The sequence below is a fragment of the Rhinopithecus roxellana genome, chromosome 6, assembly GCF_007565055.1.
Source record: "Rhinopithecus roxellana isolate Shanxi Qingling chromosome 6, ASM756505v1, whole genome shotgun sequence".
In the NCBI taxonomy this organism is placed as follows: Eukaryota; Metazoa; Chordata; class Mammalia; order Primates; family Cercopithecidae; genus Rhinopithecus; species Rhinopithecus roxellana.
This window is the reverse complement of record NC_044554.1, coordinates 109,042,194-109,159,227: the sequence shown is the minus strand read 5'-3', so window position 1 is coordinate 109,159,227 and position 117,034 is coordinate 109,042,194. Positions and strand designations below refer to the sequence as shown.

Below are 117,034 nucleotides of genomic sequence, written 5' to 3'. Positions count from 1 at the left end.
CAAAGCCAACGGGCGGCTTCTGAGTGCTCTCTTGGCAATGGACGTCCCAGCCCTGGGAGGAGCCGGATGATCCAGGGTGCTTTCCCAGACTCCCAGGGACCCCCTGGGCCAGGGAGGGGAGAGTGGTGGGGAGAGGTGATGAGAAGCGATGGGGAGAGGGAAGGGTCGGAACCCAGGCTGGTGCAGGACTCCCCAGGCTCACTTGGGGCTCTGCCTCTCTGTGACTCAGCAAGGTGAGGTTGCCAGGCTGCGTGGCTGAAGGCCTGACCCAGGGTCTCTGTGTCTGATCTCTGGGTTTTATCCTCATGGCTTATCTTGGCCTTGGAGTTTCTAAGGGTGACCGCTCTGGAAGGATGGTTTGCACCCAGGGTAGACCCCTCTCCTGCGAAAGAGAAAAAAATTAGTGGTGGTGAGTGTCGGGGTGGGGGTTTAGCTTGAACAGGTGGGCTCTGTGGGAATGGAGGGGCTTTCGGGGAGAAAGGGAAATGGGGCGTGTCTACTGCAGCTGTAGCCCCTGGAGCAGTGGGGCCGGCAGACCCAGAACCGGCGGCCTTGGCTCGGGTCTTCACCTCGTGCAGCACCAAGCACCTGCCTGCAGAATTCCTCCAGGCCTGGGCCCTCTCCAGAACACTGGGTCCTCCTGTTGGGGTGGGCTTGAATCTCGAGGGGACACCCCACCCCTGGGGGACAGAAGGGAGGGAGGAAGCCTGTCCTGGAAGGAGATACTCAGCCCACGCAGTGGGATTCCTGAGCATAAGAGGGTCCACGTCCCCAAAAGTATCCCCCCACTGCCTCCCCACCCATGCCTATGCTTCCAGCTCACGGGGGAGAGAGGAAAGGACCCTCGAGGGGGAACTCTGGTCCCTGGGGGTGGCCCAGGTAACTCCCTGCTGCCAGCAGCCCCCCAGGAGAGTCCTGAATGGAGGCTGCCTGTGAGGAAACCGTAGCCCACTCCAGAAGGAGGCAACAGATGGAGTGCTCTGTGCTTCTGAGGAGAACGCAGGGGCTCTGGACCCGAGGTCCCTGAGCACGGGGCTGCTGGACATGGAGACCCCAAAGATGTTCACACGGCCTGTGCCTGGACCAAGGCCTGGCTGGATGAGGGATCAGTGGGGGGCCAGGTACATGGGTTGGATCACCCATGCGCCCACAGCGTTCTGGTCAGGGACCTGGACCTCTAATTCCCCACAGAGATCCCAGAGGGCCCCCCACCAGCTGGCTCCTGACTGGCCTCTCAGTTCCCGGGTCCTCCTCACCACACATCTTGCTCCGGTTTTCTGAGTAGGCGGAGGAGTTTGGACTGGGGATCAGCCCCTCTAGGCTGGTCGCCCGGCTCAGGACTCCGAGGGAAAGCCCGTGAGCCCTGGGTTACCATCTGAATTGAACTGAGACACGCTGACAGGCCCGGAGGGTGATGGATGTATGGCAGGGAGCTCAGGGAAGGAACACAGGGTTCCCAAAGGAAAAACAAAATCTCAGGGGCTGATTCTGCCACAGAGTGTGGTGGCCTGAGTGTGGTGGGCCAGGGGATGGCTGTCCCGTTCCTGGGTGTCCTCCAGCCCCTCCTTATCCCTCACTGAGAGAGCAATGGAAAAAGAGTCACGATGAGTCACTCAATTCACCCAAGACCATGCCCCACCAAGAGCTGGGTGGCAAAGGCGGAGGGGCCATGACTGCTGTGGGAGCCCCTTAGGCTGTCCCATGACAGCTGAGGCCAAATGAAGATATGAAACCACTAGGCAACCATCCACTCCGCCCAGCAAAGGGGCAGGGGCTCCCTGCTGCCATGTGGTAGACGGGTCCACAAAAGGCCTGCTCTGTACCCCTAATGCCCTGGCCCCTCCTCCTTTCACCTGCAAACCACAGAGCATGCAGCCCTAGAAGCTTCGGAGCTGAGGACTTCCAGGTAAGCAGCTCTCTTCAATCAGATTAAGGACTGGAAGAGGCCACCACAAAACCAGCAACAACCCAGCCACCTTTCCTGACTGCAAAGCTCTGAGCCTGGAACCGGTCAACATGGAAATGCACCTGCACTGTTTCTGAGCCGGGAGAGTGTTTGCTTAAAATCATGCCCTCAGTTTTCATTTCTCTGCCAGTTTGTTAGGGAGGTGGAGCCTTCTGTGTGGCATATCTGCCAGCGGGAGGCCCTCCCCACCCATGGCAAGGGCCCTGTCCTTTTCTGAAACAGCCGTCCAACCCTCCACAGCCTCCTTGGGCCTTGGCACCCTGCTGCCCTCAGGCCTCCACAATCTCGCACCTGTTAGCCCACGGCTGACGATGGTGATGATGTTGATGGATATTTGTGGAGCACTGACTTCATGCCAGGCTCTGTAGTAGCTGGAATCTGTGTAATTTTACTTATCACATACAATAATGCCAAGATGATGATACGCTTATCACCACTGTGCAGACGAGTAGAGCTAGACACAGATGGGTTAAGCAACTTGCCCAGGGTCACACAGCAGTCAGGACTAAAACCCAGGTCTGGCTGGCTGATTGATCCTTTTTGTTCCTAACCACTCCTCTATACTGCACCACACCTTTGCATATTTAGATATATTTTTGTCATGAATTTGGTGCAAACCCAAAGCCTCTCCAGGCCTCAGACCCTGTTCTGTGAAATGAGTACAATCATGTCTGTTGTGCCAACTGTATACCCTTGTAAAAGCCAAAGGCGTGACCTGTGAGCAGGTGCCATATGAGGGCTGGTTAGTGGTAGGTGACCCAGCAGGTGACGGGGTGGGGAAGCAGGCAGGGGAGTAGTGTCACAGGAGAGAGGGTAACGTGGCTCCAAACTCCAACCTGATTTCCACTCCATCACTCACTAGGATATGACATTGGAGAAGCCACTGCTGTGTGTCTCAGTGTCCTCAGACATAGAGCAGTGGTAATCATTCCGCCCCCTCATAGGCAATTAATGCCTGGGGAATGAAATGAGAACCACAGGCCCCACCGGTTCAGTCCAGGTCCTTGGGAGTCACGGGAAAAACCAGGCCTAGCAGTCCTTCCCATGAGTTCCAGAGGCTTCCCCTGAGCTCTTGCTCTCCTCCCCAGCACCAAGGCATAGCAGCACCTCATTAACTGGTGATTTAATGCTTCTCGAATGGGCTTTGTGCTCCTGGGTGACCTCCTCCTCACCCCAGCCCCCTGCTCCCTAATCTGTCAGCAAATCTGCTTTTTGTCTGAAGAGGAAAAACAAGATTCCCACCAAAGTGCTTGTGGGCAGCTTGTAATTTATCTGAAGTCTGTCCAGGGGTCGATGGACCGAGGGTGAGAGGCCCTCAGAGCCACACATGCTTCACATATTTCTGCCTCCCTCTGTGGTTTGGAAAGCTGGGACTTTCACAGAGCCATCCCCTCATGTCCTCAGCCCTGGGTCCCCCTGCCCTGCCGGCCCCCTGCACACTGTTTATCAGGTCCAGTCTGACCACAGGAAAAACATTCCCTTTGAATCCCCCCAGCCACCCCATCCCCCGAGCCAAGAAGTTCCTCCCACCAACCAAGTGCTGGTCCAAGAAGTCTCTGTTGGCCCCTCCCCATCCTGGGCCTCCCTCCCGTGCCCCGAGGTGGCCAGCGGGCTGCCGCCTTCTTGGCTGGAGGCTTCTTGGCTTGCCTCTTCATGCCACTGGGTGCCTTCAGAGCAGGTCTGTCCTGCCTGTGTTCCCCCCAGGAATCCACAACAGATCTTCAATCAAAGCCTGTTGGATGAGTTTGAGCCCACCCAGGGACATCAAAAAAAAAAAAAAAAAAAAAAAGATGAACAAACAAAAAGCTTGTCGAATGAAACAGATTTAAAGATTTAGCTCCAGAGTTTCAGTTTGTGAAGATGACAGAGTTCTGGAGACAGACAGATGGTGCTGATGGCTGCACAACTGTGTGTGTGCACTTAATGCCACTCAACCACACACTTCAAATGGTGAGGATGATAAACTGTATGTGTATTTTGCCATAATCAAAAAATATTAACTCCTTGGTTGCTCAGGTGCTCAGGACTGTGGGAGGCGATGTGGGAATGAAGGTCCTCCCTGGATCCCAGGGAACCCTGCGGGTCTCCTGTGTGACCACGCCCCACCCCTACCTGAAGAAGCTGTCACCTGCTTGTTGATGGAGTGGGTCCCATCAGCTTGGCAGGGCTCTTGGCTGTGGCTGCTGGGGAGGCTGAGATGCAGGAGGAGAGGTCCTTGTCCTTCAGCAGAGCCCCCTGGAGCATCCCTGTGGTTGCCTGGGACTAACCCTGCCTTCCGGACCCCTAGACCTTAGTAGCCCGGGTCTGGGGACAGCAGGAAGGAGTGACTTGGACAGCCTTCCCTGAACAGGGAGCATTTGTGTAAACAGGCTCCTGGCTTCTTGCCTGTGGCCAGCCCGCTTTGGAATCGTAATTTAAAAGGATCCTGTAGAGCCCAGCTGGCGTGGGCTGTGCATGGAGGGGTGGCAGCCCTGGAGCCAGCCTGTGGGTCTGCAGCCCCTTGCTGGGGCTGGGGGGCAGGCTGGGCAGGTCAGTGCTGGTAACTCTAGTCCTGGTCCATGCCTGTCCTGGGACCTGCAGGACTGCCCTCCCTGGGTAGGGGCAGGGGCAGGGGCAGGGGCAGAGGGTAGGGCTGGGCTGAGGGCGAGCATTCTCAACCTGAAGAAGGCTCAGCGATGTGTAGGATTGCTCTGGCTAGGGGACTGACCAGGCTCTAAGGACCCTCTCCACGCACCCTGTCTGGCCCCCAACACCAGGGCGGGAGTTCTCACCAGTTGGGCTGGATCGTTCCGCAGGCTGAGATGGTCGTGCCCTGGGTTCCATTCCCATAGCGGTAGGGTGTTCAGTTCTAGATGCCAGGCACAGGGAGCAGGGCGGCGTGTCCCCCGCACCGTGTACCCAGCCTAACTCCTAGCCCCGGCATTCCTAAACTGCACAGACAGTCATGCGGGCAGTAGAAATGGGCGCTCCCACCCAGTGGGGCTGCTGGATGGAAGTTCCTTCGTGGGGCTGGTGATGGCAGAGGTGGTGTCACCTCTGCACACTGAGGGGAGGCTCAAGTGCTGCTTTACCCCTAGGGGAAGGGGGCCCAAGGCCAGAGGAGGAGCCCATTGTGATAAAAACACAGACACAAAAAGTGGGGAAGAAATCGTTGAGGCAGAGGGGACTCAGGAAAAGGTTGTAGAAAAAAGCTAGGCATCCATAATATTCTCCCTGGCGCAAGTCCTGTGCCCTCTGCTAGAGAGGAACTCCTAATGGGGCCAAAGCAAGCAGGGAAACAGGATCAACTCCATCATTTGCTCAGTCCCAAAGATGAAAGGAAGTGAGTTTTCCAGAAGAAGCCCAGCGATTCCTGGGACCCAGGCCAGAGAGAAGTTTCTTCCACGGGTCTCCTGGCCCCATGCCGATCATTTACAAGCTGCACCCTCAACGTTAGCCCTCCTGCAGGGAAATCAACAGGTTTCCTAGGATTTTCTCTAATAGCATCCCATAGGATTCGGTGGATGGCACTGTGCCAAAGTCAACTTTTTGTGGGGGAGGAGATTTTAACATTTCTGGTTTACGTGTGAACATGTTGCTACTTTTAAGTGAACCTAATTGGGTCATGAAAGCGGGGCCTGGCAGCGACTGGTTATCAGTAGATACCAATACCAACAGCATTTTCTCGGGTAATTACTGGGACCTAAACTGTGTGCTAACCCATATTTTACATATAACAAGGTGGGTATATTATTTTCTCTCTTTCACAATAGAAGAAATAGACCTAAAAGGATGATTGTAACCTGCCCAAATGTGCGCCATAAATAGCCAAAGAGGCCAAGTGCCCCAGACCATCTGACCCCCGAGCCCATGCCTAACCCCCTCTGAACATCACCCCGCTGTGGCAACGGCTTCCCCATCTTTTTGACTGAGACTCACATGTAGGTCATTAGATACAAAACTAACACAGCTGTGTCACAAACAGTCCCGACTTTCACTCTTTAGTTGAGCATCAGTGTTTTCTATTTTATTTTACTTTAAAAGAATGCTGGTCAGAGACCCACGAAGCTGATTTCACAACCTCCTAGTAGGTCACAGTTCTCCAGTTTGAAAAATACTACACTGCCTGGTGTAAACAAATGAAGATTTAAGGAGCCACAGCCTTCGCTGTGGATTAGCTCTTCCAATCCCAGTCCCCTCCTCCCTCCCTTGCCTGCCTTCACTAAAGCATCTGGAAAAGCCAAATGCTCTTTTCTCTGCCTTCCAGGCCATGGGACACAGCTCTGGTCACCGAGATGAAAACTGACAGAAGGACCTCAGAAAAAGCTTTGGCTTTCTGGGTAAAAAGCCCCTTTCCCCTGGCTTCCTGCCTTGAATAAAGATGTGATGCCAGGAATTCAGGCAGCCTTCTTGTAATCATGAGATAAAAGCAAAGAGAATCAGGGAAAGGCTGGCTCCAAGCTCACTGAGCTGCTAAATCAGCATCAGCAGCCACCCTTCTTGTCATGTAAGAGAAGTGAACCCCTATTTCTTTCACCACACTTAGGTTTTCTATTATTTGCAGCTGAAAACATTCCTAACTGATAACAGCATAACCAAAACCCCCAAAACCTCCAACAGGTAGTTCCTCCTGTGTTAAGCCGTGTGCTTCATTGTCTGGTGAGCAATAAAGGTGCTTGCACTTGGAAATACTAAAATAGATTTTAAAAAACCAATCTATTAAATAGTTCATCTATTTAAGGTCATGGTTTGTTTTTTCCCAATTAGAGGCACTGCCTGCCCTGTGACATATGTTCAATGGCCGCGGTATCCTGACCGTGGCTAATTTTTGTATTTTTAGTAGCGATGGGGTTTCACCATGTTGGCCAGGCTGATCTCGAACTCCTGACCTCAAGTGAGCTGCCTGCCTCCGCTTCCCAAAGTGCTGGGATTACAGGTGTGAGCCGCCACGCCTGGCCTATTTGTTTCTATCATGGGGCAAACCCACATTCTTTGGAAGAGAGTTTTGTGGGATGTGGAAATGGAAAACAATTGCACGGGAATGCTGCATTCAGTGTGGGGTCTTTAGGAAGAGATGTGTGAAAGGTTTCCAGAAGAGAAGGCAACATGATTCACGCTGGAAACTGCAGGGCTGTGGTTCTTTAGATTAGAGAGAAGGGACCGGGTGCCTGGCTGTTGTAATAACAAGTCTCTGTGTTAATTTCCAAGTTCATCCTTGTCTTCATTTACGTTTGATGCTAACCTGTCAGGTGAGCAGGACAAGTCTTGTTGCTCCTGGTTAATGGAAAAGGAATTAAGACCCTGAGAGGAGGAGGGGTTTGCCTGTGTTTACATCCTAGGTCTCAATGGAGCAGTCCAGTCCTCTTCCCAGAACTCCTGCTGGCCTTTCTACCCAGAATCACTGCCTTTAGGCAGTGACCCTTCCCCTGACCCTGCCTTGGTTCTGGTGTGTGTGCCTCACCCTCAATGCCCTGCCACATGTGGACTGGGCCAATCAGAGGCACTCCTGGGAATTTGAATCTTATGCAGAGACACAGAGGAACCCAACGTGGTTGGAGGCTGGAGCCAAGTCTGTTTCTGTTACCTGCACACCAAAAACCCTAACTGACAGAAATTTCTACTAGACAGAAGGTTGAAGGCCACAGGCCAGCAGAAAAATGTGGGATATTTGGAATTAGTTATTGGGATCTAGATGAGTAGAGAGTAGTTAAACTCCCATTTACTTTCTGGTGTGGACGGCATTATGCGTTGACACTGTAACGTATATATTGAAGTCCTAACCCCCAGCACCTCAGAATGGGACTGTCTTGCCATGTACTTAGTTAAGTTAGGATGAGGTCTGTCTTAGTCCGCTGAAACTATCATAACAAAATACCAGAAACTGGATGGCTTAAACACAGAAATGCATTTCCTCATAGCTCTGAAGATCGGGAAGTCCAAGATCAGGGTGCTGGCCAACTTGGTTCCCGGTGAGGGGCCCCCTTCCTAACTTGCAGTTGGCTACTTTTTCACTGTGTCCTCACATGGCAGAAAGAGCACAAGATCTCTCTCTTCTTCTTATGAGGTTAGGTCTCCACCCGTATGATCTCATTTGAGTTTAATTAGCTGATAAAGCCGTATGTTCAAATACAGTCACTTTGGGGCTTGAGCTTGGATACATCAATTTTGGGGAGTCCACATCAAGATCCTACTAGAGTAGGGTGGGCCCCTGATCCATCATGACTGGTGTCCTCATTAAAAGGGGAAATTTAATTAGCCGGGCGTGGTGACAGGTGCCTGTAATCCCAGCTACTCGGAAGGCTAAGGCAGCAGAATCGCTTGAACCCAGGAGGCGGAGGTTGTAGTGAGCCGACATTGTCATTGCACTTCAGCCTGGGTGACAGAGCAAGACTCTGTCTCAAAAAAAAAAAAAAAAAAAGGGAAATTTAGACACAGACACACACGCAGGGAGACCACCATGTGCAGTTAAAGGCAGAGACCCAGGTGATGCTCCTGTGAGCCAAGGAGCCGCAGAGACAGCCAGCAAACCGCCAGAAGCTGGGAGGGAGGCCTGGAACAGATTCCTCCAAGCCTCGGAGGGACCCAACCATGCTGACACCTTCATTTATCTCAGATGTCCAGTGTCCAGAACTGTAAAACAGCACATTTCTGTTGTTTGAGCCATTCAATTTGTGGTACTTTGTTATGACAGCCCTAAGAAATGAATACAGATGGAGAGAGCTGCCCATGGTACAGACGGGCCTCATGCCTAGTCAGGCCACTCTCCGTGGCCAGCTGGAACCAGGTGTGCACTGAGGCAGAGTTTTGAGGGTTGTACAGTTGCTGTTGTGACATAATTTTAAAAGAATGCAGAATGCAGCTGACATGTAGTTGCCTCTGACAGCACTGGATATTTGGATGCACATCAAGATTAAATCCTACAAAGCTCATCTCAAGGTGGAGAGCAGAACTCAAGGCTTTTCTGTGACCAGGCTAAAATCTCATTAGAGACAGAGTTTGGAAACAAAACCTGTAGGTTGCTAAATGAAAACGTTAGTTGTCTGCATGAACTTCCCAGAGATTTGATGTGAAATTTAAAGCAATAACACAAAAAGAATGAGACACCAACCATTGGAACAGGGATATTTGGGAGTATTTGGAAAACTAGGAGAACCTCCAGATCCCCCGAGTCCTTTAAAACACCCCCTACTAGGTTCCTCTTACCTGAGAAAGATGCTCCTCTTTTGAAGGGGAGAATTAAGAGTTCCCTTCACAGCCCACTGCATAGTGTTGCTTGCCCCATAACAGGAGTTCAGCTTGTATGGGTTAGATTAGAGGGAGAAGTGCAGAGAGACCCAGAGAAATTGCCGGAGGTCACTCATCCACATTGCCAGAAGTCTGGAGAATGTTTGTGGGAATGGATTTTGAGGGTTCTTGGCCAAAGAAGGAAGAACTGGATTCTGGCTTGCACCAAGGGTATTGATAAGATAATTCTGCATTCTGTGTACTGGCTTAGGGGATGCTGTCCATGTCCTAACAACCTCCTGATGCAAAGTTGATGGTGTTGAAATGACGCAGAAAGGCTAGGAACCCTTGGCATTAGAGAGAGACTGGTTCTGAGCTGTGGGAGACAAGATGCTGAAATGGATACATTTGTGTGTTTCCACCCCACCCAACCCTCAGGACGGACCTCAGGATGGAATCAGGTGACTCCACCACCCTCAGCCTTGCCACAAAGTGTAAACTGCCATGGAATGTTAATGGGAGGGACAGTGATGGAAGGGGGATCCCCAATCTCTGAGGGGTGAGAGAATTGCTGGGAGCTGGGGGTCTTCACTCTGGAAGTGTACTGGGTAGGGCTAAGTGGAGCATGGATATCAGGGAGTCGCCTTATCTTCCAAAATCTCAGGTCATGGATGATTGATAGGGATCCCCCAAATTATGTCGGTAATCAATCCACTCATGTCCGCCTTTTTTTGCAGACTCAGGAAGGTTGCCAGAGGCCCAAGTAAAGCCAGCATGCTAGAGAACCATGGCCTGTTATGAAATTCCCAGACCCGGATCAGCTCACAGACCTGGCACCCTTTGAATGGGAAGGCTAGGCATCCTTGAAGAGGGCAGCTACTATAATATCACATGTGTATTATAACTTTTTTTTTTTTTTTTTTTTGAGATGGAGTCTCACTCTGTTGCCCAGGTTGGAATGCAGTGGCACAATCTTGGCTCACTGCAACCTCCACCTCTTGGGTTCAAGCGATTCTCCTGCCTCAGCCTCCCAAGTAGCTGGGATTACAGGCACGTGCCACTGTGCTGGCTAATTTTTGAATTTTTAGTAGAGATAGGGTTTCACCATGTTGGCCAGGCTGGTCTTGAACTTCTGACTTCCTGTGATCTACCTGCCTCAGCCTCCCAAATGCTGGGATTACAGGTGTGGGCCACCATGCCCAGCCTTTCTGTGACTTTTTAACTTTAAAAACTCTGACCCTTGAGCCAGGTGCGGTACTTGGCGCCTGCCGTCCCAGCTACTTGAAAAGCTGTGGTGGGAGGATTGTTTGAGCCCAAGAGTCCGAGGCTGCAATGACCTATAATCATACCACTGCACTCCAACCAGGGTGACAGAGTGAGACCCCATCTCTTAAAAAAGAAAAGGTAGGGTATTTAAGCCTTCTGTCCTTGGAATTAAACTTGGTGCAAAAGCACACTGGGAAAAAGCAGGCTGGAGCCAAGTCCACTTGCAGCAACATTGTGGAGACGATTACACAAGGCCGGGCTGCTGAGCTCCCTGGCATCTCCCTAGTGCTTATCCTTCAAATCTGGATATTTATCTCTATCTTCTGTTGCTCTCTTTTCAATAAATCAATTTTTTTTTTTTTGCTTAAACTCAGTAAACTCATTTATTTCACCGCAACCAAAGAATCTGAAAGGTTCCCACTTTCTCCCTTTTTCCGCTCCCAGCAGCATAAAGGCAGTTGTGGAGTGGGTGGCCCCACTGGCCTTGGCTCCCACTAGGAAGGACACTGAACTCACACAAAATACCCTTTGTAGGATTAGCAACCCCAGCACTCCTGAAGCTGGGCTTCAGAATCCACACAAAGAATAAGCAAAGGCATCATTTTGTGGGCAGTTAGAAATCCTATGGAGTGAGTGGAAACAGACATTCCTGCATGGGGCTCCCTCCTCATCCCTCCCAGTCACACACACACTCTAACCAGGGTGCCTAAATGTGACAGATAAGAACAAAATCCCCTTTCAAGACATGTGGTGCCTGCATGCAGAAGGTCTGAGAGCTCTGTCTGGGCTGGGAGAACTGTGCCAGGTGCCAAGGGTGGTTTGCTTGTCTCAGTCCTCAGAAATGCACTGAGAATGGAGGAAGTGGTGGAGGAAGGGTCTTCCAAGTCCTTTGGATTTTCTCCTTAGCATCTGGTATCTCCCAGGCCTGAGGCTGGAAGGATTTGTAATATTTTTCCCATTCTATGGGTTGATTTTTCACTTTCTTGATCATGTACTTCAAAGCACAAGAGCTTTTCATTTTGACGAAGTCTGATTTTTTTTCCTTGTTTGCTTGTTCTCTGGGTGTATCTAAGAAATCATTGCCTAATCCAAGATTAAGAAAACTTACATCTATGTTTTCTTCTAAAAGCATTAGAGCTTTAGCTCTTACATTTAGATCTTTGATTCATTTTTAGTTAATTTTTCTATATGGTATGAGGTAGAGGCCCAAATGTATTCTGCATATGGCTATCCAGTGGTCCCAGGACCATTTTTTGTAAAGATTACTCTTTCCCCTGTTGAATGGTCCATACATGTCTGGGCTCTCAATTCTATTCTATTAATCTATATGTCTATCCTTATACCATACATTGATTGATTTTTGGATGTTAAACCAACCTTGAATTCCTGGGATAAACCTCAGTTATCATGTTTTATGGTTTTTATACATTCTTGAACTCAATTGCTAAAATTTTTAAAAGAATTTTTGCATCTATGCTCATGATAAATATTGGTGTGTAATTTTCTTATTTTTATTTATTTTTTTGAGACAGGATTTTGCTCTGTCACCCAAGCTGGAATGCAGTGGTGTGATCACAGCTCACTGCAGCCTCAACCTCCCAGGCTCAAGTGATCCTCCCACCTCAGCCTCCCCGGCAGCTGAAACTACAGGAACATGCCACCATGCCCAGCTGATTGTTTAAAATGTTAGTGCAGCTGAGGTCTTGCTATGTTGCTCAGGCTGGTCTCAAATTCCTGAACTCAAGTGATATTCCTGCCCTGGCCTCCCAAAGTGGTGGGATTACAGGCATGAGCCACAGTGTCCAGCCTGTACTTTTCTTTTCAAACAATGTCTCTGATTTTGGTATCAGGGTAATACCAGCCTCATGGAATAAATTGAGAAGTGTTTCCACCTCTTCAGTTTTCTGGGAAATTTTGTGGAGAATTGGTATTATTTCTTCCTTAAATGTGTGATGCAATTCCCCAGTAAAGGCATCTAGGCCTTGAATTTTCTTTGTGGAACATTTTATCCAGATATTCTATTTTAAAAATAAATAAAAATAGATATAGAGCTATTTTGATTACATACTCTTCTTGATGCAACTTTGGTAGTTTGTGCATTTTATGTTTTTGTGATGGGTACAATGAGTTTCTTGGATCTATGGACTTATTCATCAAATTTGGAAACTTTTCAGTCATTATTTCATCAAATATTTTTTCTGTTACTTCTTTTTCTCCTCTTCTACAAGGACTCCAATTACATATATTTAGGGTACCTGTCCCACAGATCATTGATTTTTTTTCATTTTTAAGTTCCTTTTTCTTTCTGTTTTTCATTTTGGATAGTTTCTCCTGCTATGTCTTTAAGTTTACTAATATTTTCTTCTGTATCATCTAATCTGCTGTTAATCCCACCCAGTGTTGTTTAATTCCAGATACTGCTTTCATCTCTAGATGTTCAATTTTGAATTTTTTGATATCTTCCATGCTTCAACATAACTTTTTGAACATATGGAATACAGTACAATAACTGAATAACTGTCTTTTTTTTTTTTTTTTTTTTTTTTTTTTTTTTTTTTTTTTTTTTTTGAGCAGTCTCGCTCTGTCGCCCAGGCTGGAGTGCAGTGGCACAATCTCAGCTCACTGAAAGCTCCACCTCCTGGGTTCACGCCATTCTCCTGCCTCAGCCTCCCGAGTAGCTGGGACTACAGGCACCTGCCACCACGCCCGGCTAATTTTTTGTATTTTTAGTAGAGATGGGGTTTCACTGTGTTAGCCAGGATGGTCTTGATCTCCTGACCTCGTGATCTGCCCTCCTCGGTCTCCCAAAGTGCTGGGATTACAGGCGTGAGCCACCGCGCCCGGCCCTTTTTTTTTTTTTTTTTTTTTTTTTTTCGAGATGGAGTCTGGCTCTCTCTCCAGGCTGGAGTGCAGTGGTGCAATATCTTAGCTCATTGCAACCTCCACCTCCCAGGTTCAAGTGATTCTCCTGCTTTAGACTCCTGAGTAGCTGGGACTACAGCCACCCGCCACCACGCCTGGCTAATTTTTGTATTATTAGGAGAGACGGGGTTTCACCATATTGGCCAGGCTGGTCTCGAACTCCTGACCTCGTGATCTGCCAACTCCGTTCTCCCAAAGTGATGGGATTACAGGTGTGAGCCACTGTGCCTGGCCAATAACTGTCCCTTTGAAAAATTATTTTCAACTTTTATTTTGGGTTCATGGGCACGTGTGCAGGTTTGTTAACATAGGTAAACTCGTGTCATTAGCACTTGTTGTACAGATTATTTCATCACCCAAGTACTGATCCTCTCCCTCCTCCCACCCTCTACCCTCAAGTAGGCCCCAGTGTCTGTTATTCCCATTTGTGTCCCTATGTTCTTTTTTTTTTCTTTCTTTTTCTTTCTTTTTTTGGGGGGGGATGGAGTCTCACTCTGTTCAAGGATGGAGTGCAGTGGCACGATCTCAGCTCACTGCAGTCTCCGCCTCCCGGGTTCAAGTGATTCTCCTGCCTCAGCCTCCCGAGTAGCTGGGATTACAAGTGCATGCCACCACACCCAGCTGTTTTTTGCATTTTTAGTAGAGACAGGGTTTCACCATGTTGGCCAGGCTGGTCTCGAACTCCTGACCTCATGATCCGCCTGCCTTGACCTTCCAAAGTGCTGGGATTACAGGCATGAGCCACCGCACCCAGCCCCATGTGTTCTTATCCACAGCAACTGTCTTCACGCCTCTGTCTGCACTATTCTCCACTCTGCGCAGATGCTGAGTTGCCTCTGACCTGATCCCACTTGGAGTCATTTCCTCCCGTGCACGCACTGACAAGACACTCAGCTGATATGGAGAGGGAACCTGTGGAGCTCTCCAGGGCTCTCCCTTCTCCAGATCTCTGTCCTGCTCACTCCGGTCCCTTAGTTCTCCCGAGACACTCAGTTGTTTCCTCAACCCAGGAAGTCCACTGGGCTCTGTCTGGGATCCCCGTTCCTGCTCTGTGGTCTGGACATTCTCTCAAGGCAGTAAACCAGGCCAGTCGTTGACTTGCCTCATTTTCTCCCGTCTCTTGGGGATTACTGTGCTTCACTGCCTGGTGTCCAGTGTCTTGAAAACAATTGCTTCATATATTTTGTGTTTGTTTTGGGTTGTTTCAGAGAGGAGGCAGGAGGGTAAACGGGTCCTTGTTACTCCCTCTTGGCCAGAAGCAGAAGTCAAAGTGAGTGAATTTTGAAAGCTGTTTCAAAACTGCATTCCCTCTATCTCGTTAGCCTCTGACATTTCTCTGAAGTTGCCAGGAGGAGGCTGTATGGGGGATAAACTAAAATTTAGGGGGATGGGATGTTTACCAGCTGGCCTGCTTTCTCCAGAACTGCCCTGTCCTTATAACATAGCCCTGGTCAGAGACCCAGGAAGGGCCCAGACATTCCAGTCCCAGGTGCTGGGGGATCACAGAGACCTATGCACATCCTAATTCCAGACCTCCCTCTGTGCCCAGGGCCAGGCTCCAAGCAGCAACTCTCTCACTCAGCTGGGCCTGACTCTGGACTCCAGGGCTAGAGGCAGTGACCAGCAGAGATCAGGACAAAGACTTCCTAGCAGGAGAAGGCGATCTGGTCTCTTAATGCTGCCTCCTTTGAAACGCAGAACCTGACTGGAATAGACACTGACCCCTTGGAGCCAGATGGAGAGAACGCTGTTCTGAATGTGAGGGAGTGTGAGGTGTGGGGGAGATCTGAGTCCTTGAGTGCATGGCCTGGCCTAGAGACACCAGGGCTCTCTGAACATCTAGCGCTGCTCCCATACTTCTCTGGACTCCAGCAGCACTGACAATCTGGACACATATACATACTGGGTTCTAAGGGTATATGGCCACATGTTATTCTACAAATATTAATACTTTTAATTCTCTGATCATTGTTCTCCAAACATTAATCACAGCAGTAATAATAGAGGTGCTTCATAGAGCTTTTCTTTTTAATGGCACAAAATAAGTTTTATGTGTGTATGTGGTAAAACACACAGAAAATTTAACATCATAGCCATTTTACATTGTGCAACAGTGGCATTAAGCATATTTACAATGTTAGGCAACCATCATCGCTGTCTGGTTATAGAACATTTCATCACCCCAAACCAAAACCCGGTAACGAGGAAGCAGTCACTCCCCATTCCCCTCCTCCAAGCTCCAGGCAGCCACTGATCACTCCCCTCCGTAGGGATTGGTCCACTCTGGAGATCTCCCATCAATGGAGTCATACATTGGTCCTTTGGTGTCCGGCTTCTTTCACTTAGCATGTTTTCTAGGCTCAACCATGTTGTAGCGTGCGTCAGTGCTTCCTTCAGAGCTGAACACTATTCCATTGTACGAACACAGCATGTTTTGTTGATCTGTTTATCTGTTCATGGACACTTGGGTTATTTCCATCTTTTGGCTATTGTGGATAGAGCTGCTATGAACATTAAGCCCAAATTTCTGTTTGAACACCTGTTTCCAGTTCTCCGGGGTATATACCTAGGAGTAGAATTACTAGATCATATAGTAATTCTGTGTTTAACCTTACTGAGGAACCTCCACACTCTTTTCCAAAGTGGCGGTACCATCTTACATTCCCACCAACATTGCATGAGTGTTCCAATTTCTCCACATCCTCACCAGCACTTGTGATTTTCCATTTTAAAAGTGATGGCCCAGACTAGTGGATATGAAGTGATATCTCACTGTATGTATGTTTTTTTAAAAACAGCTTTGGTGAGGCCGGTGGGTCACGCCTGTAATCCCAGCACTTTGGGAGGCCGAGATGGGCGGATCACGAGGTCAGGAGTTTGAGACCAGCCTGACCAACATGGTGAAACCCCATCTCTACTAAAAATACAAAAATTAACTGGCCATGGTGGCACATGCCTGTAATCTCAGCTACTCAGAAGGCTGAGGCAGGAGAATCCCTTGAACCCAGGAGGTAGAGGTTGCAGTGAGCTGAGATTGCGCCACTGCATTCCAGCCTGGACAACAGAGTGAGACTCTATCTAAGTAAAAAACAAAAGTGGAAAACAACAACAACAACAACAACAGCTTTATAGAGATATAGTTCACAAACTGAAAAACTGATCCATGTAAAGTGTACAATTCAATGTTTTTTTAAATATATTCACAGATATATTAAAACAAGCAACCAGTACCACAGTCCATTTTAGAACATTTTCATCACTCCAAAAGGGAACCATGTATATTATACCCATCACTTCTCCACTCCCCAGACCTCTTCCCCAAGTCCTAGGCAACCACTAACCAACTATCTCTGTAGACTCCCTTGTTCTGGATCACTCATATGAATGGAATCAGGTAATATGCGGTCTTCGGTGACTGGCTTCTTCTACTTAACCTGTTTTCAAAGTCCCTGCATGTCGTACCATTTATCAGCACCTCATTCTTTGTTATGGCTGAACAGTCTTCCATTATATGCATACAGCATATTCAGTTAATCTGCTCATGGGCTGATGAACCGTGGGGCTGTTTCTACCCTTGTCTATTACGAATAATGCTCATTTCTCTTGGGTATATATGGAATTGCTGGGTCACATTATAACTCTACGTTTAATCGTTTGAGGGACTGCCAGACGGTCACATAGCAGCTGCACCATCTTACATTCTCACCAGCAGTGTGTGAGAGTTGATTTTTCCACATCCTCACCCACACTTATTTTATTTTTCCCATCCTATGATTACCCATCCTAGTGGGTGTTAAGTGGCATCTCACTGTACGTTTGATTTGCATTTCCTTTATGACTAATGACAGTGAGCATCTTTTCTTTTCTTTTCTTTTTTTTTTTTTTTTTTTGAGATGGAATTTCACTCTTATCGCCCAGGCTGGAGTGCAATGGCACCATCTTAGCTGGCTGCAACCTCTGCCTCCCGGGTTCAAGCGATTCTCCAGCCTCAGCCTCCTGAGTAGCTGGGATTACAGGCACCCGCCACCATGCCTGGCTAATTTTTTCTATTTTTAGTAGAAATGGGGTTTCACTATGTTGGCCAGGCTGGTCTCAAACTCCTGACCTCAGGTGATCTGCCCACCTCTGCCTCCCAAAGTGCTGGTATTGGAGGTGTGAAGCCATCGTGCCCGGCTAACAGTGAACATCTCTTCATGTGCTCATTGGTCATGAGCACATCTTCAGGGAAATGTCAAGCACTTTTTCCATTTTAAAACTGGGTTGTGGTCTTTCACTGTTGAATTGTAGGAGTTTTTTTTATATGTTCTGGATTGTAGACCTTTGTCAGATACATGATTTTCTCCCATCCTATGGGTTGTCTTTTCATTCTCTTGATAGTGTCTTTTGATGCACACGTTTTGAATTTTAATGAAGTCCAATTTATTTTTCATAGAGCCTTTTGTATAGTTTTAAAACTTATAGTGTTTATAAGATAGTACAAATATAGATACAAAGAATAATCTAATGAAACCACATGTACTACCAAGATTTCACATAATCATTTGACTTCAGACTTTCAGTGACTGAGGTTTTAGGTGTGGGTGAGTATTTCTGAGACTGGGTTTTGCAGTTTCTCTGCGAGTTTCATCTTTGGCTCCCTAATATTTAAGTCAACACTCCTGCTCCCAAAAGAGGAGACTCCCTCCTCTTCTTGTTCTTTGGGGCTCTCACTCTATCTGTTGCCTGCTGCCTCCAGTATCATCAACTTCTCTCCAAGTTCTTTCTTAGCAATATCTAAAGCTGACCTCTGTCTTTAAAAAGTTGAGTTCTTCCACACTGTGCCCTTCTCTGGCTGCCTTCCTCCAACCAGCATCTGTGTCATTAGTAGCACAGATGCTCCTTGAGTGACTAACGATGTCATGTTCTGATAAACCCATTGCAAGTTGAGAATATTCTAAGCCAAAAATGCATTTAATATGCCTAATTTGCAGAACATCATTGCTTAGCCCAGCCTTCCCTTAAATGTGCTCAGAGCACTTGCATTACCCTTAATTTGGGCAGAACCATCTTACACAAAGCCTATTTTATAGTAAAGTGTTGAATACCTCATGTGATTTTTGAATACTGCACCAAAAGTGAAAAACAGTGATTGTATTGGCACTTAACGTACAATTTCTACTGAATGCTATCACTTTCATACCATCATAAAGTTGAACAATGCTAAGTTGGGACTATCTGTACAATTTCCCTCAAGTATATCTTGGATCACGCACTCTCACCCCCGGGGTGAAAAACCTTCAGGGCTTTGTTTTCTCTCGACTCCCGGGGCCTGGGGTAGCAAGGTCTTCTCCCGGGAACACAGTGCTTGTGAGAGTCTGCAGGTGGTTGCAGGACTGGGAAGGCTTCCATCCTGTTGAAAAATACTAGCACTTAGCACAGTTCCTGACACACAGTAAGTACCCAAACTATGAAGATGACGATGACCACAGGCACCCTCACCACCAGCACTGCAGGTTGTGCCAAAAGGAAAACAGCAATTCTGACAAAGCTCTGCCTATGACGCTCCCTGTGGGCGCCCCTCAAGGTGCCCCCCCTCTGTCACCCTTCACCCCCCCTCCACACACAACTTGAGAATATCTAGCTTTCTCCATGCTTCTCAGAGAGGCCCCAGAGGGTCACTCTTTCCAGCAGGGTAAATTGTGGCAGTTCCTGTGGCACGGGAATGGGCACTCCCTGGCACAAAATGCACCCCCCACCCTTCACCTGTTAACCACTGCCCCTTTCTTGCTTCTTAAAGCTTAACCATCTCCTCCTACCAGTTTCGCTTCCCATGGTGCCTTCCATTTATAAACTGATTAGGTCCAAGAGGGCCTGGGCACCACTGGACTTCAGGCCCTCTTGGAGGCTCCAGAAGAGTTAAAGGTGTGAAAGGGGAAGGGAGCCCAGGTTCTGCTGGGGACCCAGCCTGACTCCTGGGTCTCTATAGCTTTGCTATCTCAAGGTGGAGGGTGGGGGAGACCGCAGTTTCAGGGGAATTCGGTGCTGTTTTCCAGTCTCCCCAGCTTCTTGTACTCCTGTTAGATTTGGGGGCAATTTCCCAGAAGAGAGTCTGTAATCTACGACCTGCAAGAGAAAAGGGAAGACAGGCTGGCTGAGGACGTCTGCACCTACAGCTCTACAGTCCAGACTCAACCCCCAGAGATGGAGGGCTCATTCCCACCAGGGGGCCACTTTGTGCCAAACCAGAGAAGGACGGGTGGGGAAGGTGGAGAGGCCAAAACAAAAAAATCTGTCAACTTGGAAAGAGGAAGTAGGCAAGGTCAGCCGTGTGTGGATTGCAGGCTTCCAAGCTGATGGCGCTGGTGCTTCTGAACCCTCTGCCTGCTGGGAGCTGAGCACGGGGCTGATGGCTTGCGTTGGTTGCAGAAGAAAGGAACCAGAGTTCATGGGCGCCACCTTGCTCAGGAATCCTGCGTGACCCCCTTGAAAGTTAAGCTTTTCTCCTAGTGGTTCTTTCCTCTGGCCCACGACCAGGCAAGCTCGCCCAACCTACCGGCTGTCCCCAGCTTCCAAACTGCTTTCAAACCCCTCCCCTCTTAGTTTCCAAAAGAGTGGATGCCTGCTTCTCCTTGGCCCCTCTGCCAAGAAAGTTTGGGTTTCCTCTGGCACTTCTCCAGATAAACCCTCCCAGCCTCCATGGTCCTCACACTCACCTTCCCCAAGGGCTGCAGCCGCAGGGCCTGCCCAAGACCCCACCACACCCTGTCCTCACCTGGGGGCCACACCGCAGTTCACACCTGGATGTGCAATGGCCCCCTGAGGTTCACTGGTTCCTAAGATGAACTCGTGATCAGCCCGTAGGGGACAAAACCGTCTACCCAGCCTCTCAGCACAAGAGAGGCTTCCTGTCCTCTCCCTCTCGTAGGCATCCAAATTCTGAAGCCTCCACCTCCTGAAAACGTCTCTCCTTTCGGCCTCCCTCTCTTTGGCGGGATGACCCCAAATCTCGCCCTAACACTGGACCCCTCTCCGTCACCTGCTAAGGAAGGGCCACGCTCCTTAAGCTGAGGCGCCAGCAGATTTACAAGTTTTGAGGGAAAACAACATATTTCTCTGGTTAGGCCACTCAGGGCATAAAAGACCCAAGGCCCCGGAAGACCCACGACGGGACTTTCTTTTGGAGTCTGCATAGAGCAGAGCTTGCAGGGCTGGTCGTCCCGTTGCGGCCTGGCACGCCAAAGACGCCCCTTCCTTACCTTGCTCCCCAGGCTCTTGAGAGAGCCCTGGAGAGTTCTGGAAATCCTGCTACCTTTAGGACCTGGGGGATCCGAGTGGGGGGGTCACCTTCCCCGCCCCCAGCGAAGTCGGCGCCGGAACTGCCCTAATGGAAACCAGCCGCCAGGCACTCCAGGAGGGCTCAGGCCGACCCTGGGGGCCATCAGAGGTGCGCCAGGCCGAGGGAGCTCGCGGCGGCTGCAAGATGAACTTGACATCCCGGCTCCACCGACCCGTCAGCGGCTCACACCCCATCCCCACTCCGGCCGGACCAAAGTAGAATCCGGGGTGTGCACGTGATTTCCCAGGGAGGGCGGACTCGGGGCTTTCCCTGTCGCACCCTCCATCGGGGGACCGTCCCCAAGTCCCCGAGAGTCCCTCGGGCAGGATCCTTAGGGCTCAGAGCATAGGAGGACCTGGCTTGCCTGGTGGAGGCGAGCAGCCGAGGGGTCGGTGGAGCTGCGCCCCAAATGAGTTCCTGGCGCGCGGTTCTCCCCACCCGGACCCTTTGTCCACCTCCTTCTCCCTCGTCCCGGCCCTAGGCTCAGGGGACCCAGGCGGCAGCGGCGGAGGTGGCAGAGGGCAGAGCCCAGAGGCGCAGCCCTGACAGCTGGGAGGGTCTCACGTAGAGCGGTCCCCGGGATCCGCGCAGTGACGGCGGGGGTGGGGGGAGTAGGCTGCGGGCGCGCGGGATGGGGGCTGGGACGCAGCCCGAGAAGTGGGAGGGGATCGGGTGAGGGGTGGTCTCTGAGGAGGAGCCAGGCTGGACCGTATTGTTCCGCGCTCGGCCGGGGAGGGCGCGGGCGCTCGGCTTCCCATGTTCCTCTCCCCGCCCCCGCCCCGTGGGCGCGAGAGGAGGCTGGGGGCTCCTTGTGCACCCGAGACGCCGCTGCCTGGCTCGCCCGGTGGGGTGTGGGTCCTCCGAGCGGTGCCGGGAAGGAGGTATTCTCTGCCCGCGCGCCCAGGACTGCTCTACCTAGGGCGGGGGTCCGGAGTGGGTCGCCCCCCGCAGCGCCCTGGGTTCGCGGGCCCAGAGGCTGGAGGCAGCGAGGAGCTACGGTCCTTCACCCTCGTCGCATGCCTCCGCAGGAGTCGGCGTCCCAGTTCCCTGCGATGGCCGCGGGCCGCTGCCGTACGGAGCCGCCGCGCGGACCCCGGGGCGCCCCTTCCTAGCGGGGCGCAGCTCTTTCTTGTCCCCCGCCGGGCCAGCGGGATGGGGGGCGGAGGGTCGGCCCTGAAGGTCTGCGCCGACCACCGCGGGGGCATCAACTGGCTGAGCCTGAGCCCCGACGGGCAGCGCCTGCTGACGGGCAGCGAGGACGGCACGGCCCGGCTCTGGAGCACCGCCGACGGCCAGTGCTGCGCGCTCCTGCAAGGTAGACCCTCCCACCCCCTCCCTGCCCTCTTCGCCGTCGCTCACCGGCCCCAGACCGCGGACCCCAGCTCCTGCGCCCGCAGATCCCTTTCTAGAAGTCCAGCCCCCGCTCATCCCGGCACACTCGCGGAAGAGCGTTTGTCTGGGCCCACCATGTGGCTATCGAGCGCTGGGCAGGGCAGGTGAGGTCTTGGGGTGGAGTGCGGGTGCAGAGCAGGGTGCAGCCGGGGGGCGTCCGCTACAAAGGCGAAGATCATTTGTCAACCAGCGTCAGGAAATCTCCCCTGACAACAATGTTAACAAACAAAAAGTTAAACCTATACTCCTTCTAAGCAAACCTTCCCTTGTCTCTAGGTGCCTTGTGGCCTCTTTGTGGCCAATTGTGCTCTTCTGCTGGCATTTCCTGTTGACGACTATCATAGTAACAATAGGGGCTTGTTAAGGGCCAGCGGTGCGGAGAAGGAGAAATGTGCCGTCCTCACACTATGTTACCCCACATACAGACATGGAAGCGGGCTGGGAGTTAAGGAATTTGCGCAGGTCGCACAGCCAGTGAGGGGTAGATGGCAGTCTGAGCCCTCTCATTGCTGTAAACCCCGCCTGCATGCCTGTTGATTTCTATTTGTGTCCTGTACTCATTCAGGAGGTCAGTGTGCCTCTGGTTCACCTTCCCCTGGGCCTGTCCCGTGCACTGTGAGGTCCCTTTCAGTTCTGGCCCTCCTACCGCCCAGGTAGCACACGCAGTGGATGAGCCGGGAGGCTTTCTGTTGTGGGTAGTTCTTTATCACCGCCGGCTTTTCCATCATCATCAGTGAACCCTCTGTGGCCTCGCCCAGGTCTTCCAACTTAGCTAGGATATTAGCCCCAATATTGGCTAATCCTGATACTGATGGTTTTAAATAAGAGCAGTTGACCAGGTGCAGTGGCTCACACTTGTAATCCCAGCACTTTGGGAGGCCAAGGAGGGTGGATCACCGGAGGTCAGGAGTTTGAGACCAGCCTGGCCAACATGATGAAACCCTGTGTCTAATAAAAATACAAAAAATTAGCCGGGCGTGGTGGCGGGCGCCTGTATTCCAGCTACTCGAGAGACTGAGGCAGGAGAATCATTTGAACCCAGGAGGCAGAGGTTACAGTGAGCTGAGGTAGTGCCACTGCACTCCAGCCTGGGTGACAGAGCCAGACTCTGTCTCAAAAACAAAAACAAAACAAAACAAAAAAGAAATAGGGTAGCTATTTCAAACCCGACAGGGATGACTTTTGGATTACCCGTTACTTGGGAGTTGGTGTGGAGAATGGAGAGGTGGCCACAAACTAACACACATCGCCCCCAAACAGCCGCACACACTTACAGGCATTCAACCAGGAATGGACAATGTGAGGTCTTTTAGAAATGTTAAGTCCAGTTAACATAAGACTGTATTGGGGGTAGAGGGGTGGGTGGTGTTTCCGAAATGCAGATCCCCAGGCCTGGGATCCAGTGATGCAGTCCTCCGTGAATAGAGCTGTAGAATTGGCATTTCTTGTTGTTGTTGTTTGAGATGGAGTTTCACTCTTGTTGCCCAGGCTGGAGTACAGTGGCATGATCTTGGTACACTGCAACCTCTGCCTCCTGGGTTCAAGTGATTCTCCTGCCTTTCTCCTGCCTCAGCCTCCTGAGTAGCTGGGATTACAGGTGCTCGCCACCATGCCTGGCTAATTTTTTTGTATTTTTATTAGACATGGGGCTTCATCGTGCTGGCCAGGCTGGTCTTGAACTCCCTACCTCAGGTGATCCACCAGCCTTGGCCGTCCAAAGTGCTGAGATTACAGGTGTGAGCCACTGCGCCCAGCCTAGAATTGGCATTTCTAACAAGCTTTTCGGTGGTTCTTATGCACAGCTGGCCCCGGGAGCCCCTGGGCTGGGGATGATGGATTGTGGGAGGCCAGCTCATTAGGTGGGTTTTCTCCCCAGTGGGACTCCAGGCTTTGCCAGACTGCCTGTGGCCTGGTGGGTCCTTGGCTTTGCCCCCATGGCAGCTCTGGAGCCTCACCAAGCCTCCAGGGCCTACCCTCCTGCCCAGCTCTGTGACTGGCACCTGCGCTTCCTTCCTTCACACCCACTTTGGTGACCCTCACGGCTGCTTGTCCCCTTGAGGTACTTACACTGACTTTCCAGGGAGGGTGCCCGACCTTCTGCCCTAATTGAGGGCAGGGCTGTCCCCACTCAAGCAGGAAACTGGAATGAAAGAACTGCAGCCCATTTTGCTAGGATTATTTTTGCTATTATATGGGTTGGCATTTCAGAAATTTTCAAGGACGGGGACAGAGGTCATCTTCCTTTATCCTGAGATTCTGCTGATACACTCAACTTGTAAGAGTCATCGCGAGTGTGTGACAGTCCTTTTGTGTGGACCCCCAAGGAAAGCAAGGTCTTGCCAGTTCCTTTCTCCCGCAGGATTTTTTTTTGTATCAGTGAAATATTAAAACGTCTTGACATGTGTTTAGTGCCTTATATTTTATAAATACACATCTCTGTGCTTTGTTACTGTGCAATGGTAATCCTCACGACTCTGAGGCGGGTGGGATTGACACCAGTTTACAGAGGAGAGTGGGAGGTGCAGATTCGTTAGCAGCACATGTGGCATTCCCGTTTTTTCTAGATACCACCGACAATGGGGTGGGTGCTGTTGCCAACATCCCTGGAGGCGCGGTGCGGTTGCAGGACTTGTCCAGGGTGCCGCAGCTGGTCCGTGGCAGAGAGGGCTTCTGAAGACTGCATGGCGCTTCTCTTACCCCAGATGCCGCTGCGGGGGAATTTGTGTCCGGACCACACGGCTGGTCTGTGGTGGCCCCATCCCTAGAAGTGTCCTCACTCTAAATCTAGATCTCTTTCCACTCTGGTTCCTTCCTGGTCCTTGCACAGCTCTGGCCCACAGGAGCCTGTGGTTGGCCAGTCCTGGATTTCTCGGGCAGAGCGGCTGGGGCTGGCGACTCCTAAGACTTCTCTAGAGGTCTTTCCTCTGGAGACCTGTGGCTGTGTTCATGGCAGCAGGGGCAGTCAGGGGCTGGCTCACAGTGAAAAAGGCTTCATTGCAATTACTCTGCAAAGAGAAGAATTACTTGCCACGTGCTTATCCCTGACCCCCTCTTTTTCAGGTTTATTCATTGGGTATCTCCTTACTTGGGGGCACTTTACTGATTTGGTGAGATGAGTGACATTTTCCAAAATGGTGGTACCTATCCTATCCTGTTCCAGTTGAGTAGGGGACTCAGCCTGAACATGGCAGCCCACTGTGGCTGTCCACTCGCTTCCTCGGCATCTAACATGAGGGGGTGGGGATTGTGTTTCATTTCCTGGGTACAACCACACATTCCCATTTGCTGGGAGCCTGTGGCATAGGAGATTCCCTGTGAAACCTGGCAGGAGAGCAGTGGCGGGGAAGACTGGGCTGAAGGAGGCCTGGAGCACACCAGTAACAAGAGCTACAGCAGCCTCACACGGCTTGGGGGCAAGTGACCGCTCCCACCGAAGAAGTCCAGAAAGCCAAGCTGCATAGGTCTTGGTTCAAAGTGGGGCCTTGCAGATTTGCTACAAGTCTCTGGTGGCCACTTCAGTGTCCACTTCAGCCACACTGTCGGTGCTTCTGGGCCCAGATGTCACCTGCCTCAGGGTCCCGGCACTCTCAAAACTGGGTTCTACCAGGAGAGTTTCATAAAGGGACACTCTGCAAAATGCAGGTGGAGCATAAAAGAACCACAGTGACTGTGGCTCGGACCAGCAAGGCTGCCACCTCTTCTGGGCCTGAGTCCGGGATGCAGCCACTGCATCCTAGAAACAGCTGAGAGGGCTTCCTTCCAGGTTGGATGGCCACAGCCAGTCTGAGGGAGCCCTGCAGGGTCGGAGCTGGGGGAGGGGAACATATCCTGACCTAGAGTCTCCACCTGCAGCTCCCACTTGTCTGAACCCACGGTGGGCTCCCTTTTATCTAACCCAGTGGGAGTCTTAGATAAGAGTGAGCCCACTGTGGCGTTCATGTAGTTGGTGGGGGCAGGGTGAAAAAGCGGGGGACTGGGGAGCAGAGGAAGGCTCAGTCCTGGACAGCAGGCTCAGTGGGGCTTTCCCAAGTGAAAATAACCCTTGTGCTACAAGGGCTGGAGTAAGCCAGGTCAGCAATACCATCCCTGCCCCCTGTGGCCACCAGGGCAGCTGTCCAGTCCATTGTCTAAAGCTGGGACACAGGGAAGGGAGACACAGCTTCCATGCAAGTCTGGGGCAACAGCCCCACTGCAGCCCACTGCCAGCAGAGACCTGCCACCACCGGGTCCAAAGCTCTGAGCTGCTTTTCCTGCATGGGGTGGTGAGGGAGGGAGCAGTTTGACTTGCAACTTCCAGTGAGTCCTCAGGGTGTGCAGGCGCTACGCTGGCAGAAAACTATTGGCCTCAGCATGTTCTTTGAACATAATAACTGCATCTTATCTGCATTCTTCATCCTTTCAGAAATATTTAGTTTTAGTTTGGCCTTTTTGCTTATTCTGCACAATCCCTGCAGCCCCTGGAGGTATGATGAACCCGCCCTCCCCAATGCCTTCCCTCTTCTGTCCTGGGGTCCGCGGGGTTGGGGTGGGTGCCTCGTTGGTGTGAGGGCCTCAGCTCCAGGGGTGGCAGGCCTGGTTCTGCCTCCTCCCTGCTAGGGTGATCCCGCAGGCCTGGGTCAGTGGAGGCCTGGTTAGTATTCTGTGGAACATGGGGATTGGGGTTGGGGACATGCTCCGTTGGCCCGGCTCTGACCTGTGACTCACTCGGGTGTGTGTGCAGATGTGGGTGACTGCTTGGAAACCCAGGGGAAGAGCCTATCCACAGCAGAACCCTGACCACTGTGGGCCTCTGCTGGCTCAGTGCCAGGCTCTGCCACAGGGCAGAGGGCATCAGGGCAGCCTGGCCCGGTTCAGAAATGGAGGGTTTTTTTAACCTTCATCACTGCCTGTTTTCTTCAATCTTTGTATGTATTTACATTCTTATCAATTTGCCATCATCTGCATATATATCCTTTATTCCTCACACACGTCATAAAGTGATCCCTCATTTCAGGTCTTCAGCATCTCTGGCTTCAGGCTTTAGTTCTACCAGGTATAGATGCCACAGCTCACTAGCTGCCATTGACTTTTAAGTGCTTTTCTTGGCTTAACATACGACTCACTCCTGCGCTTCACCTTCCTGTGACTGAGATGGGGCGGGAGCAGCTGGGCTTGGCATCAGCCCCACAGGATCCTTAGGCAGGTGCCCAGCACCTGAATGCCCACAGCACACCTTGACCACCTTTCCATCCTGGGTGTCTCCAGCCTGAATCTCTCTGCTGAGCCCTCCTGGTGGCAGCAGGGAGGGTGGGACGGATCTGTTCCCAGGGAAAGTTTATTGACAATCTTAGAATATTTTATACACCCTCTGGGGTTGGCAAAAATCTAGCCTGTGTTTTGGCAAACACATTGCCCTCAATGTTTAAGCCGACATGTATTTTAAAGGAAACAGAATCTGCAGTTTCTTCAAATGTTGACTTAATCCGTGCATTGTTTTCTTAGCAGCCTGGTATATGCCCTCCAGGGAGACGGGAAAACTTTTTTTTGTTAAATTATGTTTCTTAGAACTCAGGAAGTTGCGTTTTTCCAAGAGTAACTGAACTTAAACTCAGGGGGTCAGGGGAAGGGGTGGGGTGAATGGGAATTGGCTTGAAACTACCCAGGAAATTCGAAATCCCTGTCTACCCAGTACCAGCTGTCTAAATGAAATTTTACAATTCTATCAACACTCTTAGTGGAATCAGTACATTCCCCCAAATGTGTGGAGGTTTGAATTCGTCCGTTGTCTCATCTGTAAGATGGCTCTTAGTTCTAACAGTCTTTTGATTTGACTTCCTGGTCCCTGAGTTCCTCAAATCCAGTTGGGCCTTCCTGTCCAACACGTTCTGCACCTGTGGGTTCATCCAACCACAGATGAAAAACATCCAGGAAGAAAAAAAAATTCCACAAGGCTCCAAAAAGCAAAATTTAGCTTCGCTGCTCACCGAGTACTACGTTGAATCCACACGAGTGAAGTGATGTGTAGGCATCGCAGTGGTTGTCATAAGTAACCTAGAGATGAATTAAAGTATGCGGGAGGATTGCATAGGTTATGGGCAAATGCCACACCGCAGGGACCTGAGCGTTGTGGAGTTTGGTATCTGCAGGGGATCCTGGAATTAATCCTTGGTGGGTATTGGGGGACAACTGTATATATTGGGGAACAACTGTGTACACACCATCTTTACCTGAAGGGAAGGCCCTCCTAGTATCAGAGACCCTGAGGGCCCCCAGGGCTGCTAAGCAATGCCTGAGGCATGAACATTGATCTGGCAGCCAGGGCAATAGTCAAGCTATCTAACTGCACCCATGAGATAGAGTCCCAGCCAGCCGGTGGGGTAGCTTAGGTGCTGGGACCCCAGACACTGTGGCACGGCCCTTTACTCTTGGCCCTCCATTCTGGCCTCATCAGCCATCTGCTAAGCACTCAGACTCTGGCCTGGAGGTGCCCCATGGAGCCAGCCCTGCATGCCTGCTCTCCCAGCCGCTGTTCTCCCTACAGACACCAAGTCACCCTCTTCCTGGTCCCCAGTGCTCAGGCACTGTGGTTGTATTCAGGGCCCACCTGGATAATCTAGGAAAATCTCCTCAGTCAAGGTCCTTAACCTTGTCACATCCACAAAGACCCCTTTCCAAGTAAGGTCACATTGACAGGTTCCAGGGATGAGGACCTGGTATCTTGGGGCCGTCATTCTGCCTACCACAGTATGTCTCCCCAGTGTAAGAAAAATAGTGAACGTGCGCCATTCCCTCTGCGGCTGCGTCTGTCCTCAGTCTGCGCTACATCCCGTGAGGCAGGCACTGTCCCCATCTCAGGTGAGGAAATGGGGAATGCAAAAGCTGAAAGGTTTGAAAAAGACTAAAAGAAGATGATAAAGAATGAGGAGGGAAGGAGATGAGGGAGGAAGGCAAAAGTGGAAGCCGAGGAAACAGGGTTTAAGGTGCAGGCGAGTACCCATGGATTGCTCCTGCTGCTGATGGCTGCTGTGAAACCTCAGTTCTTGTCTTCTTAGTTTAAAAGAATTGAGACGAGACACACAGCAAAGGAGATGCAGCATAGAGCAATGTATTGCACAGGAGGAAGAATACCCTGAAAGTTAGGTGCAGAATAGACAGGATGCCCCGAGAGGGGAGTCAGTGTGGGCTGCCTGTGAGGATGAGACAGCAGAGACGGGCTGGAGGGAGGATCCCTTTTTCGGAGTCTTACCTGATTATTCGTGAGCAGGTGGGGAAGGGGGTTGCTGGGAAGCATGTTCTGTGTGCACATGCACAGTGGCTGTGCATCCCTGTTCATACGTCACATGTCTCACTGGCATCTTACATCTCCATGCAGGGCTGTGTTTTTACTATTGTGATGAGCAAAGTGTCACTCTGAGGACAGGTAAAAATCAAAGTGCACGTGCTCTCTACAGGGGAAAGTCCCTACTGGAGACAGCTTTGCTTGAATGAGCTTGCCTGCAGTGCGAATCCTGGGGCTTACTGTGTTGACGGCGCAGTCGCCATGGTTGCTGCGTCCTGAGGACATGGTGACTTCCGTGACTATCTGTCCTGCCTCACTGGTACCCCATGCTTCCTGAGAATCACGCAGACTGAAGTCATTCTTTAAAAAGGATGAGTTGAGGGCTGGGCACGGTGACTCACACCTGTAATCCCAGCACTTTGGGAGGCCGAGGCAGGAGGATCACTTGAGGTCAGGAGTTCAAGACCAGCCTGGTCAACATGGCGAAAACCCATCTCTACTACAAATACAAATAATTAGCCCAGTGTAGCAGCGTGCACCTGTAATCCCAGCTACTCAGGAGGCTGAGGCAGGAGAATCACTTGAACCCGGGAGGCAGAGGTTGCAGTGAGCCCAGATCACACCACTGTACTCCAGCCTTGTGTCAGAGTGAGACTCTCTCAAAAAAACAAAACAAAACAAATGCTAATTGACTCCAGCTTGTCTCAAACACTCTCTACATCCTGCTTTCTTCCCTTTTCAAACATTGTTCCCAGAAGAAAAGCAGCAGCTGGCATCCCTAGTATGCTCATCCCCAGTATGCTCAGTATCTCTCCTGTCCCTCATCTGCAGGACACGAAAGCTATGTGACCTTCTGCCAGCTGGAGGATGAGGCCGCCTTCACATGCAGCGCCGACTGCACCATCAGGAGGTGGGACGTGCTGACCGGGCAGTGTCTGCAGGTGTACCGAGGACACACGTCCATTGTGAACAGGTCAGCCTGGCTGGGGGCTTGAGCCGAGTCTCACCATGGGCCCCTGGTGGGGCTGAGGGGTCAGAGATAATGGGCCCCTGCACGTGAGGGCCCTCAGCTCTCTGGGGAAGTAAAAACGTGAACAGCTGGGAGGTGGTCAGTGGCACCCAGTGACGTGGACCCAGGACAGGTAGCAAGCTCAGTGCCCACGGCTGCATGTGGGGCAGGGAGGCAATGCCCATCCCCTGAACTAAGCCTGATGCTTTCCCCTTGGGGGCACAGCTGCTCCCCGCTGGGTGCAGGGAAAGGCACCAGAGCCTGCAGCTCGTATGGATGGGGACAGATTCCGTAGGAAATGGTTTAATTGAGACCCGATAGTGGACAAAGGTTTGCAGGAGGAGGAGCGTGGGGGATTGTTCTGAAGATGGAGTTGAGGGTATTTTTAAGCCTCTCCTTTCTTTGTGGCTGTGGAAAATATCCCAGCCCCTCCTTCTCAAGAAGGTTGGAATTGTTCCTTTCTCAATGAATTTGGGTCTGAGCTGAGCAATGGAAATTCCTTTGCTGATCAGATCAGTTGGACACTGTTGGAGTCACTTGTGGTGGTCGCCTCGGACTCCTGAGGGAAACCTCCTGGTGCCCCTTGGGCCTGGAAGCTGCACTGGAGGAGGGGCGCTGCCTGGAAGCTGACCCAAGTAAAGACAGGGTGACGCAAGCTGGCACTGGGTGGGGGGGTCCTGAAGGTGGGGCTGGGGGCGCAGACCAGACAGGATGAACCCCGCCAGAGGGATGCTGCTGGTTGAGCTCTGACGGGAACCGCTACTCAGTGGACCAGCACAGGGGGGACAGGAAAGGCAGTGAGAGCCATCAGCCCAGCTCGCTGCAGTCCCAGGTGGCTGCAGCCAGAACCAATAATCGATAGTCGGCGGGCAGGGAGCTGGGTGACACCCTGAGGAGGAGGCTGAAGGGATACAGGGACTTCTTAGAGTGAATGAGGGGTATGCAGACATCAGGTAGGGTGCCCGACTGGCCCCAGCCTTCCTCAACTGAAGGAGGTGAGGCCCTGAGACCTGCCCAGGCAGCCCACAAGGTGGTAAAGAAGGGGCTAGAGAACTCAGGGCTCACGGCTCCACTGGCCTCTTCCTAGCACTCTGACTTCCCTGAGAAAGAAGTTTGCCAAGGAAGAAGAGAATGGGGCTGGGGAGCACCCTCCTGTGAGTCAGGCAGAGGCTACGATGGGCTCAGCAGGGAGAAGGCCTGCCCGCAGTGACCAGTGGGCCCTCAGCTGCCAAACCCACAACTGTCCTATGCTTCTCAAAAGCAAAACTGGACCATTTAAGGTAGAAATCATGCTCGGCCAGGTTTACTCTTGTATGTGCACGCACAACTGACACACACGTGCATACACAACATACATATACACCATACACACAACTTACACACATACACATGCATACACAACATACATATACACCATACACACAACTTACACATACACACGTGTACACATACACAACATACACATACACTCATACACAAATTACACACATGCACATACAACATGCACACAACATACATATACACCCATACACACAATTTACATATATGCACACAACACACATGCACACACATAGACACAACTTACACAAGCAACAAAACATACACATATACACACAAAGTACATGCAGGCACATCACACACAGCACACATGCACATGTGCACACATGCACACACATACATATACACATGCACACATGTACACACGTGCTCACAACACATACAATACACACACTATTTTGGATCAGTCACGGCTCCAAACCCACAGCTCTGTGTAGATATTTGCATGATTAAGTAACTGTCCTCATAAATCAGTGAGATCCCTGAGGAACTCACTTCCTCCCATGTTTTCAGAGCCAGGTCAGGCCTGTGAGCTTCGGGGTCACCGATGGTTCAGTGGCCTGGTGTCCCTGCCTTCTCACACCAGGCAGGACTCAGCCACTGCCTCCATGCCCCAAGGCCTCCCGCTGTTCCCTTCCTCCCACTACACCCTCTTCCTCCCGCACTTTGCCTCAGCAGCATCAAAGCATGATTTCCTTTAAAAGTACCTGTAATCCCAGCTACTCGGGAGGCTGAAGCAGGAGAATCACTTGAACCTGGGAGGTGGAGGTTGTGGTGAGCTGAGGTCGCGTCACTGCACTCCAGCCTTGGCAACAGAGTGAGACTGCATCTCAAAAACAAAACAAAACAATTTCTTGAAAATCATCCTATCTGGGTCTTAGGGAAGAAGACAGCTGGAAAGGGGTAGTTGGCATTTGAGTGCAGCCTGTGTTGTTGTTGAGCTGCTTGTGGGAAGTGAGGAATGCTGTCGGGATCCTGTGGAGGCGGGAGGCAGCAGGCTTGTCCCCTGAGTGGGTCTCCTGTCCACACCAGGCTGGCCAGCAAGCCCTTCTCGGGAGGGCGGGAGGAGCAGCAGGTCTGGCCGAGGTCCTGATTCAGGAGGGTCCCACCCTGACAGGGATGCATCTTACTCCAGCGCAGCCATGGCCGCATCCCTTGGCGGTCTCCTCTTCTGGGGTGCAGGGCTTCTTACCAAGGGTGTGTGTGCAGACCCCCTGAGGTTCTGTGCAAAGCTCTGCACTGAATGTGCAGCTACTACAAATGTGTGTTTTTCTGGGGAGCTCTTGGTTTTCATCAAAATGGAAATAAGAGTCGTGAATACTGTGTGGGGGCCTTGGTCTCCCATGGTTGGTCAGTTGCACTGCATGGACATGTTGTAACTGAGCGAGTTAGAGAGAAACGCCACACTTTGAGACGAATTCAGGAGTCCTTTATTAGCCGGCGACCGAGAGACGGCTAGCGCTCAAAATTCTCTCGGCCCTAAAGAAGGGGCTAGATTTTCTTTTATACTTTGGTTTAGAAAGGGGAGCGGGGGAGTCTAGCTGTAGCAATCTTCCAGAAGTAAAACAGGCAAAAAAGTTAAAAAGACAAATGGTTACAGGAAAGCAAACAATTCCAGGTGCAGGGGCTTTAAATCCATCATAAGGCTGGGCTTTGGGCGCTATCAACCGGACACAAATGCGGGGGCTTTAGGTACTATCGATCTGGCGAATTCCTGGGACTGCGGATGTAGCTTGCCACAGCATCAGTTAATTGCAACAGCAATTATCAGTTAATTGCATTCTTTGATGTGCTGGGAGTCAGCTTGCACAAGTTAAGTCCTTGAGGAAGGGTGGGTAAGGAACCCTTAATGTCTTGCAAATGAAGGAGCCAAATGGAGTCCATCTGTCCAGCTTTCTCAGCTAAGAGAGAGTCAATTAGGTTAATACAAGTTAGGGTATCACAGACAGACTCTCTTGGCTACCCAACCCCCAGTTCCCAGCCCTGTGGCTGGAACCCTGTTGAGGCTGTGACCTCAGTCTGCATGGGGATTGCCATGAGAGCTGGCAGCAGATTCCTGGCTGTGCCTCCCACAAGCACCCCTGGTGCACTATGGGAGTTCCCAGTGCTCTCCAGCATCTCAGGGCCCTCATCTGAAGTGCCCCGGCCCAGCCCCTTGAGCCGGCCCTGTTCCCAGGGTGACCAGCATGTCCCACTCTGCCCTGGACTTTCTCAGTCTTAGGCTGAAAACCCTGCATCCTCAGAAGCTTTTCAACGCTGGGCAAGCTGGGAGGGCTGTGCTCCCCTACCTCCTCCCCCTACCCCCTTCCCGCTGCTCCTGGAGAGCTGCTGTGGGGATGTTGGAGGGATCCCAGGAGAGTATATAAGCTTGGTCCCTGCTACAGGTACCTGCCTAGGGGCAGGCAAGGAAGGGTGGGCATGAGGGGAATCAGGGTGGCTTCCTGGAGGTGGGAGCAATTTGAGCTGGACTTTGGAAGGTGAGTGTGGCAAGCTGGGCAGACACAGGGAGAGGTTATTTTAGCTGCAGTGCTGAGTGTGGCCCGTTGGGAGGCTGTGTGGATTCTGGAACCCATGCCTTCTGATCCCTGACCCCTTCCCTCTTGCCCCCAGGATCCTGGTTGCCAACAACCAGCTCTTCAGCAGCTCCTACGACCGGACAGCTCGGGTCTGGAGCCTGGACAAGGGGCAGATGTCCCGGGAGTTCCGGGGCCACCGAAACTGCGTGCTGCCTCTAGCCTACTCTGGCCCGTGGGACCTCCCCAGCGCTCCCTGCGTGGAGGAGGCCGTGGCCGGGGGGCTCCTGGTGACCGGCAGCACGGATGGCACGGCCAAGGTGTGGCAGGTGGCCAGCGGCTGCTGCCACCAGACACTGCGGGGCCACACGGGCGCAGTGCTGTGCCTGGTGCTGGACACGCCCGGCCACACGGCCTTCACGGGTAGCACCGACGCCACCATCCGTGCGTGGGACATCCTGAGTGGGGAGCAGCTGCGGGTGTTCCGGGAGCACCAGGGCTCCATCATCTGTCTGGAGGTGAGACTGTCCTCGTCCCCACCCAGCTGCCAGGGGAGCCCAGGTCACCCCCTGCACTGCCGCCCTGCCCTAGGTGTCCGTGATTGGGCTGCATAACAAAGCGCTGCAGATGGGGGCCTGGCAAGCGCCACAGAGGCCTCGCGGTCCTGGGGCTGGGAGTCCAAGATACAGGGTCCACAGGACTGGTTTCTGGTGAAGCCTCTCCTTAACCTGTAAGCGCTGCTTTCTCCCTGTCCGTGTGTGTGTGTGTGTGTGTGTGTGTGTGTCCTAATATCTTCTTAGAAGGACACCAGTCATACTGGATTAGGGCCCCCTATGAACTCATTTTAACTCAACTGCCTCTTTAAAGACCCTCTTTCCACAAGGCCACATTCATAGGTACAGGGGCCGGGTAGGGCTGCAACATGTGAATCTGGGGTGGGCACGACGTAGCGCATAACACTCAGCTTCTGGATCTACATGCTGGGCCGGGGCCTGGGGCAGATCCTGCCTGCAGGGCGCCTGGAGCAGGTGTTGACTGTTGTCCTGGTTTGTCTTTGTGCTGTCAGGCTGAACACCGGCAGCCTCCTGGGCTCCGTCCTCCTGGCCTGGGGACTGGGAAGTGGCCTGTCATGCTATAAGCCGACAACCAGGATAGAGGAAACACGCAGCGCTGTGATGGTGCGGCCTTGTGGGATGTGGGGTTGCTGCCCCATCTCCGTTGCCTCCCCTGGACAAGCCACCCAGCCTCTGTGGGCCTCAGTTTCCTCACATGTACAAGGAGGATTACACCCCTTCTTAATTCCTAAATCCAAAAAGTTCCAAAAACCAAAAAATTTTTTCTTAAGCTTGACACGAAAACTCTTGGTGGCAGAGTCTGGCCTGAAGAGACGCGTGACTGTGTGCGCTTCCGTCATCCCAGTGCCTGAGGGTCCTCACACCTTTACTGCAGATGCAGGAGTGTGTCTGTAAGCCAAAAAATCCTGAAACGCATGGTCCCGAGGTTTTGGATAAGGGATTATGGTGTGAAGTTGCCCCATCCGTGGGCTTGTGGGGATTTGGTGAATCAATGGAAGACACATGGACAGTGCTGCCAGGCGGCCCTTAGCCACCGCGACCACAGCCATCCTTGCCGCTGTTGTTGTGAAGGACCTAACGGTGTGCCTGGCTGGAGGACCTGTTGGGTGTGATCCCCCACGCTGGGGTCTAGATGTTCCTGGCTCGGTCTTGGCCAGCCTCTGCCCTGCTCCAGGGTGGGCCCGAGCCCTGAGGCAAGCGGTTCGGGTGCATTGCTGCCAGCACCTGGTGCTCAGTGAAGCCGCGGAAGATGTGAGGGACAGACTCCGGGCGACAGGGCTGGAGTTGGGGCAGCCCTGAGCAGGCGTTGCTGTGCTCAACCCCACAGGAGAGCCAGGCCAGGGACCCCATTTGGGGTTCTGGGGGTAAGGGCGGCCCCAGGGCTCCAAGACCAGGGGAGCAGGGAAGGGCTCACTTTCGCGTGGAGGGAGGGTCACCCAGGTCCCTGAGATGCTGGGTGGGGCATGTAAACCCCACGTCTCTAACTCGGCTTCCACCTGAGGACATTGGGACGGGTGGACAAAGAGAAGGAAATCAGCAAATGCCGCGAGATGAGGGGCTTGGGAGGGCAGCTCGTTGTGGGGAAGGGGCACAGCGGTACAGGCCCAGCTCACAGGGTCTGTCTGCACCGGTTTCCCTTGGCCTCGGCTCCACCTCTGGTGATAAGAATGTTTCTGTTTCTTGATCTCCTGTTTTCAGGAAGGAAGGCAAGGTCAGGGTGCGTGGCTTGCATGTGTTTTTCACGTTCGTTTAACTCGACATCATCCTTGTGCTGAAGGGGCGTGTCTTGGGGAGCACACTCCACCAGTCTTCATGCTCCCCAGCCTCCCTCCGTGTCCTTACTTGTCAGATGATGGTGGGGATAACAGCTCTCCTGGTCTCCCAGCATTCCCGTGAGAGTCGGCACTAGTGGCCCGAGACTCGTAAAGAGCTGGGGGCATCTGAGGCCTCTTTCCTGGCAGGCAGTTCCATGGCGGGCGGTGTGGAGTGAGGCTGAGGCCTCCCCACCTGGCTCATGTCTGTGCTCTGAGCTTGCTGGGGCAGGGGTTGGGAGGGGAAGGGGCCGGGAGTTCGCTGGGAAGCCTGTCCCAGATGGAGCTGGTGACTCGCCCTCATGTCGCCAGTGAAAGAGAGAACCAGCCCAGGCATAGAGAGGCCGCTGGCCAGGTGGAGGCAGGTGCTGGACCAGCCGGGGAGGAAAGCAGCACTGTCCTCCCAGGTGACAGGTGCCCCCACCCCAGGGGTGGTGGGATTCCCCAGGTTCGCTCCCCAGGGTGTTCCGTACGGTCTCAGTGCTGTTCTTCCCGGAGAGTGGGAGCATAGGGTGTCCTGGCAGAGAGTCAGGAAGGCAAAAGGAGAGAGTGCAGGGGGGCCAGCTCCCACCGCACACACCTGTGTGCACACACAGGCATAGGCGCGCACACCCACATGCACATGCATGATATGCGTGTGAACGCACACCCCACAGGCACACATGCACATGTGTGAACACACTGCACAGACACAAGCCACGCACGTACATGCACGCCCACAAACATGCCACGCAGGCACATGCACGCCCACAAACAGGCCACGCAGGCACATGCACGCCCACAAACAGGCCACGCAGGCACATGCACGCCCACAAACAGGCCACGCAGGCACGTGCACGCCCACAAACAGGCCACGCAGGCACGTGCACGCCCACAAACAGGCCACGCAGGCACGTGCACGCCCACAAACAGGCCACGCAGGCACGTGCACGCCCGCAAACAGGCCACGCAGGCACGTGCCGGCCCGCAAACAGGCCACGCAGGCACGTGCACGCCCCGCAAACATGCCACGCAGGCACGTGCACGCCCCGCAAACAGGCCACGCAGGCACATGCCGGCGGGTGTGAAGAGACAGCCCTGAGGGGCTGTGGACTCTGCCTTTTTCTTTCCCTTTGAAACTTAGGCAGCCCCACAAAGCAATTTGAATGGGAAGAGGAGCGGGGACAGAAGGTGCCCATGGGAACAGCCCGGGATAGCCTGGCCCAGGTGGCCAGTGGGCCTCAGTCCTAGCAGAAGGGTGGGGTGCAGGGAGCCAGGACTGAGGAATGGGGAGCTCTGGAGACGGGCAGGGCTGCCATGAGGGCTGAGACCCCCTAGGAATGCCCTGGGCAGAAGGTTCTGGGAGGTGGAGGTGAGCCTCTCAGGACCATTGGGTCTTGTACAGACAGAAGGAAGGCAAGAAGGCAAGGAAGGACCTAGCAGGCGCCTGGGTAGCAGCCCCACAGTGTGCAGGGTGCACAGCCTGTGACAGGCCTGGGAGGTCCCTGGGCGGCCGGAGGCCCCAGAGTCTCAACTTCTGGTAGTGGCAGGGGTGGAGTTTGCCTCCTCTGTTAGACTTGGCCTCCCCACCTGGGAGCCAGGCCCACGGGATGAGCGAGTGAATGGGCGGCGCTCCACAGGGGCCAGAAGCTGCAGGAGGCATGGGCAAGGCCCACTCCCTGGGTGGGGGCTTCAGGGGTTACATGTTCTCCACACAGGGATGCTCTCACGGTCAAGGACTCTGGGGCTTTACCCCTGTAAAACAAACCCTAAGTTCCAGCATAAGTCCCCTTCAGGGAGGGAGGTTCCTGTTCCCTGATGAGGAGTCAGTGGCGGCTGGGTGGGGTTCAAGGTGTATGAGAGGCTTGGGGTGCGGGGGGCACATGGAGAGAGGGCCTTGCTGGCCGGCTGGATGGGGGCGTACAGGCAGGAGAGGGGACATGGCCCAGGCCTGGGTACAGGGGAGCATCAGGCTGCAGCATAGGCTGGGGCCCCCGGTCAGAGCTGGGGTCCAGGACGTCCACTCTTGGGGAGCACATGGCTGGCTCCAGCCTGGCTGTTGCGTCTCAGCTGGGCTGCTCCTTGCCCTGCCCTGAGCATCTGAAGGGGCTGGCAGAAGGAAGGCAGCACATGCCTTTGCAAAAAGAGCAGCTGGCACTGAAGGCAGCCAAACGTCTGGTGGTTGGGTCCTTGCTCAGGTGGTCACTAAGGTAACTCTTCAGTGACAGCCCGCTTCACTGGGGAAGGCCTGGTGACTGAGGCAGAAGAAGGGCCCCCATTGCCCAGGACAGTGGGATAAGGTGTCAGCCTCACGGTGCGTGGGAGGCGCCGAGGAGGAGGGGCGTCCCTGTCCTTTGAGTTCTAGATTCTAGGTAGACGAGAGTTTCTTTCAGTTTGTTCCCACCATCTCCCTAATTGTTCAGCACCTTCTTAACCCTTGGGAAATCTGTTGGGTGACATTTTGGTGCATCCGAGTGTGTTGTAACTGCCCACGTTTAAGATTCCCTCTTTCTCCCCATCACAGGGTGGGGAAGGCTCCTTTTCCCACGCCTCCAGATCTGCCTCTTGAAAAGGACTGTCAGGCCCCAGACCCCGTGCTCAGAGAAGCAGAATCCAGTCGGCCCCTCAGCCTCGCTCGGGCTCCCAGCTCACCCAGCTGTGTGTGGGGGACCATGAGGCCCACAGAAGGGACCATCTTGCCTTTCTCTTCCCTTGTATATGATTTCTTTCACCTGACACCACTCAGAACATTGGAGTTTTGCAGGGGTTAGAAGGCTGCTGTCTTACAAGCTAGGTTTGATTAGGGCAATGGGACATTGCTCACACTGTCCTAAACACAGAGATTCAGGGGCAGGGAGCCAGGGCAGGAGGCCGGCCTCCTGAGCACATCTGGGAAGCAGGACTTCTAGGTCTGGCGTCCCCTAGCCCTCGCCGGTCCCCGCCCCCACGGGTGGCTTCGTCAGCTCTCCCTCCTGCCCTCTGTGGCTTTTCTGACAGAGGGCCATCGCCGCCACAGCCTTCGTCAGACGGGCTGGAAGTGTGGCTCATGATCTGCCTTTCTAGAGGGCCTGACTGGCCCTCTCGGGTCCAGGAAGCACAAGACGGGGACCCACAGGATCAGCTGGGGCCTCCCTTTAAACCATTTTCAGTGTTTACTCAGTGGCGTGAGGCACGTTCACGGTGTTGTGCAAGCATCATATCATGATTTCCAGACTTTTCCATCAGCCCAAATCAGAACTCTGTTCCCCATTAAACACTGACTCTGACTCCCCACTGCCCCTCCATGCCCTGGGCACCTGCCCTTCTGCTTTGTGTCTCTGAATTTGATGACTCTGGGTCCTCACATGAGTGGAGTCTTGCAGGATCTGTCCTTTCCTGTCTGGCTTATTTCATGAGCGTAAGATCTTCAGGGTTCATCTGTGTTGTGGCGTATGGTGGAATTCCCTCCTTTTTCTGTGGCTGATAAATATTCCCTGGTGTGTGGATACCACGTTTCGCTTATCTGTAACCTGCTGATAGACACACGGGTTGCTTTCACCTTTTACCTGTTGTGAGTGGGTGGACGGGATCTGGGTGCATCCTCCCTTCAGTTTTCAGGCATGTGCCTGCCAGTGGGACTGCAGATGACTTGGTAATTCTCTGCTCAGCTTTTTGAGGAACTGCCAAAGTGAAATGACTCTTAAGGTGCGTGTAGAGGGAAAGGGACGAGAGGTGGGCACCGTACCATCCCTTCTGCCCACAGCCTCAGGACGCTGTGCAACTTCCCGAGGCCCCCTGACTGTGGTAGGGGGGCTCCCTTTTCACAATCTGCCAAGTGAGGACACACAATGGCTGTCCCTGGGGTGGCCAGATGGGGTCCTGATGTGGGGGGTGTGCAGTGAGCTCCAGCCTTGGTCTGTTTCAGTGGGAGAGCTCCATCGTTGAGGGCCAAACCGGGGACTTTTCATCTCCTCCCCTCCAGCTCCTCCCCTGCTCCACAGCCTGGCCCTGCGAGTGCTCCGTCTCCCCCAGCTCTGACTGTCTCTTGGTGTGGCACCAGGGCTGGCCATTACACCCCACACGCTCTTGCATTTCGATCCTTTTGGGGCTCCTGCCCCGTGGCCTGCCTGGGGCCCTCACTCTGCCTCAGTGCTCTGCTGGCCTGAAGATTGTGCATGCAGCCAGTGTGGCTCACCGGCACCCCCATCCACAAACTGCTCTCAGGAACGTGGCACCTGCACACAGGGCTGTGTGGCTCCTTCACCACAGCCCAGAAACCCTGTGAAGCAGGTGGCACCGTTGCCATCTGAGAGTGAAGCACAGACCTGCTTGTTGCTTTTCTTTGCTCTCGGCGTGCAGTCAGGGTCACTGACCCATGGTCTATGACACCTTATCTCCTTCCCCTACCTCCAAATGAGAGAGGCCTCACGTTCACCTCCAGGCATCCGTCTGCTGTGCGTACAGGCCTGTTTGGGTGCCCCCTGCCCCATGCAGGGAGGAGAGGGCAAATTCCTTCCAGGTGCCCTTGAGAGTCCTGGGCCCCCACAGTGGCTTTGCGAGCCCCAGTGTGTCACCTCTGAAATCGTTTTGCTAAAGAAGCATGTGTGCTTGCAAGTCAAGAGGCAAGGGAGAGAGTGGCCGAGGTTTCCTGGTGGGCCAAGTGTGGGGTGTCTGCTGGGACCTGAGTGAGCCGCCCGGTGATGGTGCGTTTGAGCTGTGGTGTCTGCACCACCCACACCACACAGGTCAGGCTTCTTTGGTTTGTGGAGATAAACACACGGATAGCCTTTCCAGAGGCTGGGGAGGAAAAGAGGAGACTGTGCAGTTTCACAGAGTCTTGGTCCATTGCTGCTCCTGTAACAAAATACCTTAGACTGGAGGGCCGGGCACGGGTGGCTCACGCCTGTTATCCCAGCACTTTGGGAGGCTGAGGTGGGTGGATCACTTGAGACCTGAGTTCCAAGACCAGCCTAGGCAATATGGAGAAACCTCATCTCCAAAACAAAACAAAACAAACAAACAAACAAAAAAGTGCAGAACACCTTTGACTGGATAATTTATAAGTAATAGAAATGTATTTCTCACCGTTCCAGAGGCTGGGAAATCCAAGGTCAAGGTGCCTGCACATTCTATGTCTGGTGGCTGCTGCTCTTGCCACATCCTTCATCTTGGATGAAGGGACAGACAAGCTCCCTCCAGCCCTTTTATAAAAGGGAACTCATCCCATTTATGAGGCGGGCCCCCATGACCACTTTACTTCCTAATGCTATCACAGTGGGGGTTAAGTTCCAGCATGAATTTGGGGGGTACTGACACTCAGACCGTAGCTTCATATACCCCGCCTCCTACTGTCAGCCTGGGGACCAGGTGGCCGCAAAGCATCCTCCCTGCTTCCCTGGAGCCTGCGGCCCACTCCAAGTTGGCCAAGAGCAGAGGTGAGGTCCCGAGAAACCACCATGCCCAGAGGGGCCTCTGCCTCCCTCGCTTTTTACAGGATTGCATTCAGGATTGAGCCCACTGAACTCGGGGGTCCCAGAAGCAGGTGGGGACAGAGCCAGGAGCACACAGGCCTCCTTTGGAGATGGTTGGGCTAGAGGTGGTGTGAGGACCTGCTTCGAAGTGACAAACCCAAGGTCAAAAAGCCAGGAGGCACCTTGTCTGTGGTGGCCCCTGCGCTGCAGGCCGGCCCTCTCCCCTGCTCTTTGAGGGATCGCCCAGGTTCTGGGCTTCACCGGGGGTCCTTGTAAAGGAGGAGAGATAGAGCCTCTGCCCTGTCCCTTCATGGTTTTACAGGGATGTTTTAAACATTTTAGTTATAAAACATTTCAAGTGTAAATTGTAAAAAGTAACTAAAACAGACACCTAGGCACCCACTTTTGAAAGCAGATAGCAACATTGTGATTTTAAAGAAACGAAGCATTTCAAATCCAGCCAGAGAAAAGAAAGACCTCCCGGATCCTTCCGGGAGCCTGAGGCGGTGGGGACCTGGTGGGGACCACAGCAAGGATGTTGTGGGGCAGTCTCTGGCTGCAAAAGCCCTGCGGTGCCAGTTCATGAGCCTCATCCAACCCCGAGGAGCTGGCGGGCAGAGCCTGCACCTGCATTTTAGGGATGGGCAGGGGTTACCGTGTTCAGACCCTGGGCTGTGTGCACGTGCACAGCAGTGCATCAGCCCTTGTGGCCTCCTCCTTAGCGGGAGGTCCTTGTTTCTCATGTTGCACATGAGACAGTGGAAGCTTGGAGAAGACGAGTAATTTGGCCATGTCTCATAGCCGCTGAGGGGTGGAGGCAGGATTTGAACTCAAGACTGTGCATCGGTGAGCCCCGTGCCAGTGAGCACCACAGCGTGTGCAGGGCTGTCACCAGGCGGGTGGCACGTCCCCCAACACTCTTGCTTGGGAGGAGGATCTTGGAGGGTCTGCTGCTCCGGAGCCTGCCAGGCCCTGTGCGGCCACCTCCCACACCTGCTGGGCTCCCTTGGAGCCCAGGGAGCTGGAGGCCCACATCTGTGTCCTCAGCAGTGGAGCCCCGGGCTGGTGCCCTCTCCTGCTTCTGCTTGGTTGGATCTCATTGCCAGGAAACTCCTCAGAGCCACCGTGGCTGCGAGGAGCCCTCAGTATCATCCTGCCTTCCCCCTTGGCTCAGACCTCCCTGGGCCACCTCGCTCTCCCTGTCCTGTTAGGAAATCAGCTAGTGGGAATAGCAAGGCCTCCACAGGCTGAGGACCCTGGGGCTGGGAGCGCCCCCTCGGCCTGTGTGGCTCTGGCTCGTGCTCGGCAGGGTGCTTCTGGGAGGGCTAAACACAGTGCTCACAGGCCCTGTGTGGTGAGGGCTAAACACAGTGCTCACAGGCCCTGTGTGGTGAGGGCCGGCTGCCAGAAAGCAGGAGGGGCTACCCTTTGTCCTCTCCCGCCCTGGACACCCAGCGAGCCTCCCTGGTGCAGGGGCTGAGCAGCACAGAGGTGTGGGGCTGCGAAGCTCTCCTGTCCTTGGGGGTCTCTGCCTCAAACGTTCCACCCTTGCCCACTCCTCTTATTAGAGTCTGAGAGACTCTGTGACTGACTGGGACTCAAGGACAGGGAGCCTGGCTGGCCCTGGAGCTGGCCATGTGGTGGGGAGATGGCCAGGAAATGCTGCGCTGGCGGTGGTCAGCCTGGCTTCCAGGATGCAGACACGGCGCGCCAGGGGTGGTGCGAAGAGGGGTCCCGGGCTTCCACTTGCCCGTGAAGGAAAAGGGAGGATCACGGTACAAGGGCTTTCTGGGCAAGGAGGACTTATAGGAAACCTGGGAGGAAGGCACATGCCCAGGTATCCTGGGGCAGCAGTGTGGACACAGGTGTGTGGAGTGGAAACCAGAAGGTAGGGCCAAGGAAGCCGGGCCCTGCAGGGCCTCCGGGCACCAGGCGGGAGGGGTGGTCCTTCTCAGGAAGCGGAGGGGCTGTCGAAGACTGAGCAGCTGACTGTGTGCCCGGCAGGCTCAAGAAGGTCCATTTGTCCTTCCTGCTGGTGCCCACATTACTGGCAGGAACTGTGCTCCTGGGTGGTGCAGACGGCTGAGGTCTGAGTGCAGGAATGTTCTGGAACCCTGCCAAAGCTGACATGGGCAGGTGGGCAGTCACACACATCCCTGTCCTTGGGGAGGGGACCATCCAGTTAGGGATGCTGCCTGGGCTGGGGCCCACCATAACCCCAGCAGGGCTTCAGCACAGGGCCTGAGAGAGGGCAGGCGACTGTCCGCAGGAAGCACCCACAGCCTCTGCCTCCCAGAGTCCGCATTGTGCTCCTTGTGGTTCCACTGCCCTCTCTGGCCACAGTGATTGGCCCAAGGCCAGTTAACTCCTTTGACCTGGGCTATGGCCTGGGTCATGGAAGCCCTTTCCTCCGTGATTTGAACAGGGAGATAATATGGGGAACCAACAGCGGAAAGTGACCCAGAGCATGGTTGTGAGGGGAAAGTTAGGAGGGACGTGTTCGGGATGCTAGTGGCCAACGTGGACTGCCTGCCTGCCAGTGGGCCCACTGCCTGCTGACCACAAGAGAAGCGCACTGCGTGCCTGACCTGCTTCTGACTCCTGGTTCCTGGGCCCCAGCAGTGGTGGCAGGTGGCCTCTCTGGGGCATGAAGCCTGCGCCTGTCTCCTGTGCCATCGCGCCAGGTCACTGCAGCTGTGGAGCCTGCCTCTCCGCCCTTGCCTTCTCGTCTGTGACTCTGCTGACCAGGTGCTGGCTGGGAATGCTCTTGGCTGGGTGGTGTTGAGTCTAGGGGAATTTACAGAATTATTTTAACAGTTTCTGCACTTCCTGGGGCAGCTACTCCTGTCCATCTTGGCCAGGGCCTCTTCCCTTGTCTCCTGGGCCCTTTCCATGCTTCCTGCGAGGCAGCAGCCTCAGACAGCTGGGGTGAACCTGTCTCCTGGGCCCTCTGCTCGCTGTGAGCCCCATGAGTAGGGGGAGCAGTGACCCCGTGACAGCCCCCAGCTGCCAGCTCCAGTCCTGGCAGAAGTCTACCTCACACCCTTGCTCAGGGCTTTCTCTGTCCTGTCTGTCTGAAGCATGTGAAAGCCCTTCTCTGGAAGCCCTTTCCTCAGCCAGCAAGAGCAAGCAGTTAAGTGCCTATACCCCACACACCCCCTTGAGGAAGGGGCTGTCCACATCCTAATCCTCAGGGGAAGCAGCTGAGGGGCAGAGAGCCAGGGACTGGCTCAGGGCAGTGTGGGGCTGAGCGGCCAGCCCTGTCGGAGCACTGGCTGCCCCATGGGGCAGGAAGAGCCGCCTGCTTTTGGGTGCTGAAGCGCACAGTCTGGTGGGGCCTGTGGCAGGGCCATTCCAGGCTCACCCATGGTTTCACCACTGAGACCTGCACACACCCCTTCCCCACTTATAGAGGGAGAAATCTGGGGTGCTTCAGAGCTGCCCCAGCTGCCAACCCTCCCTGCTCCTCCTCGCAGCTGGTGAACCGACTCATGTACTCTGGCAGTGCGGACAGGACCGTCAAGTGCTGGCTGGCAGACACAGGGGAGTGTGTGCGCACGTTCACGGCCCACAGACGCAACGTGAGCGCCCTCAAGTACCACGCAGGCACCTGTAAGTGACTTGGCCCGGCACGACCCGCGCCACCCCAACCTGGCTTCTCCTCCCTGCTTCTTTACTTCCTGTGCGATTTTCCCTCATTGCGCCTCGGCTGCCAGTCATCAATGTCCAATGGCAGTGCCCCTTCCTTCTCCACACACCCATGCCTGCAGCTGTTTTGCAAAGAAGGTCCAAATAAGGGTTTGGTGGTTCCTGCCTACCTTTCTCCAGGACAGCCTGGGAGACTGGACTGCTGGGAGGGTCTCGGGTCAAAAGCACGTCCCAAAAGGTACATCTTAATTCTCCAAGTGAGACAGTGGCTACCCCTTAATCCAGTCAGCCTCGAGGACCACATGGGTTTGGCCTCACTTGGCCTTAGGATTTGTATGCAGGGAAGAGAAAATCCAGGTAGCTGTGGTTCCAATGAGGTAGTGGTTTATTTTCTCTCAGGTAGAAGAATTTCAGAGGCTGATGGTCTAGGCTGGAATGAGTGTCTCCACAAAGTAATCAGGCACCCAACTTTCTTCTGTCACTGTGCTTCGTCATCCTTAGCACAGACCTTTTATCGTTAAAGAAGCCTCATGATTCAAGATAGCTGCTACAGTGTCTGCCATCGTGTCATGTTTTAGGCAGGAAGGGAGAGAGGATGGAAGGACGAAAGGACGTGTCTTCTAGCGAGGATGGAAGGGCAAAAGGATGCGTCTTCTAGCTGAGTTGGTCCCTTTAAGATCTTTCCTGGAAGCTTCATCCAAGGGCTTCCGCATACTTCTCCGTCACCGTTCTGTCTGCAAGAGATAGTGAATCATAAAGTCTTTTATTTGAGGAATTTGATGCCAAGATGGAATCAGGGTTATTTTGGAAAGAAAGAAGGGCAAAATGGCTTGTTGGACAGGCAATGAGCTGTCTGTCCTACAGGTCTCAAATCGTCACACACCCGGGCCATTTGGCTCTGCCTCTGGGAGGGAGGAGACGGGATGGGGGAAGAGTCACAGTGGAATATTCAAGTTGACCTCACAGCAAAGGTGTTGGAGGAAGACAGAATGTAGATATCTGAAAATAGATTCTGACATGCCTTCAGGATTCAGGTGTCTGACACGGAAAAATTATTTTTCGTTTGTTCCTGTGTCCAAGCTTGGAAGTGTGGTTATAGCTCTACTCCCAAGTCTGGGTCCTCTAATTGAACACAAGGAAGGTTCTACTTTCTTTTTTTTTTTTTTTTTATTATACTTTAAGTTCTAGGGTACATGGGCATAACGTGCAGGTTTGTTAATATGTATATTTGTGCCATGTTGGTGTGCTGCACCCATCAACTCGTCAGCACCCATCAATTCATCATTTATATCATGTATAACTCCCCAGTGCAATCCCTCCCCCCTCCCCCCTCCCCATGATAGGCCCCGGTGTGTGATGTTCCCCTTCCCGAGTCCAAGTGATCTCATTGTTCAGTTCCCACCTATGAGTGAGAACATGCGGTGTTTGGTTTTCTCTTCTTGTGATAGTTTGCTAAGAATGATGGTCTCCAGCTGCATCCATGTCCCTACAAAGGACGCAAACTCATCCTTTTTTATGGCTGCATAGTATTCCATAGTGTATATGTGCCACATTTTCTTAATCCAGTCTGTCACAGATGGACATTTGGGTTGATTCCAAGTCTTTGCTATTGTGAATAGTGCTGCAATAAACATACGTGTGCATGTGTCTTTGTAGTAGACTAATTTATAATCCTTTGGGTATATACCCTGTAGTGGGATGGCTGGGTCATATGGTACATCTAGTTCTAAGGAAGGTTCTACTTTCAAAGGCTCTGGCTGGTGGCCACCTAGAACACCTCCCCTGGGGCATGGAGCCTGCAGGGAAAGCAGAGCCTGCAGCCCACTGTTGCCCATCTCTGTTCTTGGTCTTGGCCAGCAAGGCTATGGGATGATCAAACTTTGTTTTTGATCCTCTTCCCACCCACAGGGAGCTCAGCAGCCACACTGGGTTTTCCAGGCCATGTCCATTTGTCTCTGAGTTTGTAGGGGGAAGGCAGAAAGGGGCTGGAAAGAGACCCAGAGATGAAACTTCCCCTCTGGGGCCATTCACTCTGTAGTTTTTTAAAGAAAGGCTGGAACAGGCTGGGCACCGTGGCTCATGCTTGTAATCCCAGCACTTTGGGAAGCCAAGGTGGGAGGATCGCTTGAACTTGGTAGTTCGAGACCAGCCTGAGCAACATAGCAAGACCCTGTCTCTATAAACTTTTTTTTTTTTTTTTTTTTTTGAGACCGAGTCTTGCTCTGTCGCCCAGGCTGGAGTGCGGTGGTGCAGTCTAGGCTCACTGCAACTTCTGCTTCCCAGGTTCAAGCGATTCTCCTGCCTCAGCCTCCCGAGTAACTGGGACTACAGGTGTGTGCCAACCACACCCAGCTAATTTTTGCATTTTTAGTAGAGACGGGGTTTCACTGTGTTGGCCAGGCTGGTCTCAAACCTGATCTTGTGATCTCCGCCAGCTTCAGCCTCCCAAAGTGTTGAGATTATGGGCGTGAGCCACTGCGCCCAGCCCCCCATTTTTTTTTTTAAATTAGCTGGGTGTAGTGGTGCGTGTCTGTGGTCCCAGCTGTTCAGGAGGCTGAAGCGGGAGGATCGTTTGAGCCCAGGAGTTCAAGGTTAACAGTGAGCTATGATCGCACCACTACACTCCAGCCTGGGCAACAGAGTGAGATCCTGTCTCCCTGTCTCAAAAAAAAAAAAAAGGCTGGGGAACAAATACCCACAGAGCACCCTCAGATAGGTAGGTAGCCCAGCACCCTTACCCCCAGGTGGTCCTGCCCCTTCTCTCCAAGGTCCTGGGCAGGCTTGCGCCCTAGCTGCCCACCGTAGTTACCTGCTGATTGACAGACCAGGACTTCCTCCCTCCCTCTCCACCTCCCATTGCCCTGTGAGTGTTTCCTGAGACGCCTGCCAGGTGTACTGTCTGCCTCAAGTCCTAGCAACAGGGTCGGCTTCAGAGAGCCCAGCCTAGGCCAAGTGAGTTCTTCTAGTCCACATCCTCAGTGTGGCTTCCTGACTAGCAGCAGCTTGTCACTTAAAACTGGCTAGAAATGCAGATTCTCAGGCCCCACCTGCTAAATCAGATTCTGGGATGCGGCCCCATGCTGTGTGGCTAAGCCTCTAAGTGATGGATGCAGGCTGCTGTTGGAAAACGATTGGACTAAGTTCTTAGGAAAAAAACCCCAGGGAAAGACAGCTACCTGGGGGAGGAGACAGACTGAGTCAGAGGCTCGCCCCCGCTAGGGGTCCTGGGGGTGCGTGATCATGAATCCCAGGGGACTGGGCTTTGATTTGGGGGCCGATCCATTAATAAGGATGGGAGGATAAGGCTGCCGACGCAGCGGAAGGTGGGGGGGACGCGACTTGAGGACCTTACGATTATCCCCAGGCAGGGTCCTCCCAGCCAGGCATGGGAACCAACTTCACCAAACCGCGGAGTGGGGACTGGGCCCGGGCAGTGTTCAGCAGGGGCAGGGCCAGCTGGCGCGCAAGCATCTGCAGGGAGGAGCCCAATAACTGTGGGGATCCCTGTTTCTCTGGAGGGGCGCTGTCCACTTCCCATAGCCTCAGGATACCCCCGTGGGGCGGAGTCCCGGAGACGCCCCAGGTCACGCTCTCGCAGCCCTAGGTCACGCTCTCGCCGCCCCATCCCTGCCTGCGGGGGGCCGGTCAGGGAGGGAGAGAAGGAGGGAGGCCCAGCGCGCCCTGTGTCTCCGCAGTGTTCACGGGCAGTGGGGACGCTTGCGCCCGGGCCTTCGACGCGCAGTCTGGAGAGCTGCGGAGGGTGTTCCGGGGCCACACATTCATCATCAACTGCATCCAGGTAGGTCCCTCCGCCTTGCTCTGGGCCGCTGCCCGAGGGAGGGAAGGTGCCCCGCCCGGATCCATCCACGCCGGCAGCCGCGTCCCCCCGCCTACTGCCTCGCCAGTGACGCCCGCCCCTGCGCCCGCAGGTGCACGGCCAGGTGCTCTACACCGCCTCGCACGATGGCGCCCTGCGCCTCTGGGACGTGCGTGGGCTCCGAGGTGCCCCGCGGCCCCCTCCGCCCACGCGCAGCCTCTCACGCCTCTTCAGCAACAAGGTGGGCTGCGCCGCCACGCCCCTGCAGCCGGCCTGACCCCGCGGGGCCCCTGCCGACGCCAGCCCAGACGCCCATCGGCTCCCAGAGCGCCCTGCCCTGCTCCCCGAGGCGGTGGCGCCCGATGGCCGGGAGGAGCGAGGAAGCCCGGGAGGGAGGAGAGCCTGGTTTTTCTTTGGTGGCCAGGAGGCGCTGGGAGCGGGAGTGCTCGCCCTCGGGACCGCCCTCTTTTCCCTTTTAGGGTGACTCCTGCCCTCCCTCCCCATCCCTGACCTGGCGAAAGGCCTAGTCTCAGGGACCCTCCCACCTCAGGGGCTGCGGGCGACTGCCCCAGCTCCCCCAGCCCCAGGAAACAGGGCCTTTCCTGCTGAGAGGAAGTGACTTTTTACAGAAGCCACTGAATCTGGTTATTTTGGCAAATTGTCCGTCTTGAGGGCCTTGGGGGGAACTAAAATACACAGCCTGAAAGTTCAAAGTACTCCTGTGTCCTCTTTTTGTTTTGCAAACTGAGTCTCAGCTTCTTTTCGGAGCTTGAGATTCTAGGAACCCAGGGCGGCGGGCCTCCTGCCCTCTGCCTCCTCACACCGGCCTGGGCAGCTTTGGGGGTGACTTGTGGAGATGCGGGGCTGCCGCCAGTGTCACTGGTGCAGGGAGTGGACTTGGAAGAGGCCAGGGAGCAAGGGAGCGGCTCTTTCACCTGTGCAGGTGACAGCGGGGACCCTGCTTGGGAGCTCTCATCATTTTCTGGCATGAATCTGGGAAGTTCCTTCAGGGCCTGGAGTGGGGGGAGGGGGGAGGGGACGGGCAGCAGCCCCATCCCCGGGCTCGTGCACAGGAGTCAGGGCAGTGCCTGATGCTGGGAGGCGCAACACACACGCCAGAGCCACCGAGCACCCAAGGGGAGCCCTGTGCCCAGGGGCTCAAGCGCCCTGCAGGAGGCCCCTCAGCACCCTTCACAGCACCTGGAGGGGGCGCTCTTCAGCCCTTTGGTGGTGCCGCTTTCTGCATCCATGTGCCCCGGTTGGCCCAGGTGCCAGGAGAGAAGCTGCAGGTGACAGTGTCTGCCGTGGAGAGCTCATCATCTCGCTGCAGAGAGAAGCATCTGCTGCAGGAGCAGCCCCTTCAAGTGGAGCAGCCCTTTCAGGTAGCGCAGCATGCACTTCGTAGTCTTAATGCAGAAAATACTTCATCAGAGAGGGCCGGGGCCGCGGCCGCCAGGGCTCAGCTGCCAGGCCTGATGGGCGGGTCCACCCTCGCCCGGAGGAACAGGTAGGGATTGCACTGTGGGCAGTAGGAAGGAAGGGACGCAGGCGCTGTAACTCCTCTAGGCCAAACCTCCAAACCCTGGGAACCAAAGCGACCCCGACCCCCACCCCAGGAAAAAGGGCTGGTTGGGAGGCAAGCAGATCGATGCAGGAGAAGCCGCAGAAACGGCACCACGCACTGTTTTCTGGGTGAGACTTAAGCATACACGGACCTGGGGTCTTGTGCCAGGTCTTGCTGCGACCCGGAACCACTGGGGCCTGTGGCTGCCGCAAGGGGCGTGTCTACCAGAGAGGAGCTTTCCATCGTGCTGAAGGGACGGTTCCGGAGGTGCAGGCCAGAGAACCGCCTTGAGCGCTGCCTGCGGGCAGTGCTGCCGGCGGGCCCTGAGCCTGTGCAGACGCTCGCACTGACTCCTCCCTGCCGAAGACACTGTTGCTTGGTGATGCTGCACTCTGGCCTGAGCAGCCCCTCACTGATAGGTCAGCTCCAGTCCCCACCTTATCCAACCACATCAGAGAATGGAGCACGCATCAAGCCATCCAGAGAAACCAAATGGGGCGCGGACCCAAATCACGGGCACTGCACTCACTTAGCATTTTTATAGCAACACACATTGGGGTAATTTCTACTTCCACCGCACAGAGAGCTTTGCGAGATGCTGAGGACATAAAGACAGCCAGATGTCCATTCTCTCTCTGGTTTCTGAGAGCCAGAGAGACATGGTGAGTGAGACTCTGATCTCCTGAACCCAGGCCTGGTCCCCTTCCAGCCACACCACTGTCGCCTTGCTATGAACGAAGAAACGAGGTATCTGCTTTTGATAAATTGATTGAGTTGGCTAAGAGAGGAAGGACAGGAGGTACCCATAGGACATATGGGCAGGAACACAGGGACACGGTAGGGCAGTGATCAGCATCAAGGACACCTAACCAGTTGTGCACACCATCATGCTGGCATGGGCTGCCCTCACCTGCCTGTCACACGCCCCTGCCTACTCCTGCTCCTCTAGTGGCATCCAGCCTCCCTGCTGTGATCAGCAATCATACCATCCACCCCCATTCTTCTCTCCCCACAACTCACACCTTCTGGCAGCCCATGAACATGTCACACTCAGACTGTCCTGCCCCAAATACTATCTCATTTGTCCCACATCTAGAATGTTCTTTGTCCCACAGCTAGAATGTTTTTTCCTTTGACTTCCCAAGGAGAACCCTCCCAGGCCCCCTCCTCTGCAAGTCTCTCCTCCTCCAGCCTCAGCACCCTCCTGCCCCCTCCTCCAGCACCTGTCCAGTTTCACAGGGTCAGTTGTAGGTACAGCAGGCCTGGCCCGAGTCTCCATACCTGGAGGGTAGCCCGTCCTGGATATAGCGCATGCCCAGAACTGCCCCCACAACCGGCTTCCTGTGCAGCTCTCTCTTCACAAGACAGGGAAGAGTTTTGGGGCCTGCCGGTGTGTCACTGCTTCTATGATGGCTAAAAACAGCTGGGAAGCTAGAAGACACGCCTGAACCAAGCTCAGGACAGCGACTTGCTAGCAAAAAGCTTCAATTCAGGCCCCAAATCCAAGTGTGGCATTGTGTCAAATGAGGCTGAGAGTCCGTGTCACCTCAGCTCACCAGGCACTTCTGAGGCAAACCCTGACAGGTGCATTTCAGTCCCCTGCCCAGGATCCACCCCAGCCCCACTGGGCATGTGACATCTTTCACAGCAGGTGCCCTCTGCTGCTTCTGAGGTCATCCTTCCATCTCCTCACAAAACTCAGTGGAAACAAACATCTTACAATCGCGATGAAGCACTAGTCACCCAGACGCTTTCAACACCTGCAGCTGGGGAGGCTGAGTAAATTACCGTAAAATCTGGGTGACAATTTTTGAATATATTTTCCACCTTTTATTTCCATCAGTATCCTCCATTTAAGAAGAATGACAAGAAGTTTCCCATTAGTCCAACCTGGACCACCCACGCTTTATGAAAAGGTTAGAGCATTTCAGCTGGTCCCACATGACCCATCCGTCTTCAGTCAGTGCCTTCTGGAAGGGAGGAAAAGTCTTGGATGCACCTGGAACTCAATCCACTCGGCATCTGGCTGCTGCTGCAGTCCTGGGGCTGGAAGGAGCCCCCACTGGGTGCACATCTACAGAGGAGTACGTGGCGCAGTGAGGACGGTTACTGCTGGAGCCGACACACAGCGAACTACATACTTTTAGAAAGAGCCTCTGTCACATGGATAGAACAACAAAAGAAACCCCACAAAAAACCTGGAGAAAATATATCTAAGTCTCTGATAGATCTCTTAGCTAGCAGTGAGTTCAGTATGACAGCACAGAGTCTAAAAATATTAATTAAAAATAAATTGCTTTGGTTAGCATTTAAACCTTTCCCATTCAATAAAAGATTTCTGTAATGAGGAATGCTGAATATATATAAAGTCTGACACTCAATCTTGAATTTCCGGGGCATATTTTACTGAACTAAGAGCATAAAACACTGGCGTTGCAGGCTGAAGGCGTCTGGTGTGACCTGGTGTGGCTGCCAAGGCCAGCGCCTCATCACTATGCCCCACAGCACTTGGAAGGAAGACTTAAAGGATGATTTGAGGGGTGGGGGAAGGGTGGCACAGGAACCCATGGGGCACCCTGGCAGAGATGGCAGCGTGGGAAGCAGGAAGGCCATGGGCAGTGGGTGCATGAGGCAGGCAAGCCGGGCAGATGGAGCCACAGCTGGAGAGGAAGTGGTCGGGATGCCCTTCCCAGGACCCTGCCCCGGACACCTTCCCCAGGATCCCTCTTCTGCAGGACCTCTGTTCCTTCCCATTTCAGGGTAAAACACCAAGCTAGGGAAGGGGTTAGGGACGCAGACCGGGGAGGCAGATGGAACGACCTGCACCAGGCCAGAGGAAGCTTCTTCCCCAAGACCACGCATGAAGGCCCTGGGACCCCTCCTGGCCTTGTCCCCTGCCCGCCCCCTCCTACACCCAAAGAGGAACTTGCAATTCAGATAAAAAGTAAGAACAGAAAGAGCTGCATTCGCCTTTTCATAATGATAGCATTTATAAGCAGAAAATTAGCACTATTTCTGTTCATTATTTAGTTTTTCTTTGTTGCTGACTTCATATTTTCTACATAGGATAGGTACTCTGCAATAATCATTTCTTCATCTTCCAGAGTTGAGTCAAGATAGTCTTCCTCATGCTCTGGAATGTCTTCCAGTATCTCATTGACGGCCTCTGTCTCCATGTCTTCGTCTGTTGAGGCACTAGAGGTTCCTACAATAAAATACCGTGGGAGTAAGTGAATTATGTGAGGATTGTCCTGGGGACACTGCACAACCACAGTCAACCTCAGACTGTGCCTCCTGCTGGCCACACTGTCCAGGTGGCCACCCCAGCAACGTCAGGGGACGCCCCTCTCAGTCTCCACGTCTGCCGTGGCCTAGGGCACTGGCCTCGTCTGTTGGCTTCTGAAGATACTTTGCCGTCAACGTGGCCCTCAGAGACCTCAGACCTACCTGCAGAGTCAGAAGGGGATGTGGCTGGCGGGGACAAAGAGTCCTCCGGCGACAGCGGCAGGTCGGGAGGCAGGCTTCCTCCGTTGTGAGCAAGGGTCTGGGCAGCCAGCTGGACGTTGCCTCTGAACACTCTCAGCGCAGCTTCGGCCACAAGTGCATCAAAACCCATGTACACCAACTAGGGGAGAGGGCAGGGTCACAGCCTCGGCCACCCCCATCACCCACAACGAGCAGACAGCCGGCTCTCATGTTTAAGAGCTCCCGGCATGCGCACCATGGCCCCTTCGGCATAAGTCATGCTTCTGTGCAATGTGAGCGTGGAGCAGCCTGGAAGGGGGCTTGGAAGACTCGAGTCAGGTGCGTCAGTGAGCAGCCATCTCAGGACAGGCAGTGACCTCGGGCTGAGAGGAAGGCGCCACGCCAGTCTCACCACGAGCACGGTGAGGTCAGTGGCCACAGCATACAGGCATGCTAATGTGTGTGGGGGGACAAATGTGGACAGAGTTGTCACTTGGGACACAAAGCTGGATGGGTTTCATAGGTCACAGTGACATCCTTTTAGGTCACAGGCAGATAAATGGGACTGATGTAAACAGCGGTGCATAGAAAAAGGAGGCAAACCTAAAGAGAACTTCCTGACACTTCCCCAGATTTCCTGCTTTCCAAGGAGGCCTCCCCTGCCCTCTGTTGCTGGATGGGTGGCCTCTGAGGTGGGCAGGTTACACCTGGAGCCTGGGAGCCAAGGTTTCAGCACAGACTCCCCCAGTCCTGCTGCCTGATTCACCCGGGTTACCCCAAGCAACCCCACCCAAGGCTGTCCAAGCTGAGGGCACAAAGACGTGTCACTCACTTGGTCAATGTTTTCCTGGGAGGGACTTTCTTGACGGTTGTCGGTTTCAGGATTGGAATCATTTAACCACCACATCTGAGGATTGCTGAGCAGAATCTAAAACACACAGGAACACCCTTTACTCATCACTAAGCTCTTCACACATTCAGACAGGCACCGCACCCTGCCATGTGCTCGGCAGACCCAGCCGTCCTCTGCTGCTATGAGCAGAGAAAGGGGCTCCCGCCCGGGCTGATGTTCCCAGAGGCTTCCAGCCAGAGACCGGGACAGTGGAGGTTTGAAGGAGGAGCAAGACTAGTCAGAGGAAAGATCCCTTCTGACAGAGCAGGAAGGGATGGAGAGCAGGCGGAAGCAGCATCCGAGAAAACAGGTTTTGTCAGAGCTACAGACAGAAAGGTCTCTTAAGCAGCTCAGGGCTGCCTGATTGATCTTTGAAAGTGTCATGCCCTCTAGACTTCAAATATCAGGCAGGTAGTAGAGTTATTTTGACCCTTGATTTCTTCATCACACAATACGTAATCTTAAAGACTCTGTGGAGACTTTCCTTTCCAACACTCAGTACTTCTATGTTGGCTGGAGGTATGTATGTGCTACTCATATAATTCCAATCTACTTCGAGACCCATCGGTCCCTTCGGATGTTCAGAATTTCCCACCTCTTAACATTTCTCCAACACAAAAACATCAAACTAGATATTCAAATACAATTTTAAAATTTGGCCGGGTGCGGTGGCTCAAGCCTGTAATCCCAGCACTTTGGGAGGCCGAGACGGGTGGATCACGAGGTCAGGAGATCGAGACCATCCTGGCTAACCCGGTGAAACCCCGTCTCTACTAAAAAATATAAAAAACTAGCCGGGCGAGGTGGCGGGCGCCTGTAGTCCCAGCTACTCTGGAGGCTGAGGCAGGAGAATGGCGTGAACCCGGGAGGCGGAGCTTGCAGTGAGCTGAGATCCGGCCACTGCACTCCAGCCTGGGCGACAGAGCGAAACTCCGTCTCAAAAAAAAAAAAAAAAAAAAAAAAAATTTAACATATATGTTAAATATACATATACATCGTAACAAAAGTACTGACTTGTGGAGCCTTCCAGGGAACAGGGCAGGGATAAGAGACAATGGCAGGGTGGACCATTCGTGCCTGCTGCACCCACACCCGCCTCAGCAGGGCAAACGAGTACACCTGCCCTGCCCTCCACCTGCCTCCACCCCCATCTCTGTCCCCCAGCCCCACCCCCAGCATGCACACAACCTAAGCTAGCTCCTACCACTCCGCCTCCTGCCTGCCACGCTGCCCCAGCATCTGCCTGGACTGCTGCCTCCATGCAGCCAGGCCCCTGCCTCCCGTGCACCCCTGGGGACTCTCCACCACGTGTGCTCTGAGTTTGTCTCTCACTGAGCTGCGGGGCTGAGAGGGCAGAGGGTGCGTCCATACCAAGCTGCTGAGATGCAGCACAGCACCTGCCCTACTGAGGATTCGATCTGCTTCTCCAACACAGGGAAGGAAGTGGCCCAGGTAAGGTCACTGCTGTCTGGATCCCAACCTGCTGTCACTCCTGAGGGGTTCTCTGAAAAGCTCCCCCTTTGCCAACATGTACTATGGACTAAATAAATAAAACTAGATACTTACATTTAAATTTTTAATGCCAAACAATTATACTACAAGTTGAATTATGATTCTCTTTTTCTGCTATGGAAACTGCCTGTTTACACTACACTCTGCTGCATACAGAAACCCTATATAAAGTCCTGGCCTGTGGACTCTGCTGGTGTGGACAGACACCGTGTTCTGGAGCCAGGCCTGGGCCAGGCACTGAGCATGGGGCCTCATGGGGCCTCACATGGCTTCTGTCCAGGCTGGAGCCCAGGAGAAAGCTGCCCTTCAGATCTGATGACGGGGCAGCCCATAGGAGTGAGCCTGGGAGGACGCCCGAGAGCCATGGAGGGAGCTCTGGGCAGGACCCACTGCTCAAGGACAAGGCCAGAGGCCCCGAGGGAGCGGCTACCTTCAGGGCCTCGTCCAGGTTCCCGCTGGCTGCATGGAGCGCCTGCTGGGCTGCGTGCGTGGAGTAGCCCATCCCTTTCAGAGACCTGATGTTCTCGAGGCGGCGTCTTTTCTTCTCTTTTTCCTCCTCCCTTATTTGGGCCAATTCCTTTAGGAAAAAAGGAAAGTCCCATCCCAAGTTAGGGACTGAGATTTCACAGCATCTCGGTCTACGCTCTGCAGGATTCTCGGGGTTTCCAGGCAAAGCCAAAAAACCAAAGCAAAGCACAGTGGGACCTCTGTCTACCTCTCCTCACCCAGCCAAATGGCAGAGGTGCCACAGAGGCAGAGGGGTGGTGGAAGTGCTGCTTCTGAGGGCAGGCAGCGGACGTGAGACGCCCGTGGGGCAGGAAGGAGGTGCCTCATGAGCCCTGCCATCCAGCATCAGGATGGGCCACTCGCCCCACGCAGCGCACTCCCACTGCAGAGGTCGCAGGCGTGAGGTGCATGGACTCTCTTCTAGGAACTGGGCAGAAGGAGCTTCCTGCATGTGGTGGGAAGGCCTTCCAGCCTTTGATGAATCGCCCAGGGACTCAAGTTCAAATGTGATGTGGAATCGGGGGGCTCCTGGGCAATGCCAAGGTTGATGACCCACCCACCACAGCTTGGGGAGCAAGGACTCCAGGGCCTTCTGAGGCCTGTCATTCCATTCAGAACCCACAGAATGCCTAAGGGACAAAGTTCATCTAACCTCTTGGTTCTCAACCCTGTTTCTCAGAGTTGCCTGCTATTGCTGCAGAGCACAAGGCAGCTGCAGAGGGTTCTAGTCTCTTCGCCTCTCCCACCCAGGGCCAATCAGGAGGGTTCCCAACTTATTTTGTAAACTAGTATGCCCATAAACATGTCATTTAAAAAGGGGATTGTGCTGCTTAAAAACAACAACAAAGCAAGTTTGAAAACCAGGAATTTAATCCAACCTCATTATTTTCCCAACAAGGAGACAGAAAGCTTTCAACAAAGCTAAGTGACTGCCACATTCTCCCAGGGAGACCAGCTCCACCATCAGCAGCAGTGAGGACGGGGGAGAAAACAGACTCCCCTCCTTCCAGAGACCTGCTCCTGCCTCCCACCCAGCCCAGGCAACAGGCGCCTCCCTGCGTTTTCCCCACAGCAAGAAAGTGGCCTCATCTCTTAGGAAAACAAAAGCACCATCATTGTGGAACCAGACTCCACAGCGCCACGGTAGGAGCAGGCAGAGCAGAGTGGCTGCTGGAAACATCTCCAGGGATGAAGATATCTGTAGACTCATGGCCTGTCTCTGTCACGGGAGAACCTCCCCTAGTTGGTGGACATGGGTGCCTCTCTGCACCCCGATAATCCAGCTGCACCAGGCCTGTTTCATGCCCCCGTTACATGCTCTACCTCTCAGCGGCCAGTCTCCCCCAGCTCCAGCCCCACCGCACAGCGCAGTGGGCTCCATCATTCCAGTCACCTACCTAAAAGCCCTCAGCAGCTCCCGACCACCTCCCCACACTGAGGCACCAGCTCCTTATTATGCTACTCAGGGCTCCCACTCCCTAGCCCCAACAATGCTTCCAAATTGACCTTATCCTGCCACACCACCCCAACCATGCACGCCAGCAGGAGGCTTTCATGCCACTCACATTTGCACTTTTATTCAGACTTACACTCCACATAAAATGCCTTTACTGGTCCCATCCTCTGCTTTCAATACAGTTTCTTCCATTTATATTCCAACAGGCTAAGAGGCATGCCTAACATCCAAGCACAGAGAAGGACGCTGCCAGCCAGCCGACCTGGGCATTACCTACCACAGACCTCACATCAACCGGGAGCTTCCAAGAATATTTCCTTTCATTACAAATGTCTTAGTCTGTTTCCTTTTAATCATGCAAACACACGTGAGAAAATTATTTTCTGATATATTTCTCTTTATACTAAGATGATTTAGAAAGATAAAGTAGATCAAATCAATGACAGTACTGCACTGAAGTGGCTACAGTTCAGTAGAATTAGATTTCAAGAGAGAGGCATTGTATGGTCACAAGCAGCTGGGACGACCTCTTAGGAAGGCTGCCTCTCACAGTCTGGCCATACTGAAGCATGATCTGTGATCTCTGTTTCTACGGCTGTTGCTTTTTGCCAGATGAGAAACGGGTCTGTACTCAGGGCCATGTTGCACAAAAAATATAAACTTTTAAAATTATATATTAAAGGCTGGGTGCAGTGGCTCACACCTGTAATCCCAGCACATTGGGAGGCCAAGGTGGGAGGATTGCTTGAACCCAGAAGTTTGAAACTGGCCTGGGCAACATGGTGAGACCCCATTTCTATAAAAAATAAAAACAAAAATCAGCCAAGAGCTCTTGGCAGGAGGATCATTGGAGCCCAGAAGATCAAGGTTGCAGTGAGCCATAATCATGCCACTGCACTCCAGCCTGGACAACAGAGCAAGACTCTGTCCCAAACGAAAACAAAGAATTTACATTCAGCTCAGTTAGATGCCCATACCTAGAATGCTGGAACTCCGTGGGCAGCAGCTTTCTCTCGCTCATCTAAAGCTCCAATAGGAGCTCACTTTTTGTGGGACATTGTTCTTGTCTTTCCAGCACCCATTCTGCCCCTCCCAGAAGTGTGGGAGGCTGCTCCAGCTCCCCAGGTGGCCCCTGAATGGGCTAAGGTGGCGACCCTCTACCTCTTGCCACAGGCCTGAGCCAATCAGTCTTGGCATTCCTCCAGCCTCAGTGACAACAGGTTCAAGGCTTCCCAATCACAAGAAGCTCAGGATTTTCCCTGAGGATTCTGGGACAGAGATTATGGCCCTTGGTGTGACTGGATGACACTAATGACATGGGGTGGGGGGTGGGGTAGAGAGACAGACCTCAGGTCCTCAGTGACATCAGTAAGCCACTGAATCACCTAACCCTGAGACCTATCCTACTTCTGGACTTTTTACAAGTAAACAGGCCAATAAATCCCGTCACATCCGTTTTTTTGATGTTTAGGCAATTCTGGTTTTTTTCTGTTGTTGTTGCTTTCAGCCAAACGCATCCTAACTAATACCCATTGGGTGGAAGAGGGAGCAGGATCAACTGCACTATCCACACTGTTGTTTTGTATTTGCATTTTCTCCAAGGGCTTTGAACTTCAGAAATGTACAAGTGATGTGACTCCACTATGCTTTAAAAGACTGCCCCTGAGCTACAGCTCTTCCCGTGTGTGAGATGAGAAGTATCTGTCCTATGGCCTCTCGGGTGGTCACAGGCAGAAGTGAATGACATGAGTGTGACAATGTTTTATGAACTATAGTCTCATACACTGATGAGAATTGTTTTCCAAATGATCTCATTTTAAAACACTAGCTTTCCAGATGCTAATAAAATCTTATTGGTAGTGGAGTAATAGTAAAGCAACAAATCAGTATCAGCAATGTTCGTTTTTCTGTTAGTACTTAATTAGACCATGTAAAACTCAAACACACAGAACTCAACTTTTCAGCCCATCACAGTGGCTCACACCTGTAATCCTAGCACTTTGGGAGGCCAAGGCGGGCAGATCACTTGAGGTCAGGATTTCGAGACCAGCCTGGCCAAAATGGTGAAACCCCATCTGTACTAAAAATACAAAAAGTAAAGCTGGGCATGGTGGTGGGCACCTGTAATCCCAGCTACTCAGGAGGCTAAGGCAGAAGAATCACTTGAACCCGGGAGGCGGAGGTTGCAGTGATCACACCACTGCACTCCAGCCTGGGTGACAGAGTGATACTGTCTTGGAAAAAAAACAAAAAAGAACTCAGCTTTTCAAAGTCTCTGCCTTTACCTACTCATTGACTTCTATAGCAAGACCCAAAGGACCACGACTGGACTAGGCAAGAGAGAAAGGTAATGACCACAGCTGGTGTTGTAAAAGGAGAAACCCAAGCAGCCCTGGGACTGCTCACCATGGAATCAACCCACGAATCCACTCCCTCTCTGGCATCATGTAGGCAAACAACCACGGGGCTTTCCTGCTCCCATCCAAATACCCCTGAGGCTGCTTTTATCCTTCGGGATTATCCTAGTGTTTAGCAAAAAGGGAAACGAGGTAACATACATGTGAGGATTCTAGAGACTTCTGTGGCTGGAGTTTACAGCTAGAAAGGGCCTGTGAGATAATCTAGTACCAACTTCTTGTTTTGGCAAAAGAAGAAAAATGGTTCTCCTGCTAATATTCCACCATGATCTCCCTCTAGGCCTCAGTTATTTTACTGCAGGACATACTGGATAGAATAAGGATCCTTCCAACTCCAAAATCCTAAGGTTTTCTTTAATGTACTTAATTGTTTCAAATGATTATAGTTTTTTAACCTGTGCTTTCATAATATAATCCAACTTGTTTCTATGATTTGACTTATGTTTCTAGGCAAGGATGCAATCCCCAACTTTAATAACGACCTCATGAAAAAACAATTTTCTGTTTTTAAAATGACTTCCAGAAATACACTATGGTGTTAAGAGAGAAAGGGGACTGTTTGCCACCGCGGCAGGAACAAAACTAAGGAGACTGTAGCATGTGAAAAATGATCCAATTGAAAAAGACAAGTTTCAGCCGGGCATGGTGGCTGACACCTGTCATCCCAGGACTTTCGGAAACTGAGGTAAGCTCATCACTTGAGGTCAGGAGTTTGAGACCAGCCTGGCCAACATGGCGAAACCCGTCTCTACTAAAAATACAAAAAGTAGCTTGGTGTGGTGGCGGGCACCTGTAATCCCAGCTACTCAGGAGGCTGAGGCACGAGAATTGCTTGAACCCAGGAGGGGGAGATTGCAGTGAGCCAAGATCGCGCCACGGCACTTCAGCCTGGACGACAAAGTCAGACTCTGTCTCAAAAAAAAAAGTTTCTCCTTCCTTCCCAGTGTGGAGTAATAAAGAGTTCCTTGTTATTAACACCTCCTGTGGGACTATCTTTTTTTGTTCTTTCATACCCAAGAGAGCTAGGGCATTGTGAAAGTGGGTACCTCTCTGCGGTTGGTAATATGAGTGGCCGCATGATCCACGTTCCCATCACACGCCCTCAGGCCAAGCCGGGCTTCCTGGGCAGTAAATCCCAACTGCAACAAATTGTCCACTTTTGATGGATCAATATATAGCTCTTTCAAGAGCTGACGTGCCTAAAGACAGGGAGATATGTAAGAATCATGTAACCATGGCAATACTTAAAGCTTAATACAAAGTTAAAGACTAAAAGAAATTAGATTGTGCCCAATGTGAATTAAAGGGCATCAGATTTTAGATAAAATCTCTAAACTAGGCCTGTTATTAACAAGTACAGGCCAGGCGCGGTGGCTCAAGCCTGTAATCCCAGCACTTTGGGAGGCCGAGACGGGCGGATCACGAGGTCAGGAGATCGAGACCATCCTGGCTAACACGGTGAAACCCCGTCTCTACTAAAAAATACAAAAAACTAGCCGGGCGAGGTGGCGGGCGCCTGTAGTCCCAGCTACTCGGGAGGCTGAGGCAGGAGAATGGCGTAAACCCGGGAGGCGGAGCTTGCAGTGAGCTGAGATCCGGCCACTGCACTCCAGCCTGGGTGACAGAGCGAGACTCTGTCTCAAAAAAAAAAAAAAAAAAACAAGTACAAATGGAAAGAGACCAGCACTATCTCTACTCACATTACACAGCCTCAGCACAACACCAGGAAAGAGGCTAGGTGTCGTGGAAGTGACTGGTATCCACTTTTTTCCTGCAACAAAAGCCCCTGAATTTGAGCTGTGCATGTGGCATTTCTCACCCTCCCGTGCAGCTGGGTGTAGCCAGGTGGTGAAGTCGAGGTCAATGGCATGCAGCCACAGCGCTGGGTGCAGCTGCTGGGCCATCTCTCAAGTGGCCTGCTCTGGACGCTCTCTTGCCCCCTCTGCTGGCTGGAAGAGGCACTGACAGGAGCAACCTGGGACGCCTCGCTGAGGCTGGCGGGCTGCTCACTGCTTTGGCCCCCGCTCACCTCCAGACTGCAAGATGAGTGAGCCATAAACTTCTATCCAATTAAAGTCACTGTCTTTTTGAAGTCTCCTTATTACAGCATCTGGCTGTACTCTAACAAATACAAATATGTTTCTGGTTCAACATCTCCTGTGCACAGAGAAAGCACAGGCATGTTTCTCACAAGTCACAAACTACTAAGTTAAAATCCTTAACTTCCGGGAGTGTTTTTTAAAAGGAGGTGAAAACGGTTACAACTTTACTTTTCTTACCTTGTTAAGATACTCACAAGCCTCTACATCATTTCCACTGTGATAGTTTCGGATACCTTGAAGTAAGTAGAGTCTTAGAAACAGTACTTTCTCTTTGCCACAATTTCCCTAAAATTATTGAAGAAAAAAAGGACAAAATTGCCTTATTTCTAATTACAGGTGTATAATACTCATATCTGTAATTCCCTTGGTCTCCAGAGGGGCAACATGGTAGTATTAAAACGTCCGTGGCTTCACTATGACTGATGGCAAAAGTGAAGCCCCTTCTTCCCCATCCCCTGTGGTACGACGACATTCCTCCAGACATGCAGCACTCCAGACGTGCAGCACTCCAGACGTGCAGCACTCCAGACGTGCAGCACTCTAGACATGCAGCACAGTGGCCCTCCTGGTCAGCAGAGAAGTATGCAGAAATCCAAACCAGGTATAAGAGAATCTACATCAGCAGGATTGTGATGACTTGCGGAAATCAGAACAATCCTTACTCGAGCCAGAGCTCTTGGGCTGGGACTCATTCATTCTAACTGTTACTGCTGAAATGTCTATTTTCTGCATTTACATCTTGCAAATTAGACTCTACCCATATAAAGAAGTCCGCAGCTCTCTCCTGGTCAGGGTGATCACTGGTGGGGTTCTATGACTAGTCAACTGTGTTGCTTTGGGCTAAATGCTCACACACTAAAAGAGACAGCCAGATTTGTAAAACATTGAGCACTTTATAAGTATATAGGTTAAGAAGAGTATACTGGCCGGGCGCGGTGGCTCAAGCCTGTAATCCCAGCACTTTGGGAGGCCGAGATGGGCGGATCACAAGGTCAGGAGATCGAGACCATCCTGGCTAACCTGGTGAAACCCCGTCTCTACTAAAAAATACAAAAAACTAGCCAGGCGAGGTGGCTGGCGCCTGTAGTCCCAGCTACTCGGGAGGCTGAGGTAGGAGAATGGCGTAAACCCGAAAGGCGGAGCTTGCAGTGAGCTGAGATCCGGCCACTGCACTCCAGTTTGGGTGACAGAGCAAGACTCCGTCTCAAAAAAAAAAAAAAAAAGAAGAGTATACTGCATATACTACTATCAAAATGAAATCACCTTGTGGCAGTAGTTCAAATACTTTAACAGGAATAAACACAAATGCTAGAAATGGACTCAACAAGACATAAAATGAATTCCAGGAACATACTTTTATGTGGACCAGTCTCTGATGATTTTCTCCATAACAATTTTTAAAGCATTTCTGGGCCAAGTTTAATTTTTTTTCTGCATCATCAAGGCATTCCAGTTGTTCCAGGCGGAAGTAGCACCACACTATATCCAGCTGGAGGACGGCGTAGTTATCCACTGTGTCCAGCAGCTCTCTGCAACACTCACTGGAAAGAGAAGGAAAATGACATCATTGCCAAGCAGCATTGGAAACATTTTCAGCATCTGAAACCTTTTTGTGAATTACTGGAATTCTTTCCCAGTTCTTGGTATATTTTCAAAGGCTGACTGCTCTAAAAGAGAGATCCTAATGTTTAGGAAGGGAGCTGTATTTATAATCTCATCCTTCTAATGGGGGAAAAAAGAGAAATCAGGGCTTAGGAATCAAAGCTTACCACCACTTGCCCCAGGACACACATGCAGTCCCTTGACAGGAAGGAGAACCCAAGGCCACTGTTTTAGAGGCCCTCAGCAAATACTGGGAAGACCATGCTTTAAAACTGTAACTTCCAATCTTGACTGCAAATTAGCATCACCTGGACCAGAGCAACATTCGTTCTTTCTTTCTTTTTTTTTTTTTTTTAGACAGAGTCTCGCTCTGTCGCCCAGGCTGGAGTGCAGTGGCCAGATCTCAGCTCACTGCAAGCTCCGCCTCCCGGGTTTACGCCATTCTCCTGCCTCAGCCTCCCGAGTAGCTGGGACTATAGGCGCCCGCCACCTCGCCCGGCTAGTTTTTTGTATTGTTAGTAGAGACGGGGTTTCACCGTGTTAGCCAGGATGGTCTCGATCTCCTGACCTCGTGATCCGCCCGTCTCGGCCTCCCAAAGTGCTGGGATTACAGGCTTGAGCCACCACGCCCGGCCCCCTTTCTTTCTTTCTTTAAGAATCATTGATCCCACCTAGACCAAACATAATAGAAATCTCTGGGGGTTGGGCCTGGTTGTTATATTGCCAGAGTCTCCCCCGGTGAGTCTAACGTACAGCCAGGGCTGAACACCGCTTCTTTAAAGACGCCAAAAAAATCCCTACGTATTATGAATGCCTCGGCTGATGAAGGCTCAGACAAGACATTCATGTTCAACCATATTCAAGCTGGGGGAAAATCAATCCAGAAAGCGCCAGGCTCTAAGGGCCCAGCTGATTTCTGAGGGCCTGTGTGCAGGCAAAACGAGACTATCCGTGGCAGCAGGCTGAACCCAGGCGCAGAGAACTGAAGAAAGACAGCAACAGAAGTCAGCGTGCTCCAAGAGAAGTGCTGGCAAAGGCAGCCATCAAAGTGACTGATTTTAAGTTATGATTACGTTAAAAATTCCTAATGCCAATCTAGGTCTCAAGTCTTCAATAAGAACATTTGGAACCACACATTGTACATGAACAAGGTTTTATATCTTTGTGTTCATTGGTGTTCTACTAAAAATAAGACTGCTCTTGTATAAAACTACAAAATCCACATGGCCTCAAGCTTCCTGTCCTGCCTATCAAAATATGCGTGGAATAATAATAAAAAAAAAACCAAAAGGACTTTTATTTTGTCATTTGCCCTTTAAAACAGTAGTCTCCTAAAGAGGGCCCGTGTAGACAGTCCATTTGGGGGTGCGGCAAGAAAAATGTATCACGGCAGTATTTTTACACTTATTTTCATCTCGAGTCTCAACATTTCGAATTTCGTGAATGTTTGAGAACATATACACCACATTTTACACACACATGTGCACGCAGACACACAGATGTGGAGCTGGGTGAGGGGTACTTTCTCCAAATTTACTGCTCAGCCTGAGAACTTGACTTAGAAAAAGCAGCACTTTGTGGATTGTGGTCTGATCTCACAGGCACGGTGAGATTTCCTGGCTCTGGACACATTCTGGTTCCTGTGACAGAAGACTCTCCTGCCACTCACAGGAAAGCAATGGGCATGTGGCCGAACTTCTCCATCTCCTGCATGTTGTTTTAACAGGCTCATTCATGTTTTACTAAGCATCAGGAGCGTGGACAGAAATGGCCTCATGTCAGTTAAAAATAAAATCAATATGCACTTATCTCAAGTTGGACCCAGGATCGAGTATTTATTTGTGCAGCCAAAAAAAAAAAAAGAGAGAGAGAAAAACAACAAAATGAACACACACACAAAAAAAACCAAAGCAGAGGTCTCAGAGGGGTATATGTCATACTTTCAGTTTTGAGAAATCAACACATTATTATATATAAAACTATATTTAAACCTGATCATTTGCTTGGGGAAAAGTGGTTTCTTAAAGCCTGGTATAAATGGAATTTAGAAGGCCGGGCGTGGTGGCTCACACCTGTAATCCCAGCACTTTGGGAGGCTGAGGTAGAAAAATCACTTGAACCCAGGAGTTTGAGACCAGCCTGAGCAACATAGAGACTGTCTCTAAAAAAAAAAAAAAAAAAAAAAAAAAAAACTATAACAATAAAAAATTTAATTTAGAGTATACTTTTATTAACACTACTTTGGTTTACAATTTTAGTAGCAATAATATTCAGCACTGTTGATACATTTTCATGCTGACAATATTAAAATAAACGTACAACATTTATTTAAATAAAATCTACTGAGCCTAGCTTTCAAAAAATAAAATCCTGGCCAGGCACAGTGGCTCATGCCTGTAATCCCAGGACTTTAGGAGTCCGAGGCGGGCGGATCACCTGAGGTCAGGAATTCAAGACCAGCCTGGCCAACATGGTGAAACCCCATCTCTACAAAAATTAGCTGGGCATGATGACGGACGCCTGTAATCCCAGCTACTTGGGAGGCTGAGGTGGGAGAATTGCTTGAACCCAAGAGGCCGAGGTTGCAGTGAGCCGAGATTGCGCCATTGCACTCCAGCCTGGGCGACAGTGCAAGAGTCCGTCTTAAAAACAACAACAAAAATTAAATCCCATTTGAGCTTAAGTCAGTTATTTAACAGAAATTTATTATGTTTGTCTTACAGGTTAATTTTTTTTTTTTTTTTTTTTTTTTTGAGACAGAGTCTCGCTCTGTCGCCCAGGCTGGAGTGCAGTGGCGCAATCTCGGCTCACTGCAAGCTCCGCCTCCCGGGTTCACGCCATTATCCAGCCTCAGCCTCCCGTGTAGCTGGGACTACAGGCGCCCGCCTCCATGCCCGGCTAATTTTTTGTATTTTTACTAGAGTCGGGGTTTCACTGCGTTAGCCGAAAAGGTCTGATCTCCTGACCTTGTGATCTGCCTGTCTCGGCCTCCCAAAGTGCTGGGATTACTGGCGTGAGCCACCGTGCCCAGCCTAAAATTTTTATGTTAAAGAAAGATACTAATTTCAAGAAAGGTAAGCCTGGCCGGGCGCAGTGGCTCACACCTGTAATCCCAACACTTTGGGAGGCCAAGGCGGGCGGATCACCTGACGTCGGAAGTTCAAGACCAGCCTGGCCAACATAGTGAAACCCCGTCTCTACTAAAAATACAAAAATTAGCCGGCAGTGGTGGTGGGCGCCGGTAATCCCAGCTATTTGAGAGGCTGAGGCAAGAGAATCGCTTGAACCCAGGAGGCAGAGGTTGCAGTGGGCAGAGATTGCAGTAAGCCAAGATTGTGCCATTGCCCTCCAGCCTGGGCGACAGAGTGGGACTCCGTCTGAAAAAAAAAAACCAAAAGCCAAACTTACCTAACTTTTTTCAAGAAAGGTTGGCTAAAAAGTCATTTTCAATTTTATTACTGGTTTTAAGGAATTGGATTATAGTGTGCTATAGTTTTTTTTCTGATATTTCTTGTACTTGGGGTTCCTTAAAGTGATTGCATCTGGGGGTTTATAGTTTTCATCAAACTGGGAAAAATTGTGGCCATTTTTTTCTTCAAGTATTTTTTCTGTCCCACATGCCTCCCTTTCCAGGGACTCCAATTACATGCATTTTAGGCTGCCTGAAATTGTTCCACAGCTTGCAGATGCTCTGTTCATTTTTTCTTCTTTTCAGTCTTTTCTGTTTTCTCAGATAGTTTCTATTGCCTTAGTTAACATTTACTAGTCTTCTCTTCTATAGTGGCTATTTTGCAGTTCATCCCACCTAATGTACTTTTCATCTTATGTGTTGTACTTTTTCTCTCTTACATTCTGGTTTGGGTCTTCTGAATGTCTCCCATGTCTTTATCCGACATGTTCAATTGTTCCTCTGCCTTCTTGAGCATATGGATGACAGTCACTGTTTTAATGTCCTTGTCTACTAATTCTATCTTCGGTGTCACTTCTGGATCGGTTGCTACTGACTGATTTTTCTGCTTGTTATAGCTTGCATTTGCTTGTTTCTTTGCATACCTACTAATTTTTCAGTGGATGCTTGATATTTTTGAGTTGCCAAATTATTGCGGTTTGTTAGGGATGCACTTATTTCAAAACAGTAAGTTAAGGGTACTGTTGAGAACTAGCTTTTAAGCTTTGTTAAGTGGGACCAAATTATGCCCTAGTACTGAGGCAACACCCTTCTGAAGATTCCATTTGATGCCCTGTGACTACCGAATTCTCCACTCTGGCTGGTGGGAATAGGAACTATTCCTGGCCTCCTAGGAACTCTGGCGACTACTCCCTGCTTCTTTCATGTGGTACCTTGCCCAGCCCTGGGTGGTTTCCTCACACACATGTGCTGATCATCGCTGAGCAGAAGACTCAAAGGCTCCTCTGAAGCGGACACCCTCTCTCCGGCAGCTCGTTCCTCTCACCTCCTTGGCCTCCTGCACGCCCAGCTCCATGTCCTTAACTCCAGGGAGCACAAGGCTGTGCCTGGGTTTGCCGCCCTCCCTGCCCCGTAGCCTGAAACTTCTCCAGGCACTGAGCTCCCCTCATGTTTCCCCACCCCAGGGTCACCGTTCTGCACTGCCAGGAAGTCACTGTTTCATACTATTTGGGGAAAGAAACTATTCTTGATCATACTACATACCATACTCCAAGACATATGGTAGGAAGTTGTGACAGAACTTCTAGATTACTTGGAGAAGTTAGGGGGAAAAAATCAAATGGAAAAGGAAATGGAAAAACTGAAGTTTCCTCCATCTGCATTCTATTTGGCTTGCATTACTGCTGATTTCCTTTATGAAAAGGGAGAAATCACACACACACAAAATATGCTAACAAGTTGGCCAGGATAAACAGATGCCCAGAAAACAAATAACTTTCTCTACTTAGAAAGACATTGACAATTATTATTTCATTATTATATCTACTACTTACCGAACATGTGAATGTACCATGAACTGAAGATGTAGCAAAATTTTTATTCAGTGGTTCCCTGAGACCTAAAAATTATTTCAAGGATTTGTCCAGGGTAAAAAGAGAGAGGCTCACACAGATGTATGAAGATCAACCATGTCTTTATAACTGCTGAAGCTCGATTATGAGTGTATATGGAAGCTCATTATACTAATTTTTACTTTTATGTCTATTTGAAATTTTCCATAATAAAAAATGAGAAACAACTATGGAAGGGAATGAAAAATTTACTTAAATTTTTAGGACCTAATTTACAGCCTGTTTACTCTGCACTGTTTGCAGAAGAGAATGAAACTAACGTCCTTTCAGAAACAGGCAGAGACAGAGACCCCAGAGGCACCCACCAGCCCTCATTCTCACTATTCCCAGCCCGGCCCCTCCCCTCCCAGTCCCTTCTTTGGGTACGTTAAAGTTGGGACTTGTTCACTTAGAACCCAAAGGCACTGACCAATGGAAAACTATAAATATTTGCATTCATATTCTGGGAGTATACAGTATTATCTTGGGAATGCACCAAAACAGAAAAGAAGTTAACACTAAATTTGTTAACTTTTGACCATTTTCAAAAAATCAAGTCTACTTTTCACATGTTGAATATGTCTGCATCACAGTCTCTTAGTACCATTTCCCATGAAGAGGAACCAGGGCTCCTTGGGAAATTGCTGATTCCTGGTCTGGGGCGTTAAATGCCCAAGATGAGCCTGGAGTATCTTTGGATTCCAGAAATCAGAGACTGCAAAGACTAGCAGGGTTGAGTCAAAAAAACACAGGGGCTGCCTGCCAGCCAGCGATGACCAATTTAAGCACGGAAGTTTGAAACACATCAAATGTTTTAAATCCATGAGTTAATAATGATACTTAAGAAAATGAAAAGAAAAAGAAACCTCTTCGGTCACCTTTGGAGGGTGATAGTGAAGGAACTCATTTATTTTGAAAACAAGAAAATAAGGAGAAAGGAACAAAGTATTTTATTCTATCTTTCCTATACAAATTGTACCTCCACATATAAAATAACTGATGAGCAAAAAAAATTTTTTTCAGAATTCCAACAATAAATGCAGAAGGGAGGCCGGGTGCAGTGACTAACACCTGTAATCCTAGCATTTTGGGAGACCAAGGTGGGAGGATCACATGAGTCCAGGAGTCCAAGACCAGCCTGAGCAACACAGGGAGACCCCATCTCTATAATAATAATAATTTAAAAAAGGCAGACACAGTGGCTCACATCTGTCTAATACCAGCACTTTGAGAGGCTGTGGTGGGTGGATCACTTGAGCCCAGGAGTTTGAGACTAACGTGGGCAACATAGTGAAATCTCATCTCTACAACAAATACAAAAAAATTATCTGGGCATGGTGATGTGCACCTGTGATCCCAGCTACTTGGGAGGCTGAGGTGGGAGGATCACTCCAGCCCAGGAGATGGAGGTTGCAATGAGCTGAGATGGTGCCACTGCACTCCAGCCTGGGTGACAGAGTGAGACTGTATCTCAAAAAAAATAATAATAAGTGCAGAAGGAATAATATCACCATCATACAGCTCTCAAACAATGGATTTGAGGAATAATCATCAATAGTACCCAAAAACCATTAGGCGACAAGCTGACAGGAAACTTTATAATGGAAAGTTCCAACTAGCAACATAGCACATGTACAAAAGAAGAGAGGATATCCTACCTGCTTGAAAATTCTTTTCTTTACAGGGAGGAAAAGTCAATTAGAAATACAAAGGGAAAAAGAAATTCACCAGTCTACACTATAACTACTCTTTTACATTAACCACTGTCGTAGATGAAAGTCTGCAGTCTCAAGGGCATGGCAGGGTGCTCTGTATAGTCTGGGCCATCTTCCTTAAAGCTGGTATTCACCAAGTACAAAAGCGCCTACCAGAAATATTTGTCAGCGTCCAACAGACATGGCAAGGCTATTCCATATTCTTTTCTTTTCAGGAAAGCTCTGCCCTTCTCATGATATCCCATAGCTAACATAAGGGCCTAGGAAAAATATGAATTTAAAAAACATCACTTTAAAATATAATAAAACAAATTATATTAAAAGCATATTACTTTTCAAAAACCAAATAAAGTAAACGAAAACCCCACAGATATGTTTAAGATTAAACCTCTGCTTACCTATTCCAAATTATAGAACAGGGAAAGGGTATGAGGAAACAGGGGAGAGATGTCAGAATCACCTGTGGACTTTTCCCAAACTACACAGTTTCCTTGCCCTTATTCTGATCCATCCCTTAGGGGACATGGTCCTCTAGTAAAATAAACTAGACGAAAAGCACTGCCACAGGAAGCCGTGTGCATTGAAGGCAGTGGGTCGTGTCCTCAGGTATGTTGAAAGTCACTGCTCCAGGATGGTGAGGTATGACATTTTGTACTAATGCACTGAAAAGCACAGGGTGAGGCCCACTGGATGCCAGTGCTCACCACATGGTGACATTTTCCGTTTACAAGGCTGGAGATGGAGCACTGTTTCCAACCCTTTACAACACTTCCAACATAAAGTAACTCAAAAACCACCCCTGCCCTGACAACAAATCTAAGGACAGGCCACATGTTCTCAGAGTACTTACTTTTCTTTCTGATGCGGGAATTCTGATTGATCTGCCTGTCTGGTTAGCTATGTCTAAGTACGGTGTCATTTCTGGATCCACCACTGTCTCAGCTGCTGTAACAAAACCAAAAGGACCTCCATTAACTCAATGTTAAACAGCTGTGATGATAACGACCTTAAAAATGTTAGACTGTTGAGGTGAAACTCAGTGAGAGCCGTGATCCCCCAGGTGTGTGATCAGTGCTGCCCCTAAGCGTCTGAGAGGGTGACAAGCCCAGAGCTCTGGGTACCTCTCTGTGCCAGTATTTCTAGTCCTCTCTTGGTCCTCTGAATTTGTTTCTCTTTGAGTTCAGCCTCGTTTTGTTCCTCTTCCTCTAACTGGAAGTTTTTCCTCACATCCTCTTCAGACTGTTTCAGTTCAAGCACCATCGCTTTCACATTGTGAGCCACGCCTTGTTCCTCAAGCGTTTTTCCTATAGAAAGCAGAATCGCCTATTACTTTAAAAAGCCATTCAGCTTACCAGGTAACAGTCCATTTTCTATGTTAAATGGAATTGTTTTTACTTTTGAGACAAGGTCTCACTCTGTCACCTAGGCTGGAGTGCAGTGACACGATCATGGCTCCCCGCAGCCTTCATCTCCTGGGCTCAAGCAAGTCTCCCACCTCAGCCTCCCGAGGAGCTGGGACTACAGGCCCATGCCACCACATCCAGCTAATTTTTTTTTTTTTTTTTTTTTTTTGAGACTGAGTCTCGCTCTGTCCCCCAGGCTGGAGTGCAGTGGCCGGATCTCAGCTCACTGCAAGCTCCGCCTCCCGGGTTCACGCCATTCTCCTGCCTCAGCCTCCCGAGTAGCTGGGACTACAGGTGCCCGCCACTGCGCCCGGCTAATTTTTTGTATTTTTAGTAGAGACGGGGTTTCACCATGGTCTCGATCTCCTGACCTTGTGATCCGCCCACCTCGGCCTCCCAAAGTGCTGGGATTACAGACATGAGCCACCGCACTCGGCCATATCCAGCTAATTTTTGTATTTTTCACAGTGATGAGGTCTCACTATGTTGCCCAGGCTTGTCTTGGACTCCTGGGCTCAAGTGATCCTCCCACCTCAGCCTCACAAAGTGCTGGGTTACAGACATCAGCCCTCGCTCCTGGACAAAACGGAATTCTAAATCCTGCATACCGTCACACCACATAATTGGTAAAAATATGCCTACCTTTGCTTGTAAGTATGTCACTGTTAAGCAGTGGTTAAAATCAGCTAGCGACAACAGAATCAACTAAATTCATCATTTCTAATCTTCTTTATTCTCAGCCTAAGACCAGATCAAAGCAACAAATATTTGATAATCTACTACAGGGAGAACACTGTGCTAGACAATATCAATGGAAAATGAGAAAGTATAACACACCTCTCCTACCCTCTAGTTGGAAAAATAACAAAGCCAATTCACAGCTACAAACAGGAAGCTATACTGCAGCCTGCTGTCATGGTTAAAAGCAAAGACCGGCAGGGCGTGGTGGTTCACACCTGTAACCTCAGTACTTTGGCAGGCTGAGGCAGGTAGATCGCTTGAGCCCAGGAGTTCAAGACCAGCCTGGGCAACACGTGGACCCCGTCTCCACAGAAAATAAAACATTAGCCTGGCATGGTGGTGCGCACCTGTGGTCCTAGCTACTCAGTGGGAAGCTGAGGTGGGAGGATTGCTTGCACCTGGGAGGTGGAGGCTGCAGTGAGCTGCAATCGCACCACCACACTCCAGCCTGGGTGACAGATAGAGACCCTATCTCTAAATAAATAAATAAAAGCAAAGACTATGGGCTCCATCTACCGTTTTAACTCTGTGGCCCTGAATAAACTACCTGTCTTCTAGGACTCAGTTTCCTCATACATAAATTGGAAATAAAGGGCAGAAATCAATGAAACAGAATGAAAGAAAATAGTAACAAAATCAAAAGCTGGCTCCATGAATAAATTAGCCAAATACACAAATCTAACAAAAATTATGTCAAAGATGCAAATAAACAAAATAAAAAAGGGTAAACATAGATGCAAACAGATTTTAAAATAACAAAACAATATTGTGAACTAAAAACACAAATGTAAATACATTTCTGGAAAACTGTAGCTGGATTTTCTTTTGAGAAATATGACAACCTTTCTAACATTAATACATAAAATAAAGGTCCATCAGTGGTTAAGCCATCTTGATTTAAAAAAAAAAAAAAAGGCAAGGGTTGGGGGAGGTCACCAGATTTTAAGACTACAACAAAGCCACAGTAATAAAAAAAAAAAAAACCACAGGTGACTAGGAAGAACAGAAAGTATAGAAACAGGGCCCCCCAAAAAGGGTCACCACCAATCATTGGGGAAAAGATAGACTATTTAATGAATTATATAGGAAGAAAAATAAAGGAACCCTTAGACTTTATATAGAAAGGGGGACTCTGGACAGACTGAGGACCTCTTATAGATTAAGCTAATATTCAAGAAAATGTAGACTATCCTTGTGGCCCTGGGGTTAGGGGAAGGACCTCAACAAAACACAGATCATAGGCAATGGGTTTGATGACACCAAAATCAAGGATTTCTGTCCAATGAAGGATGCCACAAACAGAATTAACAGAGGAATGAGGCAACAGTGAAAAGATATCCATGACATCTAAAATAGACAATGGGAAATTGCTAGAGACGACACTGGAAAGGAAGGCTGGGTAAGCTGTGAAGGGCTATCTTAGATCAAGCTAAGAAATGTGAACTTCATTCTCGAGGCCACAGGAACGCACTGAAAACCAGTGGGCTACAGGGCTTGTATGGATTGCTGCAATAGCTAACTGGTCTCCTCAAGTCAACTCATGCCACCTTCAAATACATTCCTCTACGACGTGACCTTTCTTTTTTTTTTTTTTCTTTTTGAGATAGAGTCTCGCTCTGCTGCCCGGGCTGGAGTGCAGTGGCCGGATCTCAGCTCACTTCAGCTCACTGAAAGCTCCGCCTCCCGGGTTCACGCCATTCTCCTGCCTCAGCCTCCCGAGTAGCTGGGACTACAGGCGCCCGCCACCACGCCCGGCTAGTTTTTTGTATTTTTTAGTAGAGACGGGGTTTCACCGTGTTAGCCAGGATGGTCTCGATCTCCTGACCTCGTGATCCGCCCGTCTCGGCCTCCCAAAGTGCTGGGATTACAGGCTTGAGCCACCGCGCCCGGCCCTGTGACCTTTCTAAAACACAAACAGAATTGTGTATCACTCCGCAGCATAGATGTCTTTCCATTTCTCTTAGGAGAAATGTACTAACACTGAGTAAGGTCATCTAGTTTCTCCTTTCCCAACAGCTGTGCTACTGACATCTTGGGCTGGGCAAGTCTGTGTTGTGGGGCCTGTTCCGGGCATTGCACGTTCAGCAGCATCCCTAGCCTCCACCCACTAAATGACAGCAGCACAACCTCCCCCGTCACCAAGTTATAACCACCAAAAATGTCTCCAGACAATGCCAAATGTCTCCTGGGTATTCAGTGTGGCCTCTGCCTGCCCCTCCATCCTTAAAAAGCACTCCCCTCCCCTCACTCTCCACACACAGCCATGCTGGACCTTCCTCAGTTCCTCAAATTCACACCATAGTGCTCTGACATAAGGCTTTCCGTCTGGAACGCACGCCACCATGGTCTCCCCACTGTCCCACAGAGCCTTCACTCTTCTCACTCAAGAAGGATTTGCTGGAACTGGCATCTTACACTCAGCACACCTCATGTTCCATTCTGTAACATTTTATCTAAGCTGTAATGAGTGTCTTTCTTCCCACTATCATAGAGCAGACAATAAATATCTATTGGAAAAGCTATTTTCTGCTTTACATTTTTATTTTAGTAAACTTCTAAATCAGTTTTGGATTATAATTGGAATAAAGCTACAAATTTTTGAAAAGCCAGTGAGAAAAAAAAGGGAAGTTATTATTTCTATATTTGGTTCATTGAAAAATTATGCATATTTTGCCATACATACCTAGTTGTAGTTGCTTCTTATTTATGACAATTTTGATATAATTTTCTTGAAATCCAAAGGTTTCGGCTATTCTGTAAAATAAAACCAGTGAAAACTGTAGGAAAACAAAATTGTTATTTATTATCCATTAAAAAGGCTTTAGCCAGGCCCAGTGGCTCACACCTGTAATCCCAACACCCTGGGAGGCCAAGATGGGAGGATGGCTTGAGCCCAGGAAGGAATTCAAGACCAGCTTGGGCAACAGAGAGATCCTATCTCTACAAAAATTTTTTTTAAATTAGCCAGGCCTGGTAGCCTGTGCCTGTGGCCCTAGCTGCTTGAGAGGCTTGGGTAGGAGGATTGCTTGAACCCGAGTTTGAGGTTGCAGTGAGCTATATTCATGCCACTGTGCTTCAGCTTGGGTGACAGAGCAAGATCCCATCTCTAAAAACTAAATAAGTATTTTTTAAAAGAAGGCTTTAAGGCCAGGCGCGGTGGCTCAAGCCTGTAATCCCAGCACTTTGGGAGGCTGAGACGGGCGGATCACGAGGTCAGGAGATCGAGACCATCCTGGCTAACATGGTGAAACCCCGTCTCTACTAAAAAAACACAAAAAACTAGCCGGGCGAGGTGGCGGGCGCCTGTAGTCCCAGCTACTCAGGAGGCTGAGGCAGGAGAATGGCGTAAACCCGGGAGGTGGAGCTTGCAGTGAGCTGAGATCCGGACACTGCACTCCAGCCCAGGCGACAGAGCGAGACTCCGTCTCAAAAAAAAAAAAAAAAAAAAAAAAAAAGGAAGGCTTTAATCATGATAGCTATTTTATACATTTTATCAGAAACACCCAGGATTTCAACTGACTGACTCACAAACATCACAACAAAGCCATCTTACTAGATGGCTATTTGAAACTGTAGGAGACAAGGTCCTTTTTAAACTCTGTTTTACTACTTGTTTCCTTAGGCGGTGGAGACCACAATGCCGTAGATCCATGTGAACAGGAAGCCCTAGTTGCACATCCAGAGAAAATCCACCCCCTATACCTTCTGTGGTCTCCTTGGAGGAGCCCATAACGGGGGCTGATTCACAGGATCTTCTACGCATGTGTGTTGAATGCCATTTCCTGAATCCACCCCTAACAGTCCTGACGTAGACCAAAGAAGGAAATGAGAAAAATCAGCTGAAGAAATACACCCGCTAGCTAACCCTGGAGGTGCTCCCAACACCATTTTAAAACATATAAGGAGATGAAATAACCCACTAGATCTCAAAGTTAGGATTTCACTAGTATGTGGCAGACAAGTGTGTGTGTGTGTGTGTGTATGTGTGTGTGTTTTACAGATGGGCCAACAGCCTGAAATTAGATAAAACACCATGCTGAAGGTCATAGCAAGCTACTGGTGCATTAGGGAAAATAATAATAATTCAAAACTGATGAGCTAGTGAGTACCAGGTGTCTCCTGTTTATATCACTCACTCACTCATTCAAACATGCACCCAGTGCCTACCACATGATGGGCATGGAGTTCCCACCTGCTCGGAAGTTACACCAGGAAATAGTGTTTGCAAGTCTTGAGCCCTCACTTTGCCACTTACCTACCAGTATCAGCTCTAATAAGTCCTTCAACCTCAAAGCCTCAATTTCCTCTTCTATAAAATGAGGATAATGCCTGCCCTACCTATCTTAAGAGGACGCTCACAGAGGATCAAATGAGCCAATACAAAAAGGCCCAGAGCACCTAGGACACAGAGCACACAGATACTCACTTGGACCTCAGTTCTCTCCCAGTGATGAGCAATCGGGTCTCCAACAAGTTTTTCCTATCCTGTTAAAAATAAGACAAAGTAAAGTGTACTTGAATTTAACACCTTTGGAGAGATTACCCTGTGAAATCAGAAAAGCTGACGGCAGAGGATATAAACTTAGCTCACCGTTAAGAACTAAAACGCTGCCTGCCTAGAAGTCTACTGAACATAACCCAGCACAGGCTGACCCTGTGACCTGCACATCCTCAAGGGGGCGGCAGCGTGGCACCACCAGGCAGGGCTACTCAGAGGGGCCTCTCTCACAAGGCTGGACGTCTTTACCATTTCAGAACATTTCCACCATCCCTCAAAGAAACACCATGGCCTGTACCCCATTCACTCCCCTTTGCCCCCCAGCCCCTAGCAACCACTAATCTATTTTCTGCTGCTACAGGTTTGCCTGTTCTGGACATTTCCTATAAATGGGATCACGCAGTACACGGTCTTTTGCGTCTGGCTTCTTCCCTAAGTATCATGTTTTCAGGTGCACCCATGCTATGGACGCATCAGCACTTAATTCCTTTGCATTGTGAATAGTTTTCCGTCGTATGAATAGACCACATTTATCTATCCCTTCATCTGTTGATGGACATTTGGACTATTTCCATCTCTCAGCTACTGAATAGTGTTGCTATGACCATTCATGTATGAGGTTTTACATATTAATATAGATGTGGGCGGCAAGCCACCCAGGTGCCCAGGCAAGAGACCGAGGGCACAAGCTGTTCCAGTATAATAAAGAAAATATAGAGAATAAGAATAGTTATACTAGAAATAGATTATAGATACGATTATATATGAATATCGTTAATTATTAGTTTGTAGTATTACTCTTTATTTCAATATTATAATACTCTTTGCTCTACAATTATAACCTAGGAAAAACCAGGCCATACAGAGACAGGAGCTGAAGGGACACAGTGAGAAGTGACCAGAAGACAAGTGTGTGAGCCCTCTGTTATGCCTGGACAGGGCCACTAGAGGGCTCCCTGGTCTAGCAGTAACTCCAGTGCCTGGGAAGGCCCCTGTTACTCAGCAGACCTTGGTCTAGCAGTAGCGCCAGTGCCTGGGAAGGCAACTGTTACTTAGCAGATCGGGAAAGGGAGCCTTTCCCTGGGGGAGTCAGAGAAGACTCTGCTCCACCACCTCTTGTGGAAGGCCTGACATCAGTCAGACCCGCCCACTGCCATCCTGTGATGCTGTGCTTCAGTGGTCACACTCCTGTTTCACTTTCATGTTCTGCTCTGTACATCTGGCTCTGCCTTCAGATAGCAGTAGCAGAATTAGTGAAAGTATTCACATCTTTGATCTTTCTGAGAAGAGTATAGAAGAAATAATGACATAAGCTGTCCTCTCTCTCTCCGCCTCGGCTACCTAAAAGGGAAAGGCCCCCTGTCTGGTGGACACGTGACTCCTGTGACCTTATCAATCACTGGAGATGACTCACAGTGCTTACCCTGCCCCTTTTGCCTTGTATCCAATAAGTAACAGCACAGCCAGGCATTTGGGGCCACTACCGGTCTCCATGTCTAGGTGGTAGTGGTCCCCTGGGCCCAGCTGTCTTTTCTTCTATCTCTTTGTCTTGGGTCTTTATTTCTACGATCTGTTGTCTCCACACATGAGGAGAAAAACCCACAGACCCAGTAGGGCTGGACCCTATACTCATTTCTTCTGAGAGTGCTGGCACTGATCAGTCCCAAGAGACTCTGGGTGCCTTGCCACAGTGACATTTGTAGATGCAAACTACCTGGCCATGGCAATGAGAGGAGGTGACCCCACCCAGATCTCCTCGGCCCTGCTTGAGCACTCGGCGGACTGCCCTCTGACCTCTACCTGGAACAGGAAAAGGATGAAGCCTTCTGTGCTGTGTCCTCCTGCACAGGCATCTAGGAAACTTGGGAGTCCTTTATTCCCCATTACTTCTCAACATTCGTACTCTAGAAAGGATCAGAATGTGACATACAGCTCTGTGGCATTTGAGAGGCCCAAGCGGGTCTCTAAAAGCCTACCTTGGGAATGTTCCAGTTTAAGAATCTGTAACATTAACTTTTAAGTTGATAAATTGTTCAATATGTAAAGTCACTTAAAAGAATTCTAACTTTGGATTGTAACCTTCCAAAAAACAACAATTTATTTGATCACATCACTAACCAGACATTAGTGCCTACTCAAATTTAGGGAAATTACTCACTTTTTTTAGTCTTGGTGGTAAAAACACCTCGATTGTAGCAATTCCCGTTGTTCTATAATTTTCATTTCCTGTTCCACGCTCAATTGCCTTGCAACGTATTTCTTCTATCATCTTTTCTACTTCATTTTCACAGCATTCTAGTTTGTCAGAGTACTTCTTAGCAAGGTCCTATCAAGAAAAATCAGAAAATGCAATACTGACTTAAAAAACAAAAAGGCAAAATATAGAAAAGGGCATGAAAGACTCTAAGGCCATCAACTCTGATGAGCGGAAGTCACCCCGTTACACTGCAGTCCACGCTGTGGCTTGATATCTTGAGAGATGTGGAGTTTAGAGAGTCCAGGAAAAAGTGAAAACATTTATTTGAGACTGGGCGTGGTGGCTCGTGCCTGTAATCCCAGCACTTTGGGAGGCCAAGGCAGGTGAATCACTTGAGGTCATGAGTTTGGGACCAGCCTGGCCAACATGGTGAAACCCCATAACTACTAAAATACAAAAATTAGCTGGGCATGGTGGCGTGTGCCTGTAGACCCAGCTACTCGGGAGGCTGAGGCAGGAGAATCACTTGACCCAGGAGGCAGAGGCTGCAGTGAGCCAAGATTGCGCCACTGTACTCCAGCCTGGGCGACAGAGCAAGACTCCATCTCAAAAAAAAAAAAAAAAAAAAATTTATTTGATAAATGTTTTCTACCCACAAATAGTAAAAAAAAAAAAAAAAAAAGAAAAAAGAAAAAAAAAGGCTCAACAGAAAAAGTAAAAATAATTGAGAATCTTCTAAGGGGAAGAAAAGGGTGGGCTATGACTTACATGACTGCAATCTATTTAAAAAGTATAGTGAACTGTTCAACTCCACTAGAGGGGAAAACGAAAAAAAAAAACAGAAAATATTCCAATTTTTCAAACTTGTGAGAACAAACCAAGTTGGACTTAAACAATTTTCTTAATGAAAAACTGTGAATCATGGGTACTAGCTGTAAAATTACTTGTCAGGGAGAGCTTTAGAATTGAGAAAAAAAGAAGATTGAAAGAGCTCAGGAAACGATGAGAACCAGTTACTACTGAGAACAAAGTCATTTGGTTCCTCCCCAAAAGAATCCAGATGAATATCTCTAATCCAAAAATCTGAAATCGTCAAAATTCAACATCTGGAGATGCTAAAAGGAAATGCACACGGAAGTATTTTGAATTTTGAATTTTCAGATTAGGATGCCTGACTAGTAGGTATAAAGCAAACACTCCAAAATCCAAAACACTTCCAGTCCCAAATAATTCAGATACGGGATATTCCTCTCAATCGGTATTTGCATTTGAGGTTCAATGTTTCATTAAACATCTCATAAAATAGTAAACACTTCAAAAAACCCCAAAGGTCAAGGTTTCATTAAATTCATAATTTATGTACCATACAGTACATAAAAATTATGGTGTAAGCATAAATTTATGGCAGAAGAGATGTTCACGATATATGTGAAGTTGGAAAACTTTATAGATAGGAGTATAGGTTGGGTGTGGTGGCTCATGCCTGTCATCCCAGCACTTTGGAAGGCAAGGCGAGAGGATTGATCAAGCCCAGGAGTTCAGGACCAACCTGGGCAACAAAGTGAGACCCCGTCTCTACAAAAAATAAAAATACATTAGCCAGCCATGGTGGCATGCACCTGTAGTCCCAGCTACTCCCAAGCCTGGGGTAGCAGAATCGCTTGAGCCCAGGAGTTCGAGGCTGCAGTAAACTATGCCCATGCCATTGCACTCCAGCCTGGGCAACAGACAAAGACCTTGTCTTGAAAAAAAAAGAAAAAAAATGTTTTAAGTAACATAAACCTATATATACTTTTTTTTCTTTTAGAGATGGGGTCTCACTATGTTGCCCAGGCTGGAGTGCAGTGGCTATTCACAGGTGGGACGGCAGCATACTACAGTCTCCAACTCCTGGGTTCAAGTGATCCTCCTGCCTTAGCCTCCTGAGTAGCTGGGACTACAGGCATGCGCCACTGGGTCCAGCAATACTGTTTTTTAACAGTTATGTAGGAAAAGAGGAAGAATATACCTATGTCAATGACATTTGATGTATTTTAAAAATACATTCTTTATATATTTGTATTTATATATATACTTTTTAAAACCTAGGATATATATTATAAGTACTTTAAAAAAAACTTTCTATAATTTTCTAGAAAGCCTAACTAGTGAGGATTTCTTTCTTCCTCCCGTCACCAGCCAATTCTGACACCAACTGGAAGTCCTACGATTCAATTCTGACACTAACTACCCAGAGTTAGTGTTAGACTCCACAGGTTTAAGGGCTCACTCCACAGAAAAGCCCTAACTTCAGATACCAGTTAGCAAGGATCTGGTCCCCAGGTTACCCATACTTTTGTCTGACTTAGCTACAAAGTCAAGGGTTCATACAAGCACCCCCCTTCAGATTCCATGATTTGCTAGAACAACTCACAGAACTCCAGAAAATGGTACACTTACAAATACAGTTCATTACAAAGGACACAAAAGACTATTCATATGAAGAGCTACTAAAGCAAGATCTGGAAAGGTCCTGAGCATAGAAGCCTCTGTCCCATGGAGTTGGGGGTGTACATCCCAACATGTGGATGTGTTCACCAATTTGGAAGCTGCCCAAAATCTGTCATTTAGGGGTTTGTATGGAAGTTTCATTATGCAGGCCTGATTAAATCACTGACCATTAGTATTAGTCATCAGCTCAATTTCCCCTTCCCAGAGGTTGGAGGGGAGGGTGGAAAGTTTCAAGTATCTAATCACAGCTTGGTACTTTCGGTGACCAGCCCCACCCTGAAGCTATCTAGGGGAAACCAAGCCTCATTAGAACAAAAGTTGTCCCCATGATGCTTACCACTCAGGAAATCCCAAGAGTTTTGGCTCTGCCAGGAACCAGGGACAAATATCTTTCCTTTAGGCCACACCTAGTTTCTAAACCAAGAGACTGTAACAAGTAAATTCAGAAGCAAGGTCGGAAGGTGGGTTGCAAAGAAAAAGTGAGGCCTGCCTGGAACAGAAGAAACAGAAGAACTAGGACCCTAATACAGTTTGTCACCTCCCAAGCACACCACTATGTCACAACACAGAGCAATTTAATGCCTGATGACAGTCCTTAGTCCCTGATAAATGTTACATCATGTTCAGGATACTCCAAACGACAGCAGAGAAGTACACACTAGGAAATTCCAATATGATAATTTCTGGCAAAAATAAGTACTGTTTATCTGCTTAGAAAAACAAGCACACTTCAGTTTCTAGAAACATCACTTACATACAATACCATTTCTGATGATGCCATGAAAAACTGAGATACAACTGTTAGAAAAAAACCTATTTTGGAAAAATGAACACTGATAGTGAGAGCATCAAGAAAACTGGTGGAAAGGAGCAATTGTTTTATAGCGGATGACAGCAAGGAGCACTGAGAATGAGCCAAGACACTGTCACTCTGAATACGCAATGCAATAACTTACTGGCACCAATACTGTTGCACTAACGGGTCAAAATGAGTTCCAGATAATAATGTTATGTAATTCTGTGATGGTATGAAAAATATATGCCTGAAAAATTAGATAACATCCTTATGTGAATAAAATATTAGTAAACAAAAATAAGGTTGTCAATTCCTAGTAAAAAGTGGGTACCTGCTCACCACTAATGCTTCTGGTTATGCCAAAAGTTTATATGGTCACGCCTGACAATTCAGAATCTTATTTACCAAGGAGATTTATAATGCTGCCAATTATTGATGTCTTAAAAGAAAAATACCTTTAATGCCAAACCAACTTTTTTATTTTCATCTGTATATGGAGGTTTCCAAAGCTGAATCCTGTCTTCCCTTAAAAACTGGGTCAGTTTTGCTTGAAGGTATTTCTTTTGTGCCATCCCTGAAAGCAAAACAATACAATAATAAAACTCCACACTGCATTTTAAAGTGTTAATAACTTACCTACATGTTAAGGTGTTTTGTTGGGTAAGCAAAGCTCCCTTCTTCTCTCATTAAATATAAATTACTATGGTTTAAACAAGCTCCAGACTTCTCTAAAAATATACATGGAAATATATGTTCAATTATATATATTACATATATAAAACATGTATTTCAAAGTTGCCAATATGTAGCAAGGATTATTACACACTTGCTATTTCTTAATCTGCTATTCTCTTATCTAAGAGAAAAGAGAAAATACGAGAAAGAGAAATCCCTCGAGTGGTGAACTTTTTTCTTTTTTTTTTGAGACGGAGTCTTGCTCTGTTGCCCAGACTCGAGTGCAGTGGTGTGATGTCGGCTCCCTGCAACCTCTGCCCCTGGGTTCAAGCCACTCTCCTGCATCAGCCTCCCTAGTCACTGGGATTACAGGTGTGCACTACCACGCCCACCCAGCTAATTTTCATATTTTTAGTAGAGATGGGGTTTCGCCATGTTGGCCAGATGGTCTCGAATTCCTGACCTCAAGTGATCCACCCACCTTGGTCTCTCAAAATGCTGGGATTACAGGTGTGAGCTTGTTAATTCTCTCATACTTTGGCTAGTTTAACATAAAACAAAAGGCCAACCATCCTGGTAGTTAAATATAAAGAAAAGCTTGCTTGAACTGTAAACTATCAATAATAAATATTTTCGGGTGGGCGTGGTAGCTCAGGCCTGTAATCCCAGCACTTTGGGAGGCTGAGTTCAGGAGCTGAGATCAGGAGTTCGAGATCAGCCTGGCCAACATGGTGAAATCCCATCTCTACTAAAATAAACAAACAAACCAAAAAAAGAACAATTAGCCAGGCGTGGTGGCAGGTACCTGTAAACCCAGCTACTCAGGAGGCTGAGGCAGGAGAATCGCTTGAATCCAGGAGGCAGAGGTTGTAGTGAGCCGAGATGGCACCACTGCACTCCAGCCTGGGCAACAGAGTGAGACTCCGTCTCAAAATAATAATAAATACATAAATATTTTCTATGTCAGAATTTTTTAAATTAAAAAGATTACAATACTAGAAAAATGTTGCATATTTTCTGATTAACAGCCTAACAGCAGATCTACTATTCAAATCTAACACTGATTGGATCATTTTACAGCTGAGAAAACCAGGGCCCTGAGTTTGTACCATGACTCAGGCAAAGACACAAAATTAGGCAGCATCATAATGAGCGTAACTTCCACCCACAATACTGGACTCTGAACTTCTGTCATGGAGTCCCTTGCTGCTTGCCTGTTCCAGGTACGTAACTTTTCTCTCCCAGAGAAGTATGTGCCAGGATGGAGCTGCCTACTCATCCCACACTAGCACAGCAATTCAAAGATGCGTGTGAGGCAGCTGAGATGTGAGGCGGTTGGCAGGTGTAGCACAGCGCTTTAAGGTTTACCAAATCAGACAAGCAATAAGTAAAGAAAAATGTTATTAGTCCCTGAATGATGAAGACAAGTTCTAGAGAGTGGAAAAAATATGAGTTAATATTACCGAGATAAATTTCTTTTTTCTATTGAGGGCCAGTATTCCACATCCCCCCAAACCCAATTCACGCAACTTTGAAATCAAGTTTGGTAGCTCGTGTATTTCATAAACAAATATATTTTTAAAGAAAGTTCGGCCGGGCGCGGTGGCTCAAGCCTGTAATCCCAGCACTTTGGGAGGCCGAGACGGGCGGATCATGAGGTCAGGAGATCGAGACCATCCTGGCTAACACGGTGAAACCCCGTCTCTACTAAAAAATACAAAAACCTAGCTGGGCGAGGTGGCGGGCGCCTGTAGTCCCAGCTACTCGGGAGGCTGAGGCAGGAGAATGGCGTAAACCCGGGAGGCGGAGCTTACAGTGAGCTGAGATCCGGCCACTGCACTCCAGCCCGGGAGACAGAGCGAGACTCCGTCTCAAAAATAAATAAATAAATAAATAAAGTTCAACTCTATTTGATGTCAGTGCGGGGACAAGAATTACGTTAATCAGGACAGGGAGGAGAAAAGAGAAGAAGGAATAACAGACAAGGAGGTTGATGTGTGCAACCTGGGTGGCCCATGGGAGAATCCTCCATTTTCAAGCACTGACAAACGGCTTATCACAGCAAAGCATATTAGTACTTAAGGCCTTAGCTTTTCAAACACCAATAACGCAAAAGACTACTTTACATACTACTCATGAATCTTCAGAAATTCTGAATAAAATATCACAGCAACCCTACTGTTTCCCCACTGGGGGGCAGTAATTTCACAGGTTGGTTACTGGAGCCAAGCAATTTGAAAGGTTGATGCGGTACTCAAAGATGCCATCCACGGCCGGGTGCAGTGGCTCACGCCTGTAATCCCACTTGGGAGGCCGAGACCAGCGGATCACCTGAGGTCAGGAGTTCAAGACCAGCCTGGTCAACATGGTGAAACCCCGTCCCTACTAAAAAAATAAACAAACAAAAATTTTTAAAAAGATGCCATCCAAGCCACCACTTGACAGAAGGACAAAGGAGTATTACAAACCTAGTGAGTGTCAGACACTCCAGGGAGCAAACAACAGCTCCAGGGTCTACACCTAATAGGATTTAATGTTAAAAAAAAATTAAACCACTGTCTTGAAACTTAGGAAACTTCAGTTATAGACAACAGAGTAAGTGGTGACATATTTTAAGTTTAATAAGTCAGCTTTTAATTTTAACGGAAATGAGAACTGAAAAAGTTTCATGCATGCCATACAATGTTTCACATTGTAACTAAAATACGAAACTCATTAAAATCACTCCCTGCTCCAAACAGAAAGTGAAACGTTATAACGATCCTTTAAAAATTTCACTTTCACTTTTGTAATGAATCAATCAATGCTACCTTTAGCCAGTTTTTCAACTATCCATTATATACAGTTGAAACACAACTATATCTAGTCAAGGCACATTCATTTTTTCTTAGGAAAATATGTAGGAAAATGAAAGATTCTTGATTTAAAATAAAAGGGAAGGAGGTGAGAGTAATAGAATCAGGTCGTCAAGGTTCGAGAAAATCAAGTGTCTCGTCATTAAATAGCAAAGAAAATCTGGCTTTGATTGCAAATAAATCCCAAATGGTATACTCGGAGTAAGTGTTATGATTCAAGTATAGCATTTGGCTAATTTTTTATAGATATATTTATTCCTTTCTCTCCCCAAATCAATACACTCAACATTTTCTTTTAAATACCCCACACCTGTGCCTAACTCAGCGCAAACCAAAGGGCCCCGAAGGGCCAGCGCGTCCCGAAGCCCGACCCGCCGCTCCCGGCCCGGCCGAGCTTCACGCATGGCCGCTCACCCCAGCCCCGCGGCCGCTCCACCCCCGCCAAGAGAGGTGCCCAGTCGGACCGGGAACCGGGGCGCCGAGCAGCGCTGCTGAGGCTGGGGTCGGGGACACTCGGCCGCCGGGTCCTCACCTGCGCCACGCCACGCCCGCTGCGACCAACAGAGTGCCCGGATGCGGCGGCGGCCGCCGCCGTTTGTTTTCATTCCGGGTGAGGCCAGCCCCGCCCCCGCCACCGCTGCTGCCTCCGCCGCCGCCGCCGCCGCCGCCGCTTGGAAGGCGGGTTGTGGGCGGAGCCAAGGCGAAGCCAGCCGTGGGCGGGGATACGGTCGCATGGGCGTGGTTACCGCGGGGCGGAGCCGCGACGGGGGAGCTAAATGGAGGCGGGGCTGGGCGAGGATGTGGCCGTGTGGGGCGAGGAACTGGGAGTTGGTGTCCGACGCCGCCCCAGGCTTAGGCTTCCAGGACCTCCCTCCCGGGCCCAGTTGGCCAGCCATCAAGAGGAAATGGATTCTGGCTTTGTTTCTCCAAAATCCTTGAAAGAGGCTGGGGGAAGGGTCGGGACCGTCCCAACCCACATCTCATCCCTCAGCCTAGGCTGGACCCCCTCCCTAAACCAGCGGCTTTTCACCCCGCCCTCCACAATCCCACCAGGGGCTTCCCTGGGGTGAAATTAGGCTGCTTCCCGGGAATTTCCCCCCCCCATGCTGTCCACGGCCACTAGGGACCACGAAACCTAAGGAGCTCTGCCTGCTTTCAAGGCCCCATTCCCAAGGCTGTGCTCAACAGTGACGCTTCTATTTTATTATCAGTTGTTGCTGTTAATCTCTTACTGTGCCTAACAAATTAAACTTTATCGCAGGTATGTATGTATGTATAGGAAAAATGTAGTGTGTGTGTATATATATATTTGTGTGTGTATATATGTATATGTGTGTATATATATATTGTGTGTGTGTGTGTGTGTATATATATATATATGGGTGCAGTACTATCCGAGGTTTCAGGCATCTACTGTGGGTCTTGGGACATACCACCTGTGTGTGGATAAGAGGGGACTGCTGTAACCTTGCAGTGACCAATCCGCTTTTCGTTCCCTGTTTCTGCTTTCTTTAGGCCTTTTCTACCTATAAAACCCACCTTCTCTGCCCAGCTCATTGGAGTACCGTTTCTAAATTTTTAGATGTCATCCTGATTCGTGAATCAATAAAAGCCAATAGATCTTTAATCTAAATCTGTAGAAATTTTGACTTCTGACAAAGAGATATTAAATAACTGTATAACCGCACCAGACCAATCTGATTCACCTTTTATATACCCAAGTTGTGAGTTGTTTTTCAGTTGCATGGACTCCCAGAAGGAAGGTTTCACACGTAACCTGAGGATGCCCAGATGAGCCAAGCATGCAACCGGGGCGGAACCTGAGTGCTCAGATCAAAGCAGGGACTGAATTAAGAGATGGGCACCGCATGGTGAGATCCAGAATGCAATCAGATCAAGCCCTGGCATCACCCCATGGCAGGGTCCAGTCAGATGAGCATCCCAGCATCACATCGCAAAATCTAATCAGATCATGTGTCATTACCGTATGCTTATAAAACCCAATCCAGCTCCCAACTCAAGGAGACAGAGTTGAGGGTTTCCTCATGTCTCCTTGACAGTCAACTCACGACAAAGCCTTTCTTTTTTCAAAAGCCAGTGCCATGGTGTTGGCTTCTGGCATGTCAGGAAGCAAGCCCATTGATTGCTCAGTAGCAATTGCAGCAAGGCAGAAGGACAACAGAATCTGTTCTGACATTTTTTTCTGAGGGCTTTCTCTGAAATGAGTAACAAAGATAGTTTCACTTTTACAGTTACATAGTAGACCATCAGGAAATTGAATGTCCACTCTCAGGTGTGATGGAGAAGCTTGCATAGACGAAGGCTCCAACTAACAACTAGAAAAGCCAGAAAGCAAAGTCAGAAAACATCTGTTTGAAGGCAGTGGAAGCTGCTGAGGCAAGAATGGGGGTACTTGATATTCCAGAGAATGAGGAACCTTCAAGGGGTGAGCTAATGTCTGCAGTGGCTAGTATTGATGTGTGAGGGATTTTGCCAATTCTGGATACAAGGATGAGGCTGAGAATTTAGACTTTGAGACCACAGAAGGCCACTGCTGGGGACAGAAAACCAACACAGCTTTTGCAGAGACATAGGGGGAAATTCCAAGGACAATTGCTAAATTCAAGGCTTGTATGGGGCAAGAAACTGAAACATAAATGGAAGGCCTCTGAAAGCAGAAGTTTTTGATAGACTGCAAAACAAAGATTCGAGTCTGAGATCTGCTAGGGTGGTGGTGGAAGTGGGTTGCTGCAGAGCCTACACCATGTTCCCATTTGGAAACTAGAGGGCAAAGGTAGCTTGAACCCTACCAGAACCTCAGCCCAGCCTTCACTCCACACAGTCCTTGATTGGATTAAGGTTATTGGCCACTCCTCTCTTTGGTTTTGTGGAGGAAAGGGAAAACCCTCGTGAGAGAATGATAACATTTGAAGCCTCTACAACTTTTTAGAAGTTATATTTGGCATCTCATTAAAAAGTTACTAGATAAATGAAAAAAAAAGAAAAAGACAATAGAAACAGACCCACAGATGAGTCAGATGTTGGAATTGCCTGATTAAAAATAACTATGATGAACATTTTCAAGAAAACAGAGAAAAAGATGAAAAAATTCACCTGAGTATTGAAATCTATAAAAATAAATCAAATGAAAACTCTAGAGGTAAAAAGTATAATAAATGAGGCTGTGAGCTCTGGATGTTAGACAGAACTGAACACACGATTAGTGAACTGCAGGCACATCAATGGAAAACATCCAAACTGAAGAACAGAAGGAAAGAATGGAAAATACAGAAGCAAGCATTAGAGACACATGGGACATGATGAAAAGGTTTACCAGGTATTCTGTTTCCCAGAAAAAGAGAGAATGGGGCAGAAACAGTATTTGAAAAGATAATAACCAAGATTCCAAGTTTTGCAAAACTGATGAAAGACATCAAATTACAAATTCTGTAAGTTCTATGGCTCCTAATCAGGATAAATACAAAATCAGCCACACCCAGTGCATTAGTAGAACCACTGAAAACCAAGGAAAAAGATAAAATCTTTAAAAGATGCCAGGGTCAGGTGCAGTGGCTCACGCCTGTAATCCCAGTACTTTGGGAGGCTGAGGCGGGTGGATCACCTGAAGTCAGGAGTTCAAGATGAGCTTGACCAATATGGTGAAACTCCACCTCTACTAAAAATACAAAACTTAGCTGGCTGTGGTGGCAGGCGCCTGTAATCCCAGTTACTACTTGGAAGGCCAAGGCAGGAGAATCGCTCAAACCTGGGAGATGGAGGTTGCAGTGAGCCAAGATCGCACCATTGCACTCCAGCCTGGGCAACAGATTGAGACTCTGTCTCAAAAAAAGAAAATTAAATTAAAAAAGAAAAAGGTGCCAAGGGAAAAGATGCATTGCCTTTTAAGATTGTCAGCTGAATTCAGAAACAATAAATCCAGAAGATAATGGAATGGCATCTTTAATGTGCTAAAAGAAAATACACATATTTAATTCAACATTCCTTAACATTTTAGGCAATAAGATTTATTAAGAACACAGAAATGATGCAGACTTCTGCTTTTACCTTTGTCATGCATATATGATGTCTTCTGGAATTAAGTTTTAAAAAGCAAAGCAGTAAGTTATTCTGGCATCCCATGGAGGTTTCTCGAAAGGTAAGCCTACAGTGATGATTAGCCACCTTCTTGCTTCCAAGGTCGTCTTAGTTTTTATTCACCCTTAAACTTAAAATCACATGACTAACATTGTATATCAAATTCTTTTTAACATTAAAAGGGGTTAAAAAACAAACACAGATAAAACACAAACAGATGATCCTGAACTTAATTCAGTAGTACTATTACCGTGGTTTTATTTATTTTATCATCTCTGTCCTTTTTTTTTTTTTTATCTTGTTAGAGTAAGTATATCACCTACCCAACTATTGAGACAAATGAACCTGGGTTAAAAAATCTGGACCAGAATATGTCAGAGATTCAAAACCAGGACACAAACTTTGAGGACTGATTACATGCTTCCAGAATGATTCTACCTGAATCACAGGTGAGAAGGCCAAGCTCTTTCTCACAGTGACTATGGCAACAGGAGTTCATGACCTCCACTGAGATAAGGCATCCTAGCCCATGTTTCCTAGGAATCAGAGTAATCCTCCTATGCAATTATCCTGTAACTTTGTTTAGCTTCTATCATCTGTTGGGGTGATTGATATTCTGGATTCCCAATCAGATGGGAACAACTTTTCCTCACCACTTACTTGATTTCTTTCTTCCATGTTCTTCATATCCAACTAAGATGCTGAATAAAATTACTATGTCTCCAAACAGCATGTTAAAAAATTATTTACGGGCTGGGCGCAGTGGCTCACGCCTGTAATCCCAGCACTATGGGAGGCCAAGGCAGGGGGATCACGAGGTCAAGAGACTGAGACCATCCTGGCTAACATGGTGAAACCCCGTCTCTACTAAAAATACAAAAATTAGCTGGGCGTGGTGGCACACACCTGTAGTCCCAGCTACTCAGGAGGTTGAGGCAGGAGAATCACTTGAACCCGGAGGCAGAGGTTGCAGTGAGCTGAGATCGCGCCACTGCACTCCAGCCTGTTGATAGAGCGAAAATCCGTCTCATATATATATACGTGTATATATATACACACACATATATATACATATATATATACACACACACATATATACACATATATATATACACACACACATATATATACATATATATATACACACACACATATATATAGACCCCTGCAACAGGTCTTGCAGTGGGGGAGAGAGACTGGACTCAACTCCAAGTCTAATTAGGACATGTGGGAATTTATAGTCAAGGAGCAAGCGGGGCAGAAGAGGGGTCAGTGGATGAAAAATCAAAAGAAATATCAAGGAGAAGGGGTTTCTAGCTAAAATGACTTGATACTACTGTTCCTGAAGGCAGGCCAGGGTGATCAGATACAAGATAAAAGGATCAGATACAAAGGATGAGGGCCTTCTCTCAACTGACTTGGCAAAGCTCTTGCTCTAACTGGATTCTACAAGAAGAGAGAGAAGCCCAAGGCTGGGCCTAATCAGAAAGGACTCAGGAGACTGACTAAAGTTTGGTCAGAAGACAGAGTCTTTGTCAGGGGTTCCTAGTAAAATAGAAAACCCGCCAGACTGAAAATGTGAGTCATCGTTCAAATTCCCCTAAAACTCCAGTTGGTAACCACTCCCCAGAAATTCCCATTTATAAATAGGAAAATCAAGAATTAACTTGTTTTCTTCTTAAATCCACTTCCCCATGTACAAAAGAATTTTACCACACAACTTAATCCAAAGCATATATGGTCATCCCTTGGTATCTGTGGGAGTTTGTTCCAGAACCACCTACAGATACCAAAATCCTCAAACGCTCAAGTCTCTGATCTGTAAGGGCATAATATTTGCATATAACCTATGCACATCCTCCTTATACTTTAAGTCACTTCCAGATCACTTATAATATCTAATACAATGCCTGCACACAACTTCGTTCATGTGGATTCAGCATAGTACTCAGCATGCAGCTAATTCCAGTTTTGCTTTTGGGAACTTTATAGAATTTTTTTTTCCTGGATGTTTTCAATCTGCAATTGGTTGAATCCATGGATGCAGAACACACAGACATGGAAGGTTGACTGTATCATTCTGATCAAAGCAACTATCAATAAAGAGAAACTGCCAAAACTACCTGTTACTTTTCACTCTTTCAACAGGAATTGATAATACTCAACATTAAATTTTGCTGTCGTGCAGAGGGTGTTTACGGAGTTTCTGATTTTACTCCAGCAGAAACAAAGTTGGTTAAGTAGAAGTTCCTTGATTATTTATCACCACAAAACCCATGCCAGGCTCTTGGCCACTGCCTAGGAGTCAGGAAAAACACACACACAGGGGCTTTGACCACTCTTCAATTCTTCCATTGCTGCTAGGAAAACAGCATGGGATTCAGCCCACTGCGCTGACCATGTTTTCACCTTCTGCGATCAGAGTGGCATCTTTGCAAATAGGATGTTGTTCATTCACCTTGGAACTGCCGTCCACAAACCTGGCAGCTTTTTCTTGGTCAACTGAGATGAGTCCTTTGAGTCTCCCTTTTACCTTTCCCTGGTCCCTTATTAATTAACCTAATTTTTTTTATCAGCATCTGTAAGACCCATGAGGGGAAGCTGAGATAGCAAATTGGATAAAACTTCCTAAACTGTCTTTTGGTTTTCATCAATAAAGTTATAGGAAACATCCACATTAAAAGGGCCCCGGAAACCACAGCATCTACCATGACCTGAGTGATGGGCCTCTTCAGTGAGTGAACATCCCAGTCATCAAAAAGCTAGTCCCACATCACACGCGTACGAAGCATAGGACTGCTTCATCCAGGGTGTTTCACTTGGCATTTGTAGGACCTGTAATCTCCAGACAGGTCCTTCCTGCCTGCTGCACAGACAAAATCAGTTCACGGAGACAGCAGCACTGCAGTAAAGAAAGAGTTTAATCGATGCAAGGCCAGCCATGCCACCTGGAGAGACAGAGTGATCACTCAGATTAGTCTCCCTGAATGTTTAGAGGTTAGGGGTTTTCAAGGATAGTTTGGTGGGCAAGGGGCTAGGAAATGGGTGCTGCTGATTGGTTGGCGATGCAATCATGGGGGCATGCTGAGCCCACCTTTGGGTGGGGCCACAGGACAGGTTGGGTCATGAGTCACAAGTCTACCTCTGGGTGAGGTCAGTCAGTTGCTAGAATGCAAAGTCAGAAAAATATCTCAGAAGACCAATCTTAGGTTCTATAATAGTGATGTTAGCTATAGGAGTAATTGGGGAAGTTACAAATCATGTGACCTGAGAACAATGCCTGGTTATTGTTTAACTATGCCTACATCTTAGCAGAATTCAAGCCCCTCTCATAAACCTAACCTGGTGGTCATTCATTAGTTTTAGAAAGGTGGCTTAGTTGTGGGAAGGGCTATTATCGTCCTTGCTTTAAGGTTAAACTGTAAACTAAATTCCTCCCAAAATTAGCTTGGCCTACACCCAGGAATGACTGAGGACAGCTTGGAGGTCAGAAGCAAGATGGAGTCAACCATGTCACATTTCTCTTCCTCTCACAATTTTGCAAAGGTGGTTTCAGGGAGAAACGAACAATTGCTCTTTACAGGGTAAGCAGAACTTACAATGCCTTTTTCCAGTCCAGCAGAGGCTATATTCCATTGGGAATAACCTGCTGTGTGTCTGCATCCCATACAACCATCTGTGATTGTTCTATAGTGAGCTGTGGGTTCGGTATCAACTCAAAATCTCTTCCACTCGGCATCATTGAAAATTAAAGAAAGTGCCCCCTTGGCTGGGCGCGGTGGCTCACGCCTGTAATCCCAGCACTTTGGGAGGCCGAGGCGTGCGGATCATGAGGTCAGGAGATCGAGACCATCCTGGCTAACATGGTGAAACTCCGTCTCTACTAAAAAAAACAAAACAAAACAAAAAAAATTAGGCGGACATGGTGGCGGGCACCTGTAGTCCCAGCTACTTGGGAGGCTGAGGCAGGAGAATGGCGTGAACCCGGGAAGCAGAGCTTACAGTGAGCCGAGATCACGCCACTGTACTCCAGCCTGGACGATAAAGCAAGACTCCGTCTCAAAAAAAAAAAAGAAAGAAAGAAAAAACGAAAAAAGAAAGAAAAGAAAGTGCCCCCAAATTAGTTACCTCACAATCCATTTTAATAAATGTTCTTCAGGAAGCCAATGATGCCAATCCACAAAATGAAACAATTCCCCCACACTATACCTTCTGGTTTCAGTAGTTTCTTGATTTTGTTTTTCCCGTACATTGACTACCTTAGTAACCACAGGCCTTAGAGGTACTTTCTCTTGTCCCTGAATAATTTTCCCCTTGGGAAGTAGCTTTGAGGCTCGTGGCCAGACCTCATACTCAACTGAAATGTGAGCTTGATTTAGTATCAAGGTCCCCGCCAACACTCTCTTTTAATTTCATTTTAGCTGTTACAGATAGTAATTACCTAGGAATTGAGTATCTGCCATTTTCTTACTAGCTTGCATTTTTTTCTCCCCCCGTCCTCTCTTTAATTTTTTTTTTTTTTTTTTTCCTTTATGAGACAGAGTCTCACTGTCGCCAGGCTGGAGTGCAGTGGCACGATCTCGGCTCACTGCAACCTCCACCCCCCAGGTTCAGGTGATTCTCCTGCCTCAGCCTCCCAAGTAGCTGGGACTATAGGCACCCACCACCACACCCGGCTAATTTTTTGCATTTTTAGTAGAGATGGGGTTTCACCATGTTAGCCAGGATGGTATCAACCTCCTGACCTCATGAGCCGCCTGCCTCGGCCTCCCAAAGTGCTGGGATGACAGGCGTGAGCCACCGCGCCCGGCCTCTTTTCTTTTTTCTTTCCAGACAAGGTTTCACTCTGTTGCCCAGGCTGGAGTGTAGTGTCGTGATCACGGCTCACTACAGCCTTGAACTCCTGGACTCAAGAGGTCCTCTCGCCTCAGACTCCCTAGTAGCTGGGACTACAAGTGCATGCCACCACACCTGACCAGCTTGCATTTCTTTATGCTCCCAGAGAACTAACTCCCTGGAAGTTAGATCCATCCCTGTGTTTTATTAACTTTTATCTTCGGTAGCTGATTGCAACACAGCTGCTGCCCCATGTTTATGGAGCAATCCAGGAATCAAAGCTTCCTCATCCCCCACCCTTTTATCTTTTTTCTTCCCAAACCCCGTGTTTCTGTGAATACCAAGTCCTACTTTTGACACCAATTCTGAGAATATGGGGAAAAAACAAACTCGGTTTCTCCTAGAGTCTCTCTCAACAATTAACACAGAAGACCACGCCAATGAAGCAGTCAGTTCGGCAGGGGACACCAGTCGGCTGTCCTCTAATTCATTCAATTCTTGCACTTATCTACCTGGAGATGGCATCAGATCCCACAGGTTGAGGGCTCAGACCCCACGACTGCCCCTGCCATTTATAATGCCAGTTCACAAGCTCCAGGCTGTTTTACCTGTGCTTCTGACCGAGCGGCCCTAAACTGAGGTTCCCACAACCCCCTCCTTAGGTGTAATTACTTTGCTAGAGCATCTCACAGAACTCAGGGAGACATATGCTTACATTTGCTGATTTATTATAAAGGACATTACAATGGATACTGATGAACAACAGATGACCAGATGGGTCGGATAAGAAATGTGGGAAGGGGTGTGGAGCTTCCTTGACCTCTCTGGGCCCTCCACCCTTCAGGAACCTTCATGTGTTCAGCTGTCTGGACACTCTCTGAACCTGGTTCTGTTGGGTTTTTAGAGAAATTGCATTACACAGGCATGATTGATTAAATTATTGGCCTTTGGCGATCAACTTCGCCTCCAGTCCTGCTGCCTTCCCCCAAGATTGGGGAAGTGAGGCTATAAAGTCTCAACTCTTTAATTAGGTCTTGGTGTTTCCTGGGACCAGCCCTATCCTGGTGCTATCTAGGAGCTGCCAGCCATCAGCCAACACGTTACCATAAAAATACATCACTTTGGAGATTCCAAGGATTTTAGAAGTCGTATACCAGGAAATGGGACAATATGTATTTCACAATATCACACCATAGCAACAAAAACAAACAAATGAGGAAGAATTCTTCATCTCAAAAAATCGCTATTGGAGCCATTAAATTTCAGTGTTGAGAATAAGATAAAGGAGGCAAGATAATAAAATATATCCAGAACAATAAAAGCTGAATTATTGGGTCAGGAGTACATACATTGTGATTTTTTTATTCTTTATTTTTTGAGATGGAGTCTTGCCCTTGTCCCCCCAGGCTGGAGGGCAATGGTATGATCTCAGCTCACTGCAACCTCTGCCTCCCAGGTTCAAGCCATTTCCTGCCTCAGCCTCCCAATTAGCTAGGACTACAGGCACCCACCACCATGACTGGCTGATTTTTGTATTTTTAGTAGAGATGGGGTTTCACCATGTTGGCCAGGCTGGTCTTGAACTCCTGACCTCAAGTGATCCGCCTGCCTCAGCCTCCCAAAGTGTTGAGATTACAGGCATGAGCCACCGCGCCCGGCCTACATTGTAATTTTGATAGATACTGTTTATATTGCCCTTCAAGGAGTTATACCAATTTAACCTCCTACAAGTAATGCATGAAGGTGTGTTTTCCATATTGCCTTGTCATTACAGCATGTTATCAAAATTTTTCCAGCTTGATAAGTAAAAAAATTTTTCCAGATTGATGTAAAAAGTGGTATCTTGGTGTAGTTTTAATTTATATTTATCCCCTTATGAGTGAGGTTAAGTAATTTTTCATGTTTATGAATTATTTCTATTTCCTTTTCAGTGAATCATATTTTCTTAGTCTTTGCCCGGTTTTCTATTTTGTTTTTGTCTTACTGAATTATAAGAGCTCTTTACGTATTAAAGAGATTTATCTATAATGTAAGTTGGCAATATTTCCCCCCATTTTGCCATTTGTCTTTTGCCTTTGCTTATTAATTTTTAAACACAGATTTTTCAAAATGTAAAATTTATCTTTTGTTTTGTTTTATGGCTTCCGGATATTGTCTTAGTTTAAAAAAAAAAAAAGGCTTTCTTTTCTTTTTCTAGAACATTTGTGGTGAAGCGGCATTGTTGTCTGTGGTAAATAGCTGGGGTTCATTGTCTCACACCAAGAAGATTAAGGACATGGACACACACAAGGAGTGAGTATAGGAGCAGAGGTTTAATAGGCAAAAGAAAGAAAAAGCCCCTTTCACTCCCTGGCGAGACAGAAGGGCTCCTGAAAGGGAAAAACCAGCCTGTGGTGTACAGCACCAGATTTTATAGGCAGGCTTGAGGAGTGGTGTCTGATTTACATAGGGCCTACAGATTGGTTTGACCAGGTGTGACAATTACATAGCGTGCAGGGAAGGCTGGTTGCACCACCCTAATCTTATTATGCAAATGGGGTCTTTGCCTGGCCAGCTCCATATTGTCTTCTCCTTGCTGTACACGTGATTTGGCAAAGAGAGGGGAAGATGGAGCTGTCATTTTGAACATGCCTAGTCCCAGATAGCCTTTTCCTATTGGCACAACTGCCAGTGTTCACCTGTGCAAGCTTCCAGCTTACTTGTCTATGTCTGCAGTTCGATTTTCCAGGCTGCTCTTTGTTAGGAAAGAAAATGATTTTAGGGCTGGTTTTCATTAAAAGGAAAACCTTACCAAGGACTCCCATACCCTCACTATCTGCCTGAATAATGTCTTCTTAACTCCGCTATCAGTGGTTTCATTTTTTACACTATCATCTTTGGTTCATCTGGAATTCATCCTGGTGAACTGTGTGAGATATGGATCAAACCTTGCTTTTTCCCTGATAGTTATTCAGTTGTCTCTCTACTATTTGCTGTTGTTGTTGTTGTGAGAAAGTCTCACTCTGTTGCCCAGGCAAGAGTGCAGTGGCACAATCATGGCTCACTGCAACCTCTGCCTGCTGGGCTTACGCAATCCTTCTTTTTCAGCCTCCTGAGTAGCTGGGACTATAGGTGTGTGCCACCATGCCTGGCTTTGTTTTTTTTTTTTTTTTTGAAATGGAGTCTCATTCTGTCACCCAGGCTGGAGTGCAGTAGTGTGATCTCGGCTCACTGCAACCTCTGCCTCCTGAGTTCAAGCGATTCTTGTGCCTCAGCCTCCTGAGTAGCTAGGACTACAGGTATGCCCTACCATGCCTGGCTAATATTTGTATTTTTAGTAGAGACGAGGTTTCACCATGTTGGCCAGGCTGGTCTCCATCTCCTGACCTCAAGTGATCTACCCGCCTCAGCCTCCCAAAGTGCTGGGATTACAGGTGTGAGTGACCACGCCCAGCTGATTTTTGTACTTTTTGTAGAGATGGGGTTTTGCCATGGTGCCCAGACTGGTCTCAAACTCATAAGCTCAAGTCATCTTTCCACTTTGGCCTCCCAAAGTGCTGGGATTACAAGCATGAGCCACCACGCCCAGCCTATGCTTTTTATCAAATAGACCAACTTTTCTCCATTGATTTAAGATGCCACCTTTATCATATACTAAATGTCCTGCATGCATTAGAACAGTGAATCCTCCCAAGATTAAGAATGATTGCAAATTGTCGCATTAGAAAAAGTGAAGGCTGGGTGCACTGCTTCACACCTGTAATCTCAGCACTTTGGGAGGCCAAGGCAGGCAGATCACTGAGGTCAGGAATTCGGAAACCAGTCTGGCCAACATGGTGAAACCCCATCTCTACTAAAAATACAAAAATTAGCCAGGCATGGTGGCACATGCCTGTAATCCCAGCTACTCAGGAGGCTGAGGCAGGAGAATCGCTTGAACCCAGGAGACAGAGGTTGCAATGAGCCGAGATCATGCCACTGCATTCTAGCCTGGATAACAGAAGGAGACTCTGTTTCAAAACAATAAATAAATAAAGATAAAAATAAAAACTTACAAGTCCATAAAACAGTGATTATCCTTATTACATGCAGTATACTCTGATTATTTTTATTCGATTACATCTTCTTTAAAAAATGCTACTTGATGGCCGGGCGCGGTGGCTCAAGCCTGTAATCCCAGCACTTTGGGAGGCCGAGACGGGCGGATCACGAGGTCAGGAGATCAAGACCATCCTGACTAACACGGTGAAACCCCATCTCTACTAAAAAATACAAAAATCTAGCCGGGCGAGGTGGCAGGTGCCTGTAGTCCCAGCTACTTGGGAGGCTGAGGCAGGAGAATGGTGTGAACCCGGGAGGCGGAGCTTGCAGTGAGCTGAGATCTGGCCAGTGCACTCCAGCCTGGGTGACAGAGCAAGACTCCATCTCAAATAAAAAAAATAAAAAAATGCTACTTGACAACTGTCTTAGTCTGTTTACCACAGACTGGATAATTTATAACATACCATAGAGTGGGTAATTTGTAGAGAAAAGAGACTTATTTGGCTCATGTTTCTAGAATCTAAGAAGTCTAAGAAATACCACCAGCATCTTCTTGGCACCTGGCAAGGGCCTTTGTGCTGTGTCGTCCCACCATGGAGGGTGGAAGGGCAAGTGAGTGCGAGAGAGAAGGAGAGGGCTGAACTCACTCTTATAACGACCTACTCTTGTGATAACGAACCCACTCCCGCAACAATGACATTAACTCATTGATGAGGGTAGAGCCCTCATGGCCTAATCACCTGGTAACAGTCCCACTCTCTATATTGTCACAATGACAATGGCATTTCAACACAAGTTTTGGAGGGGTCATTTAACCATAGTAAGAACCATCCCACTGATTTCAAGTCTGCGGGTAAATGGTTAACACAACCCTTTCTCATTCTGCATGAGAATTTAACCATTGTTTAACTTCTAGACCTTTCCTTTGGAAACCTGATGAAGGTAGAATGTGAGCTTTGTTATTAAGGGACATTGTTTATGATTAAATAACCCCTGGCTGGTAAATTGCACCTGGACTAGGAGGAACTATAAGTATATTATTGAGACCTAATGGGGACTCCACACCTCAGGTGTCCCTGCATGTACTAACTTTTACAATTAAGTATGTACCGTGCAGATACCAGGAAGCTACAGTATTCTTACAAGAGTTATGTGTGTATAGGTGATGAGCCTTCCAAGTCAGGATGGTTCTTGAACCCATCTGATGTGAGTCTCATTTCTTTGAACCTGTGCCACATCGCCTGGGGTGCAGGATACAGGAGAACACCCGGACAGCAGTGTGGATGTCTCCATAGACTGCTGTAATGATTGCTACTGTGGAAGGATACTCCACAGTGCCCTGCAGTCTGTTTCAGGCAATTTGGGCTGCTATAACAAAAATACCTTAAACTGGGGAATTTATAAACAACAGGAACATATTTATCACAGTTCTGGAGGCTGAGAAGTCTAAGATCAAGTCATTGGCAGATTTGTTGTTTGGTGAGGGCCCACTTCCTAATTCACAGATCGCACCTTCTCGCTGTGTCCTCACACGATGGAAGGGGTGAGAGGTCTCTCTCTGGCCTCTTTTATAAGGGCACTAATCGCATTCATGAGAGCTCTGCCTAAATCTCTCCCAAAGGCCCTACCTTCTAAGCATAACCTTGGGGGTTAGGCTTCAACATATGAATTTTGGGGGAACTCAAACATTCAGACCCTGCCACTGTCCCATATCCTTCTATGTGAATTTAATGCCATGTGTGGCTATGACAGTTTTGTGAGTCTGACTGTTTAGCTGACCCACATGTCAACATCAGAAGACACCTTGGAGGGTGTCCAGAGCCTAACAGTCCATGACCTATGGTTAGAAAAACACTGTCTGGCTAAACGTGGATATATGAGGGGCCTGCAAAAAGTCATGGTCAATGTATTCTTAAAAAAAAAAAGCTATATATAAATTTCAAAAAATTTTTGCACCAAAATAAACTTGCACTAACTTGTTATAACGTCTGAACAGGATCTAGTTTGAGGCACTAAGAAGGACAAGACATCAGTTTTAAAAGAGCCCCATCAGGACAACATGAATTCTGCTAAAATTGAAGCAAGAACAAACATCAAGTTTGTAGTGAAGCTTGGATGGAAGAATGGTGAAATCACTGAACCTTTACAAAAAGTTTATGGCAGCAATGGGAAAATCAACAGTTTACAAATGGATAACTCATTTTAAGAAGGTACCAAACAATGCTGAAGATGAAGCCCGCAGTGGCAGACCATCCACTCTAATTTGTGAGGAAAACATTTATCTTATTTGTGCCCTAATTGAAGAGGACCAACAATAACAGCAGAAACAATAGCCATGGGCATCTCAATTGATTCAGCTTACACAATCCTGGTGGAAAAATCAAAGTTGAGCAAACTTTCCACTCAATCTGTGCCAGAACTATTGCAACCAGATCAGCTGCAGACAAGAGCAGAGCTTTCAATAGAAATTTTAAACAATTAGGATCAAGATTCTGAAGCATTTCTTTGAATAATGGTAACAGGAGATGAAACATGCCTTTGCCAATACAATCCTGAAGACAAAGCACAATCAAAACAAGGCTACCAAGAGGTGGAAGTGGTCCAGTCACAGCAAAAGCAGACTGGTCAAGAGCAAATGTCATGGCAACAAATTTTTGGATGCTCAAGGCGTTTTGCTTGTTGACTTTCTGGAGAGCCAAAGAATAATAACATTTTTATTATGAGTGTGTTTTGAAAAAGTTATCCAAAGCTTTAGCAAAAAAGTACCCAGGAAACCTTCACCAGAGAGTCCTTCCTCACTGCAACAATGCTCCTGCTCCTTCCTCTTACCAAACAAGGGCAATTTTATGAGAGTTTCTGTGAGAATCATTAGGCATTCACCTTACAGTCCTGATTTGGCTCCTTCTGACTTCTTTTTGTTTCCTAATCTTTAGGAAGATCTTTAAGATCTTTAAAGGACACCAATCTTTCTTCAGTTAATAATGTGAAAAAGACGGCGTTGACATGATTAGATTCCCAGGACCCTCAGTTCTTAACAGATGGAATGAATGGCTTACAAAAGTGTCTTACATAAGTGTCTTGAATTTGATGGAGCTGATACTGAGAAATAAAGTTTATTTTAAAAATTTTTTATCTTGGCAGGGCGCGGTGGCTCAAGCCTGTAATCCCAGCACTTTGGGAGGCTGAGACGGGCGGATCACGAGGTCAGGAGATCGAGACCATCCTGGCTAACATGGTGAAACCCCGTCTCTACTAAAAAATACAAAAAACTAGCCGGGCGAGGTGGCGGGCGCCTGTAGTCCCAACTACTCGGGAGGCTGAGGCAGGAGAATGGCGTGAATCCGGGAGGCGGAGCTTGCAGTAAGCTGAGATCCGGCCACTGCACTCCAGCCCGGGCGACAGACAGAGCGAGACTCCGTCTCAAAAAAAAAAAAAAAAAAAAAAAAAAAAATTTTTATCTTTTAATTCCATTTTTCCATGAACTTTTTGAAGTCCCCTCACATAGATAGAAGCTATAGTGTTAGAGTACAAGACGTACAGGTTTTAGATTTTCTACATACTACTGTCAAAGAACAACATTACAACACATTTAAAAATTGTATTGGTTTATCACAATTCTAGAATCAGGCAACACTTCATTCTATAAAATACAATAAGTGCTCTGATGAGTTGAGCAGAAGAGGTTGGCTTTGTAGGCAGAGAAGAGCTGCAGAAAGCAGAAGCAAAGAACAAATAGTGTATTCGTTGTTTCAAAGCTACTTTTCCTGTAAGGCAGGGACAGGGAGACAGATCAGAGAAAACAGCTGATTAGTTAACATTATATTACTCCAGGCTACTTCTCTCGCATAAAAATTGAAGCAGAGGGAATTTCATTATCATGCGATTGAAGATTTAGTTGCTCTGTTTGCAAAGGTCGGATAACAACTGAGTTTGGGTTTGGTGACTCAATTTTAATTTTTTTGGTTTAGTGACTCCCTTTTGATTGATTTTTAGTCTGTCCTGTTGGAGCCTAGTGCAGAGCTTAGTCAAAAACAATTACTGCCTGTCGGGTGTGATGGCTCATGCCTGTCATCCCAGCACTGTGGGAGGTTGAAGCAGGCGGATCACTTGAGATCAGGAGTTCGAGACCAGCTTGACCAACATGTGAAACCCCATCCCTACTAAAAATACAAAAATTAGCTAGGTGTGGTGGTGCATCCCTGTAATCCCAGCTACTCAGGTGGCTGAAGCAGGAGAATCACTTGAACCCAGGCAGCAGAATTTGCAGTGAGCCAAGGTCATGCCGCTGCACGCACCAGCCTCGGTGACAGAGTAATACTTCATTTAAAAAAAATTACCTCATATAACTTTGATTTAATACTACCTTATAATTATTCAAAGTGTATTAAATTATACTTTCAACTGCACTGTTATAAGAATTTCCATTTCCCCAAATCCTCACCAACACTTAAGATGATCAATGTTTAATTTTTCCCATAATCTCTGGCTCTGAAATAAGTTGACTTGTTCTAAAAGAATTTGGAAACCTTTTCTCCAGGGAATTGGGTTTCTAGGGAATAGAATTTTTAAAAAATCTCTTTGCCTTCCTTCCATTCTCCAATTTGTTCTTCAAAATGACCTCATGTGCCTTACATGGTAGGCAATAAATATAAGTTGTTGAATTGAAAATGTAAGCTTTATTTGCTGGAATGTGAGTAAACCAATTTATCTGAACTGTAAAATTTTTTGTAGAAGAGGAACAGTAGGCAAGATGAATTGAGTAAGAGATTTCAGTTATACATAGCTTTGACTGAGGTAAGAAGAATGAAAATACATATAGATGCAATGCAATCTCTATCAAAATACCAGCTGCCTTTTTCAGAGAAATTCACAGGCTGATCCTAAAATCCAGATGGAAATGCAACAGACTCAGAATAGTCAGAACCATCTTGAAAAGGAATAAAGAACAAAAGAATCTTGAAAAGGACACTTTCCTAGTTCAAAATTTACTACAAAGTTACACTAATCAATACAGTATGAGACTGCTGTTAGAATAGGGATGCAGAGAAATGGAAGATAATTGAAATAACCTTCACATTTATGGTCAATTGACTTTCAACAAAGTTGCCAACACAATTCAATAAAGAACCATCTTTCCAACAAATGGTTCTGGGCTACCTGGATAGCCACATGCAAAAGATTGAAGTTGAACCCTACCTACCTCATATCATATGCAAAAATTAACTCAAGATGGATTGTAGATCTAAATAAAAGAGTTAAAACTATAAAACTCTTAGAAGAAAACAAATGAGTAAATCTTCATGATCTTGAGCAGGGAAATAGTTTCTTAGCTATGGCACCAAAAGTACAAATGATAAAAGAAAAATTAGGCAAGTTGGACTTTATCAAAATTTAAAAGTTTTGTGCTTCTAAAGACATAATCAAGAAAGTGAGAACACAGGCTGCCTGCTGTGGCTCATGCCTGTGATTCCAACACTTTGAGAGGCTGAGGTGAGGGAATCACTTGAGCCCAGGAGTTTGAGACAAGCTTGAGCAACACAGTGAGATCGCATCTCTACAAAAAATAAAAAAATTAGCCAGCTGTGGTGGTGTATGCCTGTACTCCCAGCTACCTTGGAGGCTGAGGTGGGAGGATTGCTTGAGCCCAGGAGGTTAAGGCTACTGTGAGCCATGATTATGCCACTGCACTCCAACCTAGGCACAGAGAAAGACCCTGTCTCAAAAAAAGAAAAATGTGAAGACAATTCACTCTATGGGAAAAAATATTTGCAAATCACATATCCTAGCAGGGACTTGGATCCAGAATACACAAAGAACCCTAAAGATCAAATAGGCTGGGTGTGGCAGCTCACGCCTGTAATCCCAGCACTTTGGGAGGCTGAGGTGAGTGGATCACCTGAGGTCACGAGTTCAAGACCAGCCTGGGCAACATGGTGAAACCTCGTCTCTACTAATAATACAAAAATGTGCCAGGCATGGTGGCACACCTATAATCCCAGCTGCTCAGAAGGGCTGAGGTAGAATTGCTTGAACCTGGGAAGCAGAGGTTGCAGTGAGTCGAGATCATGCCATTGCACTCCAGCCTCGTCGACGAGAGTGAAACTTTGTCTCAAAAAATAAAAATGAAGTGAAATAATAAACAGACAACCCATTTTTTTTAAATATTCAAAGGATCTGAATAGACATTTCTCTATAGAAGACAATGGCCAACAAGCACATAAAAAGATGCTCAACATCATTAGCCATTAAGAAATTGGGAATTGAAATCACCATGAAATAACATTTTGCACTCCTTAGAATGGTTAGATTGAAAAAGAAAGATGTTGGTGAAAATTCAGAGAAATCAGAATCCTTAAACACTGCTGGTAAGAACAAAATGGTACAGCTGCTATGAAAAACAGTTTGGCGTTTCTTCCAAAGGTTAAACATAGGGTTACCATATGACCTACCAGTTCCACTCCTAGTCATAAACCCCAGAGAATTGAAAACTTATGTTCTAACACAAAAACTTGTACGCTAATGTTCACAGCAGCATTATTCATAATAGTTAAAAAGTGAAGACTATCCAAATGCTCATTAACTAATTAATGGAATGCAATAATATTCAATATAATGGAATATTACTCCATTATTCTTTTCCATACAATGGAATATTATTTGGCAATAAAAAGATATGAAGTACTGACACATTACAACATGAATTAACCTTTAAAAGAGTAGAAGAAGTCAATCAAAAGAGACCACATTTTATACAATTCCATTCTTATGCAATGTTCAGACTAGGCAAATCCATAGGAACAGAAAGTAGATTAGTGGTGCCAGCGATTGGGGGAGGTAATGGCGAGTGTAGGATGGAAAATTTCTAGATAATTAGTAATGTTTTGCATTTCTACTGAGTTTGCACAACATATTTTGGAAATAGAATTGGGTCTGCTTGAAGGAGCCCTTTGTTATTCCCGCAGTAAAGCCTCCTCTTTTTCAGTACACAAGGCCTAGCAATTTTCAAAGAAAGCAGGTATGTTACACTTAGTAACTGAAACTCCACTGAACATGTGCTGATTAACATGTCCATTAGAAAGCAGAAGGCACTTCAGACTTCTCCAGTACCCAGGCTCACTATTATCATTGCTGGTTGCATTGCACTGAACCAGTTCCCCTATTCATCCTCTACATGAATCAGTCCTGAAGTCCTGACCACATTTCCATTGCACAGTTCTTGGTGTTTTGCTCTCTCTCTTCTTGCTCTCTCTGTCTACAGTCAAATCCAGTTTGTCATTTCACACCTGGGTTCATTGCATAAGCTCTTGAATGTGTTATGGGATCCTTGAAGTGTCGCTTTTCTGGTTGGAAACCTGTGGCTTGTGGCACCTTTGGTTGAGTTTTGCTTGAGCCCACTGGGCTCCTTCTGCCCACTCGGCCTGACCGGCTGCACTCAGCTCATGCTACCAGCCTGGATCCCATGCCTCCAAGGAAGACTGCAACTCAGGTGTGGAGCGGCAAGGGGTGTGTGAGTGAGCATGGGGTCTGGCCACTGCACAGTCTGATATGCCAGCTACTGCTGTGGGGTGGGCAGCTCCAGGTGCTGGCATGGGCTCTCTGCAAAGCTGCAGCTGGACTGGGACACTGCAAGCAGCTTCCTTGGCTGGCACTGGGGAATGAAGTGGCATCTAGAAGCTTGGAGATGCCAGGAACCACAGGGCCCCAAATAGGGAGTCACAGGTCTGGGCTCCCCAAAGGTCTGCAGCTCTTCTCTCCTTTTCACCCACAACATGCCCAGCCTCCCACAGTGGGCAACTCCTTTCCACAGCCAGGGTGTCCCGATGAGTGTACAGCTCCTAGCAGAGAGGAGACTCTGGACTGAGAAGCTCCTCTCTGTAGGCAGGTTGTCCCATTGTCTCTGCAGTTCTCAGCCGGCCCCAGAGTGGGGCCCTCTCTACAGGTAGCTTATCCCATTGTCTTCCCAGCTCTCAGCAGAGAGGAGGCCCTGGAGCGGGTAGCTCTTCTTTGCAGCTGGTCATCACAACATGTGCTTGAATCTCAGCAGAGAAGAGGCCCTGGGGAGGGTGGCTCCTCTCTGCAGCTGACTGTCCTGACATCTTTCTGCCCTCTGCTCTGCTCTAGCTGAGCCTAGGGCTTTTGTGAGCCTCAGAGCGGAGGAAGTGCATGCTAGCTTATCCATGGGCAGACATGAGTAGGCCCAGAAAAGGCACCACAGCCCCCACTCGAGTCCATGGGAACTGGCAGCTCAGCCCCCAGCCTTCAGGCCCTTCCTCACCCTGAAGGTGGGACCTGCCCCCTTCCACCCAGGAAACTGACTGCCCCCTGCTGCTGTCCATGGAGCCCAGGCTGTTCATGCCAAGGGGCACCTACAGGCCAGTGCCAAACCTCCCTCAATCCCCACCTCAACTTCCCCCAACAATGCTTGTTGGTGCCCAAAGTCCAGAGGGAGCTGAGGCAGCTTGGGGGACTGGCATGTCAGTGGTGCCGCAAGAACCCCAGCCAGGCTGTGACAGTGCCCGGGCTTGGCCCCACATTGTTCCAAGATCAAAGCAGGTGCTGACAGCAGGTAGAATACAGGCAGTGGGATCAGGAACTTCTGAGCCTGCAAGGGTCGGGGGGCCTTCCCAGGCCCCCAAGAGCACACAGAGGCCTGGGTCCACAGCTCCAACTTGGGTGGCTGTAGCTGTGCCCAGGAGGGCAGGACTGCTGGCTGCTCCTGGCTCCTGCCAGCTACTTGCGGCCTGGGGCTGGGGCTCCAGGTCCTCACTGGGCCCAGGCCAGTGTGTGGGGCAGGGGTAACACTGCCACGAGCTCCGCCTGTTTCCCCAGTGCTCAGAAGTGGCCCAGAGTGGAGTGGATGGGCCCCAGACCTGGCTATTAGGAGCGCCAGGCTCAGCCGTAACCCCAACATGGGGTAGATCCCAGGGATGCAGCCCCAGGCAGCCCTGCACAGAGCTTCTTCCTAAGGCACAGGAACCCAGCACCTTCAATGGAGTGGGCCAGGTAACTGAAGTGGGTTCCATTCCCATTTCTTGCCCCAGGCCCCAGAAGTGTGGCCCCAGCTCTGCACCCTGGGTCCAGCCCCTATGTTCTGTGTGTAAGTACAGCACTGCCTTGGGCTCAGCTCCACCTCAAAGCCCCTCTCTGCCCAATTGCACTGCTCCCCTGCTGGTGGGCAACCTGGCCCAGCCCCATCATGGCGGCTCCTAGAGCAGCAGGCTGCAGGAAGACTGTCTGTTTCCTCCCCACACCCTCCCTGCAGTGGCCAGTGTGATGGCAGTGGCCACTCCAGATGGCCTATCACTGCCATCAATTGTATGCGCTGCATCTGGCTTCTCCATGCATCTCATGGCTAAGCTCGTCATCCCGGAATTGACTCTCACAAACTGGGCAAGCAATATCCAGGATCCTACAACTCTACTCTTCAAAATCTCACAAAAATAAGAATAGTCAATTAGTATAAGTGAAGCTACGCAAAGAACATTTCTTGGGTAGGGGAGGGGATCAGGAAAAGTAGATAATAGCGATAGGCAGCAGCTACTGAGCACTTTGTGTTCGCAATCTCACTGAATGCCTACAACAATGCACACAGGTAGGATCATTATTATCCCTGTTGAGGCAGAGCAGAAAGGAACTCACCCAGGTGGCCCAGGTCTCTGTTGGAGCAGCGTGTTTAGGACCTGTACCTTCAAACTCCACACATGACAGTGCTAGAGCTGGTCCAGGGATGGGCTTTGCGGTTTGGAAAGGATGGGGCCAAGAGCCTCATCTAAGCAGACCTTCTGGGGTCAGAGATGTATTTGAAACCAGTCCAATTTTTCCATGTAACTGATGTTTTTGGTCTCTTTTAAATAAGCATACAAGTTGACCCTCCCAGTCTTAAAACTTGAGAAAGTTACAGTTGTCTTATCTGAGGTCCTTTCTCAGGAAACCAACCACCAGGCCTCCCGGACAGTGTCAACAAACCGAAACTTACCAGGTCCCCGCCTCTGGATAATGAGATGCCAGACCTCTAACTCATAATGATTACCTAACAGACCACCTGCTGCCTGCTGACAGAGTCCCCTTCCTTATCACTTCTTAATTCCTGTTTTCTTGCAAATAGTTACATCTTTTTTTTTTTTTTTTTTTGAGGCGGAGTCTCGCTCTGTCGCCCGGGCTGGAGTACAGTGGCCGGATCTCAGCTCACTGCAAGCTCCACCTCCCGGGTTTACGCCATTCTCCTGCCTCAGCCTCCCGAGGAGCTGGGACTACAGGCGCCCGCCACCTCGCCTGGCTAGTTTTTGTATTTTTTTTAGTAGAGACGGGGTTTCACCGTGTTAGCCAGGATGGTCTCGATCTCCTGACCTCATGATCCGCCCGTCTCGGCCTCCCAAAGTGCTGGGATTACAGGCTTGAGCCACCGCGCCCGGTCGCAAATAGTTACATCTTTTTCCTGCTATATAAACCCCCTATTTTAGTTGGTCAGGGAAATGGATTTGAGACTGATTACCCATCTCCTCGGCTGTAGCACCTAATTAAAACCTTTTTCTTTGGCAATACTTGTCTCTGTGATTGGCTTTCTGTGCAGTGAACAGCAGGATGTAGACCGAGCTTGTCCAACCCACTTTATTTTGTTGTTGTTGTTGTTGTTGTTTTTCTGTTTTGTTTTGTTTTAGGCCTTTAACAGTCTGAAGCCATGGTTTTTAGTTTCTGTCTCCAGTGATAAGTGGAAAAGAGGGATGAGGAAGGGGCTTTACTGGCCCAACCAGAAACAAAAAGTAAGAACCCATGACTATTTTTTCTCTGGAACACTCCTGAACTAGACCAAACCTCTGGCATTTCAGTAACATTCTGTCACTCTTTCCTTCCCTGTCCACCTACCAAATGCTTCACTAACCATCTCTCAAAGCTCTGCCCAGAACCTGTGCTCAACACCTGGGCTGCACCCTCATTCTTAGAGCATTCACAAATTGCCCTTATATTTTATGCATACTTGTCTTATTTCTTCACCTAGACATAAGGCCATGGGGACCAGATCATAGGTTTATTTGTGCTATGTAACAATATACTGTAATAAAAGTTATGTGAATGTTCTCCCTGTCTCTCTCAAAATACCTTATATCTTACTCAACTGTACTCACCTGTTTTTAGAATGTGGGCAACTAAACCTTGGAAAGTGAAACATGGATAACGGGGAACTACTGTACTTTTCTTATAGGGTTAAAACCAAGGAAACTTCCTTATCATGAGAGGTAACCTGGCCCTTTTGGGGATTTAGTTACACGTCTCTCTTCTGATTTCTTAGAGGGTCAGATAAACAACTTAGTTTGGGTTTGGTGATGTGGAACTTTAGCATGAGTGACTCCATTTTGCTTGTCTGTTGGAGTCTAGCACAGAAGTTCAGTCCGAACTGATGGCCTCCCATAAATTTTCTTTAATGCCCTGCAGTGTCTGAAGGCTTGTCATCAATAACTGAACCATGCTACATTCAACTCAAGCAATTAAGGTGGTTGCCAGGTGCATTTAGCAAAACCCAACAACTATCATTTCAGAAAATACAGGATTTTTTGTTTGCTTGTTTTTGGTTTTGCTTCTTTCCCAGAGGTGTGCAGTCCCTCTGGAGAAAGCATCTGTGCTGCAGGGGAAAACCATGCACAGTGGACAGCATGGCCTTCCACCTGCATGAGAGTCACACTCTGATTCCAGGCAGCTGTTTCACAACTCTGTAACCAACGGTAGGAAAAATACCCTCTACCTGCCATTCATTTCAACATTCCTTCAAGCCACATGACTCCATATGAATTTGTGCTTCTTGACTCGTCTTTTTTTGTTTATTGTTTTTGTTTTTTGAGACAGGGTCTCACTCTCTTGCTCAAGCTGGAGTGTAGTGGCGTGATCTTGCTCACTGCAACCTCCATCTCCTGGGCTCAAGTGATTCTCATGCCTTAGCCTCCTGAGTAGCTGAGACCACAGGTGCAGGCCACCATGTCTGGCTATTTTGGGGCTTGTTTTTTTTTTTTTTTTTTTTTGTATTTTTGGTCAAGATGGGGTTTTGCCAAGTTTCCCAGGCTGGTCTTGAACTCCTGAGCTCAAGCAATCCGCCCATCTCAGCCTCCCAGAGTGCTGGGATTATAGGTGTGAGCCGCTACCTATAATAAGGAGCCTTGACTCCTCTTTTGAAGTGGTTATAGCATCTGCCTAGTTTCCACATGAATTAAATAAAACCCTTAACAGTGTACATTTTTAACCTGAAGAAGAGTCATGGTTTTACTTTTTTCCCTGAAATTTATTTTTCAATGCTTCTGTGCCATGGACAACAGATAGCAGCTGCACCTCCAGGCGTCGTGCTTGTGGTCCAGACCAGAGGAAGCAGGGAGGACAAAGAATGGAAAGCACTTGCCCACCAAGTCTGCCCATTTTTGTCAGGCAAACAATAGCTTGTCCGGAAGCCCCATCCCTTAGACTTCCTCACACCTGACTGCCTAGAAAAATGCCACACAGACACTCCTAATTGCAAGGGATCTTGGGAAATCATTGCCTACCCACTACAGAAAAAAAAAGATAATCTACGAGTAAGGAAGAAGAGAATGGGCACTCAGTAGGCAACCAGGCTGCATCAACAAGGACCCACTCCAGACAAAGCTTTAGGCAGAGCTTCAGATGACCTCGCTCTTCTGTGCACATTCCCCCATCATCCCATCCAACCTCCTCACCCCCACCCAGGCGCTCATCTTGCAGCCACTAATGACCACGCTGCTGCAGCGTCTAAGTGATTTATCCTCATGTAGCAGATTTTTAGTGGGGTACCCCCAAAGGAGTAGTACAGAGGAGTCCGTGTTAGTGACAGAGCTGCTGTCATCAGGACAGCTTGTAAGGGAGCTTTGGTGGGAGCTGGGAAAGAGGGGCATCTTCCCTTCCTTCCCCACTCCACCGGCTGATGCCTGGATTACCAGCAGATCCCTACACCACCTGGATGCAAGGCTGGCCCAAGAGAAGATTTGCTGAATATCTTGAGAATACTATTTGATACATTTTTCTTACTTTGTCATTATTAAAGTGGTTTTCAAATAATAAAATTAAATGAGAGAAGAATAAGAAAATGAGAGAATTGTATTTTAGGTAATTTTCCTTACCTCAAATAGAACCATTATAACTTGTTAAAGTTTTCCAGAGTTTTCTTTCTAATAAGAGCTTTTCTTAGAGTCATCATCCTAGTGTGCAAATTTTTAACCCTTTTTTAAAAAAAATTAATGTATTTTAAGCATCATTCATTTTATTTTATTTTATTTTATTTTATTTTATTTTATTTTATATTTTATTTTGTTTTGAAATGGAGTCTCGCTCTGTCCCCCAGGCTGGAGTGCAGTGGTGAATCTCAGCTCACTGCATCCTCCGCCTCCTGGATTCAAGCGATTCTCCTGCCTCAGCCTCTGAGTAGCTGGGATTATAGGAGCTTGCCACCATGCCCAGCTAATTTTTTGTATTTTTAGTAGAGACAGGGTTTCACCATGTTGGCCAGGCTGGTCTCAAACTCCTGACCTCAAGTGACCCGCCCACCTTGGTCTCCCAAAGTGCTGGAATTACAGGCATGAGCCACCGTGTCTGGCCTTAAGCATCTTTTATGTTATTTCATACCTTCATTAATGTAACTTCAGTAGCTACTTCATATCTCCCCAGGTGGACATAACCATGGATTAGTCAGTCGTACCCTATTACTGGTCATTTCAGTTTGTGTTGCTAGAAGACAGACTTACCTATAATCCCAGCTACTTGGGAAGCTGAGGTACAGAATCACTTGAACCCGGGAGGCAGAGGCTGCAACGAGTTGAGATCGCACCACTGCACTCCAGCCTGGACAACAGACTGGAGTGAAATTAGCAAAAATGCAGGAAGCATTGATTTTTTTTCTCTGAGACTCTGTGTCAGAAAAAAAGGTCTCATCATCAACATCTACAATAATAAAGAAAAGGAAGAACTAGAATTGATGTTTATAATGTGTCTTACTCTAGCACAGAGATACATAAGCTAAGAAAGAAAAACAACTTCATTCACCCCATTCAGAGATGCATTTCCAATAAAAATGTATTTTTATGTTTAGCAATTGTTAATTAGTTTGTCACATATTTATTCTGTTTTGATCTAATATCCATAATGGTGATAACTGTAACCAGAAGGTAACATTTCCACACTTAGAGACCTGATCACAAAGGTATCGCTTCCTTCAATTTCAATGTATAAACATATTTTCGTTGCTGAGAAGTATGAGATGTATAAGCCATATGACTTTTAAACATAACATGCATTAGGATAAAAGTTTTATGAGGGAGGTGGATGGAAAGAATGGTTAAAGAACTCATTTATGTATGTTTAAATGGTGGGTGTCAAAGTGCTATGATGCCTACATATCGCTGAGCACATAGCCAAGAGTCACATGTTTTATTTTCAAAACATTAATATTTTTAATAAGCTGGAAGTTGCATGCTTTTCAGCCATTTAAACGTGGAGAAAAATTTTTAGGTGCAAAATGGAAAACTGTGAGGACACAGTTGTTAAGAATTGAGCAGTACCCCACCCGCCTCGGGATCTTCCTGAGTCTAGGGCTCCCTCTGGTGGTAAGATTTAGAATTTGTGTTAGATCACAGCCCCGGAGACTCGCCTAGCAAGAATTAAAAGCACCGCGTTAGCCGGGCGCGGTGGCTCACGCTTGTAACCCCAGCACTTTGGGAGGCCGAGGCGGGAGGATCACAAGGTCAGAAGATCGAGACCACGGTGAAACCCCGTCTCCACTAATAATACAAAAAATTAGCCGGACATGGTGGCGGGCGCCTGTAGTCCCAGCTACTCAGGAGGCTGAGGCAGGAGAATGGCGTGAACCTGGGAGGCGGAGCTTGCAGTGAGCCAAGATCGTGCCACTGCACTCCAGCCTGGGGGATAGAGAGAAACTCCGTCTCATAAATAAATAAATAAGAGCACCGCGTTCTGCAAGCCAATCCCTTCTTGGTGTGTTTCCTGGAATCGTCACTGTAATTTTTTTTTTTTTTTTTTTTTTCATTTTTGTAATGGAGTTTCTCTCTGAGCCCAGGCTGGAGCGCAGTGGCGCGATCTCGGCTCATTGCAACCTCTGCCTCCAGGGTTCAAGCGGTTCTCCTGCCTCAGCCTCCCGAGTAGCTGGGACTATACGCATGCGCCACTAATTCTTGTATTTTTAGTAGAGACGGGTTTTCACCATGTTGGCCAGGCTGGTCTCGAACTCTTGACCTCAAGTGATCAGCCCGCCTCGGCCTCCCAAAGTGTTGGGATTACAGGCGTGGGCCACCATGCCCAGGCTGTCACTATAAAATTTGACCATATTGGCCCCCCCAAGCCCAGAACCTTCAGAGAATAGTACACCGCACACCTCACCAAGCCAAATCCTCCATGGTCATTCATTAACCTGATGGACGTTTACTGAGCACCCACTATGGGCCAGGCACCCATTCCTAGAAGCCCTCTGTATCTCTCTCTAAGAAGTGTGAAGAAGTTCCTAAACAAAAGGGGAACCCAACACGAATTAACGACCACAGGAATTCACCAAAAAATTAAAGTGACCTACAAACGTTTACAAAGAGGTTTATCCCCTCCAGTAATTAAAGAAACACAATGAACCGCAAGAAATCACTTGCCTGCTCTTAGGCTGGGATAGGCTTAAATATCTGATAATATCCAAGGCTGCCATGGGTGCAGGAACCAGGAAATACATGTCTTCATACTTTGTTGGTGAGGATATAAACTGGTACAATTTAACGGACTGTGAAGAATATTAACATTTTTTAAGTTCATGCTTTTGACCCATGAATTCTTTTAAGACTTTCGTCAGGGCCCCGGCCTGGCATGCTGCTGAGATCGTTAGGACCCTGGTAAGATGCGCTGGGGTTAGAGTATCTGAGAACCCCTCTTCTAACTGTTGAAAAGGAGCGAGTTCTCCAGCCTTTGGTTACATGTCCCCAACCACTGCCATTTTCTAAGAACAGCCTCTGGGGCTCTGCTCCCAGCACAAGCTTTCCTGTGCCAAGAACAGGGGCGGGGGGGAGCAGTGGGGACTGGCGCCTGACTCAGTCTCCTGGGTCAGCGGGTAGGGAGCGTCCCGGGGCTCAGGCTGCCTCATCTCTCTCCACACCTGCCTTCCTTTCCATCTCACACCCACACTCACACTCACACACACTCATACCCACACTCACACACACCCACACTCACGCACACACCCACACTCACGCACATGAACTCATACACAACCAAACACACCGATACACATGCACTAACACACCACTCCCTCTACACCACACACACACAAATACACGTTCACTCATACACACCCACCAAACACCAATACACATGCGCACACACCACTCCCCCCCACACTCTCACACCCCATGCACACCCCACACTCACTCCCATACTCACACACACGAACTCACACACACTCATACACAACCACATACACCCATAAACATGCACTCACACACCATTCCCCCACACCACACACACCCACACACAAACGCATTCACTCATACACACCCCCACACACCCATACACATGCACTCACACCTCTCCCACGCGTTCACACACAAACTCAGTAACACATACCTTCACACACTCATATACACCCACGTACATGCACTGGCTTACCACTCTTCCACACCCCTCTACACACACACACCACACTCACACACACATCCACACCCATACTCACAAAT

At 48.8% G+C, this 117,034-nt stretch overlaps 2 protein-coding genes across 9 annotated transcripts; one reads left to right on the top strand and one right to left on the bottom strand.

Annotated features, from left to right (window-relative positions):
* The first annotated feature begins 21,384 nt into the window (after positions 1 to 21,384).
* Positions 21,385 to 52,972, top strand: WDR86 (WD repeat domain 86). Of its 5 annotated transcripts, XR_004057969.1 has the most exons (8): positions 21,385 to 21,987; positions 30,154 to 30,295; positions 34,280 to 34,700; positions 45,474 to 45,609; positions 49,341 to 49,444; positions 50,212 to 50,405; positions 50,731 to 50,844; positions 52,870 to 52,972. XR_004057969.1 is itself a non-coding variant. In XM_030932477.1 (6 exons), exons 1-6 carry the CDS (start codon positions 21,429 to 21,431, stop codon positions 50,233 to 50,235), a joined length of 1,386 nt encoding a protein of 461 aa, XP_030788337.1. In that variant the 5' UTR covers positions 21,385 to 21,428; the 3' UTR covers positions 50,236 to 50,406. The 5 variants fall into 5 exon arrangements, 4 of the variants coding, with proteins under 4 accessions (XP_030788337.1, XP_010382342.1, XP_010382341.1 ...); XM_030932477.1 differs by lacking the exons at positions 50,731 to 50,844; positions 52,870 to 52,972 and having other exon boundaries at positions 50,212 to 50,406; XM_010384040.2 differs by lacking the exons at positions 50,212 to 50,405; positions 50,731 to 50,844; positions 52,870 to 52,972 and adding an exon at positions 49,575 to 50,171.
* NUB1 (negative regulator of ubiquitin like proteins 1) lies at positions 52,834 to 88,046 on the bottom strand. Of its 4 annotated transcripts, none has more exons than XM_010384042.2 (15): positions 87,901 to 88,046; positions 84,294 to 84,412; positions 80,514 to 80,681; positions 78,284 to 78,342; positions 76,541 to 76,611; positions 72,835 to 73,017; positions 72,564 to 72,658; positions 71,867 to 71,973; positions 64,732 to 64,918; positions 63,555 to 63,662; positions 62,322 to 62,474; positions 57,326 to 57,472; positions 55,324 to 55,419; positions 54,474 to 54,651; positions 52,834 to 54,231 (listed from the first exon to the last, which is right to left on the bottom strand). In XM_010384042.2, the coding sequence occupies exons 1-15, from the start codon at positions 87,971 to 87,973 to the stop codon at positions 54,053 to 54,055; spliced, it is 1,923 nt and encodes a 640-aa protein (XP_010382344.1). In that variant the 5' UTR covers positions 87,974 to 88,046; the 3' UTR covers positions 52,834 to 54,052. The 4 variants fall into 4 exon arrangements, with proteins under 4 accessions (XP_010382344.1, XP_030788335.1, XP_030788336.1 ...); XM_030932475.1 differs by having other exon boundaries at positions 72,564 to 72,655; XM_010384043.2 differs by having other exon boundaries at positions 52,842 to 54,231; positions 87,783 to 87,929.
* Positions 88,047 to 117,034: the final 28,988 nt, after the last annotated feature.

Coding starts and splice junctions, on each gene's coding strand:
- NUB1 (XM_010384042.2), bottom strand. CDS start 87,973: ATGAAAACAAACGGCGGCGGCCGCCGCCGCATCCGGGCACTCTGTTGG. Junction 78,343..80,513: donor TACCACCAAGACTAAAAAAA/GTGAGTAATTTC, acceptor TATTTTTAACAG/GATAGGAAAAACTTGTTGGA. Junction 71,974..72,563: donor TTCCCGCATCAGAAAGAAAA/GTAAGTACTCTG, acceptor TATTTTTCCTAG/GCCCTTATGTTAGCTATGGG.
- WDR86 (XM_010384039.2), top strand. CDS start 21,429: ATGTTCCTCTCCCCGCCCCCGCCCCGTGGGCGCGAGAGGAGGCTGGGG. Junction 45,610..49,340: donor CAAGTACCACGCAGGCACCT/GTAAGTGACTTG, acceptor GTGTCTCCGCAG/TGTTCACGGGCAGTGGGGAC. Junction 49,445..49,574: donor TCATCATCAACTGCATCCAG/GTAGGTCCCTCC, acceptor CTGCGCCCGCAG/GTGCACGGCCAGGTGCTCTA.